General features: G+C 40.0%; 5 protein-coding genes across 11 annotated transcripts; 4 read left to right on the plus strand and 1 right to left on the minus strand.

The window, feature by feature from the left end:
* Positions 1-6,872: 6,872 nt before the first annotated feature.
* mtpap (mitochondrial poly(A) polymerase) lies at positions 6,873-13,767 on the minus strand. The gene is made up of 9 exons (XM_086161884.1): positions 13,632-13,767; positions 12,760-12,926; positions 12,447-12,680; positions 12,144-12,368; positions 11,224-11,435; positions 9,361-9,587; positions 8,033-8,125; positions 7,861-7,934; positions 6,873-7,491 (listed from the first exon to the last, which is right to left on the minus strand). The coding sequence occupies exons 1-9, from the start codon at positions 13,750-13,752 to the stop codon at positions 7,186-7,188; spliced, it is 1,659 nt and encodes a 552-aa protein (XP_086018010.1). The 5' UTR covers positions 13,753-13,767; the 3' UTR covers positions 6,873-7,185.
* A 5,423-nt stretch (positions 13,768-19,190) lies between these two features.
* Positions 19,191-32,744, plus strand: LOC147225531 (tetratricopeptide repeat protein 39C-like). Its single transcript, XM_086162129.1, has 14 exons — positions 19,191-19,705; positions 20,826-20,874; positions 21,135-21,263; positions 21,924-22,038; positions 23,346-23,706; positions 24,179-24,347; positions 25,783-25,876; positions 25,957-26,064; positions 26,160-26,269; positions 26,361-26,484; positions 26,592-26,689; positions 26,778-26,882; positions 31,239-31,277; positions 31,378-32,744. The coding sequence occupies exons 1-14, from the start codon at positions 19,569-19,571 to the stop codon at positions 31,465-31,467; spliced, it is 1,728 nt and encodes a 575-aa protein (XP_086018255.1). The 5' UTR covers positions 19,191-19,568; the 3' UTR covers positions 31,468-32,744.
* Positions 32,745-36,856: 4,112 nt separating this feature from the next.
* On the plus strand, positions 36,857-89,846 carry kif1aa (kinesin family member 1Aa). Of its 5 annotated transcripts, none has more exons than XM_086161655.1 (49): positions 36,857-37,198; positions 39,565-39,699; positions 54,684-54,757; positions 54,872-55,054; positions 55,133-55,198; positions 55,296-55,474; positions 55,600-55,711; positions 55,882-55,959; positions 56,094-56,159; positions 56,248-56,265; positions 56,345-56,423; positions 56,540-56,618; positions 56,876-57,018; positions 58,190-58,323; positions 59,021-59,100; positions 60,784-60,859; positions 61,450-61,529; positions 61,614-61,720; positions 61,821-61,904; positions 63,486-63,666; positions 63,778-63,850; positions 64,136-64,223; positions 64,501-64,649; positions 64,756-64,934; positions 65,194-65,331; positions 67,766-68,089; positions 70,525-70,643; positions 70,768-70,853; positions 70,936-71,071; positions 73,325-73,487; positions 73,583-73,673; positions 73,767-73,885; positions 73,986-74,038; positions 75,912-76,020; positions 77,672-77,738; positions 78,166-78,250; positions 78,348-78,453; positions 81,453-81,479; positions 83,343-83,457; positions 83,787-83,920; positions 84,010-84,071; positions 84,151-84,296; positions 84,853-85,041; positions 85,937-86,008; positions 86,086-86,207; positions 86,351-86,494; positions 87,176-87,368; positions 88,066-88,184; positions 88,258-89,846. In XM_086161655.1, the coding sequence occupies exons 2-49, from the start codon at positions 39,594-39,596 to the stop codon at positions 88,298-88,300; spliced, it is 5,376 nt and encodes a 1,791-aa protein (XP_086017781.1). In that variant the 5' UTR covers positions 36,857-37,198; positions 39,565-39,593; the 3' UTR covers positions 88,301-89,846. The 5 variants fall into 5 exon arrangements, with proteins under 5 accessions (XP_086017781.1, XP_086017783.1, XP_086017784.1 ...); XM_086161657.1 differs by having other exon boundaries at positions 61,824-61,904; XM_086161658.1 differs by lacking the exon at positions 81,453-81,479.
* A 2,704-nt stretch (positions 89,847-92,550) lies between these two features.
* Positions 92,551-100,056, plus strand: scly (selenocysteine lyase). 2 transcript variants are annotated; one of them, XM_086162196.1, is made up of 13 exons: positions 92,551-92,690; positions 93,807-93,883; positions 94,068-94,177; positions 94,287-94,387; positions 94,482-94,659; positions 94,885-95,012; positions 96,726-96,881; positions 96,951-97,057; positions 97,178-97,214; positions 97,886-97,969; positions 99,248-99,347; positions 99,509-99,584; positions 99,685-100,056. In XM_086162196.1, exons 2-13 carry the CDS (start codon positions 93,870-93,872, stop codon positions 99,869-99,871), a joined length of 1,278 nt encoding a protein of 425 aa, XP_086018322.1. In that variant the 5' UTR covers positions 92,551-92,690; positions 93,807-93,869; the 3' UTR covers positions 99,872-100,056. The 2 variants fall into 2 exon arrangements, with proteins under 2 accessions (XP_086018322.1, XP_086018323.1); XM_086162197.1 differs by having other exon boundaries at positions 92,613-92,690; positions 93,792-93,883.
* A 3,892-nt stretch (positions 100,057-103,948) lies between these two features.
* klhl30 (kelch-like family member 30) lies at positions 103,949-109,348 on the plus strand. 2 transcript variants are annotated; one of them, XM_086162255.1, is made up of 8 exons: positions 103,949-104,107; positions 104,503-105,342; positions 105,428-105,626; positions 105,954-106,040; positions 106,434-106,589; positions 106,923-107,111; positions 108,361-108,506; positions 108,622-109,348. In XM_086162255.1, the coding sequence occupies exons 2-8, from the start codon at positions 104,569-104,571 to the stop codon at positions 108,865-108,867; spliced, it is 1,797 nt and encodes a 598-aa protein (XP_086018381.1). In that variant the 5' UTR covers positions 103,949-104,107; positions 104,503-104,568; the 3' UTR covers positions 108,868-109,348. The 2 variants fall into 2 exon arrangements, with proteins under 2 accessions (XP_086018381.1, XP_086018382.1); XM_086162256.1 differs by having other exon boundaries at positions 108,361-108,397; positions 108,622-108,809.
* The last annotated feature ends 12,548 nt before the right edge of the window (positions 109,349-121,896 follow it).

Genomic DNA, 121,896 nt, shown 5'->3' on the forward strand with positions numbered 1-121,896 from the left:
AGAGGGGATGAAGAAGTGATGGGCAGATTTGGTATCCAGGATAGGAATGCAGAGGGACAGATGGTGGTAGATTTTGCAAAAAGGATGGAAATGGCTGTAGTGAACACCTTTTTCCAGAAAAAACAGGAACATAGGGTAACTTATAAGAGCGGAGGTAGGAGCACGCAGGTAGACTACATCTTGTATAGACGAGGTAACCTGAAAGAGATCAGTGACTGCAAAGTAGTTGTGGGTGAGAGTGTAGCCAGACAGCATAGGATGGTGGTTTGTAGGATGACTCTGGTGACAAGGAAGATGAAGAGGACAAAGGCAGAGCAGAGGACAAAATGGTGGAAGCTGAAAAGGGAGGAGTGTTGCATGGTTTTCAGGGAGGAGTTGAGAAAGGGTCTGGGTGGTCAGGGAGAGCTTCCAGATGATTGGACAACTACAGCTAGTGTTATCAGGGAGACAGGTAGAAGAGTACTTGGTGTGTCATCTGGAAGGAAAGTAGATAAGGAGACTTGGTGGTGGAATGAGGAAGTGCAGGAGTGTATACAGAGAAAGCGGTTAGCGAAGAAGAAGTGGGATACTGAGAGGACTGAAGAGAGCAGACAGGAGTTCAGGGAGGTGCGGCGAAAGGTAAAGATAGAGGTAGCAAAGGCAAAAAAAAGGGCTTATGATGACTTGTATGATCGGTTGGATAGTAAGGAGGGTGAGAATGAGCTATACAGGTTGGCGGAACAGAGAGATAAAGATGGAAAGGATGTACAGGATGTGATAAAGGACAGAGAGGGAAATGTATTGACAGATGCTAGAAGAGTGATGGGAAGATGGAAAGAGTACTTTGAAGAGCTGATGAATGTGGAAAATGAAAGAGAGGCAAGGGTAGAAGAGGTGATTATCGTAGACCACAAAGTAGCAAAAATTAGTAAAAGTGAAGTGAGGAAGGCATTGAAGAGGATGAAGAGTGGAAAAGCAGTTGGTCCTGATGATATACCTGTGGAGGTGTGGAAGTGTCTAGGAGAGGCAGCGGTAGATTTTCTGACTAGATTATTCAACAGGATCTTAGAGAGTGAGAAGATGCCTGAAGAATGGAGACAAAGTGTGATGGTGCCTATTTTTAAGAATAAAGGGGATGTGCAGAATTGTGGCAACTACAGAGGGATAAAGTTGATGAGCCATACAATGAAGTTATGGGAAAGAGTAGTGGAAACGAGACTGAGAGCAGAAGTCAGCATTTGTGAACAGCAGTATGGCTTCATGCCTAGGAAGAGTACTACAGATGCAGTATTTACGTTGAGAATGCTAATAGAAAAGTACAGAGAAGGCCAGAGGGAGTTGCATTGCGTTTTTGTAGACCTAGAAAAAGCATATGACAGGGTGCCAAGAGAGGAGCTCTGGTATTGTATGAGGAAGTCTGGAGTGGCCGAGAAGTATGTTAGACTGGTGCAGGACATGTATGCTAGCTGTGAGACACTGGTACGGTGTGCTGTAGGAGTAACCGAGAAGTTTAAGGTGGAGGTGGGACTCCATCAGGGATCAGCTCTGAGCCCCTTCTTGTTCGCAATGGTGATGGATAGGCTGACAGATGAGGTTAGACAGGAATCCCCATGGACCATGATGTTTGCGGATGACATTGTGATCTGTAGTGAGAGCAGAAAACAGGTAGAGGAAAATCTAGAGAGGTGGAGGTATGCTCTGGAAAGGAGAGGAATGAAAGTTAGTCGCAGCAAGACAGAATATATGTGTGTGAACGAGAGGAACTCGGGTGGAGCGGCGAGACTACAGGGAGTGGAGATCAAGAAGCTGGAGGATTTCAGGTACTTAGGGTCAACAGTCCAGAGCAACGGAGAGTGCATAAAAGAGGTGAAGAGACGGGTCCAAGCAGGTTGGAATGGGTGGAGAAAAGTGTCAGGGGTACTATGTGATAGAAGACTGTCAGCCAGAATAAAAGGAAAGGTGTACAAGTCAGTGGTGAGACCAGCGATGATGTATGGACTAGAAACTGTTACAATGACCAAAAGACAGCAGGCAGAACTAGAGGTTGCAGAGATGAAGATGTTGAGGTTCTCTTTGGGAGTGACCAGGATGGATAGGATCAGGAATGAGTCTATCAGAGGGACGGCACATGTTCGATGTTTTGGAGAGAAGGTCAGAGAAGCCAGACTGAGATGGTTCGGTCATGTACAGAGAAGAGATAGTGAATATATTGGTAGACGGATGCTGGAATTGGAGCTGCCAGGCAAGAGGTCTCGAGGAAGACCAAAGAGAAGATTTATGGACGTCGTGAGAGAGGATATGAAGGTAGCTGGTGTGAGAGAGGAAGATACAGAGAATAGGGTTAGATGGAGAAAGTTGACTCGCTGTGGCGACCCCTGACGGGAAAAGCCGAAAGAAGAAGAAGAAGAAGAAGAAGAAGAAGAAGAAGAAGAAGAAGAAGAAGAAGAAGAAGAAGAAGAAGAAGAAGAAGAAGAAGAAGAAGAAGAAGAAGAAGAAGAAGAAGAAGAAGAAGAAGAAGAAGAAGAAGAAGAAGAAGAAGAAGAAGAAGAAGAAGAAGAAGAAGAAGAAGAATACATGCACGTGGATGAGAGGGATCCAAGTAGAACAGTGAGGCTACATGGAATGGTGACATAGAAGGTGAAGGATTTGAAGTACTAAGGGTCAACAATTGAGAGAAAGGGAGAGTGTGAGATATATGAGAAGAAACAGAGATGTAAGCAGGTTGGAACAGTTGCAGAAAAGTGTCGGTGGTAATGTGTGATAAAAAAAGTATCACCCACAATGAAAGGATAGGTGTACGAAACAGCGATGAGACCGGTGATGCACGATGGTTTAGAGACACAGGCGTTGAAGACGAGACAGGAATCAGAGTTGGAGGTCGCAGAGAAGAACATGTGGAGGTTCTCTTTGGGAGTGGCAAGGATGAATAGGATCAGGAATGAGTTAATCAGAGGGACAGCACATGTTAGATGTTTTGGGGAGAAGGTCAGAGAGACCAGAGATTATGTTCACATTTACAGAGGAGAGATAGGGAATATATTGGTAGAAGGAGGCTGAGGTTGGAACTGCCAGGCAGGAGGCCTAGGGTAAGACCAACCAGAAGATTTATGGATGGAGTGACAAGTGTCAGCTTTACATTTCTTTGCACTGATTAAAACATAAAGGCTTCTCTGCCAGGAAACACCTTCCATCTGTAAGGATTCTTCCTAAAACCTTGACACATCTTAAAGGAATAATAGAGCTTTCAATGTCTATTTGGATCCATGACTGACTTTAATGGGGATCATTACCAACTAAAATAGGTTTGGTTTCCCATTGGTTGAATAAGGATCAATCACATTTAAATTTAACTGAGGAAGGCATTGAAGAGGATGAAGAGTGGAAAAGCAGTTGGTCCTGATGATATACCTGTGGAGGTGTGGAGGTTTCATCTTCCACCATCTCATCCTCTGCTTTGCTTCTATTAATATTCGAGCAGAAAATGATCGATTTAAAGATGCAATCGAGAAGCATGGACAATTCAGAATTGATGCATTCAGTTACATGATAAGTTTTTAAATTCAAAATTAAACAAGTTTGATGGTTGCGGTTACTTGCACAGTGGCGCAGTGGTTGGCACTTTGGCCTCACAGCACGAAGGACCCTGGTTTGATTGCCTAAGGAAGCCTTTCTGTGTGGAGTTTGCAAGTGGTCCTCGAATCTCCAATTTCCTCCCACAGTCCAAAAAGGAGTTTAATTGCAATACATTGGAAACATTGGCCAGATGTGTGAATGAGAGGGAATGGTTATTTGTCTGTATGTGGCCCTGCGATCCAAGGGTAACAGGTCCACGGTTTACCCCAGGGGTATCAAACTCTCTTTAGCTGGAGCCACTGGAGGCCTATTCCACAAAAGGTATTCTGGTTTCAAGTGTTCCTAAAAAACAGCACAGCTATCCATTTTTTCCGGTCTTTATTAATAACAATTCTTCAGAACATAGGATTACCTACTTTTACTACTTGTCTTATCAACTCCTTGGTGGTAGAGACCTGGGAGAGCTTGGCTGCTCACCTTCTTCAGCTGTTCTTTTTGCATCTTGAAGATGCTTTAAAGTGAGTTTGGACCTGTGTTTTGACTTATTAAAGTTCGTGGTGATGGAGCTTTTCACACAGATGTGTGCCCCCAAATTGGGACATGGTCCACCTGAACCTCCTGGAAAGCTCAGGGAAGGTGAAACGCCAACAGGAACTGTGGACCTCTGTCCAAAGTGATGTCTGAAGGGGTGTCTAAGCGGGCGACCCAGGAAGACAGAAACGCCAGTGACACGTCCGAGGACATCGTGGAAGACAGCTGGACAGCCACCGGCCACCTGGTGGTTTCGATCAACCATGGTGAGCAGGTGTATAAAGCCCTGCCAATGGGGGAAAGGGCCCACCAGGTCGACATGGACCTGGTCAAAGCGCCTGGCCGGATTGGAAACAAAGCTGCCCACTTTGTGACGTCCTTCTAGTATCCTTATGGATACCAGGCCAGATGAACTTTAAACACACCGGCCTCACCGAGACAAACAGGGAGTGAACCGAGACAAACACATGCCGACGCCAGGACACTGGAACCACTGGGCTGGGACAGCTGGTGGAGACGTCTGTCATAAACTCTGAAATGGCTGCGAGGTGGCGCTGCTGGCAAGCGGACCAATCACTTGCGACATTGCAAAAGTTGTGGTCCACATGAGCATCCACATAAGCAATGACGTGTCGCTGGAGGCAGGGTCAACAACTCTGTGTCAAAAGTACTGTACTTCCGCTCACTATCCCACTGTTTGCGGCTAAAAAACACAAGAGGCTGCTACGCATTAGCCACATGCTGCTCAACCACATTCACAATGGCAATGTCAGATGCATCAGTTGTTAACGGTATGCACAACATGGGTGCAGGATGGGCAAGAAGGGCTGCATTAGCCAGTGCGCTTAGCCCTGACAAAAGCCTGGACCCGTTCAGGAGTCCTGTCATCTGCGTCATTCGACTTCTTGAGCCACAACGCCCTGTAGAGAGGCTGAAGGAGGTGGGGAGCATGAAGGAGGAAATGGTTGTAGAACTTCACCATACCCTGCAGTGAACTCCTGCAATGCCTTGTTTGTCCAAACGACGAAAAACCTACCAGGTGCTCCAGGTGTTCATCAGCCGACAAGCCGGCCACCAGTATGTCGCCATGGTAGACAAACACAAAAGCCAGGTTTGAGGGGCTCCCTTCAAGCCAAAAGGGATGAGCAGGAACTCAAAAAGCCCAAATGGGGTGATCAACGTGTGCATGGGCACCTGGTGATAACCGGGCACCAGGTCCACCTTGGAGAAGACAGTGGAACCTGACAGCCATACGGACAAGTCCTGAACATGGAGAATGGGGAGCTGTGACATTGTTCAACCAGTGAAAGTCGCTGTAAAGATGCCACAGCCTTGGGTACCATGTTGAGAGGGAGGCCCACAGGCTGTTGGACCACCTCACGAACCCTAGACTCTCCATGGTGGCAAACTCGTCCTTAGCTGTAGCAAGCTTGCCCGCGTCAAGACACTGCATCTGCGCAAAAACATGAGGCCCCACCGTTTGGGATGAAATGCTCCACATCGTGTTTAGAAGGCACAGTGGAAAATATGGGCATTGTCAGTGATGGAATATTCACTAGCAAGCATTGGTCCACGTCCCCCTGAAAAATCAGCATGCGTCCGCGGCTAAACTCCCAATCTCTCATGGATAGGTGGCGAAAGACAGCGTCTTTGCGACATCCACCAACAGGTCGTTGGTGCACGGAACATCTGCGCCAGTGATGGAGGTGATCACAAAATCCCTCTCGAAATGGCAGCTGCTAAAACAAGCAGGCACCAACCTTGAGCTGAAGGTTATGATAGCAGACCGATTAGCAGAGCTCAGTAGCGGCTGCTGCCTCTGACCTGAGTGTCTGCTTGTGTCAGGGGAAGCAGGCGCTTCTGTGAGCCCGGATCCTTTAGGAATCGTAGCCCATGCCTTGAGTCATCAATGAAAAGCAGTTGGGTGTGTCTGCAGGTACCCATGGCTGCTATTGAACACAGGCTCCGTTGTTTCCTGATGCCCCGAACAGGCATGGGGGAACGCAACCCAAATCTCTGATAGAAAAAAAAAGAGGCCAGTTTTTCGCCGTCTCGGGGCAGCCGTCCTGGCTGAGTCCGCATCTCCTGGTGTTATCCAATTGCCTATTTGCCAGCAGGACGCGGTCAGCCTCCTTTGCCAGACCTCAGCCAGGCACTGGGAGTTAGTCGAGGCCGTGTGCACTCGAGGCACTGCAGACATCTGCATGTTGTCCGTTAGGTCCACAACCGACCCGTTGCTCAAACCGGACAGGGAAAGCAGCCTCTCTGCAGACAGGCTGTACCTCTGGAGTAGAAAATCTTTGGAGAGCGGTGTGTCTACTGTGCAGCGGGGGCTCATGCAACAGCTCCATGGTCCAGCGCCTCGACAAGCAAAACATACCTGGCTTCGTCTAAAAACATTCCACGCAGGTGGAATAGCGCTGAAACCAGGAGGCTGGGTCACTCTGCCAGAACTCTGGTAGCTGGACGGCTGCGGTGAGCAAATCTGGCTGAGCAGGTCAAGGCAACCTGGCCAAAGTGGAGTTGCATACTTCCTCGGAGTCGGACATAATCACGTCAGGGTCACCAATGTGGTGCTGTGAGCAAGATGGCGGGGTTGTGGACAAGTTTAACTTTTATTGAACAAACACCAACTGACTTTGAACTTACATGGACCACAATCCCCCTCAACCTAAACCAATGCCCCCAAGCCCCTAGTCAGTGAAAGGCCACGGATCTTAGTTTCTGCCACACAACCGCACCATAACCCCCCCCCCCTTATTTGACTGACAGAATCAGGATATATCATAAACATTTACACATTTATTTTATTTGGGGGAGAGCATGATTATTTTATTAGAATCACAATATACATGCACCATGAAAAATTGTAAAGAACTTCTGGAAAGGTTGTCGTCCGCCAGATAGTCCTTAGTTTCAAAAGGAACAAGCCGGTCTTCGTAACCGTTCTCCCTTGATCCAGACATATGTATGCACAGGCCAAAACCTCCAGTGTCCATAGGAGTAGAGCCCAGTTCCTAATTTCCCAAGATCAGTTCCGATGTGTTATCTTTCTGTTGTGACTTTCGTGTTTGAGATGTTAAAGAAACCTAATATTCATTGCTAATTTTTATTCTTCAGGGATTCTAGCAAGGTCTTCAGCCTCTCAGTTGCCATCCCCTTTTTGAGTTTATTGCGGGTTTTGACCCCAGCTATTTGGGATGGCAGGAGAAGGGTAGCCAGTCCCCAAGGTGTGCCATTTCCATAAGTGTTGGTCTCAGTCTTCTGCAATAACCAGGAACTTTCTTGACATAAAGCTACAAAACGACTGAGCTGGGTATTGTTTACATTTTTACTGATATTCAGAGATGTTTCAAAAGGATTCTGGATGTGCAGTGGACAGATCTCTGGCTTGTTCTGCTCCTTGCCCTGGAGACAACAAAAGGAACAATGACAGTACAGTAAAATGGTTTTGTGAGTAAAGTCAAATCCTGACCACAAGACAGCCTGATAAATGATCCAATTATCAAGCTGGTCACGCAATTGGCACATTGGTGTGGTATCAGTGGTACTACTACCAAACCAAATGGGGGGAGTAATTCTTACAACCAACAATCATGACCATGAGTTATATAATCCAGAAAGAAATGTTCATGATGCAAAAAACACTAGCATCTTGTTTTGGCTGCACACACACACACACACACACACACAGAGGCTACCAGGCAGGACGTCTTCAGATCAATGGGCAAATTCATGGGTTAAATAAAATATTGTTGTTAAGAAAATATCACATACCTTTCTGATGTTTATGGACTTCTTATTGAATGCAAAGGTGGAGTAGAACTCAAAAAATTCACAAAGTAGATTATCTTGAGCAAAGAAAGAAAAATCAAATTGTAATAAAAAAAAAACTTGAGCACTTATCTATACTGCACACCTCAAGCAATGACTCTTTGGAAGTTCTCACCTAATGTTTCTGTGTTTCTCTGGAGCTGGATCTCACGGAGGTCACTGAGAAAGGTACAGTCATTACCGTCGATCACACTCACGTCCATGGGACCTTTATGGATAAAAGCAGCCGTACAAGATAGATGACTTCTTTACATTGAATGCATACGTTGTGTGTAATCCCCTAATGAAGGGCGTGAAAGCAACATATTCCAAGGAGACTCTGGATCTCCCTCAGATGACTCAGAATGTGAGTAACACCAAGAGACGTAGCCAAGTATGGAGACCGTCCAGCACGGTAGCGCAGGAGGCACTGCGCGCCAGCGGTCTCCATTTATTGACATTGGCAAACGTGGTGCCCGATCTATATCCTTGCACTGCCCCCTTTACTTCCTATCGCAGTGTTACTGATTATTTATGAGTTGCTCAATCACTAACAGTAACAGAAAAAATATGTTGCCGTAGCAACATACCTTGTTTCATCTGTACGTGCAAGCTGAAATGTGTGAAAATTACAATTGCGTTCTTACACTGAAAAGTTTTACCTGTTGAGAATTCTGGTGTTAAGTACCTGGGATCATAAGTCCAGAGCAACAGAGAGTGTGGAAAAGAGGTTGAAAAGCATGGAAAAAAGTGTCAAGTGTGGTGTGTGATAAAAAGTGTATCAAGACAAGATGTGTAAGATGTTGGTGAGACCAGCAATGTTGTATGGTTAGGAGACAATGGCACAGAAGACAGGAAGCAGAGGTAGCGGAAGAAGAGTTCAACTTGTTGAGGTTTCCTTTGGGAATGACCAGGAGGGTTGGATCGGAAATGAGCGCTTGAGAGGGACAGCATGTGTTAAATGTTTTGGAGATAAAAGTAAGAGGCCGGAAGAGATGGTTTGGACATGTAGGGATTGTGAATATATGGGTCGAAGGATGTCAGGGTTGGATCTACCTGGCAAGAGACGTAACAGACGACCATAAAAGAGAATTATGAATGTAATGAAAGACGACAGGAAGTTTGAGTAGGAGGATGGAGAGGGTGGGGTTAAATGGAGACAGATGATTTGTATTAGTAACCTGTGATGGGTAAAGCCAAGAGGAAGAAGGATCACATTAGTTATACACATGCTATCAACCTTTAGGAAAGAAATAATGGTTTACTTTGAAATGTTAAAGAAACATCAAGTACGACAAAATGGTAACTGAAAAAAACCTTTTTGGGATCACAGACATTGTTTTTTTAACTTCGAGAGCTCTAGAAAAAAAAGTAGTTCGAACATGTGTTCTTAAATGTTACGAAGCATTTAATCATCGATTTCAGGCAGGTGTTAATCGATTCATATTTTGGGCGGAGAGGTACCAGCAATGTCTCGTAGGTGGTTCAAGGTTGGGATGATAGGAGGGTTTCTCCTCTGCAGGAAGAACAGCACCATGATAGTGAGTGAGAAGTTGGTGATCCAGGCCCCCGGGATGCTGCTGGTGACACCATGGGTTCGTGCCCAGCAGCGCAGACAAAACACTAGGTGACGCACGCGTGGGTCCAGTTCCCCATACAGGTAGAGCAGCTCCGTGCTCTTCATTGCCACCCTGTAAAGAATATATACTATAGTAACTCCTTTTACTGCTCATGGATATGATAAATCAATGCATTCTATAATAATGTATAGAAATTTCTGTGTATATATATATATATACACTGCTCAAAAAAATAAAAGGGAACACTTAAAAAACACATCCTAGATCTAAATGAATGAAATATTCTTATGAAATACTTTGCTCTTTACACAGTTGAATGTGCTGACAACAAAATCACACAAAAGTGATCGATGGAAATCAATTGTATCAACCCATGGAGGTCTGGATTAGGAATCACACTCAAAATTAAAGTGTAAAAACAAACTCCAGGCTGATCCAACTTTGATGTAATGTCCTTAAAACAAGTCAAAATGAATCTGTGTTGCTTCCTGAGTGGACACTATGATTTCACAGAAGTGTGATTGACTTGGAGTTACATTGTGTTGTTCAAGTGTTCCCTTTATTTCTTTGAGCAGTATATATATATATATTAGTATCATCAGTTTGTTATCAGTTATTATTAGTTAGCTCCTCCTGCACCAGCAATGGTTGTGATCCTTTCCAACAACTGATGCTATGTGGGTTTCTAACCCAGTCATAGCAATCTGTGAAAGCTGAGGAGATTTACGACAGCTCCTCCTCAAGAGCTTTCAAATGTTTACCTAGTATCTCACACAGTGCAGTGGTGCACTGGTCCCCCTTTTTAATGAGGGGAACAACCACCCCTGTCTGCCAATCCAAAGGCACTGTCCCCCCCCCCCCCACCATGCAGTGTTGCAGAGATGTGTTAGCACCAAATTTTAGCCCCAGAAATAGAGTCCCCAAAACAGCAGTGCACCTGCAGCTGGTTCCTTTTGGGCGTAACTGCTTTCATGGAGTTTGCAGATGTGTTTCGGTGTGTTTTTGCAGTACCAGTGGAAGTCGTGGGGATAGTGTTGTGCAGTAAGCTCAAGTGTGACCAAGAAAAGGAACAGAGATAAGGAAGACAACATCAAATTGGTATAGCCAGGGAGAAGAATTTTGTCCACATGAATCAGAAGCAGAACGCTGAACTCGTAACTTGGACGTGAACTCTGAACTCTGCACTGCCCTCTAGTGGATGTATAACTTAACAACCATGGCAACATAAATGAAACATGGGAAGTATGTGGAAAGATTTTACATTTGGAACCGACATGATTTGGGCATAAATGAGCCTTACGTGGTACAGACAACGAAGGAATATTGATAATGTTAAAACCTTTTTCGCCTTGTTTTGAAAAGCAAATTAGATACAGGAAATCCAATATGTTAGTACACGGATTAGTGCACATAAAAAGGCATAAACCGTCATTAAAGTCAACCTGAAAGCACTAGCCACTTTGAAAACAGTCTGGCAGAAAGGAGAACTAAAACTCCTTTAAACCAAAGTAGAAGTACATATGAAGTTCCTTTGGCTCATTCAATTTTGCAACATACAACCAAGACTAACCTGAAAAATCTACAACTACTTCACAATATGCTTTGAACTAAGTCAGGGCTTCCAGGTGACAGACATCCTCCAGTTATTCAAATAATGTCTTTGAAAAGAGGAATACAATTCTTAGCTCACTATATCTCCATACACATAAGAGGTGCGGTAAACCGATTCTGCTCGTAAAACACGTACCTGTTGTTGGCTGTGAGGTCACACTGAAACCCTGATGGCTGATGGAAGAAACGGACTAACGGGCACCGTGCATTCAAGATCCTCTGAACCCCGACACATCCAGGTCCCAGTTGATCCAGTGACTCCCCAATGACGGACAGTATTCTCTGGGTGACGGCCCGCTCAGACTTGGCCTGGCTCATCAAGTACTCCAAAGACAAATCTGATTTTGGCTTAAAAAACAAAAAAGAAATGACAGCGAGTGACAAAATATAAGAATTTGAAATACTGCACAGTGAATTTATACTTTGGCATACAAAAAAAAAAATCATGGTTTTTGCATATAAATTTGGGTCTATGGTGCTGCTACCAATACAGAGTGAAAAAAAAGATATCCCAGTCACTAAGGTTTTCATATGTCAATCTTCACAGAATTTTTTTTGAAAAGCATTGGTTTTTTGGACAGTATGAGGGAACAAAGTCTATTCCAGCTGTGATTCCTGGGGTTATGACTAAGTTTTTGCAGCCAATCGACATCAGCATGAATTATGTACTGAGCTGCAAAAAATCTTTCAAAAAGTGAAACAGTTTGGTCTGTCACCATGAGTAACTTTAAATGAGCTATTAGCAGGTTAATCTTTATGTATCAACAGTCAGATGTGATTTGTTTTGGCACTTTATGATTGATTGCAGACCTTTAATATTAAATTCAGATAAATCAAGCTGTAAACGATTAAGGTAAGCAAGCCTATGTACGTCTACGAAAATTCAAGGTGGTTTTTACAGCCCATAATATCACGTATATATTTTTACTTTTTGCTCTATGAACTAATGAGCATAAATTATCAGTTATCTTTTTTTGCCAGTGACTTTTTAACAGAGTCTGTTTGCGGTCATGTGCAATTTCACGCGAGTAAAGCATGCGCAACAAACATCATTACCATCTTAATATTTCTTCCACTGATGCCATCTAGATCCAGGAACATATCCAAATCACAGCCCAGCTTCCCAAAGCCGTTCACCGATGATCCGAAGGGTCTGATACTACATTCAGGGAAATAAGCAGTAGCAATGTCTTTGAGCAGTGAACAGGCAAGGAAACGGAGTCGGATGTTCTCCTCTGTTAGCTGGTAAGCTTTGGTCAGGGAGGTGATCTGTTGGTTTATCTATGGAGGAATGAGGAACCTTTAGATGTACATTACAGTTTTGTACTATTTTTTTTAAAAAGATGGACATCCACTTACACTCTCTTCTCTGGATAGTGTCTGTGCAAGCTCACTTATGGGAATTGGGGTTTGTGACTGGCTGTGATTGATCAACTGCTCCTGTGGCAGATCAGCTGTGGTATTGTTTTTGAGAGAGAGAAGTCTGGATTTATAAGGGACCATCGACTCTTGAAGACTTTTCGGGATGACGGCATCTTCGAGTAATGAAGTAACGCTTTCTTGTCTAGCAAATTCCACAACCGCGTACATGGCCTGGAAAATAAAAATATTCCAATTAACAGGAGCTTATGCAATGAGACAATGTTCATCTTGAGTGTTGTCTATTACTCACATGGCTCTCATAAGAGAAGTAAGTCTTGATATCTCCATGCTTTGATAAAAAATTGAGAATCTTATTCTCTTTGGTTTTAGGTGGACACCTGATAAGAACAGATTTTTCTGCCTGTTCTTGTCTTTCTGCCTGGACAGCATACAAAGTCTTGAAACCAGCCTTAGCATCTGGAGTAAAAAAAACAACCAAAATGTCCCTCAAATGTGATTTTGATTCAAGAGCAACATTCACTTTGGGGGACTGGGGGTAGGAGGTAGGGCTGCTTTTGCAGTTTTAGCGTTAACGAGAAATTGTCTCATTATATTTTTATATTCATTTATTAAAAAAAACTTGTATTGTTACAGGTAACATGTGCATACCCCCCTAAAGAAGTGACTGTAAATGCATAAATAAAATCAAATAAAAAAGCGGCACGGTGGTGCAGTGGTTAACTGCTCTGTTTCACAACAGGGTGCTTCCAGTTTCGATTCATAGAGGGAGCTTTCTGTGTAAGGTTGGCAAATTCCCTGTCTTAGGGAGTTTCAGGATCGCTACAAGGTTTAGCAATAATGACAGCTGGGATATGATCCTTAGTGAAAGACAAATTATGCACTTAATGGAAAAATCTATTACAATGAGACCAATGACTCATTCGAACAGATCGATTATTTAAAGCTTTTTATAATCAAACTGCAAATAATATTTTTATCATCATACTATCGACTTGGGAGAGGGGAAAAAGTAGAGGTAGAGCATCATCGTCATCATCTAATTTGTAACACAATTTATACGAGAAAACTTGTTAGGGTTGTTATTACACAGACCTCCGATTAAGTTAACCTTTTATCGAGTGATTCATATCTATTTCAACAAATTGAAATACCATTACTTACCATCTTTCTGTAGTTCTTCTGTATGCGCAGCAACGTTGGTTTGGGAATGTTTCCCTCGATGTTTAAAAAAGCCGCTCCATCTACGAATTTGTAATTTAGAAGTTCGAAAGGGGGCCGCCATTGCAGATGTCGCTGTGGGAACTCTGCGCATGCGCACTTCTGGTCCTACGGCAACCGAGAAGTAGACCTCCTTCAAAGAGCCACATTGTTTCCCACTGAATCCAAGAGAGCAAAAGCCTAATAACTTTAGACTTTTGTACATCCCTTTTCTTTTGTAGTTGTTTAGGTGTCCTAAAAAGTTGGGATTTAGAAAAGCAACAATCAGAGTCAAGGATAAATTGTTCTAGCAGTGATCCCCAACCCTCGGGTCGCGGACCGGTATCGTTCCATGGATTAACTGGTACCGGGACGCCCAAGAAATAATCGGTTATATCCGTTGGATTTATTATTTTATGAGTCTGAACAATCTTTGTTTTGCTAAAAGCAGCAGTAAACCTTTCACTGATGGAGAATTTGTCAAGAAATGTTCAGGGGGAATTACATTACATTACATTACATTGCATTTGGCAGACGCTTTTATCCAAAGCGACTTAGAATAGAATTAGATGTGAGAGAGCTGCCAACAGTTGTGTCTACAAGAAAGTTAATTTTCCTTGGTCTATTTTATGTGAAAAATAGTGTTATTTATTTCATTAATAATGTTATTATTTATTTTCGGATTTTTTTTCCTGTTAAAACCCCAGAAAGGGTTAATTTTTGGTTACTTATGGCTTTTTAGAAAACAATAAATGTTTACGTTTAAACACCTCTGCAATGACCGGAATCTCTTGGTTACATCTTGAGCGCCAAAAATGTAACCCATAAGCTAGCAAAATGAGTAAAAAAACAAAAGGAAAGTTTCTTTTCGAAGGGGAAAAGTTAGTGAAGAGAGGAGAAGAAGAGCCTCCAACTTCGCCAAGAAAAAGACAGATTTTAACAGACAATAGCAGAAGTTCTACTTGAAATATGGATTTATCATAACAGATGATTCCCGGAGACCAAGCCGCTCTGCATCATAATATGCCTCAAAGAGGCAATGAAGCCTTCATTATATGCATGTTACGTTGTTGGCACAATCTTACGAAGAAGCTGATTAAAATCAGTCTGTGATTCAGATATTTTTTAGGCCAGCAGAGAAGGCCAAGCAGGTCCTGACGGCCCACCACTGATATAGATATATATATATGCAGACACACATACACACGTGATCAAACCCATAGTGTCAATTCGACATTCGACTCCCTTCACCACAGTTCTAACCAGGTGATCTTTCTCCTCTCAACTGCATCCCATCTTCTCCAGGACACTTGTTTGCCTTGGGATACAACTTTGGCACATCTATCGGCTTCCGCTTGTTGCAGTATTTCCTCTGCCTCCAAGCATTATGAGGGATTTGCTTTTCATGAAAGAACCTTGGCCAAAATCCCCCCTTTTAATGGATGTGCCACACTATCTCTTGGTGCTGGAGGGGAGCTCTAGCGGTGAATGGGGTCCATTTTCTCCCTGTAGCCAGGGTTGGGGCTCCCTCTTGCAGGGAGGGCAGTGCACTCTATCTCCTTGAGATCTTTGATTGTGTTCTACCTCAGCACCTGCACTTGCTGGGTCGCTTAAAGCTTGGCAGTATACCACCTTCCAATGTTTTTTTCTCTTGCACAATTGGGTTTCACTTCCATTCTGGCTGATGCAATGTTTTCCTGAAGCTTGTTCAGGAGGAGTTTGTTAATGAGCTGCCATTCGGTGCTGTTGTCCTGCAACCTCACACAGAGCCTTGAAGAAACCCATATCACCTCATGGGCGCCTGATCCAAATGCTTTTCCAAGGTCCAGAAATGCGACATTGAAGTTTTTCTTGTCCCTCCTGGCAGTTTCAGTCTGGTGCCAGATGACACTGGCATGCATCAAGCAGCCTTAGAAGCCTTGTACCCCTGTCATGAGATTGTTGCTCTGTAAATATACAGATAACCTTTGGGCCATAATGACAAAGGATATTTCCCCCTCAATTTTTAGCAGGCTGATTTGACAAAACTGACCTCTGGTAAAGTTTTCTTCTTTCAGGATTTAAATCCCTCCTGCTCTTTGTCATTCCTCAGGTACTGTTCCCTTTTCCTGCGCCACTATTATCAGTTACCAGTGGGACCTTAATACTCATGGAGTGTTGCTTTTTCTGTTTGTACGGAATGCTATTTGGCCCAAGTGCTGATGCTGATCTTGGCTATTTAACTGTCACCTGGTACTGAGGCAGTTGGATTGGCAGCATGTCATGAGGGATTGTGGTTGGTTTATACCGCTGTCTGTCAGAATAGGTATTTTTCAGGTGCTCACCTACCTATACCTTGAGGTTTCTATTTTTTCGCTTTTCAAACGTTTTTTTTATGAACCAGTATGGATCCCGGTAAAAAGCTGCCTTCGCTCTCTCCTTCCTATTGTGCTGCTTTCTCAACCTCTCTACTCTTCAGTTTTCGCATTTGTTGCTTTGTAGCGCGAGGCGGCACTTGTGTGGGTGCTCTTGCACGTGTGAGACAGTTTATTTCGCTAGGTAGACTGGGTGGAGGTGCTTAGCTTTCTGTAATGTTCCTTGCCGTTGATAGGTCTCGTCGGTGGCAAAAGGTTGCCGTCAAGGTAAAACTTGTGTTCTGGCCTTAACTGGGACAGTCCAACATGTTGCGCATCATGGGGTGGCCTTGACCAAGCCACCCTGTTCAATCCCTTTATACATAGTTGAAATGTGTAATATTTTAATATCCTTGGCGGCAGGGCGCTGTTTAATTATTACTGAAATGTCCATTTAATACTTCATAGCCTTTTGTGTCATTGTTTGTGTTTGTCGATTCTTATGTGTTCCCCGTTTCATGTGGTAATGGTGCTGACCGCCTCCAATATGTATATCCGTCTTGTATGTTTGGAAGACGGTTTGTCTGATCTGATCAAGTATGTGTTGTCGCCATTGCCAGTTGTGATCCGCTAGAAAATTAGCAAGTGTTCTTGGGATATGGAGACAGTTTTGATTAGTTGGATTTGTACTTTTTTTTTGTAGATAACAAAGGAAAACAACATTTATGTATGTTCGGCCATTTTGTTGCTCGAGTTTGTGTCCAAGCTAACAATAACGTGTTTTGTATGGATTTATCTGTTGGTCTGATTTTTAATTCTTGGTCTGATCCACCAATTCTTAGGGGCTCTGTGCTGTTCACCATCATCTAAGGGGCAGGATTGCGGTTAAGAATTTGAGATCTTAAGATGTCTTAATAGCAAAGCTGAGGTCAATTATTTTATTTTCCGGACAATAAGCTGCAACTTTTCCCCCCAAGCTTTGAACCCTGCGACTTATACAACAATGTGGCTAATCTATTTCTACAGTAACTGCCATCAGGGAGCACTAGCAGTATGTGCAAAAATGAGACAGATGTAAGGAGATGCTAGTTTTTGGCGCACTCAGTGCAACATTTAAATTTTAATTATTTGAAAGCTGCACTTGGAGGTGAATCCGAGGCTTGGATGACCAGCGGTGAGAAATCATTCACAAAAACTGGCAGCAAGAGCATCCTTTTCTGAGGTCTGTCAGTGGAGCCAAGCAGTGTGAAGGAGTCCACGATCACCAATTGATTTTGAAAGGCTGGACAACTGCTGAGTGACCAAGTGAGGTCATCACTGATGACACCTAGGCATTAAAAAAATACTCACACTCTACCTCAAGATTTTGCATGAATAGTACCTGATGAGTCTGTTTTCTAGGTGGGAGAGGGAGTAATGGAATGGGTGGCTACGGCATCTGAGGTAGACCCGTTGTGCTGGTATGCAAACTGCAGGGTATCCAGGGGGTCTAGAATATTACTCTGAAAGAAGCAGTGGGACACTGAGGGGACTGAAGGGAACAGAATAATAGTGGGAGATGCAGCACAAGGTCAAGGTAGAGGTAGCAAAGGCCAAACAAAGGTGCTCAGTTGGGCAGCACTGAGGGAGAGCGATTAATATAGGCTGGCAAAACAGAAATAAAGATGGAAATAATGTAAAACGGGTTCAGGTGATTTAGTGCAGGGAGGGAAATGTATTGACAGATGCTAGGAGTGATGGGAAGATGGAAAGCTGATGAATGAGGATAATGAGGGGGAGGAATTTTTTTTAATATATTGGTAGAAGGATGCTCAGGCTGGTACTGTGAGGCATGAGGTCTAGAGAAAGACCAAGGTAAGATTTCTGGATTTAGTGAAATAGGACATCAAGTGAGATTGTGTCAGAGAGGAGGATACAGAAAATAGGGTTGGATGGAGGTTGGTTTACTGTGGTGACCCCTGGAGGGAGTAGCTGAAGGGAAAAGGAGAACAGTGAATAAATCATAAATTCAACAAGGGCTTTACGTCATCCCCCCGTCCCCCCAGTAATAACTAGTTTCAATGTAATTATGTTGAAGTTATTGATGTTTTCCCAGAGCGCCCCCTAAAGGCCACTGTGCCTTCTTCTTCTTCTCTGCATTTATCCAGGCTTGGAACCGGTTTAGGGGACAAACGCTGCCCTGTGCCCCCCGAGGCTGGCTCGGGGAGACACCGACCAGTGCCGCCCTGAGGCTGCATTTGGAGGCCACTGTGCCTGCAGTGCCAAATAGGCCAAATGGCTCTGTGCCATAGTAAATACACTAAATAGTTAACAAATATAGCGAGTAGTAGTAGTAGCAGTGGGATCAGGAATGAGTCTATCAGAGGAACAGCACATGTTAGATGTTTTGGAGAGAAATTTAAAGAAGCCAGACTGAGATGGTTGGGAGCAGGGATAGAAGAGTAGTAGTAGGTGAAAAAAAAAAATCAAAATAACAGAAGATGTTGAGGTTCTCTGTGGGAGTGATCCAGATGAATAGGATCAGGAATGAGTCTATCAGAGGAACAGCACATGTTAGATGTTTTGGAAAGAAAGTCAGAGGAGCCAGACTGAGATGGTTGGGTCATGTACAGATGATGAATCTATTGGTAGACGGATGCTGGAATTGGAGCTGCCAGGCAAGAGGTCTCGAGGAAGACCAAAGAGAAGATATATGGAGGTAGTGAGAGAGGATATGAAGTTAGTTGGTGTGAGAGAGGAGGATACGGAGAATAGGGTTCGATGGAGAAGGTTGATTCGCTGTGGCGACCCCTGCAGGGAAAAGCCGAAGAGAAGAAGAGTAGTAGGAGGTGATAAAAAAAAAAAAAAAATTTAAATAACAGAAATCTAAAGTAAAAACAGAAAGCGGAATCAAAATTTCAACAACCTCAAGCATACTATAAGACCACATATTTGACTGAAATGCTTGGAAAATGAAACATCAAAACATGGATCCTATCAAAGCAGCAGTACAAGGGAACGATAACTATGAATACCTGTTATTACCAACACCTGCAGCCGCTCACACCGAGATCTATTGGCTGCCTGCTATCCTGGATAACCCGGTTGCAGTTAAATTTTGGGGGAAATGCAGTTTTTGGTCAATCTGTCTCTTCTTTCCAGCCGCCTGGTGTCGCACGGAGCTTCATGACTCCAAGCCGTCTGACGGGCGTCACACGCAGGACGGCAACACAACCAGCCTCCCGTTTAGCGATCTGCAGCACATCTGAGTGTAGCCTAGAGGATATACTGATAAATCCTGACCCAATGACCAAACAGGGGTTTGTAGCCGTGCGTGTCTCGTCCACTTTCATCAAATTCGAAGATAAATTGCAATTTTTCCCTTCGGCTTCATCATGCTTGTCTTCGCTTCAACGGCCTACCGAGGTGCACAGACGTCCGGTGCCTTCCGCTCTGATTTATTCTAACTTGGTTTAAATTCTCCTATTCTACAATTAGAAATATCCCTATGTGGTTTGGTTTTTATACGATTAACATTTATTTCATCGCGGCATTTTTGTCGGAAGTGTAAAGTAGTGAGGTATAAACAATGGCGGGTCCGGAGCATCAGCAGCGGGTAGAGGAGAAGGAAGAGCTCATAGATGATGCTGAAATGGCTCTGCAAGGAATTAATATGCTTCTTAACAACGGGTTCAAGGAAAGTGATGAGCTTTTCAGAAGATACAGGTAAAATATTGAATTTTTTCGTCCTCGATGGCTCGACTGAACGTTTGGAATTGTTTAGGTGAATGTGAGGAGCAACAGAAGCAGATCTGTCTATGGAGGTTCTCTGTTATCCAGGTTAAAAATCTTACCCTGGCAACTGATTTAGTTTTGTTAAAGACGTTTCACCTTTCATATGAGAGGATTCTGGAATTTAAAACCCGAACTTCAAATTAAAATTAGTATGTTAATGATGCAACAGTTCGCCATCATACTAAAATCATTCATACAGTTAAGTAGATCTCAAAATGTGGTTGGTTTTTCCAACGTAAATAAGCTCTGACTTTAACAACTGTGGATAAACTACATAAAATGCTCACCTTGTTTAATTGTTTTCAAAAATGACCTCCATGTCAAACTGGTTTTGTATTATTTGTGAGTAATTTGGTTAACCAGAATGAATCAAGACATTATTTCCATGTTAGAACTCAAATAGATGGATACAATGTTATTTCGCAAGAAAAAAAAATCATGAAAAGATGTCAAATGTTATTGTGGCAACTGTTTTCTTTCCTCATGTTTCACTTCTTAGTTGTACTGAAGAACCCAAGTCCAGTTGCTTCAATAAAGTTTGACAGTGGACCATGACTTGAATGATGGAGAACATTCACAGACATTTCACACATGAAAATACAGACAACATCAATATTTTGGGGAAAAGGTGACAAAATGATCCTTAAGGTTTTTTTAAGCCTTATGACAACTTTCAAGAAAATGCATTTTGGGAAACCGCAATATCCTAATTCACGACCACTCAAATCGTGATTGGAATAATCCCCAAAATATAAATACACTATTTCAGATAGGTTTTGATTTTAAATTGCTATATTTATTTCTTTACCTTTTTGGTATATATATATAGTTTTTTTTATTGTATTTGTTTGGTTCCATTATGGAGTTTTGTTCAGAAAGTTTGTACTCCGATAAAATTACTATGGGGTTCATAGATTTTTAGATTATGTGATGAATTGTCATGCCACAATATCAGGCACAAAAAACAAGCTTCTTTTATAGTAATTCATTTTCCTTGTTCAACTTTTCTGTTCAATGTGCTTTTTTCTGTTTCTGTGTTATTTGTCCACAGAACTGAGAGTCCCTTAATGAGCTTCGGAGCCAGTTTTGTCAGCTTCCTGGTGAGTTTATATTCAATAATGGGGTATGTATGACCATGTTAGACTATGATAAACATAAAATACATCAAATCCATCCTTGTTCGATCCCGCAAACTGCAAATCTGGCAAGCCAGTCATCAGCCTGGCCACCACATTGTCACTGCAGGCATCCTTTCGCTCGCTTATTTCTTAATCCAGCTAGTTAGCATTATCCTATTATTTGTATAACTGTACTATAGTGACCGACGTTGAAAAAAACATTTTGCCGTGATTCATTACAGAATGCCATGATGACATTTGAGGAAGAAAAGATGCAAATGGCGTGTGATGACCTAAGAACCACTGAGAAACTGTGTGAGAACGCCACAGCGGGAGTCCTGGAGACAATCAGAAACAAGATCAAGAAGAGTGTGAGTGCAATAAGAATGGAGCAAATTAATATAGACTTAAGTGTCAGTATGACTTAAGATTATATAGAAGAAAGGGGTTGGTTAATATGTATGTAGATTTTTTTTTTTCTAGATAACAATCAATGTCATCCATTCCTTTGGCAGTTGTCATTTGGCCCATGTGAACCTTCCAAACAGATGAAGCTTCTTTTTTTTTTCTGATTTCTCACTACATATCTAGTTTCCATATCTAATCTTCATGCTGCATTCATTATGTAAAAGTCATAATTATGGCTGAATATGCACAAAATTTCATTTAATGAACTCTGGTGTTTATAGTCAGTGCTACTCTTCCCTTGATGAGTGCTGTTAATAAGACATTTAATGAGTTATATTGTTACTTAGCAATCACCTCAAAATTTGCAAGTTATTTTTCTTTCATCCTGGATGTAGTTATAGCTTCGCATTTATTTACAATGTTATGTCTCCCTGGGTTAAGGATGAAGTTTTTACATGTTTGAATGGTTATCTGATGAAAAGAAAATTATTTTAATTCTCTCCCTGCAAGCTAGCAGGGTTTTAGTGTGTTGTGTTACTGTGTGCGCGCGCTTTTGTGTGTGTGTGTCTGTGTGTGTGTGTGTGTGTGTGGTGCTTATAGAATGAGTATGTATGTGTGTATAGATAGACTCCCAGAGGTCAGGCGTTGTAATTGTGGACCGCCTTCAGAGGCAGATAATAGTGGCTGACTGTCAGGTGTACCTCGCTGTGCTGTCCTTTGTCAAGCAGGAACTCTCAGGTAACCAAGCCTATCCTACACACAAGTCTTTCTTGGCAACTAGTAATTGGAAAACTCTTTTGTAAGTGACTTATACAACAGCGTATGGTGTAGAAGTCACACTTGTTAATATACAGTGTGGATAAGGTTAAATAAATCAAGAGCATTTTTACGTGAGTGAATGACTAAATTGTTTTTTCAAGTCTATACCGTCATTTTTAGATCGAACTGGGTGCAGGTACAGTGATCCCTCGCTATAACGCGGTTTACTTTTCACGGTTTCGCTACTTCACGGATTTGCATAGTGTATTGTGTTCCGCATTCTGATTGGCTAAAAAGTCACTCCGCTTCTTCTCTACCTGTGCGTCAATAACGTTGCAGTTTAATATGTACACGTACGTAAAACAGCTTGCCAAATTTACATGACGTACGTGCAAATTCTCTTGCAATTTCGAGTTTCTCTAAAACCCATAATGTTGACAAAACGCTCTGGACTGACAAAAGCGCCTGCGGCAGGGCCCAAAAGGCAGCGGAAGATGCTTTCTATTGCAGATAAAGTTAAACTTCTGGACATGCTAAGGGAAGGTAAAAGCTATGCGGCTGTAGGTCGGCATGACGGAATTAATGAATCTTCCGTTTGTTCCATAAAGAAGGAAGAAAATAACATAAGGACGACAACAGCAATGTATAATAGAGTATACAATAGAAACCTTCTATTGTAAGTCGCTTTGGATAAAAGCGTCTGCCAAATGCAATGTAATGTAATGTATTTAATTGTATAATCATTGAAAAAAAAAAGGTTTCTACTTCGCGGATTTTGCCTATCAAGGGTTCTTTTTGGAACGTAACCCCCGCGAAAAACAAGGGTATACCATATACCAAAAGGACCAAAGCTTTATATCAGTATTCGGTTAAAAAAGTTGGTTTATCCAAAAAAGCAATTAAAAAGAGTGGATGAATTGAAATCAGCAGATGCCACCATCTCAGCTTCAGCCCTTATGTTTGCAAACCTAAAATAAATAGGCTAGATGTATTTAATGCAACACTTAAAATGTCCACTAGGTAACTCTTTGTAGCTTTATTGCTCACCTGTAAGACAAATTCAGTTTTTCAAACACGATGCTTCAAAAATGGACCAAAGTTAATTTTGTAACTTATAAGCAATGAAACCTTTTTAATAAGTAGTATGATTTAAAAAAAAAAAAAAAGAAGTAAGAAGATCCCCATGAACTGCAGCCCTGCATCGATTAGATTGAATAACAGAGTATTAAGTTCCTTTCAAAAAAAAAAAAAAACGAAGTTAATTCTGTTCATTTTTTCACTAACAGCCTACATCAAAGGTGGCTGGATTCTTCGCAAAGCATGGAAGATGTATAACAAGTGTCACAGTGATATTAGCCAGCTGCAGGAGACAAGTCAACAAAGCTCCTCCATTCACCAGCAGACTCTCTCAGCTGACAACACCAGTCACAATGCTTTAGTGGAAAGGGGTGTCACAGCCGAGACCTTGGACCGTCTTAAGGGCTCTGTCAGTTTTGGGTATGGCCTCTTCCACCTCTGTATATCCATGGTACCACCACATCTGCTGAGGATCATCAATCTACTGGGTTTCCCTGGTGACCGCCATCAGGGCCTGACATCGCTAATGTATGCCAGTGAGAGCAAAGACATGAAGGCACCGCTCGCCACGTGAGTTGTACATTACAATTTAACTTCATTTTATTTTAGAATCAATATCATTAATATCAGACTGTTAACTTGCCAAAAGTTCAGACAGCAAAGTCAACAATGTTAGTGTGGTTTTCCTGAAATGATTATCAACACTATGCAATTGTGCATAAGGAAATGATAATATATTAACACTCATTGTCACCATATGTGGACATTTTCCCAACTGAGCAAAGGTCTCCATAAGATGAATATACTTACAGTGAGTGTAATTGAGTGTCTATATATATATATATATATATATATATATATATATGAGCATATTTACAGTATCTCCTTATTAGGTGGACGGGCACTCATATAATCAAACATGAAGTGACATTTACTGCACTGTTACCCTTCATATGTATTAGGATAAATGAAATAATCAGGCAGGGCTGTAGTTTCAGAAGAGCTGAACTAGAATCTAAGATGGTTGTCTTGTTTTGTACAGATTGGCTCTTCTATGGTACCACACTGTAGTCCTGCCTTTCTTTGCTCTGGAAGGTTCTGATACACATGCAGGGTTACTGGAAGCCAAAGATATTCTGCAGAGAAAATCAGTGATTTACCCCAACTCTTCTCTCTTCATGTTTTTTAAAGGACGGATCCACAGGCTAGAGGTATGTGCCCCACTGAAGCTAGGGAAGTATATTTACTCATGTAATGTACAACAGAACAGCTTTTAAGTACCTCATACTATTTGTTTCAGATGAAAATGTCACATGAAACAATTGTAAATTAATCCTCAGTTTCTTAAATATAAGTATGCACTTTTTGTGAAAGGTGAAAATCAAGATTGTTAAAATAAACAAGATGCACTTGTAATTTCGGCAAGAATATAGTTTAAATGACAGCAGCAACATGAACAGCTCTGGGGGAAAAAAGTAAGACCACTGCAAATTTCTCAGATATTAGCTCCTCCAAATTCTATGCAAGTGTCTCTTAAATTCCACCGCATGTACATTTGTTTATACTTAAGGTACCGATGAGGTGATTTACCTTATCCAAATCTTATTAAACAAGGACGAGTATAAAACCCATGTTATGGTCATAGTGGTCCTCTTGCAACAGGTCAAACTGGATGGCAAAAACCCCAGTTTTGTGTGTGGAAACGACTGGTTCAATTCCAGGATTACTAGCAGAAGGATACAGTGAGCGTCCGGTTGCTTCCATCCTTCAAATTTCGAATACAGTTATGCGTAAGCACGAGATCGAGCAGTAGAAATTCATCACAACAAAGCTGCAGTCTGGCAGAGGCCGAAAAGAACCCTCCACTGACCATGACGACCGTCGCCTCGTTTGAACCGCACTCAGGAATCATAGGATAATAACATCTAGGGACCTACAAAAAGAATGGCGTTTGAACCAGGCTTCAAGACATGTACAGGTAGAAAAAAGGCCTTCATCAGCGAGAAGCAAGAATAGCCTCAGTGTCTCTGTGCAATTTTGGTGGAGGATCGGTCATGATCTGCAGGTTTGGTTTTTCCTGCAGGACAATGCTCCATTCCTCACAACTAGGTCGATCGAGGTTTGGATGGAGAACTACCAGATCAAGACCATATCATGGCCAGCCCAATTTCCAGATCTGAACCCATTAAAATCCTCAGGAACACAATCAATAGGAACACGGATGGTCACAAGCCATCAAACAAAGCTAGTAGAGAGTACGGAATAGTCATCCCTCCAAAATATTTTCTGAATCCCTAACTTAAGATGTTAGTCATGTGTTGTTTAAATGAATCTAAGCTTTATTTTCTATCATTTGAAGTCTGAAAACACTGAATTCCAATTTTTGGATTTGGAATCTGGGACTTATCTTGTCAGTAGTTTATAGAATAAAATAAATGTTCATTTTACTTAACCATACCTACAAACGGCAAAATCAGAGAAAGTGAAAATTTTGCAGTGGTCACAATTTTTCCCAGGGCTGTATTTTTTAGCAGTCAAACAAAAGCATTTAATACATTTAAATATTTGCCTATGATATTATCCCTCAGTGACATCTAGTCAATATAAAACTCTTATAATAATGTGTGTGTTTCCTGCTGTCCTCAGTGCCAAATCAACAGTGCTGTAGCCTCTTTCCATGATGCATTAGAACTGGCATCTGACCAAAGAGAAATCCAGCATGTGTGTCTCTATGAGATTGGTAGGTTTCGTCATAACATTACCAAACGAAACTCGTTGTACTGTCAGTTTTTGGTTTGTATTCTCTCTACTCCCAACCAGGTTGGTGCAGCATGATAGAAATGAATTTTGAAGATGCTTACCGGTGTCTTGAAAGGCTAAAGAATGAGTCCCGTTGGTCACAGTGCTATTATGCCTATTTGACTGGTGGTAAGTTTGTTGACAAAAAGTTAAGCTTTGTACTTTTAAGTTCTGTAGAAGTACCCTAATTTTCTCTACTTTGTCCGTATGATTTTTCTATCAAGTTAATCTGGGGGCTTCAGGTGACGTGGAAGGTGCTTACAGAGTTTTCAAAGATGTGCAGAAGCTGTTCAAGAGAAAAAACAACCAGATTGAGCAATTTGCTGTCAAAAGGGTGGGTTTTGCTGAAATTAATAATTATGCTAATTTCAGAGCTATTGAGAGTGCAGCTAGAGTATTTTACACCTTCTGATTCCTGTATTCAGGCTGAAAGATTGAGAAAGGTTTCTCCCAGCAGAGAGCTATGCATCCTGGGTGTAATTGAGGTGCTGTATCTGTGGAAAGCACTTCCAAACTGCTCATCATCCAAACTGCAGGTGATGAATCACGGTAAATAGACCACAATGGGTCAGGGGAAATAACCATTTGCCAGTTTTGAAAGGTTAGTTTTTCTTTTCTTAAATCTTGATTGATAATAAGGTGTTTTGTGTGTTCAGTATTACAGAGCTTAGATGACGCTTCATGCAGGGGCTTGAAGCATCTCCTACTGGGTGCTATTCACAAATGTCATGGAAATGTCATCGATGCTGTCCAGGTACCGTCTGCTACAAGGTTTTTATTTAATTAAAAATTGTAATGTTACTTGCAGATTTCTCTCTTCACCCTCGCTGTCTCTGTTTTAGTCATTCCAGCTGGCTGCTAGATGCGAGTATGGGCAGCAGATGAATTCATATGTACAACCATATGCCATCTATGAGCTGGGATGTATACTCCTGGCCAAACAAGAGGTTAGTTTGCAGCACATCGCATTGATATTTCGGGTATAACTTACTAAATAAAGATGCATCGTCAAAGTTACACACTTGTCTAGAGTCCCTTATATTCGAAATGATAGTATGGGGACAGATATTATCCTCTTTCTTTTATTGCTCAGAATACTAATTATTTTTTCATCTATTTATACATACGTAATTGACATTTTGACTATTTGGACAGCAGCTCACATTGTCTTGTTTAATCACAGTTTAATAATAGACTCTTTTTTTATTTGTATATAGGTCAGATCTGGTAATTTTAAACTGTTTTTTTTTGACCAGTTAAAATTAACTTTTTAATTTTTGCAAAGACACTACCTCAATGAACTTGAATGTATTTGAATCAAATATATATCATGATTTTCTTGGTTAATAATGCATTCTTCATATGCTTGTCATCATACGTAATATGCATAGGTAATTCGCCTTTTGTTACATCAGAATCAGATTTCTTAACGAAGTTTGTTCACCTACACAAGGAATTTGGTTCCAGTTGACATTTTCACCTTGTAAAACATGAAGTTAAACAATGATTGGACAAGAACATTGTAAACAATACAAAGTGCAGGTTGCATAGTGTGTAATATGGTGATAATCCACAAAGTGGTAAGTGAGGTTGTGCAGAGATGAGCTAATTAAATGAATGAATACAGTGATGATTAGCTACTGATAATATTATTCATGCAGAACAGTGTAGTTAAGATGGCATGCAGTTATTTGTACTGCATTGTACTGTATCTGTACCAGAGAAGAGAAGGGAGAACAGGTCGTGCCCTGGGTGTGACGGCTCAGCAGTGACGTTTACTGCCAATGGAGGAGTGTAGGTCCTGAATAGCACCTGTGTTTTTTTTTTTTTTTTCTGTTGTGCTGTTCGTCCATTCCAATTTGTTCCTGTCTACCGCCTGTCTGTATGCGGATCCATCACCATCTCTTGAGGTCGACGACTGTGGTGGGGTTTGAAAGATGGGTAGATTGAACTTCTGTTATCGGTGTCGAGGATAAAGGGCGTTGGGGATAGCGCAGAACTCTGGGATGTGCCGCTGCTGATTGTCTAGCTGTTGGATGTGAACTTTCCCAGCGTCACTTGCTGCCTTCTGTGTGTCAGGAAGTTAGTGATCCACTGATGGGTGGAAGCTTGGTGTGTGAGCTGTTTGATGCAGCCGACTTCTGGGACAACGGTGTGAAATGCTGGGCTGAAGTCCACGAAACAGGATCCTCGCATAAGTCCCTGAGGGGTCGATGTGTTGGAGGGTTGCAGCCAGATGTAGACTCCACTGGCCTCTTTGCTTGATAAACCAGCTGCAGGGGCTTCAGCAGGGTGATGTCCTTAAGGTGGGACAACACCAGCCTCGCAAATGTTTTCCCAACTGCAGACAGAACTGTCGTCAGTATCTTTAGTACCAACATTGATGTGGGCTGTTGGACGCAGGAAAGAATTTCTCACAGTGTTAAAAAGCTGTGTGAAGATGGGGGACAGCTGGTCTGTGTGGAACTTCAGATGGGAGGGTGACACTGTATGGAGCCGTCCTGGTCTTCTGTATCCTTAAGAGCTGTCACACATCCTCCCCACAGATCCCGAGGTGATGGTTGGGTGTTGTTTGTTGGGGAATGAGCATTAGGCGTCTGAGATTGAATGGAGTTAGAGTTGGAGTGGGTATGAATGTGTTCTCGAACCTCCACTGGAAGTCCTTCAGCTTGTCGTCCAGAGGTGTGGTGGTCCCCCGAAAATGGTGATGTCTTATAAGGCTCTCCACACTGACTCGTTCATGCGGGTTGTTGACTGAAAACCTGCTTTTCAGTGTATGAGCTCTTTGCTACTTAGATCTTCTTTGTCAGAGTGTTTGGAGCCTGGTTGCACAAAACTAAGTCCCTGCTATTATTTACTTTCTCCTTGACCGACCTCCCAGCGCTGTCTTGAGTTTTGAGGTGAACCAAGGTAGTTGTATGTTGCAGAAGGTCATAGTGTGCACAAATACAGTGAGGAGTATTTGATACACTGCTGATTTTTCTGCTTTTCCCACTTACAAAGCATGTAGTAAGTTTTATTATAGGTGCTCTACAACTGTGAATGATGGAATCTAAAACAAAAATCCAGAAAATACATTGTATGATTTTTTAATAATTAATTTTCTTTTTATTTCACAACATAATTATTTGATCATCTACCAACCAGTAAGAGTTGCAGCCTCACAGACCTATTAGTTCTTCTTTAAGAAGCCCTCCTGTTCTCCACTCATTACCAGTTTGAACTCCTTATCTGTATAAAAGACACGTGTCCACACACTCAATCAAATAAACTCCACAATAGCCAAGACCAGAGAGCGTTGTAAGAACATGAGGGATACAATTGTAGACCTGCACAAGGCTGAGATGTGCTACAGGACAATAGGCAAGCAGCGTATTGGTGAGAAGGCAACAATTGTTATTAGAAAATGGAAGAAGTTCAAGATGATGGTCAATCTATCTCGGTCTGGTGCTCCATGCAAGATCTCACCTCATGGGGCATCGATGATCATGAGGAAGGTGAGGGATCAACCCAAAACTACACAGCTGGACCTGGTCAATAACCTGATGAGAGCTGGGACCACAGTGTAAAAAAAAAAATCCTGCAGCTCACGCAAGGTCCTCCTGCTCAAGCCAGCACATTTCCAGGCCCGTCTGAAGTTTGTCAATGACAATCTGGATGATTCAGAGGAGGAATGGAAGAATGTCATGTGGTCTGATGAGACAAAAAATGGAGCTTTTTGGTCTAAACTCCACTCGCCGTGTTTGGAGGAAGAAGGATGAGTACAACCCCAAAAACACCATCCCTACTATAAAGCATGGAGGTTGAAACATCATTCTTTGGGGATGCTTTTCTGCAAAGGGGACAGGACGACTTCAACATATTGAAGAGAGGATGGATGGGGCCATGTATTGCAAGATCTTGGCTAACAACCTCCTTCCCTCAGTAAGAGCCTTGAAGATGGGTCGTGGCTGGGTCCTCCAGCACGACAACGACCTGAAATACAGAGCCAGGGCAACTAAGGAGTGGCTGCGTGAGAAGCATTTCAAGGTCCTGGAGTGGCCTAGCCAGTCTCCAGACCTGAACCCAACAGAAAATCTTCGGAGGGAGCTCAAAGTCAATATTGCCCAGCGACTGCCCCAAATCTGAAAGATCTGGAGAACTCCTGTATCTCCATAAACTCTTGTATGGAGGAGTGGGCCCAAATCCTGGCTTCAGTGTGTGCAAACTTTGTCAAGAGCATCTGATCTCTGTAATATCCAACAGAGGTTTCTGTGCCAAATATTCTGTTAATATTCTCTATAAGTTCTGTTTTTCCGATGTATCAAATACATATGTCATGCAATAAAAAGAAAATTAATCACTTAAAAATCATACAATGTGTTTTCTGGATTTTTGTTTTCAATTCCCTCACTCACAGTTGAAGAGTAGGTGTGATAAAAATTACAGACTACTGCATGCTTTGCAAGTGGGAAAAGTTGAAAAATCAGCAGTGTACCAAATACTTGTTCTCCTCACTGTATGTTCTTACAAAGATAATGTAAGATGTCACGGAGTTCATCCAGTAATGTAGCTGCTGTCTCAAAAACACTCCAGTCAGTGCAGTCAAAGCAGGTCCATACTTCCTACTTGTTACCTGGTCAGCCTCACCAATGCTTGACTGAGATGGAATGTAGGCAGGATAAACAAGAACTCCTGTGGTGGATAAAACATCTTATTCACCACTGCTCTTCCCTGTCAACTGTGTTGCATTGTACTGGATGTGATTGCCTCAACAAGACTTGATGAAGCACATGGTTGCAAATCTTCCTGAAGTCAGAATTTGTTCTGCAAAGCATCAGTTTTTTTCATCTTCCCATGACGGGAGTGTGTGTTTGCCAGATTTATTGGCGGGAGCACAGTGTGGAATCCCCACTCAAGCTTAACAAGCACGCCAGCAAGTTTCCTCAGTTATCGCTCCTCACCATCTTACACAACACTACCGCTCTTGAAATTAAAAGTTCTGGGTCGAAGAAAAAGTCAGTAGTACTGGATAAGGGCGGTTCAGGCAGAAATGCAAAAAAAAACTGACAAAAATAAAATGCTTATGAGAGTAACACACTGAGGCAACCATCTGCAGTGCCATCTTGAATATCCCGGAAATTGGTCAGGTCAGATAATTTTCCTGGGAAACACCTTTTTCAGGAAATTTTCTTTTGTCTTTTGATTTTAGAAATGTGCTTTTTTTTACAGGTACTTCAGTTGCACAAGGGGTTGTGATAGGATGTGATTTTTGTATTCCTTACTTATCATAAACAGATTTTCTTTTTTTTTTTCCAATTAAGACAATGGGAAAAGGGAGATCACTTCTTCTTCAAGCTAAGGTAACAATAAAAAGCTATAGTATTTATTCACATTTTGTAAGAAATGTGTTGCATGTGGTCTGACATTTCGTAAAATTCATTCATTTATTGTTATTTTAAGGAGGACTTTACAGGCTACGACTTTGAGAACAGGCTTCATGTCCGCATCCACTCAGCGCTTGCATCATTGAAGGATGTAGTGCCTCAGTGACTCTGGAATTAAACTACACTCATGGTCCAAGCGGTTTTCAGCCATGTGTTCTAGCTTTAAGGTGACCCACAGAATAGTTTTCATTGTTTATTATTGATCAAGGACTTGAAAAAATAAACTTTCTTATTTTCGCCGTAGTCGGAATACATTTCTGTTCAATGAGTACAGATATCTGCACATCTGTGCTTTCAACTCAAAGGAGACTATAAGGCCTTGCATGCAAAAAGGTTGTTTTAAAGAATATTTGGGCGACACGATAGTTAACACTCCCACCTTACTGCAAGGAGATTCTGGCTTCAGCCTTTTCTGTGATGAGTTTGCATGTTCTCATTTCCTGTGTTGGGTTGTCTGTGCAAGGTAAAATGAGAGAATGGCTGGTTGTCCCTCTTCTGTGCATACTTCAAACATGCCTAACTATTCTTTTTATGTGTTTTACATCAAGTATGTTTCCAGTCAATATACCATTTAAGTCCTTCTGTATTTGAAGAATTTCAGTTACACATATCCTTTCACTCACGGAGTACTTGAACATATTAAAGTGATATTGTATGTCCCGATAACATCTAAATATAAATGGAAAGTACAAATAGCTGATGGAGATGATGGATTATTAATTATTCTAATGGTATTTGAATGAAAAAATCTTTTAATTCACTTATTAATAATAAATTGATTTATTATGTCACACAAATTTCTCTTACAGTTGCCATGTAAACAGTTTAGTTTTAATCCAGTGATGCCAGCAACACCTATTAAAACTATATGACTAGAATAATTAAATGTTGTCTTGTGATGACAGGAACTTTTCTATTCAAGCTGTTTAAAAATAATTCTTTCTTTGATAGAAATACAAAAAATGTAACAAATTGTTCGACAGTTTCACGTTGTAAATACATCAGATACATCAATAGAGTTAATCTACCTTTCATCGGTGATCATTCAGTCAGTATAACCAAGAAAAGATAATTATTTGTTATTTCAACAATGATTTTCTGTGTTTTTCATTTCAAGCTAAAAGTGTTTATTTTCTTTATTTCTGTTATGTTTTAACCTAAGCTGCTCTTGTGTCAGATGTAAACATCAACTGATGAGATAAAAACTGTAAAAGTGATCAATGTGCTACAAATAAAGGAATGGTGAAGAATAACCCCACCCACTGTAACAAACACCTTTATTACTGAAAGATTTCTGACTGAAAGTTTGAAATCTTTAGATTTTCTCTCAGGATGATGGCAAAATGTCACTAAATTCTACAATAAACAGTTCTCCTTAATCCAGAGCAAAGGGAAGTGTCATTTGTCTCTTCCTCTGCCTGCATCTTCCTGAATGGGAACCCATCCACTGAACATCCAGGATCAAATTCCTGTGGCAATCAGGAACTGGTGAGGGGAGCAGGACAGTGAAGTCTAGGAGTCCCTAGCCTTAACCTGGCATGCAGGCGGTGGGTGTCAGCTAGTCGCTAAGTTCTTGGACTGAGGAAGAAAGAGCTTCTTGGTAACTGCACCCAGAACTGAGTAGCCCCATTTAGGATCCACTCTGCTCACATGATGAAGGGGTTAGAAAAGTTACTCTACCACTTGCATAAGGATCATCACCATGTGGTCTGAAACATCAAAAATACCCACATGTTAGATTAGACTTAGGATTCCCAGACGGCCTGGGTTCAAATCCCAGCACAGGAACCTCCTTTTTCCTGTCTAGTGGTTTAGATTCGGCATGCTCACCGCTACAGCCTGATTCTTGGGCAGGGAACCACCTTTGGGGTTTTTGTCTTTGGAACCGAACATTCCTGGTTCGATTCCCAGCTCCTCCTGGTGTGTCAAAGTGTTGTTGAGCAAGACAATGAACCCTTGGCGCTGATGGATGGCAGCCAACTGCTCATGGCTCATCCATGATGGGTTAAAGGCAGAGAATGAATTTCCCCACAAGGGATTAATAAGGTATTTATTATTATTACAATGGAGCCAGGAATTTGTAGACTTTCATGGATAACAATGCCAGTGAATGACCCGAGAGACGAACTGCCATCATCTTCAGATAGCCAAGGAGATTCCATATTGACATTGCTGCACTCGCCAAAACACAAGTGGCCGAGGAGAGTAGCTTAAGGAGGAGAAAGGAGGGCATACTTTCTTCTGGAAAATTAAACCTACTTACAAGACATGAATTCGTGTTGTGTGCTTCGCGACTAAGAATAACCTCATTACCCAACTCCATGAACTCCCTGTGGCCAGCAATAAACACCAATATGACCATACGCTTGATGCTTGCCAGCAATAAGGTAGGTACAGTCATTTGCGTATACACACCAAATCTTGGTGTACAGGAAGAAGTGAAGGAGGCCTTCTATGACCTGGAAAACATTCTATCAAACTGCCCCAAGGAAGACAAGCTAATCCTTCATAGAGACTTCTGTGCGAGAGTTGGACAAAACCATCCCTTATGGAGAGGCATGCTGGGAAAAGAAGGGCTCGGGAATTAAAACTCCAATGGGACACTGCTGTTGACATAGTGCAATAGAACACACTTTTCCGTCGAAAGAATAAGTCCAAAACCTTGCTCCAAGGATGCACCCTCACTCAAAAATCTGGCACCTTATTGACTATGCAATCATCCTTTCTAATGACAGCCTTGATGTGCTGAACACAAGAGCAGTGTTCATGTCAGCTGGACTGAGCACCGCCTCATACGCTCCATCGTGTCTCTCTAGTGCGAAAAAGGAGGTCAAAACTCAACGCAGACCAACTGAAGAACCCCATCTACTTGCAACAGCTTTCGGTTGCCTGAGTAATACCCAAATGCGATTGGGAAGCACAGGCATACATTCTTCTTGATTGTCACGGGCTCCTGCAAAAGCATCCTTGGTCTGAAAATGTGGAAACATCAAGACTGGTATGATGAGAATGACACACAAATTCAGCAGTTTATCAACATCAAGTTGCACACTTTTGGCGAAATGACATCAATTGCATGCCAAAGTATGGGCGGCTGTCCAAACACAGGTCAGGAGACTCAAAAAAGAATGGTGGACCAAGAAGACCCTGGAGAGTTAGCTACTTGCCGACTATTGGGATACCAGGAGCTTCTTTGAAGCCACAACAGTGGTATACGGCCCCAGCCATTGCTGCTTAACCCCCATTTGATGCAGAGATGGACCCAGGCTTATAAAAGAACAGGAGGCAATAACAAACAGATAGAGCATTAAGAAGCTCTCTTGAATAGGGATACCGCCTCAAGCTTTAAGGCCACTGGGTTGGACATATAAGACAGAAAAAAATAGAAGACCACAATATAAAAATGAGGTGAAGTTCAAGTGTTGAGAGTTGTGCCGATTTTAGTGCGATGACCACTTTGGGGTAAAAACTGTTTTTCAATCTGTTTGTTTTTGCCTCGATTGTCCTAAACTGCCTTCTTGATGGCAACAGGTCGAGTAGGTGGTGGCCCGGATGTGATGGCTTGCCGAATTGGATTGAGCAAGCCATTGTAAGCCAGTTTTAGAGGGAGCACTGATCTAAAAGTGACAAGAGACGTGCCAAGTCACCAACATACGCCAATGAGATCCCTGGGGGTGTAACCACTGCTATATTATGAGGAACGCCACACTATTGGACGTGGGACTTGAAACTCTTTTTGGCAGGAGACTCCATCAGATGTTCCCAACAGACCCTTGCAATATGTTCAGGCCTGCCTTGCTGACAGTGCCACCCTTCTCTTCACCAGTATCAGGACACGCAGCTGCAAGTCCAATAATACCACCTCAAAGTAGATTATCGAACTGTGGCCTAGGGTTTGCTGCTGCCAAATGCACATATGCACACCCTTATGCTTGAACATGGTGTTCATGATGGACAGTCTTGCCAGGGACTCCAAAAAAAACAAGTAGTCTGAATTGCTATTTAGTGCATAGGCACAAACAACAGTCAGAACCCATCCCCCCAACCTGAAGGCGGAGGGAGGCTGCCCTTTCATCCACCAGATTGAACCCCAGAATGCAAGTGCACCTGTTTCTAAACTGGGGCAACTCCAGAGTAGAAAAGAGTACAAGTCCTCTCAAGGAGACTGGTCTGGACTGGAGCCCAAGCTATGAATCATGACAAGTTCAGCTATATCGAGCCAGAACCTATATCAACCCAGTGAACAGCATTTGTCTGCACAAATAGCAGTGCCTGCGTGAAGCGTTCATCTCATGTCCCTCATTCGAGGATCTAAACCGACCGGGAATGCAGCAGCGCCATCTAAGGGTATCAAGAATCATTAATGACAGATCACAACACCTGGGAGCACCCTCAGTCACATCAAATAAGGTGGAACCTAGAGCACCTACTTGCACACACTGAAATTTTGGTGAAAGGTAGGATCATACAAGTCTGTGTTTTAGTAGTATATAATCAAAATATATGTTGTTTCTGAAATCCTGATTGAAAATCTGACAGGATATTCTTATTATGTAGAAATTTCCTTAATTGATTACTCTCCAGAACCTTGGAAATGGGGCAGTATTTGTTGATTACTTTTAGTCACCACCTTCCAGCAGAGCATTTCTTTTTGGTCGGTATTAAACTCGTAGTGAGGTTCTATTGTATCATGAACGGCAGACTTATTGTATCCACAGCTTCAGGGGTTTAGGCACCTTGGAAACAGTTAAAACGAAAAGGTTGAATTGATGAGATGATCATTAGGCCATGCATTAGCAGGACATATTTAACAGCCAGAGGTAATAAGTAATTCATTTAAACAAGTCATTGATAGATAGATAGATAGATAGATAGATAGATAGATAGATAGATAGATAGATAGATAGATAGATAAGTTAAAACAATTTCTACCTTGTCTGAGACCTTGCAATATCAAGTGTGCATAAGTGTATATATGGTATTAATTATTGCAAAATATAGCCTTTAGCTTGGCTATATAGTTAAAAGAGTTTTGGAGATGTAGCTGCCAAGGAAGAGTAAAGGCGGTGCATATTTTGTGGATATAGTCAAGGAGGACATATAATAAATTGGTGAAACAAAGAAACTTGCAGAGGACAGGGAATGAGGTGAAAACACATGGTGGTGACACCTTGATCGGGGAAAAAAGAAGCAGGATAAGTGTATATAACTTGAGAATACTGGAATAGTTAAGATCCTTACGTTTTCTCTTTTGTGTAACAGTAAGGGAATCACAACACAATACTCAAAAATAAAAAAAAACAGATGTACTTAATATTTAATATTTGTCTCATCTTGGGTTAATGACACTTTTGATAAAATTACACCATTTTTTTTTTTTTTTAATTTATTTCCTCGCCCCTTGAGTTGAATGTGAAAAGTAAAACCAGGCATAACCTTTTTTTTTTTTTTTTAATTTTTGGAAAAAAGTAGTGCCTCAGCAGGAGGTACTACTTATCAAAATCCATCTTTGGTCGATGCCGGTTCTCCTCCCACTGCGATGGTACCGTTACCTCCCTCTCCGGTGATGTCACTGGATGTCAAGCATCCTCACAATACACAGGGAGACATCAGTGCAAGTTGGGCCGTTCCGGCTTGTAATAGGAAGAATAACAATCATTCTCCCTTAAGAATCACCGTAAAATAAAAGGAAAACACCAAGTATTGAACTATTTTTCTTCCCGTTTCCGTTTGGAGGCGACTCTGCTAGTGGGGGACTGACTTGGCATTAACCCGAGGACGTAAGGCAGGATAAAGACAGCGCCTTCACCGAGTGAAAAACGACACTGCAAAGGAAGGTTGGTTTTTTTTTTGTTATTCCGTTATTGGGCTTTTTTGTTTTTTTACCCTTCAAATTCGGACTGTTTTTATTTTTTTGAGCGTTAAATATGCCTGGAGAAGACGGGCACCGGGTGCGGCCATTGAAGAGGCTGCCGCTGATGTTTGAACGACAGTAGTTGCATGGCAGCATATTTTTTTTAAATCTGTTCCCCCTCACCTTTTTATTTTCTTATGCAAAAAAACACATTTTTTCCAATTTTCTATTTTATCATAATAATAATAGCATTACTGGAATAAAGTCCTGTGGGTCGGTGATAAATAAAAGATGTAACATTTAAAATAAGCACGTCTGTGCCACAGACTGACTGTTGTTTAAGCAATATTGATACCTTTTTTGGCCAAAGATTGACATTTCCATTTGATTTTCTTTTTTATAAATAAAAAGGTAGCATTGCGTAGCTCTGTCGTCATCCTATGGGGCACAGAAGCTTCTTAAGGTGAAATTACGTTAGCCTTTGTAACAAGGAAAATGGTATCCGCCCAGTTGAGCTGCAATCAGGAGTGATTGGATTGTTTGTACAGATTATAATAAATGACTGAAGTTGGGAAGAAAAAGAAAAAAAAATGTCCAAAATTAGATTCAAAGTGATTTTACACTGATTAAATATGTGTAGTGATTAATGAAGCTATCCTAAAAAGCGTGGCAGTAAACCTATGGGTTGTTGGTGTTGTATTAACAAAACAAAAAAAAAACTTTAACTCAAGTATTAACTGTATTTCATAATTCAAAAGGTATGAGTGCGTATTTGTGTCATCCTCGTAAATGTCACAGCAAGGAAAGGTGGAAAACAATAGGTTGTAATAAAGAAAAATGATGTCCGTCTATCTGAGCTGCATAATCAGATAATTGGATTGCATGATCAGACTGTGGATATAATGTTATTTAAGGGAGAAAAAAATGATATGTCCTTACGAAATACTGTATGTTTTAAATTAGGGACATAATGGTATTTCAAAATATGTTTGTTTTTGTTTTGTTCTATTAATTTTATATTAGAACCATATAAGGATTTCATTGGTTTTGTTTTCTATTTATCCATAACTGAGATTAGAAAAGGTTTTATCATCGTTACAGTCAAATAAATTAGGTTATGTATCTGGTTATGAATTAACATATTAAAAATTAATAAATGAATCACAAGTGAATGGGTATAGGTTTTAGCTGTCCATGATAGATTGAAAAATAGGATGACACAGCATATTTATAACTATTTTGACAGACACTCAGATTACTCTTAGCAGAGATGATGTTATCACAAATTTGGGTATTAACATGAAAACAAACAATTTAATCTTAATTAAAAACAGTTCTGAAACATGATAATGGGAAGCGGTGTTAAAATAATATTCAATCTCACTTTGACCTGTGCTCGTGAAATATGGCACATATTATCGATTATGTTCTCAGAAGTATATCTAGATTGAAACAATACATTCCTCTAACTTGACCAACGAGAAAGATAAATATGTATGTATGTGTTTGCGTGTATGTGAGAAAGTGTGTGTGTGTGTTTATTAATATATGTATTTTCTCGATTTTTTTTTATTTTTTTTTTTCAAGTTTTCAAGTTTGTTTGTAGCTGTAGGTTTGAAGGGGCTTTTCATGAAACTGTGTTGCTGAATAGGGCCAAGCCCTGGATTTGTGACAGGTTTCAGTGCCATTGTAATCCTGGGAAATGGCCAGACATTTAGCTGCTGCTGCATTTCTTTTGTTGCTGCCGGCTTTATTTTCCATCTTTTTTGGCTGTAGCTGACCATGCATCGTCTTTTCATGTTACAGCCACACAATTCGGCCCTTGGATTTATGGGGATAAATTCATCCGTAAGATTTAATATTTTTCCCATTACATTTTTTGAAAGACAGGCATATTGAAATAAAAATCACTTCAGATCTGGGAAGAAGGGAAATATAGTTTGTAATTCAATGCTGTCATATCATCAATTTAGTCTGTTTTGAACATGTTATATTGAATACTATAAGAATAAAGACATCAATTTCCTGATTGGTCATTTCATGATGATTATCTTGTACTTGCTCTCTCCAAGCTGACTCATTTTATGATTTAGTGATGCTTTTTAAGGCATTTCTCTCAGCCCTTTCCCTGTTTTTGTGATTTTTGGGCAAACATTTAGTTTTTCTTGTGATTTTCGCAAAAATTAACAGGACATCCTGAGGAATTAATGTGAAAAAAATCAATCAAACCATGCCGTTTCAGTGGTATCAGTGAATCAAACCACAGTTTTACAATGCCTTTTCTTAAGAATTGCAACTTTCATACTTTATTTGAAATATTCATTAATTTATTTTTCAATTACTTTACAGACCCGCACATCCTATACCTGGACAGCATCATGTCAGGTGCCTCTGTGAAGGTGGCAGTACGTGTCCGCCCCTTCAATTCAAGGGAACTTGGAAAGGAAAGCAAATGTATAATTCAGATGTCCGGAAACACGACCAGTAAGTATTATGATCCCAGCGGTTTTGCTGGGAAAATGCAGCCCTCGTTGCCAAGAGTAAAAAAGGACAGTACACATTTACTGTATGTGTATGAAGCCAAGCCAAAATTTTTATCTTTTTGAATTCAGGCTTAGATGAATTCAAAAACACTTACACATCCAAAAAAAAGAATCTATCAGCAGTCATACATATCTTAAACCAATGTAGTTTTTCTTCTGAACTCAGATCTTCCTATATGACTATGCCGATCTAATACACATATTCCAAAATTTGAAAGTTACTGATAATTTATTAAATCGTAGTCAGCTTTAGCTGTCTTATTTGTCTTGTTTTATCTGTTTGAAGGAAAATGCAAATGTCTTTAAAATTGTCCCTTGAGCCGAGTTATCAAGCAGAGACATTTATCAAGCTTAAATAACCTTCTAACTTTTTCATTTGACCTGTGTTAAATGATCTTTTGCAAACTTGACCCGGTATTTTCATATATGTGACAACCTAGATGTACAAACCCACGGTCTTGTATTAGCAAAAGCCTTTGGAAGAAACATAAGTTTGATTACAATTTAATTTGTTGACCACTTTTAGTTGCTTATACGTATTGTGTAGCATATCATGCATTGCTTTAGAATACGTAATGCAAGTTAGGTCTTTAGTTGAGAGCAGACTGGAAAGATACCTGATACCTTGACAAGTCTGTCAAGTAAGCTAAAACCATTAGTTAATTATATATGTGGCTTTGTGAAATATTTACTGTTTGACCTAATTAAGCTGCCCCTTTCTTCCCTATGTTAAGGGAAATAAACCAACAACCTGATTGGCATTTGCAAATGTGCCCTCTGATTTTGTTGTGACATTTTTAACATGACTATTAAACTTCAACTTAAAAAAATCCCTTTCTCTCTGAATGTTTAGATTGTCAGCACTGTCATTTATGGCACTTTCCAATTGAAATACACCGTCATGGTTATACATGGAGAGTTACTGAAGTCACCCTCACTGGACATACATAATTGCTTTATTACATGTAAAAGACCTTTCTAAATTGAATTGATACAAAACAGATACATTCAATTTAAAATGGCTCACAGGAAAATAAGTATGGGGATAAGATATGTAGCAAATGTTTATCTTAAATGTGAAAACTCAAGGAAGAGAATTATTTAAATAAAAGCAGTCAACACTGATATTGTTCCTCATGATATATTTGTATTGTAACTCATTTAAATGCAAAACAACAGGGCTCTTACATACTTTGTAAGTATGTAGGAGACCTTTTAGTCGGCTTCAAATGTTGACCACTTTAAGACTGAACTGCAGGCTTCTCTCCAACAGCTTGCAAAGCGCCTATATTTGCATATTATTAAGCAACTGCCAAGACTTGGCTGCCAGTTACCACAAGATTGTTGGGCTTTCCTAACATGTTGGATCTCACCTTCAGCAGTTGACAGAATGTATTTGGCTCAAAGGTGGAGAGTTTTGATTATCCCTAGTTTGTGGTCAAGGGGGTGGTATGAGTCAAATAAGTACTTAACAATGCCCATTGGTCTGTGCATCTTTAGAGGAGGAAATGCATTTATTGCCACTTACAGTTATACATAGAGCATACATACATATATTCAACATCAGTGAAATTTGACCTCTGCATTTAACCCATTATGGATGGGCCATGAGCAGAAAGCAGTTAATGAACAGCACCAGGGAAGCAGTTAGGGGTTCATTGTCTTGCTCAACATCAGGAGGAACCGGGAATCAAACCAGGAATGGTCGGTTCCAAGGCTCTAATCGCCTGTGCAGGTCTAGTCTTCTGTCTTGTTGAATGTGCAGCAGTCCAACAAAGCAAGTTTGTCATCTGCCAACTGTCATCTGATGTGGGTGTCGATCATATTGCAGTGTGCCATGAAATCTTCCGCCGCTTTCTTCTTGATCTCGACCCATGTGTTGTACATAGATTTGAAACCAGTGGCGAGGTGGTGCGCCCTTGAATTCTTGTGTCTATGCATATTTGGTCACATAGTTTCAATTCAAATTGAAATCCTTAGCAGTGATTTGTGAACCAGAAACTTCAGCAAGCTGCTTTACCTTTAATTTCTGCAAATATATTTTAAGCTTATGTCTTGTTAAAAATGTTTTTCTGTTAGTTGACATTGTAAAAGATACTCCTATAGTAAAAATCACTGTAGTGATATATTTCAAATATACGTATGCCTATGTATACATGTTTTAATGAACATATTGTGCACAAGATATAGATAGGTAAACATATTTCTGAGTGCGTAGTTGAGCTTGATGGAGTGGAAGTAGAATGGTTATTCCCTTTTGAAAGCTGGGCTGTGCTTGACAGTTCAGACCTGTGCTTTACTATAAACGCTATTTCGAAATAGAACATCCCTCAACATCCAGTGCCATCATTATTCAGTAATCAAGGAATTCAATTTTCTTTATCAACTATTTTTCAGGACATAAAGACTTTCAAGACCTCACAAGTTCATCTGCATGGCAAAACTAATGTTAGATCTGAGCTTCTGTTTCATGCTATCAGAATCAGCATCAGAGAAACTTTATTTTTTTCCTGAGGGGCTATTGGCAGGCAAATGGGGTAGCATAGCATCCTAGCATAGCTGCCCCAACATCTATAAATATAGAAAATAAAGGTAAATGAAAATAAAATAGGATAAAGTTGAGGTCAAAAGTAAGTCAAAGTGAAAAATAAGTGGAGTAAACTCCAACATTTACAAATGTTGGAGTTTGTTGGCTGCACATCTGTACAAATGGCCGTATTTCTATAAAAAACTACATTTGTGCAAAGGGCAGAAGAAAGACTGTACATCTGTGTGATGCGATTTGAATTTATACGATAAATATAGCATGGACAGATCTATACTTAGGAGGGGTGGCGAGGGGGGTTTCCATAGCTGCTAGGAGTTGAGGAGCTTGGAAACCTTTGGGGATAAATATTGCTCTCAAGGTTTTGCAGCTGGGCCAGTAGAGTTTGTGACTTGAGGTGAGCCACTCAAAAATGAAGGCAGGTAGGGCGGATCCTAAAGCATTCTTTTGGCTGTCCTTATGGTTTGTTGGTCGTGGAGGTTGATTTTAGAGTAGACCTTGGTGATGCACTCTAGGGAGTTCCTGTCCTGCAGGGTATTTGAGCAAAACCAGCTGGTGAAGGAGGTCATTATACTCTAGATAAAAGAGTAATAAAACTTGGTAAGGATGGTACTGCTCACATTAAATGACCTCAGTTTCCTGAGCAAGTACTGCCACCTGTGACGTTTCCTGAGGATCTTCTTAGTGTTCGAGGAGAACCTCAGATGGTTGTCAAAGACGGTGCCCTTCAATGTTTCTACTGGTTCTCCTGGATGGTGGTAGTGACTGCCACAGCCAGCAGCCTCTGTCTGCTGGAGAAGGTAACTACCATATCCTTGGTTTTTCTCACAATCAGCTTGAGGTAGGAGAACTCGTACCAGTGCGCAAAGTTCGGGAGGGCTCAACCATGGTGGAGTGAGGGAGCAGACAGTAAGAAGAGTCATGAAACATGGGGCGTGATGGTAAACTATCCATTGTGCCAATAAATGATAACCATATGAGGATTGCCTTGATGTTGAGAGTTGTGTAAGAGTTGTAGCTGAATTAGTGAGCGGGTCATGTTGAGGCTCTTTCAGTCCAGCAAGGGTCCTTCCACATGATCCATATCCACACTGCTTCTTTTGGCTGATTCAGAGACTGATTTAAATGTTGGTCGCAGAGCCTGTCCATGGATGCCAAGGTCTTTCATTAGCAGCCTGATAGCGGCAGAAGCCACGAAACCTCTGCATCCCACTTCTACCTGACAGATTTTTGCAATTTCTCCTTGTTGTTGTGTATCTGCTGCCAGTTTCCTGTGCTCGTAAGCCTCTTCTGTTGAGCTTTCCCATGGGACTGTGACTTCTGTGATGTAAACAGACTTCAGTGATGGAGGCCAGAGTACCTAGTCTGATCTAAGGCAGGTGGCTGCGAAGGCAGAAAGATGGCTTACTGGTCAATATCAACTAGTATCTTCTAGTCCTGGGCCATGGCTAGCTCTCCAGCTTTTGGTTTGGTAAGGAGATGGTTGCGCTTTTTCTGTCCCTCTCGGATGAAGGTTGAGCTTGTGATAGAATTGGTTGCTGGAGTGAGGAGTTGGTGGTACTCCACTTGCTCTCAATAACTGCTCCCATACTCTTGAGGACCTGTTTGTGCCTCCAGGTGTAACAGTCTTGTGTAAGGCTGGTCTTATACAAATGGTCAAGATATGTTCGAGTGTTGCTGGAGTTGGGCAAAGGGCACAGGTTGTGTCTTTGCCATACCACCGGTGAAGGTTTTTTTGGAGATGAGCACATCATAGGTGGCTCTGACGATAAAGCGGATGTTGCTTGCCTCCTGGCTGGTCTGACAACCAAGAACAGGATGACAGTGTCACCAGTGATCTTCACCAGCTGGCAGTCTTGTTGGGCGGACAAGCACCCTCTGGGATCTGTTGTTGAGGAAGCTGATGATCCATCGGATGTGTTTGTGGTTGAGGTAGAAACAAGTGATCAGCTTCTGAGCCAGTACGTAGGGTTGCAGGGTGTTGAAAGCTGAGGAGTCTGCAAAAAGGGGCCTGATGTGTTATGGGGGTTTCAAGTGTCCAAGGATTGAGTTGCTAATCAAGATTTTAGCATCATCCACTCCTCTGCATGCCGAATGAGCGAATTGGAGAGGATCAAGGGGTTCAGTTACTCTGATGTGAGTTTTTACAATTCTCTCCCAAGGCTTTCATCACCAGAGAGGTGAGAACTACAGGCGTGAGGTTTTTTGGGGCTTTTGTGATACCCTTTTTTGGGACAGGAGTCACTGTCGCAGGGCTTCCACATCTGGGGCACTGTGCTGCAGGATAGGGAGTTTTGGAAAACAAGATCAACTACTCCGCAGATCCTGTCTTGTCCAGACGCTGCGTATAACTTAGTTCTTCGAAGGGCTTTCACTTCCTCCTCTGAGTTGAAAGCCAGGGCAGTGCTGTCTGGTTTGAGTGTGGAGGCTAATGTTGGTAGTTGTTCTCATTTTCAAACTGTGTGACGAAAGAGTTGAAGTCATTGGGGAGTGATGTTGAGGTGCTTCCTGAAATCTGAATGGGTAAACAGTGTTCACTGAAGCCATGGTCTCAATCCCCTGCCAAGCTGAGCTGGCTTCTTAGGTCCCCTTGTGTAAAGGTTCACTCCACCTTGTTCTTGTATTTCAGCTTGGCAGCTTTTTTTAGCATGTTTGACCCCCTTATTAACCTCCTACTTCTCAGCCTAAGAGCCAGTAAAGAAGAATATTTTTTTCTTATGTAGAATCTCCTTTAGCTCTTTAGTCACCCAAGATTGTTTCCAAAATGATGACTTTTTTAACAGGGATAACACAATCTACACAGAAGGAGATACAAGGATATAAGACTATGACAGTCTGTGGATTCAAAGAACCTGGAGCCTATCATTGCTATCAGCCGTCCACTGCTTGATGTTTTTTTTGTTTGTTGTTGTTTTGCATGCTTTTCTTATCAATGGTGAGAAGGCAGGAGCATTTAGAATAGAATGGTGATTGGCAGAGCCAATGGGTGGAGGGCAGCTTTGTAAGCATTGGGGACAGATCCGTAACATTTGTCCAGTGTTTTCCTCAGACGGGTGTTACACTTGACATACTCTTGGAATCCTTTTAGAGCTTTGTCCAGTGAGCAGTGAAATCACCCATGATGAATTTGGGGTGGCCTAGCGAGATCTGCTCAAGTCTGTATAGTGTGTGTGTGATGTGTTCAAAGACTTGGGATGCATTTGCTTTGGAATGGAAGAATACTAGAATAAGGGAGAATCATAGGAATCTGGGAAGATAGATGGGTCACAGGGAGACACCTAGGAGCTCAATGTCTGATTTGCATAGCGTCTCCTTGACGACTGCCTTACGCCACTGGGGGGTTTACATAGAGGCAGATCCCCTAGCTATGATGTTTCCTCGTCCGTTCAGTGACCCGTTGTAGCCTTATAGGAAAACCGAAACCATCTGTATGAAATAAATTGTCATTATCGTCCTCATTGTATTACCATGATTCTGTGAAGGCAAGGATTATGGCAGTCTGGAATTCAGGCATATGATTTATATCAGTAGGTGCAAGGTGTGACACAGTTTGTAGAGGGGTGCTTAATATCTCCTTCTGGAGTGGGTCTTGGACTGCAGTACTGTGGGACTGGAGAGGAAGGTGGAGCAGATGCTCTCTGGAGTATTTGATCCTCTGCCGTCTGGCAGGCCGAATCCCTCAGTGAAGCAGTGCTGGTGTTCCAGGCTGGACAGCAGGATAAAAGTAGCCAAATGGGTGCTGTGTATTTCCCATGTTATGGTGAGGTTGGCAGGGACCCCTGAGCTGTGGACTGTTATCGCTTGGGCACCTAATGAAGTCTTTGTTAGCATTAGCCCACTGTCAGCCAGTTGTTAGCCCATTGAAAAAATATGGCTACTGCAGCAAGGGATGAGGAGCATGGTGATGCACCAGAGGAGGAGTGGTATAAAAAGATGATAGACCCTCTGAAACGTGTTGAAATGACTCCGTGTCAGAATACAGAGTATTCCCTCTTGGTATTTATTGAAGTCCTTTCCAAAACAGTCCCTTGAGCCTTAAACAGCAACTTGAGATACAAAACAGAGATTCAAGGAAGCTATTTGGCAACCAGACAATTTATACCTGGTCAAAGGGGTTCTTTTAAAGGGAGCAGGACAGGTGAAATGAATCACCAAATCACATGACAGATGTGGGCAGTTGAACAGCGAGTACTAATCAGCTGGAGACCGGGAGCTTTGCTGTGTCTGGCAAGTGGGCATGGTCAGTCTATTGGAGCCTGATGAGGCTGTGAAACCCTGAGAAACTGTGTTCCTGCCACTTCTCTTGAGACGGATTTAGCTGACCTAAGCTGCTGAAAGAAATCATGGGTGCTGTGACTTTTAAATGGAAACTAAAGCCAAATGGAGTGCCTACGGGATTCTTTTACAAACATACAACGGTCCTCAGGAAAGGAGTGAAGCTTGCTTGAAGAAACACCACAGGCAGGATAGTTTCAAGGATGTAAACAACCTGCTGCTGCAGAAGTAGCATCTTATGACGTAAGACCAGACACAAGCATGATCACAGAGGGAGCTGACAACTCACCCAGTCTGTTAAAACAGCAGCTCATAAGTCAACAACTAGTAGTGAAAAATGGAGGCAACATTGAACAACTTTTTAAACCAGTTTGACCAACCAGTGACCAACCACCCTCTCTGCAGCACCCTCTCCACCCAGGGCCACCTCTCCCCCCCCCAAGCCCCTATAGCCCCTACTGCTGTTCCCTTCCTCCACACTCTACAGCAGTCCCAGCACCACCCCCACCCCAGCTTTGGCCCAGTACAACATCTGATCAGGTCAGGGAAGAAGTGCGCAACCTTCAACCCTGGAAAGCAGCAGGCCCAGACAAGGTGTTCTCTCGGCTTCTGAAGACTTGTGCCACTGAACTGAGTGAAGCCTCCAGCATGTCTTTAACCTTAACTGTCAGCCAGGGAAAGCGTCCACTCTGGAAAACATTGAGTATCGCAGGAAACCAGCAGGGAGCCGCTGGGAGGACTTGTCGCGGGAGCAGACTGTGAAGTTGTACACAAACTCTCAGACGTCCGCCCTCATTGTCAGCCACTAGAACTGTTGGTGAAGGAACGAAAGAAAGAAACGAGCCCCCGGATGGCGAACCACTCAGCTGGCATGACCCCACCGGAGCAACAGCATCGGGAATGTTGAATCATTTGTGAGGTCCAGTCCCAGGGTCCAGCTGGGTAAGCTGCACCTTTCTGATTTACGTCCTTTGATTCATGTTTTTTATCCAATCACCTGAGAAGCTGGAGGGATGGTGTTGTTGTGTGTCGTATGCCCCTCAGTTGTAGAGCGCATTGAATGGGCTTGAGCCCGGACGGTATGTCAGGGTGAAATGACATTGGCCATGGTACAGGGTCTGTTGGGTCTATTTAGGTTATTGTGATCCATCTATTTAGGTCATTGTGGGATATTTGGCACCAACAAGACGATATTCCTCACATCACAGGTGGTAAGTGCTCTGAAAGTCCAACTTTGTGAGGATCGTGGCCCCCTGGAGGGGCTGGAAGTTGGAACTGATGGGAAGTTGGTATTTGTTCTTGAGTGTGATGTTGTTGAGATCCCAGTAAGTGATACAGGGCTGAATCACCTTTGTTCACAAAGAAAAACCCTTCCAACATTGGGGACTGAGATTGGGGGATGAGGACGTCTGCCAGGCATTCAGTTATATATTGGTCCATGGCTATAAAGCAGTGTCAAACTCAAAGACGCAGTGGGACAAAACTTACAAATCAGTACAAGTCAAGCACTGGAGTGGTTCAATGTTTATTGAAAAACTTATTGAAGTGAACTTATTGCACATATTCACCTAAACTAAGGAAGCTTTTAAATAATTACCCATTAAAAACCATTACACATTAAATAAATGAAAATTCAATTGCAACAATTTTTCTTATGACACTATCTGCAGCATTTCCAGGGTAATTTCTAATGAAAACATTTTCCACAGCCAAAAAAGAATTTCCTTTAAAGGAAAAATGCAATATACATTTTGGTAGCAAGAAAAAAAGTACAAAAAGGAAACATATTACAGCTCAGTTTCCTGCTGTCTGATGCTTTCCAGTCTAAGCCAGAACCTTGAACTGACAATGCTTACAAGTTCTTGCATATAAACAACAATAAATACAAGAGAAATTGAAGCTTCTCTTGGCGTCACATACTGACGCATTAGGCGCCCCCTCTTCGTCAGCGAACCTGGAGATTGTCTAATTTTTGATGACAAATTCCCATGCATCACATACCGACACAATAGGCACCCCTTTCTTGTCGGGCTTCGCGTCAGTGGAGGAATGCGATTTCTACTATAGAACTCAAACGTGTGCCAAATGCTAACTCCGTTTTTATTTTAGTTTAGAGAGAAATAAAAGTGTTGATGTAGACATGAAGCTGCGGGTCTGTCGAAATATGATGAGAAAGGTGTTCCTAGTGCATCGGTTTGTGATGTGAAAGGAAGCCTTAAATATTCGTCACACTGGGATGAGACTGGGTTGCTATTAGCAGCTTTTCCTGAAATTGAGTAATTCAACCTTGTCTCCCGGGTCCTGCCCACCAATCCACTCTTTTAGGTGCACATCACGGGCGCTCCATCTGTTGTCAGTGCCACATGTTTATCCCAAGGCAGGCCCATTCATTTACATGTCTGCATACTTCTTCAAAGATATCCTTTCCCGTAGTTGCGCCATGCATTGATCTTATCCCCAAAAGTTTCTCTGTTATGCACAGTTCTAAGTCCACTCCACAGACAAAAATGTACAGCTGCGCAGTATCAGAAGTGTCGTTGCTCTCTCTGCAAACATATACTCCGCCTCCCACCTGTCTTGAAACCCCCTGTTTCCAAAGTCCACCTTTCATCAAGCCATTTTTTGGGGAGAGGGGTCGCTGAAAGTTGACAACAGGTGACTCAGCAAGGCCAGCTGATTAGCGGATGAGGCTCGTGCTTGCCAGCACTCGATTGCACTCGTGCGCCACAGCACTCGTAGTGCATTGTGGGACTTGCACTATTAGTAATAGTAGAGAGATACTTTATTGATCCCAATGGAAATTAAGGTGTCTATCAGCATACACATAATACACAATGCACATATTAAACATACATCTACACAAATCTGGATTCATACAACCAGTAACTTAGCAGAAGAAGAACAAAAACAAATCCTAACGAGGTAGAAAAAGTGTCGCAGCACTTTTTCTCTCCACAGGAGTGGCTGGATGATGTTGAAAGCAGTGGAGAAATAAAAAAAAAAACATGATTCTCACAGCAGTGCCTCCTTTGTCCAAGTGAGAGTGCACGGTGTGTTGAAGAAACAGGATAGCATCCTCAACTCCCATATTCTCTTGGCCAGCAAACTGCAGGGGGTACAGTGCATGGCGAACCAAGGGTTTGAGTAGATTAAGCAACAGCACACGTTCAAGGGTCTTCAATAAGTGAGAAGTGAGGACAACCGGTCTGTAATCGTTGAGTTCTTTTGGGTGTGCCTTCTTGGGGACTTGTATCAGGCATGTTTTCTCAATGTCAGGACCTTGCCTTTCTGCAGACTCCCGTTGAAGAGGCTCAGCTCATTCCATTGCAGAGGTCTTTAGCAGTCTAGCACAGATGCCATCAGGGCCTTCCACCTTGGAGTTCAGTCTTTTGAGCCCTTCCCTCACCTGGGCAGTAGTGACTGTGGGTGGTGGGTGTGGGGGGGTCTGTGGGCAGAGGTGGGGGTTGGGGAGCTGTGATGACACAGGTTGTGCGGTCAATGTCAGGAAGGGCTTGTGGCAGGATGTAAACATACAGAACAATGTGCGAGAACTCTCTCGGCACGGTAAGGTCACAGACTCATCGCAAGTAACTCCACGTCTTTACTGCTGATGGTCTCCTTCACAGTTACATGTCCAGGATGGCACCAGTTGTTTTGAATGTATATCACCAGTCCTCCTCTCTTCTTTTTCCCGGAAAATTTATTGTCTCTGAGTGTAACTGTGCTGAAACCTGGTAGGTCAACATTAGCAGCGGGGACAATACTTGTGAGCCATGTCTCCTTCCGGCAGAACAAAGGGGTTGTATCTCGCCTAGCTGTCACAGCAACTCCAGATCTACATCCCAAGAAGTGAAACACCTCCTTTGGGATATTTGTGTGAACCACTCTGGCAAACTTGCGCAGAGCAATCTGCGGATTCCTATTGTACAGTAGAGTAAAAAAAGTATTTAGTCAGCCACCTATTGTGCAAGTTCTCCCACTTAAAAAGATAAGAGACCTGTCATTTTTATCATAGCTACACTTCAACTATGAGACAGAATGCAAAAAAAAAAAAAATCCAGATGATCACTCCCTGCTGTCTGATTTTTAATGAATTTATTTGCAAATTATGGTGGAAACTATGTATTTGGTCAAGAACAAAGGTTCATCTCAATACTTTCTTATATACTCTTTGTATGCAATGACAGAGGTCAAACGTTTTCTGTTTTCACACACTGTTGCTGGTATTTTGGCCAATTCCTCCATGCAGATGACCTCTAGAGCAGTGATGTTTTCGGGCTGTTGCTTCGCAACACAGACTTTCAACTCCCTCCAAAGATTTTCCATGGGGTTGAGATCTGGAGACTGGCTAGGCCACTCCAGGACCTTCAAATGCTCCTTACAAAGCCACTCTTTTGTCGGTCAGGTGATGTGTTTGGGATCATTGTCACCCTGGAAGACCCAGCCACTTTTCATCTTCACTGCCCTTGCTGACGGAAGGAGGTTTTCACTCAAAATCTCACGATACATGGCCCCATTCATTCTTTCCTTTACACGGAATAGTCTTCCTGGTCCCTTTGCAGAAAAACAGCCCCAAAACATGATGTTTCCACTGCCATGCTTCACAGTAGGTATGGTGTTATTCAAATGCAACTCAGAATTCTTTCCCCTCCACGATACACAAACACAATAAGTTGAGTTTTTACCAAATAGTTCTATTTTGGTTTTATCTGACCATTGGACACTCTCCCAATCCTCTTCTGGATCAACCAAATGCTCACTTGCAAACTTCAGAAGGGCCTGGACATGTACTGGCTTAAGCGGGGGGACACGTCTGGCACTGCAGGATTTGAGTCCCTGGCGGCGTAGTGTGTTACTGATGGTAGCCTTTGTTACTTTGGTCCCAGCTCTCTGCAGGCCATTCACTAGGTCCCCCGTGTGCTTCTGGGATTTTTGCTCACCGTTCTTGTGATCGTTTTGATCCCACGGAGTGGGGTCTTGCGTGGAGCCCCAGGTGGAGGGAGATTATCAGTGGTCTAGCATGTGTTCCATTTTCTAATAATTGCTCCCACAGTTGATTCCTTCACACCAAGTTGCTTACCTATTGCCGATTCAGTCTTCCCAGCTGGTGTAGGCTAACAATTTTGTTTCTGGTTTCCTTTGACAGCTCTTTGGTCTTGGCCATAGTGGACTTTGGAGAGTGACTGTTTGCGGTTGTAGAGAGGTGTCTTTTATTCTGATAACCAGTTCAAACAGGTGCTATTAATACAGGTAACATATGGAGGACTAAGGCGCCTCTTACAAAAGAAGTTACAGGTCTGTGAGAGCCAGAAATCTTGCTTGGTTGTAGGTGACCAAATACTTATTTTCCACCACCATTTGCAAATAAATTCATTAAAAATCAGATAATGTGATTTTCTGGATTTTTTTTTTCGCATTTTGTCTTTCATAGTTGAAGTGTGCCTATGATAAAAATTACAGGCCTCTATCATCTTTTTAAGTGGGCAATCTTGCACAATTGGACTTGCACTTTTTTACCCCACTATATTAAAGGTTGCTACTACCAGAATGATGCACTGACTTCTCCATATCCATAGGATAGAGTAAAATGTCTCCTCGTACAAGTTTAGAAGTTTAAAAAGCTAAGAAAACAACACAGATACGAACATAACAGAAAGAGACAAGGAGGTACTCAGACTTGCTGCCACTCTTGTTGGCGCCTCGTCAAGTGTTAATAGTGCTTGCAATATATCCCTGGTCCAGCTCTACTAATAATCAAATATTATCCTACGGGACGTGCCCTCGTCTGTGCCGCCCATTTCTTTCACGAGAGGCGGATGTTGTTGGGAAGGCTTAGACACAGACCTATAACAAGAGTATCTTATTTCCCATTAAATTGGCAGCATGCATATTAACTACTGGTCATGTTCCATATCTCATCAGCTTTCCTCTAACTCACACACTAACCCCAGTGCATATAAAGGAACATATTTGGCCCAGAATGTTTCTTTTATAGTTGCTAGGAACAACTCCCACTTGGGAAAACTTGCATTGCTCCCTGCGTGTGTTCTGAACAATTCCTATTCAATCTAAACAAATAAAAGTATAGAGTGGTGCACAGCTTAATTTCAAGTTTGACCGTCAGTTACACTTCAGTTTGTTTTAAGACTTAATTTTGGTGCTTTGACTCTGCTGCTCAATTTTAATATAGGTAGAGGATAACAAGAAAACAAAGAGAATAATTCACTTCAGGTCTTTTTTTTTTTTTTCTCTCTCGTCAGATTTTTCTATAAAACGAAAAAAGCATTTGTGGTCTTACCTTTATAGGTTGTCCATGTGCCTGTCCACAGTGAAAAGCTCTGTTACTTTGTTTTAAAAGTTGTATTGAATTTTTTGTATTTATTTTATCCTGTATTTTTTATAGAAGGGAGGCTGCAACAAGCACTTACCAGCTCACATACGCCTTCCTCAGGTGTAGCAGAGTACTGTTTCCTTCACCTTGGAGGCTTTTCTCGGTAGTTTATTGACCGATCGGCAAGAACATGTCACACTCTTTCATTAAAAAGATTACACAGGCTGTAGAGAGACATGGTGTATGGTAAATCTTTCTACAAACATACTGGGATCATGCTGAGAAACAGACACAAATTTGGTAATTTTTACTTCAGAAAATGTTAAATATGATTAGACTCATACAAAGAGTACATTTGTAAAACCGATTAGTGGACGAATCAAGAGGTGGTAGCAGCAGGATGATAATGTAATGTAATCTACACACATCTTTTGACTCAGATTCTCAGATTTCTCAGATCTTTCAACATTATTTTTAATAGGATACACCCATTTAGGCCCATTTGCTTTTTCTTACCCTTTCTTTATGTTGTTCTTTCTAAGTGAATGCATTTCCTCTTCCCGCTTTGACCCACTCCTTTGACAAATCTGAGGTCACAGCTTCTGTAAATGACACAGGTATGTAACACATCGCTTGATAGCAGTAATCCACGTTATTCTGGAGTTGATCAATCACCTCCGAAACATATATTTAGATACACAGCGATCTGTGTGTCTGTCTGGCTACTTCCTCTCTCTCTCCAGGGTTATTGTTTAGACTCAAACTCAGGCTTGACTTTTACGGTTTGTGATTGTTTTGGCTCAGTTATAGTTCATGTTCTGCTGTAACATGGGAGTTTTGGTTTCTTGACCTCTACTTTATGGCGCCATCATCATCATCATCAGGTGATAAGGAAGTCTGTGTCTGCTGTTCTACACGTGTTCTAGCCACAAACTTTACAAATCTGTGCTTCTGCACCTTGTTACTGCCAGGAAAGTTGACAATGTATGCCGGTCTGTTTTTTGTGGTACCTGTTAAAAGCACATTTTCACATCAAGGATCCAGTTTTCTCTAGTCCTGTTTAAAAGCAATACACTGATCCAAATTGTTGCATTCTAGACAAGTTTCACCAGCTCCCTGTCAACATTTTGAGTGGTATCTGTCCTGTGTGTTTATTAAAACACCTGTTCCTCGCCATACCACCAGCAATTCTTTTGACAAACCACTTTCAATTAGCATCCACCTTGCTCACTCAGGAGTGGTAGCCCAAGAATCTCCCACAGTGCGTAGTTTTTTTTCATCTCTGTCAAACAGGAGCCGTGACCAGTGGGTTCCATAGCAGCTTCTTGCAGCTCCAGTTCGTCCACTCATGTTGCTTATTGCATATTAGTCATCAGCAGAACACCGTTGGCAACCTTGGGCCTACTCTGGGCCAAAAACCTGTCGGCAGAGCGAGATCGTACTGTGGCAACACAATGTGAACCCAAATTAGCACCGAACTTAAATAGAGGGAATGAAAAAGAAGAGGCTCTGCTGCATTACTGCATCTTCAAACAGCAAGTGCAAGAGGGCTTTTGTTAAACATACCCTCTGCACCTTTGGCTCATCCGTGTCAAATTGCAAATTCAATTTGCCCATTATCAATGAAAATAAATACAAATAATTGAGGGCATAATTCAACACAGGGAGAAGTGGCTGCTACCCCTTTGACCCCATCCCAGATAAGCAGCAGAAGATGGATGGATGCATTTTTATCACCTTCCATCTGACTTGTGTTCCTTGTCCTGTCTTTCAGCCATCATCAACCCAAAGCAGGCCAGAGACAACAAGAGCTTCAACTTTGATTACTCGTATTGGTCACACACCTCGGTAACTCTTGGTGAATTACAATGAGCGAATACTTTACAGACATGCAAATAAAACATTTGACATATCTTTATTATTGTGAATTGTATTACCACAAATAATGATTTCTATCTTCAGCCGGAGGATGTCAATTATGCCTCTCAGATGCAAGTGTACAAAGACATAGGAGAAGAAATGTTGCTGCATGCCTTCGAAGGTTACAATGTCTGCATCTTTGCGTATGGTCAAACGGGTGCTGGCAAGTCCTACACAATGATGGGGAAGCAGGATGTCAAAGATCAACAAGGAATCATTCCCTTGGTACGGACTAAATCATTCCCCAGTGATGAGAAAATAAAGTTAAAATTTAAATGAAATAATGTCTATTTCCTCCCTCAGCTATGTGAAGACCTATTTACTAAAATCAGTGACAATATAGACAACAATGTGTCATATTCTGTGGAGGTAAGCATGAGTCACCTCTGTCAGCTGTTTGTTACATCTTGAGAATTTTGAAGCTGTTACCTTTTTCTAAATTAGGCTATCTTTATGAGCGTAACAGGTAAGCTATATGGAAATCTACTGTGAACGCGTGCGGGACTTGCTGAACCCCAAAAATAAAGGGCACCTACGTGTGCGAGAACATCCTCTAATGGGACCCTATGTGGAGGACCTGTCAAAGCTGGCGGTAACCTCCTACAGTGATATCCAGGACCTGATGGACTCTGGTAACAAAGCCAGGTAATTGTATTGGATCACTTCTATTAAAAGTGTTTAGACTTTAAATTGGTGTATTTGTAAGTTTGATTATTTATTTGGACAGTATAATGCAATCAAAATGACTGAAATTCATCCCCTCTCGACAGGACCGTGGCAGCTACGAACATGAATGAGACAAGCAGTCGGTCACATGCCGTTTTTAATATCATATTTACTCAGAAACGCCATGATGCCGAGACTAATAACACCTCTGAGAAGGTACAGGATCTCAACCTGGAGGATAATTCATTGTCCTAATCAATGATTATTGAAATCCGCGTCACAAAAAGTTGTTTATGTATTTTTATTTCATTCTTATGATGGAACATTTCCATGGAATGGTGCATAAGACCAGGATTTTTCTTAATGCAACTGAAACTCTTTTGTAGGTCAGCAAAGTCAGTTTGGTGGATTTGGCTGGTAGTGAGAGGGCAGATTCCACTGGAGCAAAAGGGACAAGGCTTAAGGTGGGAATATTTTCTCCCATTTTATTTTCTATATTTAATACCAACTCTGATAAAACATGACAGTCAGAAATTAACCAGTACAGAAAACGTTTCATGTTGTTTTAATTTTGCTCCTGGCTCATTTTTTGGCATAGGAAGGAGCAAACATAAACAAATCTCTTACGACGCTGGGAAAAGTCATCTCTGCTTTGGCAGAAATGGTAACTGTATCTGTATACTGCTTGTTTAAAAAAATGTAAATTCCTTGTATCGATTTAACTTTAATTTTACAAATATCTTTCATTTTAGGACTCGGGACCGATCAAGGTGAATATGTATATTCTACTATTTAAACCTAAACCCAAATTGACACACTGGTGGTGTTTTTAATTCCTGTTTTATACAGAATAAGAAGAAGAAAAAAGCAGAAAGTTTTATTCCCTACAGAGATTCAGTTTTGACATGGCTACTCAGAGAAAATTTGGGTATGAGCACCATAAACCACATTGTAAATGTTTAAAACGGTCATCTTGCATACTAAAGCAAAAATGTATTTATTTTTTCTCTTTTTTTTTTTTTTTTTTTTTTTACATTCCAACAGGGGGCAATTCTCGTACTGCAATGGTTGCTGCTCTGAGTCCAGCAGATATCAACTATGATGAGACCCTCAGTACACTCAGGTATATAACACATCTGACCCTCGAGAGCATATATATTTCAACCTTCATACATTATTTCCCACGCATCTGATGGATAAGGCTTTGAAACTAGTGCGATCAAAACATTGCATAGCCTACACTTTGCACGGCAGCTTCACACGTCAACCACCTTCCATGAATTGCACCTGCAGTGCCATGCTGAGGTATTCTGTGAATATGTGGTATTGGGATAGCCATGAACATGTTTGTACTTTTTGCCCCTGCATTTTTACTAATAGGTATGCAGACCGTGCCAAACAGATTCGTTGTAATGCTATTATCAATGAAGATCCCAACAACCGACTGGTACGTGAGCTGAAGGAGGAGGTGACTCGCCTGAAAGAGCTCCTCTATGCCCAGGGTCTTGGCGATGTCATTGAGAGTAAGGACTCATTTATTTAATTAAAACAACTGTTATAATTTCCTCCAGGGCTAAATTACAACATTGTGTGATGCTTTCAAAGTATTTTTTAAGTGAGGACATTGTTCTCAGGATACACAATTATATTCAACACAGGCCACACAAATCACTGTTATTTCATCTATTCTCAAAAATCACATCCAAGTTAAGCCCCAGATATAGCAAAAGTACTTCTTTTCTTGGTAACTATTCACAGGGGCGCTCAAGCCATCATGAAAATGATTCCTATTTTTTAATTTTGCTAAATTAGCAAAAAACATCATACAGTCATAGCCGAAAAAAACAGACAAAAAGGTTCAAGAGTGTCATTTCATTGAAGTTGTTCTGTTGGTTCATCGTGGCCGACAGCTTAAGACATCTCATTGTTTTTTCCATTAATTTTTCACCCATCTGTGGTTATTCAGGTATTCAATCATTAGAAACTGCACAAATCCATGATCCATGTTTATGTAAAGGTTCTTTCTCTAGAATCTTTACCTTCTCTCTCTCACACTCTCTGTCTTTCTCTTTTTTCCTGTCTTTCTCTCTTTCACTCTCTTGCACTCTTTTTTTCTCAGTTGCCATATTTCTGTTTTGTGTAGTTTATCTTACGCATTTACGAGTAACCGGTCGCTAAGTTCGAGGATTTGAAAGCTGTGCGTTTTGTCTTCTGCTTTCACTCTTATAACAATTAACTATTATGTGTACTTTTTTACAGTAAAGAGAAGATATTGTGTTTCCTGCTGCACCACAAGCTCATGAGCAACAGACAGCATTGTTTTAACATAGTCTGGGATTGATTTGAATGCCTTGCCACTTTTCTTGTAATCTTTGGTGGATAGACAACTGACCACTTCTTTGGGAAAGGAAAAAAAACACAAGAAATCCAAAACTGCATGGATTTTTGTGCAGATGTTTATGCAGCTGTCAAGTGCAAGTTAACATTGATTTGTGTTGTTTAAAACCACACATTTTATCATCCTTTTCCTCTTCCTTCTATATGTGCATACATTTCTCCATTTCTTTTCTTCCTTTCATTCCTTACCCAAAACTCACTCCTTGTGTACCCATCCATCCCAGAAAGATCTGTCTTATTATAAGGCTAATAAAAATGAAGGGACAGTTGTGAATCAAAAGGATGATCTCTCAACAGTGACCAATGCTATGACTTGGATGAGTCCCTCTCCATCTCTTTCTGCATTGTCCAGCCGAGCTGGATCGATTGCCAGCCTACATGATCGCATCATATTCAGCCCGGGCAGTGAGAAGGCAATTGAGAGGCTCAAGGTAAATAAGAGCATAATAAGTAGTATAGTATATAGTATAATAGTATAGCATAGTATAATAAATAGACTATGAAGTGATTAAAATGCATTGCATGTAAATATAATGCATTCTTAATGCTTATAATGTTCATTTTTAGTCACTGATAATTTATGATAATTATTTTGCAGTACTGCCCCTTGCAGTTACTGTTTTTATATTGTGGAATTATATCTTAAAAGCAAGTTATCTCAAATTTGTGTAAAGTATTGTAGCGTTTTAGCCAGGGAAACACCCCGGTGACGGTAAAACATCTGTTTAATGAGTAATAGCTGTTGTTGGCCACAGACAGGCCACACGAGCCTGCAATACAACTTACTGTTCCCGCTAAATTCCAGATTAAAAAAAAAAAAAAAAACAGAATTCATAACATCAGTATGTTGATGAGATTTATAGGATCGCAGTAAGTTCTCTGAATGTCCAGAGCATGGGGAATGAATGGCTTGCTTGGTTATTAAATATGATAACTCAATTGTTAAACAACTTTTTCTTTTCTAAAATGAAAATTGTCAATTATATTGAACTTTGGATAAACCAAGATATGTTTTGTTGATTGTTTGAGTTCTTTCATTGGATACTTTGAAACAACAACTCATATTCTTGAGTGTCACCATATATTGTTTTTCAATTGTAAGATTTACACTGTGATTTTGAATAACAGGAAACCGAGAAAATCATTGCAGAACTCAATGAGACTTGGGAAGAGAAACTTCGCAGAACAGAAGCCATCAGAATGGAAAGGTATGACATGCAAACTCTCAACAGTTTTTTTTTTTCTTTTGTTTAATTCAAGTTTTTTGCTCTAAAGACATAGCATAAACCTGCTATTAGATTAGACTAGATTAGATTCAACTTTATTGTAATTACACATGTACAAGTGCAGGGCCACAAAATGCAATGCAGCATCTAACAAGAAGTGCAAAAAAGCAGAAGGTGCTCGTATAATAAACATATTAACAGTATGTAGTCTTTTTGTCGAAATCTTCTTGTCTTGGCGACTGGTCTTGAAGTTCTTCACTTGTAGACGTTTCACTCCTCATCTGAGAGGCTTCTTTAGTTTTAATAACCCATGGGGAGTTTCTGAATAAAACTGCCACGTTTAACAGTATGTAAATGATATATTACGTCGATATTACAATAATTTACAAGGGATTTACAAATAGGATACTATGAACATATTATTCAGATTGATATGTTCATTGTAGTAGACTATATACAGGAACTACAGACATAATATACAGATGATAAGTTACGCTAAACATAAATACAGTTGAAATGGGCATTAAATAGTACATAAACAAATAGCAGCTGCATAGAGTTACTAAACTAATGTAGTATTGTGTTTGGTGTGTGTATGCAGGACAGTCCAGTAGTGTAGTGGTAGCTGAATTTAGTTTTTTGATCAGAGGAAAAAAGAGTAGGTACAGGGTGTAAAGTGATATATAAGAATCAGCAAGAGTTTAATAAGAACTGGGGGAGAAGATGTTTCTTAGTCTGCTGGTTCTTGTCCAGAAGCACAACGGTTAATGGGCAGGCTGGGAGGAATCCTCAAAAATGCTACAAGTTAGATGGAGATGCCGTTTCTTCTGTACATCCTCGATTGCTAAAACTGGAGTTCCTGGGACGCGTTTGGCACTTTTCACTACCTGTTGGGCTCATGAAACACATTTTGAAGAGTTTATTATCATGTGTACAGCCTGGAAACATGCTTCCCTGCACAATGAAATTCTTACTTTGTCGTCCGCAGCAAATTCAGATGAGTATTGGTAAATCTTATAATAAAAAACGTACGGTACTGTTGTTACCCAATGTAGCAGGGAAGGGAAATTCAAACAGTGCAGGGAATGTAAACATACACAGAAATGGGATTTGGCAAAATGATAGTTGTAAATTATAGTTCTTTGTAAATATATTGTACACGTTGTTTTTCTTTTAATGTTTTGGGACACTTATACATTGCTTTTGTGTTGAACTAACCAAAAGAGTGACTCTTAATGGAAATTTCAACTCATACATCAATATTTCCCATACCAATAAATCATGTTTAGTAGCATGAAAGTATCAGGACTATCTAATAGTAGTCTTATCTTTTCAAAAAACGTGAAGATAAAAAAATGGGTCCAACATTAAGCCAAGAAAAAAGGCCGCAACCCAAGCTTCCTGTTCCCAAAAGAAGAATCCCTTGTTTAATCGCCCTCACACATTATGCTTTTGTGAAAGTGATTTAATCATTTATCATAATTTATTCTGTAATTAAAATGATGTTGAATACAAATTACAGCAGATAATTTTGAAGATGACATTAAGATTAATTGTCAGGGTGTTATTTAATAGTATCCGTAATAGGATATTAAGAATGTAAAAAAAGAAGAGAATAATAATAAACAAATATCATGGTTTACTGAGTCTGATATTTATCCATAGAGAAGCATTGCTGGCAGAAATGGGCGTAGCGATGCGAGAAGATGGCGGGACAGTGGGTGTATTCTCCCCTAAGAAGGTAAGAATTGTTGGAAAACTTACAAACTATTCAGTGATATCCTCACAATTTTGATAAATATACTGAAGTGCCTGTTTTTCTTTAGCCCCAGCCTGTCTTTATTGATACAGTTGGCCTCTTTTCCCCCAATGAGGTTTGTAGCTCTGGAGTGTTTCAGCTTGTCTCTTTCAATCACTTCTCAACACAGCTCTTAGTCATGTTCATTATTTTCTTGTGTTTTAGTGTTTTCTAAAATGTACTTCATTAAACACTCCAGAGTCCTCCAGTACACTAATGTCAGTGATGAGTCTAATAATTTTGAGAAGGCAATGATTGTGCCCCAATTTCAGTTGGGTAGATGGATGATGATGTTTGGCTTTTTGCCTGCAGCCTCAAACATCCAACTGAGATATTTAAGACTCATAGTGATATTCTGCGGGGAGTGAAATTAACTGCATGGTTTTAAATTCTGCTGATTGTTTGACCTTCCTTCCTGAGTAAGGTGAACTCTCTGTCATATGCAGTTTGTGCATCTCAAGAAAATATAATGTATGCTTTAAATGAATTACCAATAACATTTCTAAAGTAAGTTATCTGTTGCTCTCATTTAGACACCTCATCTAGTGAACCTCAATGAGGATCCATTGATGTCTGAGTGCCTTCTTTACTACATAAAAGATGGAATCACTCGGTAAGACACTCTGGGATTTCCAGTCTTATATGTAAGAAAATAAAAATATCAAATCTATTATTTGAATCTTTCATTTGATTTTAGGGTTGGTCGTGTGGATGCCAGCAGTCGCCAGGACATTGTCCTCAGTGGCCACTTCATAAAGGATGAACACTGCACCTTCACCAGTTCCATCGATCCAGTGGGAGAAAGTGAGCTATTTCTCTCCTGCTATATTAGTTTCCTGTTGTTTACACGAGACGTTGAAAGAAATTCTCGTGGATGTCTTATATTGTCCCGTCTGTTCTAAAGCAGCTGTAGTCCTGGAGCCCTGTGAAGGAGCTGAGACGTATGTAAATGGAAAAAGAGTAACAGAGCTCACTGTGCTCAAATCAGGTTAGTAGCTAATGAATCTCTTAACAATTTTCTTACCATGCAACTTATTCTTTTATACTACCAAGATGCAACATTTTATACAGTAAATGTGTTTCTCAATCAATCAATCAATCAATACTCTTATTTGTCATTGTCCAAATACAAAGAAGACAGGTATATAACAGCAAGGGTGGGCAAACTTTTTGGCTCAGGGGCCACATCGATTTTTAAATTTTACAGACGGGCCGGATCAGCACAAGATACGATACATAACAAAAAAAAAAAAAAAAAAAAAAAAAAAAAAACGCATTAGCTAACAGTACATATCAGACTCGTCTGACATTTCCTTTGAAAATAAAACCAGCTTGGTTTTGAAGGCTCTGACGTTTGCTTGCATTTCATGCACAAACCGATTTTTCCCTTGTAGCTTTACATCCAAATCATTCATGTGTGTCAGTGTGTCCGCAGTAAAGGCTAAATCACAAAGCCAATCTGTGTCATTCAGGAAAATTCTCAAGTAGCTCCCAAAATGAAATAATCTCCTGTTTGAGCTCCCACATTCATTCATCCAGTCATTCATAGCAAGTATGAATCCTGCGCCAATCTTGGCGGGCCGGATGAAAAAGACCAACGGGCCGGATGTGGCCCGCGGGCCGTAGTTTTCCCACCCCTGGATAACAGCAACATACCGTTTTGAGCTTCCTCCACTAGCTAGACCTGTATCACATTCCAGGGGGTGGCAAGTGGAAGGTGCAGGGTGGCACTGGTCCCACAGGATGTTGTGGACTCACTTCAGACAGTGGTGTGGATGGTGCTGATCTCTGGGAGACTGATGCCAATGATTCTCTGCTTTTTTTCACCACCCTCTGCAGGGCCAGCTGCTTGGCCTCAGTGCAGCAGGACCACACAGAAACTGTGGGTTGTAACTGCTGATTGCATCCTGTTGGAATTTTACCATAAGTTTGAGTTTCCTCAGGTAGAAAAGGTGTTGTTGGACCCCACAGCTGAGTTGATGCTGGCGCCCAGGGTCAGGTCTTCTGTCACTGTCCCCTCCTGGAGCCTGAATTTTGTAGTCCTCCCCTCTACCTCACTCTTGATGAAGAGTGGAGTAGGGATGGATCGGCCAGACCTACAAAAGTCCACAATAATGTCCTTGGTGTTCCAAATGTTAAGGACCACGTTGTGATCATCAGATGTTGGGCCTCACTTCTGGAGGCTGGCTTATCGTTGTTACAGAGAAGCCACAGTGTCATCTGCAAATTTGACAATGTGGTTGTTTGGGTGGGTGGTTTAGCAGTCATGTGTGAACAGTGTATAAAAAAATGGGCTGAACACACATCCTTGTTGTGATGACGATAAGGGTGGACGAAGTGTCTAACTTGCTGTGAGCACTTTGATAAGAAGTCCATTACCCAGCCGCATAGTGTGTTGTGCAGTCCAAGGTGTTGTAATTCAGATTGGTCGGATTGTATTCACAGCTGAACTGACGTCAACAAAAAGCAACCTAACATAGGTGTTTTTGTAGCTCTAAGTGTTCAAGTGGAGTTTGATCGCTATAACGTTTCAGCTATTTCTGATATAAGTGCTGATTTTTGCTTACAGGAAATCGCATCATTTTGGGAAAGAGTCACGTGTTCCGATTTAACCATCCGATGCAAGCTAGAGCAGAGAGGGAGAGGACACCTTGTGTCGAAAATCCTGCTGAGCCTGTTGACTGGGCATTTGCTCAGAGGGAGCTGCTGGAGAAACAAGGGATTGACATGAAACAGGAAATGGAACAGAGGTACTTTTGAGGAATAATGACCAGATGGGTTAAATTTAAGACACCAGGGGATAATAACAAAATTATTACAGCAAATGTTAGGGTCCTTTTTCACTGTGTTTGTATCTTCAGGCTGCAGGAGCTGGAGGACCAGTATCGCAAAGAGAGGGAGGAGGCCAATAACCTTCTAGAACAGCAAAGATTGGTAATTTATTAAAACTTTTATCAGCATCTGATGTCTTTTTTTGTCTGTCCATATATTTATTTTTTGCTTTATAATTTAATATTCTGTGCCTGCTTTTCCGTTTGGTATTTACTGATCTGATAACACCTCAAAATAAGACAAATCATAAATATATTAATAAGAGCTTCCTGAAATGAGCAAAAGGCCAAAATTTCACTCATTCATTTGGTATCTGTTTCTAAATTGTGTGACACTATACTGGGCAGTAAAGAGATTTTTGACATTTGTCATAAAACTTTTGCCTAGGATTATGAGAGCAAGCTGGAGGCTCTTCAGAAGCAAGTAAATCGTTATTATCCAGAAGCCCCTGAAGAAGAGGAGCCAGAAGAGGAAGGTAGTGGCAAATGCTGAACCCGGAAATACTTGTGTTTATCAATATTGTATTTATTTATCGTGTATTTATCGCGTTCTAATATTTTACTTGGCCATTCTGTTTTTGTGTACTGTTGTGTCTTGTTAATCTGTTGCTGCTACAACAAAAAAAAAAATCTCTGATATGAATTTAGTCTCGATTATCCTAATTTTGTTCTATGTTATGTAGACTCAATATTTACAGTCTGACTTTGGAAAGGAAACATAAAACTAATTGATTACATCCTTGTGGGTCACAGTACCATGGACAGAAAGGGAACGAGAGCTGGCTGTGTGGAGTTTCCGTAAATGGAGATGTTACCAGTTCACTTCTCTCCGTGATCGATTGTGGGGAAACGCAATCTTCCTCAAAGAGGCCAATGCCATCAGTGTTGAACTGAAGAAAAAGGTCCAAAATAATCAGTGTTATTTAAACTCCAATTACTCCCATTATATCCATCTCCTATTATAAAATGCCTCACTGACTAAACTGATTTCGTTCTCTCCACTTGCAGGTCCAGTTCCAGTTTATACTGCTGACTGACACGCTTTATTCACCACTGCCTCCTGATCTTTTACCTCCAGAGGCAATAAAAAACAGAGAGAAGCATCACTTTCCTCGTACTATTGTTGCCGTAGAGGTGCAGGATCAGAAGAATGGCGCTACTCACTACTGGACTTTAGATAAACTAAGGTACAAGTCTGGTCCACAACCAGTTTCTACACATTCCTATTTCACTGCCAACAATGTACATTTCACTCTTTCTTAAACATTGGGAAAGAGACAATATTATTGCTATTCAGGTCTTCTTCTTTTGGCTTTTCCCGTCAGGGGTCGCCACAGCGAATCAACTTTCTCCATCTAACCCTTCTCCTAAAAACCTATAAACTAGACTATAAACCGACTTAGTCTAAATACATGAAGTTTGTTGCCGTTTTTTTGTTCGTTGCAGGCAAAGACTTGATGTCATGAGAGAGATGTATGATCGTACTGCTGAAGTGGCCTGTAACACCACAAAGGATTCTGAAAATGTGATGACAGGAGGTGACCCCTTCTATGACCGCTTTCCCTGGTTCCGTCTGGTTGGAAGGTAAAAATTCTGAACTTTACTATTGTGCCATATATTAATTGGAGCAATGTATAGGGCATTAAAGGTGAAGTGATATCCATATCTGAACATTTTAAGGCCAACAGCAATGACATATTGTAGCAGGTTTTACTGTTCATGATAATTATTGGTTTTCTGTCATTAAATCACTAAATGACTAATTTGACATAAAGGAATGATTTTCCAACATAGTGATAAATATCTGACAGTTGAACATGTTTTATTCATTGTAAATCCAGCCCTACATTTTCATTCTGTATAATTTTTGCACAGTTCAGTATACTGTTATTTTTCAAACTTTGCACCTTTTTGATATGTGAAGTTCCAAATTAATATGGAGATCTGTTGGGACAGTATAGCTCCTAAACATGGGCTTGCAGTGTAACCACAAAGGTTGGATTTGACATTAATGGAAATATTCAGGGTGTGCTTGTCTCAAGAATGAGAAAAATTGGGAGTTTCATTTTTCAATCTTACTTGAGGCCGTCCGTTTCTGCTTTTCCCTCCAATTTTGAGTCTCCCACACACTCTGAAGCTGTTGTCCTGTGCAATCGTATGAGCCTGCTACATACATATTCACTATGTTATGGTTTTGTAAAATTTTATGACTGAAAGACCACTCCAAAGGATCAGGCGGTTATCGAAAAATACGTCCGGATTTTGATGTGTTGAATAGCTCATATCAAAATTGGTCTTCATGCTGTAAATAGTTTATTCAATCAAATTTGTTTTAATGATCTTGGTCAAGTAGTATTTGGATGTAAAATCACAAATTTTGGATTGGTTCAATGTGGTTTGTGTGAAATACAAATTTAAAGATAATTAATCCTGCAATCACCACCGTAATGTCCAGACTATAAGCTTCTTCTTTTTTCAAACGCTTTGAACACTGCGGCTAAACAATGATGCGGCTAATTTATGATTTTTTTTTGGGGGGGGGCTAACAAGCTTCTTGCTGCCAAAACATTTAGCCTCGTCACATTGGACCCATGAGATTACTGTGAAATTCTGAAGCTGTTCAATTCCAACACTGACGACAATAACAACAATGGTTTTAGTGCACAGGAGGAAGATGAAGATAGCGATGAGCTGGAGTAGGACAGAGGGGGGACAGAAAATGGATGCACTTTTCCTTGTATTATTTGTTATTTATTATTAATGTGTGTTACAGGCACTGTTCGAAAAAAAGCATGTCCATTACATATTTGTGGATGCTACCAGTATGTATTTAATCAAAAGTTAAAAATGTTTCTGTGTAACATCTTTCTGTGCAAATATCTCATGTTACAACATGACGCCAGCGACCTATAGACAAGTACAGCCTATATATATTTACACATGCATATTATTTATTCATTTTTAGCTGGTGCGACTTATAGTCAGGTGCGCTCAATAGTCAGGAAATTACGGTAATAAAGACTATATGCATGAAGTTATATCAAAGTGTTATATTGGGTATACGCACAACCCCCCAGCATCTTATTAATAAGAGAAGTGCACAAGAAGGATTCTGCAAATACATACCATATTTTTGGGGATTTTTTTTAATTTGTTGAAATATGTATTACATTTAAGAAACACATATACAGGGAAACCAACGTGGTTAAGTTGTAGTAAATCCTGCTTTAGACCAACAGAAAAATTATCAGCAACAATGAAACTAACTAAGTTATTTTCAAAAGTTTCCAAAAAATTATTATATATATATATATATATATATATATATATTATTATATCTGACTAATGTGGTCAATTATATTTTGACTAACATGTAATCCTGAATTTTTTTTCACATCCCTGTTGTCTGTGTCTCTTGGAGTGCTCTCTCCACCAAGAAAGATGGGAATTCATTCAAAGTAAATGTAAAGTCAAAAATCAATTTAACACAGTATTGATATACATCTATGATATTCTATTATGTCTCTATGTATTTTTCAATAATAGGCCATATATTGAATAGACAATATTTTGCACTTCAACAAAATCATGTGAAATTGTATTAAAATGACTTAGACACATAATGATAGTAAAGTTTTGTCAAGTTATTTCATTTCAAATCAAAACATAACAATTTGGTACCTTTCAAAGGCTTTCATTAATAACCATATCCTCTAAGTAACAAGTTCAGATTGCTTTCATTGTCCCTTCTGTTTGGTGCACTCTATCGCTAGGGCTAAAATTTACATCAGTCTATGATTGGAGTTAAAAATTGATGTCCATTTCCGTCTCTGTTTTTTCCCCACTCTCCCACCTGTTCTGTCTTAATCATTCTCTCCACCAACGCAGGCAATAATTTGTGTCTCAAAAGGAGAAATGTTCCATTATGAGAGTATTCCATCTGTGTTCCTGTAGCCTAATTTCACAAGCTCATCGTCTGACTGTACTAACTTAGTTCCTATATCTGTGGTTGCACTAGAAACCCCATATTCACCACATGCATGAGCAAGCATATGAGTGATTCTACTCCATCCCCAACCCTCTCCAACTCTGAAATTCCACTGCTGGCTGACTCACAGCGTGTGGGTCGAGGGGAGGAGGAAGATTTGGAGGACATGGACGATGATTTCTTTTTGGAAGACTCATGCTCGCATCTCGGGAGAGACGATGCTGATGGCGATGATGACAATAATGATAATGATAATGATGATGATGATGATGACGAGGGTGAATTCTGCCGAGGCTCCAGCGAAGGCCAGGATCCCTTTTACGACCGCTCGCCATTATTCAGTGTAGTGGGAAGGTTGGTGAGGTTTCAGGGGCATGCTGGTATAGGAAACTAGCTCTTTCACGCTGAGAATTAGGGTTCCCTTTGGAGATATGAGTCGACTATAAATTACTTTTCATTTTTTTTTGTTGGAATTGACAATCTCTTTTCACATGAACTAGCAAACCTGTGTCATATGTCCAGCATATGCGAATACACTATGTTTAGTTGAAGTGTAAGATTTGGAATCTGTCTGTTCGAGTTTGATTTATAGATCATCATTTTAATTCCAACTATTCCTTTTTTTGAACTACTCAAACTCACACATTAGCTGTTTTTTCCTGTGTCTGTTGTAATGGCCTTCAAATTTCAAGAGACTGTTTTTTATAACATGTCAAACCTATACACATACAAAACACTGAGGAAATGGAGGTTCATGTCTAGCATTTTTATGTTCAAGTAAACACAACTACTGTGTTTTCCTGCTTGCTATCAGCCCTGTAGTTAGATGAAATGGAAAGTTTTCCATTTCTTTTCAGTCTTGCATAAAGACTTTTATGCAACCTGTTCCCACTAGTAAACTTCATTATGCCTAAGGAGTCAATAAGCTAACACCATCATGTGTACAGATACACACTCCGACAACCACAGAATGCTTTCAAATTTAAAATCGTGATTTTAAAATTTGCAATTTAGGCAAGTTATTTATAAATGGAGGTTCTCCCTCAGGCCGAAATTTTTTGGTGCTGTGTTTGCACAAATCGCCTTAGTGAATATAGTTTCCCATGCAGTAAAATGTGTATTTTGTTGTGGCTTTGTAGGAATGATCCAACTCAAGAAGCTACCATTTATTGTGCTAAGTTAGCCAAATAGCCAGCCTAGAAAAATGTTTTAAAATAGACACGTGTCTATAAGGGAATAAGGAAAACAGTTTCATTTTGCAAAAACTTGGGATTTTGTTTTAATGCCATCAAATAGAATGATTTATTATTCGTTTCTTTGGCGATAACTTTTTACACACTGACTGAGAGTAATTATTTTTACCCCCTTTGACGATTCACCTCTTAACATTTTTCATCAGCCTTGTCGATTTGTCGGCTCATACTACTTGTTCCCATGGTGTGCAGTGTTGATGCTCAACTGGTGTCTAACTTATATGCAACAAAAGCTAAATCAGTGATTTAAAAGAAAGATACACAAATTCTACATATTTTTTCAAGACAGATACTTATGAACTGGCATAACTCATGGATTACCAGTCAGATATGCAAATAAACACAGAACATACAAACTCCACACAGAAAGTCCCCCGAAAGAGAACGAGGGTCCTTAGTATAAACGCTAGCTACTGTGGCACCATGCTGACTCATTCAACAAAATAGGAAACCTAAATAAATATGATAGTGTGTGGAATTATTCATGATGTACTTTAACTGCTGTTCAAGCAAGAAAGACTCAAAATCTCAAGTTGAAGGAGCTGGTTTCTATTGCAGCTGTCTCTTTTAGGCATGCCAGAGCACTTTTCACTTTGACCTTTTTTTTATTTTATCCATTTATTCATTTTTCAATTTTTACTTGTGTATGTCTGATTATGAACCACTGTCCCTTCTTTGCACTAATTAGTACCTAGAAGATGGACTTTGATTTATGATGTAATCCCTTGGTTTACCAGACGATAAAGCAAGCTGCCATTTTATTCAGACAGAGTAATGTACATTTACTTTTGATCCAATTTTTCGAAACATTTGAAGATTTTTTGTTGACCAAGTTTGTCCTGAGCATGCCATTCTTGCACCTCACCAATCTTATCATAACTCTTTCCCTTCTGACCCTTAAATGTCAACCCCTTTTCACGTTTTAAAAACTGGTTCTTGAATTTAAAATTGAAATAAGTTAAAACTATCGAGAATTCTGTCTAACGCATTCTTTTCATTTGTTAATAGTATGAAGAAATTGTATTCGTAAACATTTTTTGATTTGATAAATGTTTTAAGTAATAGTCATACAATGTTTTAATATGAAATACCACAATATTTGGTTCAGTGGATTTGATTTCCTGATGTATACAGATTGAGAGGAGTTGGAGAAAAGCAAAAAAAAATCCCAATAATTCAGTGAAATACCATTTTATCAGTTAAGTATCAAGCTGGATTCTAAAAAAAGAAATGAAGCAGTTCAAATTAGCCTACAAACTTATCCTCAGCCTATAACAAAACATTATATATATTGCATGTAACGTCTTACTTCCCTGATAAGAATTTTTAGGTAGTAAGGAAACCCCCACGAAGCAATAGTAAAGGGCAGCCATGGCCATCGCAAGAGCAGACCCAGCTTCTTTTTTGTTTTGTTTTTTTCCACTCTATTGTTTTCTCATCAAGTGAAATTTGATCAATTGGATGCCCATTCTACATAGCCTGAGTTATTTCGGTGTTTTGTTTATTCTCTCTCTCCCCCCATGACTTCCTACACAGGGCTTTTGTGTATTTGAGTAACCTGCTGTACCCAGTTCCCCTGGTCCACTGTGTGGCCATTGGTAACGACAAAGGAGAAGTAAAGGGCTTCTTACGAGTAGCAGTGCAAGCCATATCAGGTAAGACTGGATCTTCAATTTTACACCAAACGTAGACATAACAGCAGAAAATGTTGTTCAAAAGGAAAGGTGGTGTAGGATTTTCTTGAGGATGTGAAGTGAAGGGTGTCATGTTTCCCTCCAGCTGATGAGGAAGCTCCTGACTATGGGTCAGGAGTGAGGCAGTCTGGAACTGCCAAAATTTCTTTTGAGGATCAGCAATACGAAAAGGTGGGAACATATCCCTCGGTTACGGTGAAAATGAGGGACACCTGCACGGTTACAAATTTATAGTATGTTCTGTGTATTGCAGTTTCAGACTGAGACCTGTTCCATAGGCCTGTCCCACACAGGAGTTTCCCAGGAAGAGCTTCGTATTGTCGAGGGCGAGGGCCAGAATACAGAAATGGGGTCTTCAGCGGATCAGGTCAACAACAACACATGCACAGGTAACCTTAATATACGAGTCAATGGAGATATGTTTTATGTTTGCCTGCGAGTGTTTTGGGGCTATATCCTGCTAAGCATTTTTTTTAAGGTAAAAAACTTTTTGATTACGAGATTTGGTGGTTTTCATGCGGGATACAGTGGACCAGCTTGACCCACTCAGCAGGCTCCTGGAGGGTGCATGAGGATGCTTTGTGGACCTAGAAAAGGCATTTAACTGTGTTCCCCCAAGAACTCTTCAACACTGGTCTTACTACAGTCTCTGTAAGACCAGTATCTGAGCTTGGCCTACATTGCTGGTAGTGGGAGTCATTTCCAGCAAGTGTTGGACATGAACAAGGCTGCCTTTTGTCCCTGACATTGTTCATAACCTCGACGAAGAGAATTTTCAGGGCACAGCTGGGGTGTTGAGGGAATCTGGTTAAGTTGCTTCAGGATTGGGTCTCCTTGGAGCGGTTGGCGGACGAATGTTAACTGTCTGGGATGACAATCACCACCTCCAAATTGGAGACCATGGGAAGAATAAAGCGGGAGATTGACACACTGACTTGCCTTGATGAGGATACAAGTGGAATCTTCGATTTCTCTATTGAAGAACTACAAGACTACATCCACATTCAGTACACCAGTGACCCAGCAAGGGTGACCCCGAGACTGACCAGCGGTGCAGCGAGCAAGTTTGCTTCAGCAAAAATGCAGCACCACTGAATAAGAACCGTCCAGAAGTGCTGAAGCTACGATGGACCCTGAAGAGGATTGCCTGGCCTGAGCTCAGCATAGCATCTGAGTGGTAGAGGGCAATGGCAGTCATCCCCTGCATTGTGGATCAGGCCATCCAAAGTCTGGGAAGACTTTATACGTCGGCTCTCTTAGACAAAGACATCGGGAAAATCATTCTCATCAGAAAATCAGTCAGAGGGCCTGTCCAAGATCGAGGCAAGCCTGTTACCTGGAAAGTACAAGGTGTGTTGTTACGAGAGTGATGCGGCCTCTGAAGATGTGTGAAGTTGCTTCATTAGCTGTTAGTCCGATGGTGGCAAAATCCTTTGCTGAAATAGTGAAGCAAGGCTTGGGGAGCACCACCCAGCTTGGTTTTGCTGCCGTGGGCGTCCCTGTTCACTGCCCCACCGACAGGAGATGTTCTGGGTTAACGGTCAAAACGTCAAGGAGCGATGGTCCTCAGCTGAGGACCCTGCAGCAAAACCTTGTGGTCTGTGGACGGATACAGGCCTGCCTCAAGGGAGAGGACACCCCTGCCCTGCAGAGTCCACCACATGCACCGTCACAGGTGTGACAGGCCTAAAGGCCAGCAGGAAAGGCCACTGTCTTGTAATGAATGAAGATTTGACTGGCCAGCATTATTCATGCAACAGTGACGATAACTAATATATGTATACAGTGATCCCTCGCTATAACGCGGTTTACTTTTCACGGTTTCGCTACTTCACGGATTTGCATAGTGTATTGTGTTCCGCATTCTGATTGGCTAAAAAGTCACTCCGCTTCTTCTCTACCTGTGCGTCAATAACGTTGCAGTTTAATATGTACACGTACGTAAAACAGCTTGCCAAATTTACATGACGTACATACAAATTCTCTCGCAATTTCGAGTTTCTCTAAAAACCCATAATGTTGACAAAACGCTCTGGACAGACTAAAGCACCTGCGGCAGGGCCCAAAAGGCAGCGGAAGATGCTATCTATCGCAGATAAAGTTAAACTTCTGGACATGCTAAGGGAAGGTAAAAGCTATGCGGCTGTCGGTCGGCATTACGGAATTTATGAATCTTCCGCTCCTTTCATAAAGAAGGAAGAAAAAAACATAAGGACGACAGCAGCAATAAGTTTCGCAGCAGCAATAAGGTCGCGGTGGGCGGTGCTAATCTCCGCAATTTGAAGCCTTCTGTTCACATTGATGATTAAAATTATTATTTGACAGTACAGTACAGAAGTTATTTGTTGAAAAAAACATTTCTAAAGCACAGTACTTTTATTTGTGAACAAATGATTGAGCCTGTAAAATGGTTTGTTCTTTCTTTTCAATGTATAATAGAGAATCTAATTGTATAATAATTGTTAAAAAAAAAAAAAAAGGTTTCTACTTCACGAATTTTGCCTATCACGGGTTCTTTTTGGAACGTAACCCCTGCAAAAAACAAGGGTATACTGTACAGCTTTATCCATCAAAGTGCTCTAAAGGCAAAAATAATTTACTCTTTTTCTTGGATCTTGTTTTCATTTTTGCACTCCACACAGCTGGTGCAGATGACCTACAGAAACCAATGAAAGGCAGTCTGGATGGACAGCTTGACACAATTCTGAAGCACCTCAGGATTGGTAATGTGTTTACTTTTAGGGTGACTGTCCTTCAAGCTTCAAGCATCTCTGCAGAATATGCCGACATCTTCTGCCAGTTCAAGTAATAGCTTTAATCGTATTATTGTCCCTCGATTTATTTATTTTTTTCATAGTTTCCCGTATAAACTGCTGTTTTGTCAATTTTGCTGATTTAAGTTTCATCCACCGCCACGATGAGGCCTTTTCCACTGAACCTTTGAAGAACACTGGCCATGGAACCCCACTCGGCTTCTACCATGTACAGAATGTAAGAATTAACTGCATATATTCCAAATGATGATGCTTGTAACATGTTTTAGCAGGTCTAGTTCTGAAACATCCATGTTTTTTTTTTTTATAGATTGCCGTTGAAGTTACGAAATCCTTTGTTGACTACATCAAGACTCAGCCAATTGTGTTTGAGGTGTTTGGACACTACCAGAAACAGCCTCTACACCCACCTCTTAAAGATGTCATTAGGTAGAAATGCCAACGTCTAGATACACAAAGTACATTTTTATAAGTAATGTAGTGTTTTCATGGAATAGTGCAAGATTATGTATTTTTAAATCTCTACCAGTCTGCATTCCAGCAGAAGGCAGTTCCCATGTGTGATGCCACTGTCCAAACCCGGTAAATACATTCCCTGGCTTACATTCCACAATTTATTAATTTTGCATTGTCTTCATGTAAGTGATGTTATTCTTGCTTAACGTTGTTGGGTGTGAGCAGTGGACTCCGATCCCATGCCTGACCAGGAGAAAGTGCTGGAGATGATTCAATACCTGGTGAACTCACTGTCAGGCCACACTCTCTCCCACGGCTTGGCTGCAACATTCTTACAGGAAGCAAATAAACAAACTCAGTTGCCTGCTCTACCCCACCCTACCTGTACAGTCATTAAAGCTCAAAAGCCGGGTTGGTTATTGATAAGGATCCCAAAGACTCTGTGACTAAATAATCTTTTTATATCAAGCTCTTACCTCTACAACCAGCTTACTTAGTCACTGTAATATTACTTGGCAATGTTGTGTATTTGATCTCCTTATAAAACTGGAGATAGAACGTCACTGAAATACCTGGTGTCCAAGTCGAAACCATTATCATTTGATTTACAATGACTAATCAAGGTGTAATTTAGCATCTTTCAATGGCATCCTTGTTGTTTAAGATTGTCTTAGCAACTGGACTCTTCCAATTTTTGAACCCTTAGAACACACAGGGGTCTCTTCAGGTCACACTGACTTCCTGTAGTTTGTTATATAAATACTAGTTACAAATTTGGGCCCTGATTTCCTATGGGTTTAGTACTTCAGAAGTCAAAGACACTGAGTTGTCACCTGAGTTGGGGTTTAAATTGGGTTCCTTGTGATCTGATATGAGTCACTGACACCTCCCACTGGTGATAAACCATTGGGGTCACATGGATTATCGGTTAACTTCTGGGACTGACCCATCACAGGGTCGAGGTGGCTGAAAAGTCGAGTCCATGAATGTTTCCTTTGGTGAATAATGGTTTCTCAGTGTTGACATAAACGTCTTATTTTCCCCTCATTTAAACAGTCTGTTCTCTCTGGCTAAAACGCAGACATTACTCTCTTAAAATGATGAATAATTAATCAATACCTTTAAAAAGCTTAACAGGTCCAGTTTCCAGTTGCCATGACAGGCTCAAGTGACAAGTACCATGACCTAGTTGACTTACGTTTCACGGCTGATATTTTGACTTGTGAAAGAATTTCAGGTTTAGATGCAAAACAGTAACAAATAGCTACATGCAATAACTAGTATGCCAGTAGCTAGTGAGTACTCTATATAAAGCTGATGAAATAGGTACAACCATTATTGTTCGTAATGCCTCTTGAACTTAACTCTTTTACTATCTGCCGTGAATATATCTATTGGTTTAAAAAAAAAAGTTGAGTGAAGGGTGCTTTTTAATGTAAGAATTCTAAGAGTGCAGTGACTGAGTGAGTCTCTTAATCTCTGTGGTTTTTCTCTGTCCAGTTCTCTTTCTTAGTCCTGGATTAATCCCCTTTGCTTTGGTAGTTGGGAATTTTAATCTCACATTGGATTGCATGTTGTTTTGTTTTCTTGACTCTTAACTCCTTTTGTACCTTAAACAGATAAATATCTGTTTATATAAATATCTTGATAAATATTAAGATGATTGTGTGGCTTTTTATAGTACAAAAATGAAATTGGGACAGAAAAAAAAGGATTCCACATTGCTGCTCACAGGTGAAATGCTTCAGGTTGTTTCTTAGCTACACAAAGAGGCAACACAGTCAAACATATTTACATCTTCCCTATAAATCTGGAGTCAAAAAGGAGCCCCTATAATTAACACAAGTGGTTCCTCTCTCCCCGTATTACAGATTTATTTCCCCCTCCCCTTTTACCCTAAGATTAAGGTTAAGAGTTGACTGTTTGTTTCCTTTGGATATTATTTTCCTCTTTTTCTGCCAGTCTGCTTGCCTAATCTCCACTCCCTGTTTTAACACAGTACCAGCTACCAAGCTGACACCTATGACCCACCCGCAGGCAGGACCTTGCCACTGCAAATATGACCTGATGGTTTTCTTTGAGATCTGTGAGCTCGAGGCAAATGGAGAGTGAGTATCCCCTGTTGGTTCAAAACTTTTGAAAAAAAAAACAAAGAAAATGTAACACATTCATTAATAAATTAAAAAGTTATAGTCAGAGATTGACTTGTACACAAATAGCTATGAAATGACAGTGCTTCACTGTTTCTACATTTTTTTGTTACAACCTTATGTCAAAATGGATTAAATGTATTGATAATGAAAAAAAAAAACACTAACCCAAGCTTACTGTTCTGTATATTTTCTGTGCATCTTGTATTTGCAAGCGTTATTTGCAGTCCTTATGTCCTCCACTGTAAGTCGCTTTGGATAAAAGCGTCTGCCAAATGTAATGCCATGTAAAAAACTAAGAAATCACATGTATATAAGTATTTTCTGCCTTTGTTATGAAGCTCAAAACTGAGCTCAGGTGCTGCTTGTTTCTGCTATGTATGTTGAATTGGGTCAATAGCTTAAGTGGGCTGCACTTAATTCCGTTGATTGGACAGGATTTATAAAGACAAATATCTGACTATTTTAAGGCTCCACAGTTGACTAGTTTTCAGAGCAAAAACCAAGCATGAAGTCAAAGGAATTGTCCGTAGACTGCTGAAACAGGGTTTTCTTCAGGCACAAGTCTTGGGAAGGGGAGAGGAAAAACTCCCAATAAGCACGGTAGACTCCTTCAATCTATAAATGCAAGAATTTTGAAACCACCAGGACTCTTCCTAGAGTTTTTTGGCTGTCTAAACTCTAGTTGAGACTCTAGACTGAGAAATCAAGGGCGAATGATCTTAGTTCAGGAGGTGGCCAAGAACCTGATGGCCACAGTCAGAACTCCAGTGTTTCTCCGTGGAGAGAGCCTTCCAGAAGAACGTCCATCTCTAATGCAATCCACCAGTCAGGCCTGGATGGTAGAATTACCAGACAGAACCCACGTCTTTGTAAAAGGCACTTTGAAGCCCATCTGGACTTTTAATCCAAAGGCCCCTAAAGGACTCTCAGACCATGAGAAACAAAATTCTCTGCTCTGATGAGACAATCTCAAACTCTTTAGCATGAATGATCAGTGTCATGTTTTGGGGGAACCATGCACTACTCACCCGGCCAATACACCCTTACAGAGAAGCAACAGGAACCGTCTGGCTAGTGAGCATAGAGGTAAAGATGAATTTCCTGCAATTTTCAGAGACCTCCTGGATGAAACCTACTCCGGAGCACTCTTGACCACAGACTGGGTCGGCAGTTCAAACTTCCGCAGACAAATGACCCTGCCGACAGCACAAGAAATCCAAAGTGTCTTCAGGCCAACTCTGAATGTCCTTTTCTGGCACAGCTAGAAATCGGACCTGAGTCCAATTGAATATAATAAAACTAACCAAAGATAGGTGCGCCAAGGTTGTGGCATCTTTCAAGAATACTTAAGTTGAAATTTCTGCCAAAGGTGCATCAGCAAAGTATTGAGCAAAGGTTGTGAATACTTAGCTACTTGTGATATATTAGGTTTCTTTTAATAATGATTTATTGAAAGTCTCAAATGTTTCCCATGTTGTCATTATGGGGGGAGGGGGTTAATTTTTTTTAATAAGGTTGTAACATAACAAAATGTGGAAAGAGTAAAGCGTTGTGAATACTTTATGGATACATAGTGAATTAAGTCAATTTTCACCTGTTTGCTTAGATACATCCCTGCGGTGGTGGATCACAAAGGAGGGATGCCTTGCCATGGAATTTTTCTGCTACATCAAGTATATTAATCAAATTGTATCATCATTATGTTGAGTGTCATTCTTTTCATGGTTGAAAAATAAGTCAAAAAGATTTCGTATTAATTTGATGCCAAAATTATGAATTTGAATAAACCTTTTTTTTAACCTGGTGACACCAAGTTACATATGTCTTTGGACACTCCATTTTTTTCACAAGAAAAGGAAAGTAGGAACCCATGCACAATTTTGTATCTCCTGCTTTTAAATTGATCACAGAATTTAAAGAATAAGAAATATTTGCTTTTTTTGTCTGATATTTACAAATGAAAAATATTAACTATAGATTTCATTTTTTTTTTTTTTTCGGTTTGTCACGTAAATGTGAAAAAAAAAAAAAAAATTCAAACATCACTTGAAATCTCTTATGTGCTCTTGATAAACACGCAGCTTTCTCTTGACTCTTCAGGGCCTTCAGAGGCGGATCACTGTCACTATCGTGCACGAGTCAGGGGGTGACATGGAGTGGAAGGATGTCCGTGAACTGGTTGTTGGTCAGTTGAGTTCACAATTTTGTAAACTATAGTGCTCATTGTGATGTGGATGTTTCTTGTTTTTTTTTCTCTCAGTGTAGCTTTATTTTTTTCGCAGGGCGCCTCCGCAGCACTCCTGAATCCCATGAAACTATCACTGACCCCAATATTCTTTCTCTTAACATTTTGTCTGCTGGTTACGTCAGGCCTATGCAGGATGACCGGTATGTACAAATGGCATTACTGGTGCTTTGCATTTGCAGGTCAATAAAACATCAGGGCAATTTTTATGTTTGATTGTGACAGTAAAATCAAAGGTTTCTAGCAGGTTGTATGACCTTGCTGGACTTGGAAAACACTTTTAAATCTGTGACATTTAAGGCAACAGTTTCAGATGAAGGCATCTCTTCACTGCTCATGCCCTGAATCTTAGTACACAAACAAAGCAATTTCACTGCATGTAAAAACGTGCATGGTGGAAGAAACGCAACTCAAATGATACTTTCAACTCTCTTTTTCATTCATTTTAGCATTCCTTTTTATTTCAATATTGTTTTCATGAATCTAATTTCTGAGTTGGATTATAAGCGATCACATGTAAACTGTCTATAATGGTAATAAGCAACACAATATAAAGCCAATTTATTAAAAAACAAATCCTACCAGTTTAGGAATTAATTAATTCAGTTCATGCTGGCTGTGTGACAGTCAACTGTGCATACAGATAGGTGCTAATTATGTTAGAATTATTGTCCTCCTATGTGTGTTATCTTTTCCTGTTTTTCACCTCAATTGTAACCAGTTTCACAGCTAAACCCTAACTCTAAAAAAAAATAAAAAAAATTGCATTCCTTCAGACATGCACCAGTTTACTGCATTATGTTCATTTTAAATTGACAATTACTCATCTCATGAGGAGTTTGATTTTAAATGTAATACATATCTTTGTCGGGTGGATAACTCAAATGAAATGGTTTTCATAATTTCTAAAAGGAAATTGGAAAACATTATTTTTAAAAAAATATGTAAATCTAATAAAAAATGTTTGCTTTTATGTTCGTTTTTTATAGTAAAGAACAGTGATAGGATCAAAGGTTATTTCAATGCTATGCCAACATCATTGAATTTTCAAAAGAATGTTGAATGATCAAATAATTTGATCCATCCAAATTCACCATGATACAGATTGTCTTTTATAACAATATTTTTTGTTCATTTAATCTATTAAATGCAGAGGTATAAAATGTTCAGTGTAGAAGGATTACATTTTATTCTGCAGCCTGGACAAAGAAAGCAACATTTAAGTTTTTAAAACTTGTTTCAAATGAGATTCTATATCAGATTTATTTAATAATGAATGTTACACGATTATGGTTTCAGCAGTTACTAAAAAAAGAACTGCTATATTGGTTTGTCTTCTAAAATAATTTATGATGGTTTATGGGGGCATGGTAGTATTTAAAGGGGGAATGTTTTCTCACCTTGTTATGGCAAATGAAGGCTTTTCTCCTAATCTGAGGGGCTTCCTCAGTTCCTTAGGATCAGGTGTAAATCATTGGCATGTCCTATCATATGAGACATTGTCAGTCACATGGGTCTGTGGGAAAATGAATGAACGGATCACCAATTTGTAACTAAAATATTGTGTCCAAGGTCACTGGGTTTGACAAAGACGACATATTTGCACCATCTCTCTAATTCTGTCCTCTCTGACAAAAATATAGATATTACCGTCTTTGAATGTTGACTTAGTTCTTCAGATGTAAATGAGGCCAACATGAGGAGCTGGGTCTCCCTTCCGTTTTTGCAAACAAATGTTTAATTTTGCCAACTTTTAAGTCCTCACTGAATTTGTGGAGTGTCTGCCCTCCTCATGTGTTCGCAGTCATTGTTCATGTTTGTATATTTGCTTTGAGTCACTGCATAACTGTTTTTTGGACAAGCTAATGCTGTTTAATTTACATTTTTTGCAGGCACATTATTCCTGCATCCTCAGGGCAGTGTTTTATTAAGTCCCCATCAGAGAAAGGTTCGCCAGTGGAAGCCATGAGTTGAACTTCCTCCTTCCGCAGCATTTTCTTGTTCTTTAAGCTCTACCCAGTGTTAGAACTAAGAAATGCAGCACCATCGGACAAACTAAAGTATTTTTTTTTATGCCCTTGCAAGAACACAGGGCTTCTCTTCCTACCTTTTTTATATTTTTGTTTGCCACTTTGACAGATATTGGCAAGCCCATTACACAGCCATGCTTATGGCTGTACTAAAAACCCATTCGACAGGAGCAAGGTGGTTTTCAGACGGATCCAAACAGGGCACATGTGGTCTACATGTTGTGAGTTCTGTTGGTGAGGGCAAAACAGTCCTTATTGTTGTGAAGAATAGATTTATGTTCCATTGTGGGAAACTATAGTTTTACTCTTTTTGCAACGTTCTCGGAGTTCTCGCTATTGTGTGTGTGTGTGCGTTGTTACCGACCAGAGGGTACAATGTGTTCGCTGCACTGTTTGGCTAAGTCAGGTTACTAAATATGCTTAAGATGGGCCTCATTAGGGCTCCCTTCTGATGCATCTTGGTATGTATGGTGTTGCTGTACTGGGAATATAAGGTACTCAATGTACTTATTTATTATATTCCTTTTACACCGGTGATAAAAAGCTGACTACTTTGTTCTTATAGCATTCCAGAGTTTCTTAAGAGCTTGTGTTGCCGAGTAGATTGACCATTCTTTGGTTATCATTTATGTCAAGGACAACTATGTAGTTACCTTTGTCAGCGGATAGGATTGTGACATATTTCACTCTTTTTAGGGTGATATTATAATCCAAGTGCTTTTTTTTTTTTTTTTTTAAGGAAAAGAGGCACGCCGGCCCTAAATACAATCGTTCAGTCCCCTATGGTTCAGTGCTTGAGACCCATGTGACCCCAGCAACTTTCCCGCTGACATCATCTCTTCAGCCATAAGATTAAATAAAGAAGCTAGTCTTTCCATGTAGCGCTACCCAGTGCAAAATCAGTTTCTTTGACAATTGTCTTAAAAAACCTGGGATTTTAATTTTTGGGGCATTTGAACAGTTGTGGGCAGAACAGCCAAGAAATAGGTTCGACAATGCAGCAGTGGCTTGCAGAAATTTGCTTCAAAGTCTGTATGAATGCTCATTTATTTTCTTTTGATTCAACTAACAGATTGTTTTTGTTTTGCTTTTATTTTTTTTTGTTTTTGCAGACAGTTTCTTGATTCGGACATGCCTAGGTATATTTTGTCTCTCCTTTTATGCTTAAGCTATACACCTCATCTTTTATACAATCATCCTGTCACAAAAGCCCTCCAATAATTCTAATTCCCTGTGTCTGTCTCTGCCATTTCTGTCTGCTATCCATGTGCCTTTTGTTCCTCTCCCTCATGAGAAATGAAGGATGAAGCTCTACATGTCCCTACTTGTTGTACTCGATGTTTGAGCAGCTCTCAGGCTGCAGTTTGCATGTCTCGGGGTCTGCATGTATCGCTTTACTGGAGGTGTCAATGTGTAGATGTAACCGCCTCTCAGAACCACTTCACAGGATGATGAGAGTACTTTTAGAAACTTTTTTTCAATTTTGCATTGTAATTTGATTAAAACAGGGTGATATTGTTTATATGTCTCATTCTGGCAACTTTCACCAATGTAAATGAAAGACTGCAGTATTAAGTTACTTCAGACATGCAGGAAGTGGTAACCAATTGAACCACATTGAAATGATTCTTAAATGTTCTTTACCCGCTTTTTTCACCATTGATCCTTAAAGTTAAGTGATACAAAATCATGGTAATAGTCAGTTTCAGAGCATGAACAAGACCAGTGCTGATCCCCTTTGAATTAAATGCTATATTTAGTATCCTATAGTTTACCAAGCCTGATCAGAAAAGTATTCCAATGCGCCTATTGCAATGTAATTTATTTTGTCTAAAGCCCCTTGCCCTGAATGGCAGTGAATTTCTCTGAACATTTTTAAATTTTGCGCAACAGTCAAACTCTGCGAAACAAAACAGCTGACATGTTTCACAAGAAACATGGCTTGATTCCAGGTTTAACAGTTAATAAATAGTGCGCATGAATTTGTGGATTCAAAATGTAATTGCATTCCCATAAGCAAATGAGAGAACTTTGTGCATGTGTCATTGCGTCTGCGAATGGCTTAAAAAATTGGGGCATCTCTGCATTTTCATAGCAGCATCAAGTCCTCTGCACACCTTAACCACACTGCAATGTGTTTTGCATATTTTCTGTGTTCAGTTTCTTAAGATTTCAGTCTGAAGCCAGTGGGTCCAGCATTAATAATGGATGCAATGTTTTGTTTGTGGCTTACAATCTTTAGTTTCCTCTCCAAAAATCTCTTTTTAAGGCTAAATTAGCCAATAGAACAAAATATTTAATATCTTAATTGTGTGACTATTTTCCCCTCTCTAATAATCATGGACAATCATGGAAATCATGGGCATTAGCATTTCGAGTAACTTCGAGACGCAACTGTTTCTTACAGTCTTCAATACTAGAGCAGAATGAATGGTTTTATAAAAGTACTCTTCAACTGTCTATTTCTGGGCAGGTTTTTGGATCGAATCTGTGCTTACACCAACCACTTAATGAGTGTGAAAAAAAGATGCTTATTTCCTTTTGCTCACATCATTTTCTTTCCACTTGGCTGTTGCTCTGTTATTCATTTGACCTGGCCATATCCCCTCCTTCCATTTTCTAACGGTCATGTCAGCTCTTGTCCTGCTGTTGTTGTTTGATACTTTTTCTAGGCTTAGCATGAAATCACTGAGTTTGATGCATGCAACATGATTTCAGTCAGCATTTTTTAGAGTAACACATTTGGAAATGCAATCAATGTATATCGTATCTACATTTCATATTGTTATGTTCTTAGTCTGTCAAAACAAATGTTAGTGTTCATCCATCTCTATGGAAAATATTCCTGATTTGTGGAAATATTTTCCGGTGTGGTGTATGTTTACATCGATGCTGTTCGATAGATTTTATAATCAGTCTAGATCTAACTCCTTCCTAGCCATTCAGATTAAAGGAATTCAACCTTGACCACTAACTAATTTTCATTTGATCGAAAAACCCAGGACCTTTTATCGTTTTGAGACGGCTTGGGACAGCTCTATGCACAATTCCTTCCTGCTAAACCGAGTCACTCCATATGGAGAGAAGATCTACATGACCCTCTCGGCCTACATGGAGGTACATTATTTTTTCACTATATGGACCTTTCTCTGCTTATTTTTGAATGGTTCTTGTAGAAAAAAATCTCAAAACATTCAAAAGATATTTAAGATAATCTTAAAATATTTTCAAGTGGAAGAAATTACTTTGAAATTGTAATTTATTTAAATTCGTAATTGATCAAATTAGAACAAAAGCCTTACATATTTCCAAGTAGTATCATGGAGTATTATTTGCACATATATATATGTATGTATTTATATATATATATTTTATTGTTATTATTATTTTCAAAAGACTGGGAACTCTGGCATTGCCACAAACCCATCCTCTTTTATCACCTGCAGATGGAAAATTGTGCCCAACCTGCTGTCATAACCAAAGATATCTGCATGGTGTTTTACTCTCGTGACACAAAGCTCTCCACCTCACGGTCAATCCGCAATCTTTTTGGCACAGGAAGCCTGAGAGCAGCTGATGGGTGAGTTTTAACATGATTTAGAACAACAAAATGTAGCTCCTATATCCTCTCAGCTAATAACAAGTGTTGCTCTTTCTTTCTTTTACAAGAAATCGTGTCACTGGTGTTTATGAAGTTAGCCTATGTCACCTGGCTGATGCAGGAAGCCCAGGTAAGCTTCCAGACCGTTTTAGTCTTCTCCACTGAGCTTGCCAATGGAGCAATCAAATCCTTCATTTCGGTCATCTCAGGAATGCAGCGGAGACGTAGGCGGGTGTTGGATACCTCCTTGGCCTATGTCCGTGGGGAAGAGAACCTGGCTGGGTGGAGGCCCCGAAGTGACAGCCTTATTTTGGACCATCAGTGGGAGCTGGAGAAACTCTGTCTCCTTCAGGATGTGAGGAATTATACCTATGACAGTTAATTTACATTTTTGAGCTGAAAATGGCAAAAAATGAAACATCCTCAAAAACAGATATCGGATCCATCCTACTCAATGTTTTTGCCCTTGTTGCAATTGATAAGTTTTTCCATCTAGGTGAAAATGACTGGTTTACCTACCCCATTACTGTAAACATGGTAGTGGCCCCCTGATGCCTCAGCCTCTTCTACGTTTAGGTACACTATCAACCTTGCTGGCAAAATCCTAAATTCTTGATATGATCTCTGCTATTGGCATCTAAAGGCGCAAGAATCCTTGCAATATGTTGGGCAATGTTGTAAGTAACGGAGTTCATATTGCCGACAATGGGTTTCAGGAGAGAGGGCGCCCTTCTTGTGAGTTTTCGCAACTCTGTAGATATAAGACATGGATTCTCCTGGGTACTGTTGATAGTGAAGTGGTTTGTATATGACTGATTCCTTTTTAAGATGTATAGGCATATGTATTTAATTTTTTTTTTTATACAAGAATTTAGAACACTTTAATCAGTTATTATAACTTTTTCCTTCAGGTGGAAAAGACCAAGCATTACCTACTGCTAAGGGAGAAGCTGGAGTCCACCTTGCTCTTAGGGCTGGAATCCCCGCCATCCTGTATTACAGAGAAAATTCATGAATCACCCGTGCATCTTGAAGATGAGCAGGATGTCAACAGCACCTCTGACATCACTACAGAGCGGCAGAGAGAGCTCGCTGCAAAGGTTATCACTGAATACAGACTCTCAAACTATATTCAGTTACCAGAAAGGAAGTTGTTTTTTGCCGTGCCAAGTGGGTGCCTAAAACGTTATATTATTCTGGTTTTGTTCTGTTTGTTGTTTTTTTCTCCCAAGAAAACACTTATTGAGATGCATAAGCATTTAGCAAAAATGTCCATGAAACAACTTTTTTTAAGTGGATCAATTTTTTTTCTTCCTTGAGACAGACAGTAGCATTTGATAACATTAGGTAACGATCCTTACAGACAAATCTGTTTTAGGTTTCTGCATAGTGTGCATGCTACTCGCTTTTTTATTTTTCACTTATTTTGTCCATATGCACAATTGCCAGGTCAAAGCAGCCATTTAGTTTAATGACTCCACTCTTGTAACTGCACTGTTGGGGGGAGGGGAGGGGGGGTGCTGCTTGTAAAATTTATTTGGCAGGACACAACCAAATTACTGGCACATATGTATACTGTGTGTATAGTACAGTTAGGACACTTTTCTAAACTGTCCCTTTCTCTAAGTTTTTTTTGAGGCGCCTTCGAAACAACTACTTCTTTTTTCTAAGTAATTCTATATCTCAAATCTTTTTTAAATCCCTTCCATCGTGTTTCTTGGTGCAACAACTCTCATATCGTGATATTTAAAAGCAGTCTAATCATAACAATGTCGGCTTCAGTTTGGAAAACTTTCTGTATCCAATTCAAATGTACTTTTTTATTTAGTTACTGCACAATTAATTATATGAAATCATGGGGAAATCTGTTGCAGGTTCAGAAATAAAGATTATCATTCAAGTACATGCATGGAAAGTTATTTTATAACCAAAGCACTTTTGGTAAGATGGTACTATTATACTCGTTAAGTTAAACTCTACCCTTTTCACACACAGTGTTTGCAGTTGCTCACACACTCCTTCAACAGAGAATACAGTCATGTGTGTGTCAGCGCCAGTGAAAGCAAGGTAGCCCTTTGAAAACCCCAAATTAAAAACTTTTATGTAGACAGTTGGTTTCTCTTGACATGCTTTGTGTGTTCCAGATCTCAGAGATGTCTGTTACAACACTAAATGACTGGAGTTTGATATCTGCTTTCAATAAAATCATACCCTCCTCAACATGTCCTTCTCTGACGGAAGATTGCCATAGCGACACTGAACTTAGGTAAATGCTAAGATACAACATACCTTAGTCAATGTTGAATATAGCAGATGTAATTAAAATTAATAAAAGTGCAACAACGGGTTATTTGAGTATACGATTTAAAGAGCATGTCAGGGCTTACAGTACCCTTCTCTCTATTTCAGATCCCGTATGGCGAGCTCTCGTACTGTCGCTCCCAGTTCTGACACACAATCCGATTCAAATGCCAAGAAGTCTGCCGGTGGATCCTCTGAAGGCAAACCTCACAACCTCAGATTTGTCCCAGACATCCAGGAGATTCGAGTCAGGTAGGTTTACCTCAAAGTAATTTTCAAATACAGAGAAATTGTACATGCAGAGCAGTTTAAAATTATTAATCCCCATAGGGGAAATTCGGGTGTTGTAGCACCGCAGGACAGAGGACAAGACGATAAATATAAAAAGAAAAACAGTAGAAGGATAAAAATAAAGGATAAAAATAGATCAACTATTAGGCGATGACTGGAGTAAAGGAATGTGAGGTAGTGACCAGTGGTATAGATGCAATTCCAGCTGGTCTGAGTCGTCTGCTGTCCAGACTGCTGTTGCACTGGCTGATAGCTGTGGCCGCAAAGCACCGTCTTAGCATTCGGTTGTGCTCCCGGGTGGGATGATCCCTTGGCTACCAATCAACCACAGCTTGTCATGCAGGGGATGAGCAGGATTGTTTGATAGCTCCAAGTTTGCCCTTCACCTTCCCCTCAGCCACCGTTTCAAGACCGTCCAAGTTAAGTCCCACCACCGAGCAGGCTTTTCTCACCATCTTGTCAAGCCTGTTGACCTCACCAGTCTTGGCACGGTGTTGCCAGCCAGCACACTATAGCGAAGAAATGTGCACTGGCTACCATAGACTGGTAGAAGGTCTTGAGGAACCCGCTATAGACATCGAACAACTTCATCCTCCTCAGAAAGAACATGGTGTTCTGACCATTTCACTCCTGTTATTATAGCCCAATTGTGTCAAAGAAGGGGTACCTGCTCTTCTTGGAGCCACACACCAATGGATGGATAAAGCGATATGTGGTTGTGCGACGACCATATGTATACATCTACAACACAGACAGAGATGTTGTGGAGCGAGCTATCATCAACCTCTCCTCTGCCCAGGTTGAGTACAGTGAAGACCAACAGGCCATGCTAAAGGTAGGACGTATACCAAAGCCCTAACTGTACTTTTTTCAAATTTGTTTAACAAAGGCTTCATGGAAAACCTGAAGTACTTAAACAGCTGGCCAATTTTTTGCAATTATCGAAAACATTAGAGAGAACAAAAAAATCCAGTTATTTATACTGGAATTGACTTTGATGGGAAAATTAGATCTTGATAGTGAATTTCTCGAATTTCTCCAAAAATGTAAATAGAAATTATAAGAACTGACAAATAATGACCTGAAAATACCCCTCAAATCCCAGGAAATAAGTGAAGAATTACTTTTATTCTGTAAATATTAAATAAATTGTCTCTATTCACATGTCGGTATTGCTGTGGGGCATCGATTGGCCCTTCCTTTCCCTGGTTTAAATCCAGTAAGTTACTGACCCTAAATTGGTCAAATTTGTAAATAAGGGCATGAATAGTTGTACATCTAGAATATGGGGTTTAGATAATGGATGGATTAATATTGATTCACAACAAATAAAAAGAGGGCTTCCAAAAAAAAATAGAAAGAAAACTGGGAAAACTAAAAATCAACATGAAATTAGGTCAAAATAACAAAAACAAACATTAAATTCAGAACCTTTATGGATAGAAGAGCTTAGAGTCCATAGACACATCAAGTCAAAGATTTTGAAGTATTTTCAGGTTCATTAAAAGAAGCCTTTTTTTCTTTTTCAACAGACCCCAAATACTTTTGCTGTGTGTACAGAACATCGTGGAATATTACTTCAAGCCACTAATGACAAAGAATTGCATGACTGGCTGTACGCATTTAATCCTCTCCTTGCTGGAACTATCAGGTAACATAACTCCCTTGACTGCGGGAAAACACAACAGCGTATCGTCTTTGACAAAGATTCTTCTACCACTCAGGTCAAAGCTGTCAAGAATACGAGCTGGACGAATGAGGATGTGAAGCGACACACTGATGTACATTCCTCCCCCGACACCACCACCACATTCACCAATAAACGATCATCTTTATTCTGTATGTTCTTACTTCACAAGTGTCATTAGCACACTTACCACTCCTTTTGTGTCAGGCTTGTTTCTACAATGTGTCTCAGTCTGATTTGCCTTTTTCAAAGCTGTCTCTCCGTCATTGTTGGCAGATTAGAGAGTTGATGGTGGACAAAGCAACAGATTCTCTTCTCACGTAACAAAAGTATGGTAATGTACTGTAATTGTTTTAGTGACATATCAAGCCTTATACTTATACAGCACACAAGCCTGTCAAATGACTGGCATATTATCCAAAAAAAAAAATTTTGACAGTAGGTAACTGCATTTACATGATTTAAATAAAATCAGATGTCATGGCATTAATTTGTCACAAATTCTTCTAATTCCCTTTGATATTATTTGTCTAGCATGTGTGATACTGTATATTTAGATTTTATACATCTTTGTTTCTGTGTGCATTTATTTACAAATTCATTTATATTTATAAAGCGGTAGTTCATTAAACTTTTAAGATGTTCCTTCGGCATTTCAATATTTTTATGTAAAACCATTGTCCACAACTATGCCTGCAACGAAACTGAATGCTGTTCATGCTGGACTGATTGTGTATCTCAGGTGAGCGAACCTAAAGCACACAGTCAATGATAGTGTTTATTTATTTACATTAGTTACTTGGACAGTTTACACAAGTAATATTGCAAATATTCAAACATTACAATGATTCAAAAGTAGAAGTAGTTCATAGATACTGATAAAGCCACTGCTGTAGTAATTTCTCTATTTATAGCTTGATGACTCAAGAATGCCTTGTTAAAATGTGCATTACCTGGTATCCAACAGATCATAAAAAAATCACTTCTATTTGCCATTATACTATTTATATTGAGTATTTCTTCCTTGTGTTCATTTTACTGAACTTTCTTGTGTGTCATTTCATATCTGAGCCAACCCTAATGATGTGGATAGAGTTGCAAAATTGTCAGAAAATAAATTGTTTCACATTTGTATTTTGTTGGAGTGCTTGCGTTCTCCTGTCTCCTGTTCCCCCTACTGGTATGTAGGGAGTTACCAGGTAACCATATGAAGGTTGAGCTGTCTTGTCTGTCCACGAATGTGTGTAGTAGTTTTCGGTGTCCTGGCATTTTATATGTAGAAATCGTACCTTAATATCATACTTTCACTTCCTTGCCTCACTATATAGACACCTATGACCTCTGGTGAAATTCTTCAAAAACTCATGGGATTTCTGAATCCTACTATTTAAATTGTGATCACTTACAGTTCTGTGCTTCAACATCCTTTTTTTTTCAACCCACATCTCTTTCCCCTTCTGAATGTTTTTGCACTGTATGTAAACATAGCTGCTGTGAATACTGTATTATGAGGTTACACCCATGTATAAAATCTTGAATAGGCCTCAGAGTGTTTGACGTCAAATGTTTGTCTACACAAAAGACAGTGTCATTGATTCAATAAACATGGAAATAATGATGAACAAATTGAACTTTTGCTTTATTGTTTAATATTCAATGAGGCCTTTACAGTGGCAACTTGTGTGGAAATTTACTATCTTCTGGTGACATGTGAAATGAGACAATCCTTCAGAAATGTTTCTCTTATATGTTTTTTTTTACTCTGCAGAAGGATCCCTGTTTTATATGATACAGATTAAAATTAATAAGCCAGGCTTTATACCTCTTCATTTACAAAAAAAGAAAATGGAAATTGAGGTGTGAGACAGAAGAAGGTTTTGACATGCAACTGTTGATTGTCATGCAAAATATAAACGGTATGCCTTGGCTTCTAAGGGAAAATATTCTGCAACTGCTTTTGGAAATGTTATGCAATGATAAGGACACAAGCTACCGGATGTAACTGTATGATACATAGTTCTGAGCAAGACAAATGTATTCAGCAATAAAAGACACATAAACTAGACTATGTAATATTTAGTCTCAAAGTGAAGATACATTTATAAACTTTCATGTGGTACCATTTTCATTGTTCTATCTTACTTTGTAAGATACTCCTCTTACAAAGGAGTAACAAGAATCTTGATCATAAGACGTCTCCCTCACTAGGAGGCAAATATGTTTGCTTGTACATTGACATTAATAAATGTCAATAAATGTCTCATTAGTCCAATGCCTTTTTGTGAAATTTACGTTTGCGTTGCTTGTTTTGAACTTCACATTTCAATAAATTATTGTTTACCCCCTCCAATAGGTGGTAATGTTAATATCATCTTAATCTTATGTTGAATTGCCCCTCGCAAAACCAGAAATAACATCTGCATGGTAAGAGAGAGGACAGGCGATAACATATTTTTCCTTTGAATTGATACCATTTCTTTACAGGGGTTTTTCATCAACACCATTAATTTTTACCCTTTAAAGGAAACTTACTCATCTAGAAATACTTGAAGAGGTTGGTGGTGTAATCTGGTACCACTTTTTTGCAGTGGGAGCACATGGGTCCTCTCACCTTAGGTCACTGGTGAAAAATGGCAACCACACATTGCTTTTTCTGGGGATTTTTTTCAGGGGACTGGACGACAGCCTTAGAGGCTCTGCTCTATCCTTGTCATTTTGTTCATCCCTTTGCAGGCTCCAGCTGATCGCTATCTTGGTCTTCCTCCTGCGCACTATGACCATTGAAGTCGTCTTCTTCAGTGTCGGAATTGGGCAACCTCCGAATTTCACGGTAATTTTATTGCTTATTTTATTGGTCCGATGTTATGAGGCTACCTCCCCCTGAAAATTAGCTGCATCATTGTTTAAACTGCAGTGTTTAAACCGTGTGGAAAAAAAATGTGTTTTTTTTTTCTCATTCTGTAAATTGGTAAACTCCTGCAACCAAAATGACTAAATCTTTTCTCTTAAGATTTTAATTTAATTCCAAGGGTGTATCTCTCTGACAAGCCCCTGACATCCCGAGCAGTACCTGAGACCCCCTGGCTGACTTCCTACTGTAGATTTGCTCTTATGGATTTCTGAAAACTACATAATTCCACGCAATTATCTCAGCAGATACTTTGAAATGGACTGCCTTCATTACATCAAAACAGCTGCTGTTTCCGAGACTGTGGCATCCTAAAAAAGGTAATATGTGAAAACAGGCCTTACTACAGCTCATATGGATTCTAGAAATTTATGGAATCAGGGGGATTTTCAACACATCACTTCATTATCTCTCTCTTTGTTTCTTGATCATTCTGTTTAGATATAAATATATTCATCCATCTATTGTCAATCACATATACAACATATACAGACAGACAACCATTGCACATCTAGGCAATTTCCAAATTTTTGAATGTTTTGGACAACTGTGAGGCAGAAGTGCTTGCCACTTCTCACAACCACTGCTTCCGTCGTGCCTTCCTATCAAGATAATATTGCCCATATAAACAGCTACAAAGTGTGTGTGTGTGTGTGTGTGTGTGAAAAATAAATGAAAAAAAAATAAAAATATTGTAACTTAAAATACAAATTAATATTCATCCACCGATCTTTGTCACAAATTTATTTTATTTTCCAATATTTTTTATTGCTGTATTTGTGCATTTCTAGGGCAGAATTCTTACATGGGCTAAATGGCGCACACTTGTTTCTGTGTATCAGCATGTCACTAATATAATGTGTGTAGAAAGCTTTCTTACATACTCATACTATGACTTTCTAACGCCTGTGAAATTTCGTTTACGTTAATGTGTGACAGATTTATTTTTACAGATTGGACAATAAATTGGAGAAAAAAGTCACAAGGTGAGCCAGACAATATTGTGCTGCATCTGACGGGAGAATAGGCTGAAAATCATACCTGTTTGTGTTTGTGTTCCTGTTTGTGTAAGCAATATAAAATACTTAAAATGAGTAAAAAGAGCTTTTTATGGAGAAAATTTGTGTATAACAAATGTAAGAACATGGTTTTCAGTTTTACAGAAAAAAATAAACGAAATGAAACGTGTACTTGTGAGAGAGAGAGAGGGGTATTGATGGGCTATTAAAAATTACCAGTAGTCACTATACATGGTGCCAATTGATTAGGAATAAGATGCTCTTTTGAGTTTTTGCAATTGTAAATCTCACACCAAGGGCTGTGTGAACAAGTTAGGTCTTTTCTGTTGAGGTACTTCTGCAAAGTATGTAGTTTCACTGCTTTTATTTTGATAAGTACGGACGGAAGCAGTGGCTGTGGAAAGCGGTGGAAGTAACTGGGTGGCTAGGTGACGTTTGATAGATTTGATTTATCCAAATGATACTTACGTTACTGGTGTAAGTGTGACTCAGCAAACGGAAATAGCCTATTTATTCGTTCCTGCCGCAAGTTTGTCACACAAGGTGAGACGTAATATTTCACACTAATATGTCAAGTAAACCTTAGCATCATTGCCTCAATTCGAGCTAATTTTATGTCTAAATATTATCTATATTACGTGCATTTCTTACCCTGGAGGATCGCAGTATTGCACCGGATGTCCGAGCTAGAAGACTATGTTAGGGCTATACATTTAGACTTAGAACATTTCACATGTCTCGGGAATTTAATATAGAATTAGCATAGCGCATGTTGTTTGATTTTGTAGGAGAATAATATTAAAATTACCCACAGGAAGGCCCCGGTTTGAGTCGAAAGCAAAACCGTATGATGTAAGGCGGAAGTGCTATTCTGTGCGCAACCGTGCTGCCGTAATATTTAAATCGGCTTTGTGAAATCGTTTCAAAGTTCATTTCGCCCCAATATCAGGTCAGATAATATACCATTTCAGTCTTAAATTGTATATTTTCTGTTTTTAAGATGAATGAAATCCCCTTTTCTAATACCAAGTTATTTACTTAAACATTTTTTGTCGGGAAGAATTAGCTACGGACACGTTAGCTTGAGTTAATGAGAGTTAATATAGAGGATATAATTTCCTTTTTCCTTGTGTTGATAATCTACGCTAATACGTTAAAAGTTTTCGCGTGGATAGTTCGAGTTTAAGGCACGTGAAAGGTACCTATGGTACGTGAAATTAAAAAGTATAATTATGGCTGCTTTTAGTTTAATTGAGCTAAGATTAAGTCTCAGATATTAAACACGAATGTGTTCTATGCTGATAGATAAATAGTGAATGGAATTGATACCTTTTTTACATTTACAATTGAAAGTATTCACACCTGTGTTATCTCTTTTCTAGAAGTTCCTGCAGCGCAAACGGTCCATTTAGATTAGATTACATTACATTACATTAGATTAAACTTTTCAACTTTTTTCGTTACAAGTAAAGCGCAAAGGACTGCAGTTTAGCATCCAACCAGAAGTGCAGTAATGCAGCTGTTTGTGATATTAACTGATGCCTTTGTCTTTTAAATTGAAGTGAATCAGGCATAGATTCAGATTCACCAGTTCTAGTCTTCTTTCCAAAATAGATCATTTTTAACATTGCCTTTTTATCTAAGTTGGTTTTTTTTTAGATCGTGACATCACTCTGTTTCAACTGCCTCACATCAACTGGACGTACGTTTCATCATCCAGAAATGTCCCTTGACAGGTAGGACATTTCAAACATTATTTTAATCTGCTGGTATATGCAAAAATCCACAGTGAATGATGGAAATGTGAGGTTATGCAGATGATTTTCACCCTCTGGATGTTTTGTCAACATGTTATAACCGTGCGACACATGACTTAAAAACAGCGTGCTCAGGGCTCTGGAATGTACTTAATTTATACAGAATCTACATGGACTACAATGCTACTACACCTCTGGAACCAGAGGTGATTCAAGTCATCACTGACGCCTTACGGGATGCCTGGGGAAACCCAAGTAGCACATATGCAGCAGGTGAAAAAAATCCTGAACATTCCATCAGAATGTTATTACAGATGTTTTGTAATTGTAACCTGAAATCTAGAGCAAGTTATGCTTTAGTAAAGTTCATGTACATTTTCAGGTGCTAAAGCAAAGGCTTTAATTGAGCAGTCCAGAGAAAATGTGGCAAAGATGGTTGGAGGTAAAGCAGATGACATAATTTTCACCTCTGGTGGAACAGAGGTAATGCTCACCATTTCTCAGCAGACACGTTTTTGCAAGTTGTTCTGGCCTAATCGCCAAACCAGTAGTTCAAAGCACATCACTATTCTTGTAGGCCAATAATCTGGTGCTGTGCACAGCTGTCGAGTACTTCAGGAGGCATTGCAGGACCGAAGAGCAAGGCGCGGAGCACCAGAATCTAAATTGTGGCCTCCCTCACATTATCACCTCTAATGTGGAGCATGACTCAGTTCAGCTGGCAGCTGAGAACCTCAAAAGGAGTGGCAAAGCAGGTAGTAGACTTATCCGTCCAGATGATAACACAACAATACCAAAGCTTCTTTCTGATGCTAGATTGACACCTATCTGACTGTAAATTGATATAATTGCGTTGAAATTTCTGGAGCTGATTATATATCACATTTGAGTTTTGTACTGCCAAATATTGATATAAGCACTCCAAAATCAGTATCGATTGGGCTCTATACCACTAATTACACCAGCTGTTTGTCCTCCAGATGTGACATTTGTGCCAGTGTCAAAGGCGACAGCCTGTGTAGATGTGAACGACATCATTGCTGCAGTGCAGTCCAACACTTGTCTCATCTCCATTATGTTGGCCAACAACGAGACAGGAGTCCTCATGGTAAGAAATAAAAGGTCGAAAAGTCTTTCAGGTTTCTATGTACGTACATACTGTGGATGCAATTGTCATCAATATTCATTCATATTTTAAGGCAATATCTTGTTGGTTTAAGTCATTTCTTCTTAAATCTTGTCTTAATTCTTACACATGATCAAATAACAAGTTACACATTTCTATGTGGCTTCTTTATTATTTTTTTCAGGATTTTATACTGATAATTAGGCAATTTATTATCTGTTACTTAGTGTTAGTTGTCACTGAGTTATGGTTAATGCCATTGCACAAAAAATTGTGTGTTAGCAGCGAATAGCCCCAAAAACAGCATTAAATTTAATGTCCAGAGGCATTAAAAATTTAAATACACTTGATGGGGAAAAAAACATTAGTATTTGCAATTTATTCTGATGAGACCAGATAAACATTTAATAATTTTGAACAGAATAGTGTGATGATTGGTGATGATCAACAGGCGGAACCCTTTAATCGGCTATTGTTTTATGGCCAGTGTTCTGACGGAGTTACAACACCGAGTATTGAGCATGGCGAAAGAGCAGAGAATGGTGTTGTGTCAGGATAATGGGAAAGTGTGATTTTCAACTTAAGCGGTTGAATGTTCTGAGGCTGGTTAACGTCCTTCGGTGCAAATCAACTGCTTGTTGCCAACACAACAGCAGCTGCTCTAACCACCACAGCCACTGCAGTGACCGCGTCCATCAGTGCAGGGACAGGCAGGAAGACAAGTGACCTGCGAGCAGTATTTCATGCGTTTTTTGGGTCTGTTCTAACTTTGACCGCAGAGGTGCTTTGATGTCTGAACACTGAAGTTCAACACCACTTGTATGTGTCAAACGATGGTGTCGTTGAACCATTTTAGGCAGTTTTGTAGCTCTAATAAAGCTAAATCTTTTACATTTGGACTTGCCCCACACATTAGAAAAGAACTGATTTCCACAGTAGCGTTCCACAGGGCAGGGGAGACCCGCAACATAATTAAACACAGTGTTGAGGCTCGGAGACTAATCTGGGACAAGGTCAAAACTTGTGGAGGTATTCTTAGTGTGTCCCTCACAAAAGAACTACTGGCTTCTATCGCCTCAGTCAGGACAAAGGACGTACCTCAATGAAGAGAGGTGGAAGCGAGAGCTAAAAAAACTAAAACTAAAAAAAAGCAGGGTGAGCTGGGAGTGCTGAGAAAGGCAAAGATTGTGTTGACAGAGTTGTGCACCAGCCTTCAGAAGGGAATTGATGAACTTGCTGAGAAAGCTGAAAATAATAGACTGTACACTCATGGCTCAAATTATCAACAGGTTACAGGACAAATGCCTTGAACTGTTAAACTTTGAGAGGAAGTTGGAGAAAAATGCAAACAAACTAAGAAAAATGCACTAATAATTACACACGAAGTTATATCAATATGATTCTCAAGTTCCATTGTTACTCAGAAGGTCATATGTACATAAAGTTAGGATCTTCTACTGTGTGAAAATTATTCCAGATGTAAATGAGTCACCTTACTATAAGTAAAATGTATCTACAGTCTGACATGGGCATTAAATTTGTCCACAGTGGCATTAAAAAGGGCATTAAATTAGATTAGCTGATACCTGCAGATATCTTGTAAATAGTATGGTGAAATTGTAATTGCTGGATTTGCAATTTTTTTTGCAATCTTTTTTGTATTTACTATCGTTCTTTGCTTCTTCATCCTATCAGCCAGTCCAAGAGATCTGCCGGAGGATAAGTCTTCTAAACAAGCAACATCAGCACCGTCGGATTCTGCTCCACACTGATGCTGCTCAGGCCCTGGGCAAAATTCAAGTCGACGTCCATGAACTGGGAGTTGATTACCTCACCATAGTTGGACACAAGGTCTGGAGCCTGTTGGATGGAATATTAAATTGTGGCATCCTAGATTTTAAACTGTTTTGTAATTTTTAGTTTTATGGCCCAAGGATTGGTGCATTGTATGTGAAGTCTCCTGGAGTGGTAACACCTTTGTATCCTATGATGTATGGGGGTGGACAGGAGAGAAAATTCAGACCAGGGTAATTCTTTAATTTACAGTCTCTCATAGCGGGTGCCTTGTATACATGAAACAGTTGAATTAATTCGAGCTTGTATTTAAAATTTTTAAGATATGATTCCACTTTTTTTGATTTTTGCAGTACTGAAAACACACCAGTAATTGCTGGCCTAGGCAAGGTATGTTTCCTCATCTTCTTTTAATATGATAGAAGAATACTTTTGAATTTGATAATTTTTTCAAATCCTGCAAAGTTTTCTCAGCTTGATCTGTTTTTTTTAATGATGTATGATTTTTAATGATAGAAGTGCAGTTAACTTGGCAGGGATTTTTGCTGAAGAACAATTGCAGAAATTAAAAACTTTAAGGCATGTATAAGACAATTAAGAACACTGTAATGAAATATGCTTATTATGAAAATAATTTTGTCCTTTATTAATCCCTGTGGGGCAATTAATTCTCTGCAATTAACCCATCTCTTTACTATCCAAGTTAAAGCAACGCTGCCATGATACAGCCTGAGTTTCTTTTTTCCATTTTGCCTATCATTAGTTGTTTTAATTTTAATTATTTTGTTGATCAACATTGTATTGTAATTATTAGTTTTGTTATTGTTGGTACAGCAGCCTGTCAAGCTTAGATGATTTCTTATATCCTTTATATCTCATATCTGAGAGGGATTGGAATTCAGCAATTAAAACAAACCCTCAGGACAATCTGTAATTTTCCCATTTCATTTAAACAGTATTGTAGTTTTATCTAGTTTCATTTGAATCAATTCAAGGCTATAATTGATAATCTATTAATTTTCAAATGCTGCTTTTACAGTTATTTGTCATGTATCACATAGGCTTCAGAACTGGTAACTTCTCACCTGTCAGAGTATGAGATGCACATGCAGAACACAAAACGTTATTTGGAAGAACAACTCAAGGTAAGTGTGATTCTGTCTAATAGTCTTTGGTCGAAAGTGCAACTTCATGCAATGTTTGTCATGAAAGATGATTTATTAATGGCGAATATTCAGATGAAGAATACTCACCAATTTTGTATAAAATTAAGTACCCACAAACTTAGCTCTTCACATCATGCACAGGTACAAATGAAGGGAAAGTCTTTAGTTTAGAAATTAAACTGAAACTTTTACATTTGCAGTATGTTTGTTTGCCTCCTGGAAAAGAGTGCTTTCCCTGCTCAATCAGCCATTTTTTTGCCACTGCCACCATCTGAGTTCCAAAGCACCAGTCTTCTGCCAACATCCCATTGCCCCATCAGTGGCTTAATCAGTCATTACTTTAATTTGTCATTGTCAAAAACACACAGTACGATAACAACATTTTGAGCATCCGTCAGTGACCTGATACCCCTCTAAAGTGCAACAATGCATGCGTGAATATACCATAAATGTACTGAGAGTTGGGACGCCTGTTCATTTAGTAGCCTCACTGCCTATGAGTTGAGCCTGTGGGCTAATCTGGCAGTTCTGGCATGGATTAACCTATACCTCCTCCCAGAGAGGAGCAAGTTGAAGAGATTATGTGCAAGATGGTGCTGGTCCCACAGGATGTTGTGGACCTGCTTCAGATAGCGGGAGTTGTGGTGGTTGCTGATCACTGGTAGACTGGTCTCAATGATTCTTCCTACCGCTTGGCTTTAGTGCAGCTACAAAACCACGCTAACAAACTGTGGGCCGATGTACTTCTGATTGCGCCATGGTAGAAATTTACCATAAGCATCTGAGGGATATTAGCGCTCTTGAGTTTCCTCAGGTAGAAATAAGAATTGTTGGGCCTTTCCCACAGCTGAGGTGATGTTGGCGTTCCACTTCAGGTCTTCTGTCACCATCAGACCCAGGAACCTGAATATTGTTGCCGTCCCCATCACCTCACTCCCGATGGAGAGTGAAGTAATAATGGATTGGCCAGACCTGTCCACAATCATCTGCTTGGTCTTCTTGATTTTAAGGACTAAATTGTAGTTCTCGTACCACTTTCTGTTACAGTGAGCTTTGTTAACTGGCTGATTCATAATACCATCTCTCTCAAATAAAACATGAAAACACATTTTGAAAGAAAATTACAGAAAAATCTTGCAATAAGTTAATAAATAGTTGTTACTATTGTAAATTATAAAATATTTGTGATTGGCATTTTGGCTTTCTTGATCACCCTGCATTTTTTTTCCTACATAACTAGTGAGTTTTCTTTTTCAGACGGTCTTTAAGGACAAGATCCATTTCAACAGTCATTTCCCTGGCATTGATCACCTCCCCAACACATGTAATGTCTCCATCTTGGGCCCAGCGCTTCAAGGTTAGACTTCTCTGGTCTTTTCTGGCCTGGTCCTATGTTCCCTGCTTCTCCCGAACAGTGACTTTCGCACCCATTTTTGTCAGAGGCATTTCAGGACATTTATTAAGGGTGTAAATTATAAAGGCTCTAAATGGTTGAACCTCTCACTTCCCATTTTTTAGGCTGGCGGGTATTGTCCCACTGCAAGAGGTTGCAAGCCAGTGTTGGGGCCGCATGCCATTCTGATAATGGAAACAGGTAAAAATAATCCCTCTGTCACCAGTTATCCCCTTTTTGTTTAATTACACAACTAACCCACAGTACAATGTTTTGGATTGTGTTTTTTTTTTTTTATTAGGCCTTCACATATCCTCTTGAACAGTGGCATCCCCTCAGATATTGCTGCTAATGCCTTGAGGTTGAGCATGGGCAGAAGGACCACCAAAGCAGATGTTGATGTAGTTGTGGAGGATCTGAGAAATACAGTGCAACTGCTGGAAAATGGGCTTTGTGCTAAAAACTGTATCTTCTGTTTTAATGCCTAAATTGGCAGTTCGTGTAAAGTGATGAAATATTTTAAATAATCAAAAAAACTATTAATTATGAGTTGCACTCTTATTGAGGGTATGTACTCCATTATCAATCATATTATGTGAGCTCATCCGTTAGTTCTCTCTTTTATTGTTAGAAAAACATATGTACTATCAAAATAAAAGGCTTCTCACTTTTGCTTTACTCGTCTAATTCATAATATTAGAAACGTGTCTTTTCTCCTACCCCAGCTTAGATTAATATTTTAGATTATGTAGTTGCAAAAAAACAGATTAAGAGCAGCATGGTGACACAGAAAGAAAATAAATTGGAAAATTACCCAGGTTTGTGAATGAGAGGGAATGGGTGTTTGTCTCGATATGTGGCCTTGCAAATGACCGGTGACTGATCCAGGGTGTACCCGGCCTCTCGCCCAGTAACACTTGGGACAGGCTCCAGCATCCCTGTGAGCCAAATTGCAGAATAAGAGGTAGATAATTATGTATAGATGGAAATCTACCATGCCTTGGCATTCACCTAAGTTTCTACTCCGCTCAGTTGATGCTTGGAAACATGGAGAGTGGTGAGACTGATGAGCACAGCTGTGCATGGAAGTGTAGCCATGACAAATAAACATCTTAATCTAGATTTTCCATTCTCAGTGGCACATTATTATGCATGGCTAGCTATTTAAACCCTAATACATCATTTTAATTTCATTTGAAAAAGAAAGAAATTGCACAAATAGCCACCCATAACACAAGGCTTTGGTGGTTGCTTTGCAAAGACATCAGGACAAGACGGTAAAATTTTTGACTTGTTCAAATTTACATAAAATATCCTTATTTCCATTAATCCGTTGTGTGTTGTTTTGAAAAGTTGAACATGCAGATTATATTTTGGAATATTGTGTACCGGTAATAAGTCTAATGCACCCTACCATATTTGAAATGAACCAGTCAAGGAATTACATATAACCCCTCTCCTAGATTTGAGACACTAGCTAGTGGATTTTTTTTTTTTATTGTCAACTTTTACTGTAATTTCTTGTGTCCATTTTAGCTTGTGTTAGTCGAGCTTTGTGCAGAGTATATGTTAACTTAAAGGTACAAAACCAAAGATTGGTCATGGACTGTTTTCACTTTGGATGATGAAGACAATTTTGAAAATCTTTTTTGTCCATACATGAGGGGGAAATGGCTTATTTGTGATCTAAAACTTTCATTAAATATTTTTGATTATTTAAAAGACGACATCTTCTTCATATGCAGCTTCAAAAAGTAAAGGGAAAAAAAAAACTTACCCCTTATTCTACCTTGAATTATTGTCATAAAACACTACTTTGTGTGCAGGGAGAACATATTTTTATTATTTTTTGCCAAATTACTCACAATTACATGTAGTAATGATATCAAGCTTACTGTTAAGATTGGCTAATACACTCGGGGTGGCAAACTATGGAGCCTCTCCCGGCTGTTATCAGGCAAGACGCGTGATACATACAAAGACAGACAACATTCACTCATTCATTCAGGGTCATTTTAGCCTTTTTTTCCCAATTTAGTTTTTTTTCGAAATCATTAGAATCACAGCAGGGTCATTTTTGTGCCGGTAATGGCAAACCATTCTGCCTTATATGTCAGGCATCATTAGTGCATTTTAAGGCTTCGAATCTTCAGCGGCACTTCAGTTCACTTCAAGCAAACATCGACCAGGAATTTCCAAAGGAGTCTGAACTTCTTAAACACAAGTTGGTCACTCTGTAAAAGGAAAGGTACTTTGTCACTATGAGCGTTTGGATACCATGGAACTGATTATGGAAGAGAAAAACAAGCACTATCCCGAGCTCTCAGACCTCAAGCGGATTATGGATCTAGCTTTTCATCGACATGCTTTACCACTTGGACAGAGTGAACCTGACTGTGCAGGGTAAGTCAAAAATACTGCTTGACCTGGTGCAAAGGGTGTTATTGTTTGCAAAGCCGTTTAGAAGAGAGATTTAATACATTTTACCACTCTGCTAAAATCCAGCAAGCAAGTCCCTAGCACCATCCTGAATTAAAAAAACAATCAGATCGGCAGCAATGGTTAAAAACCTGCACGAAAGCTTTGTGACCCGGTTCCATTATCTTCAACCAAAAAGGCCACAGATTATGTTACTTGTCGGCCTGTTTAATGCAGACGGGCTGTTTGCCGGTCACAGACGAGGCTGATGAGTTAGAGATTATCAATCTTTGTTCAGAGAACCTACTGAGGACAAGGAATGCTACAAGTCCCGCTAACCAACATGCATGGTAAGAGGACAAAATGCTATTGTAAATTATTATACTGTAACGAGTCACCAATGTTGGGATTTATGTTGACGCTTGTTTTCTGTGTGATTTAGGGGTTGCTGGGAATTATGTGGGTGTGGTTTGGGGCGCAATGAATTCTGTTTTTTTCTTTAACTTGGAATCGAGCGGGAACAGTTAGTTGTACTGCAGGCTCATGTGGCGCGGCTGTGGCCAACAACAGCTATTGCTCATTAAACAGATGTTTTACCGTCATTCGGGTGTTTCTCGGACTAAAACGCTACAATATTTTTGTTTGTAGACATGAACTGAACATTGAATTGAGAGTTTGTTTATGAGACAGCGCACAAAGTGTTCATTGTTGAAAATGACTGGCCTCTGGTCTTAGTTCCTAGGGAGTCAGTTTTTGTCATTATCATGTTGATGCGTACCATTTACAGTAAATAAAACAGAGCAGAAGTAAGAGAGAGTGAGGGGAAGGGAATTCTGCAATTCATGTGTGTCCAGTTGTATGATATGGCTCTTTGTAGTAACACAGTAATAACTGTGGCTCTTAGCCTCTGCCTGGTTGGCCACCCCTGGTTTACAGTTTATTCACCGAACCTGGAAATGCTGACCATGTCATTTTATCACTATCTCCCTCAGGAGTTTCCAATGCTTGTGTTAAGCTGTTTTATATTACCCCAAACGATAACATCAAGACATCAGCCCGAGTCTTCAGGCCCAAAGACTGGGAAAGCCTCAAACGGGCAAATAGAAAAATAAAAGAATGAGATCTTTGAGGCAGAATTTAAATTCAAGGGTAAACTGACATTTTCCCCAAGATAAACACCGGAAAACAGGCATTTCAGAAGTTCAATACCTGTACAATAACTGACCCAGACCCAGACTCCAGAGCAAAAAATAAACTAATTCATCTCCCCCCATCAAACCTAACTGATTTAAACAAAAAGGCCAACGCAATGCATTGCTGACTCAATAGTACAGAACATTACACATTCACTAAACATCCACCCCACTCTCCTCAGGACTTAGATGCAGGTGGGCTTGCTTTGAAAAAAATGTAATCCCTGTGATCCTGAACAGACTTAAATAGTATTGTGTTTTTTAATTAAATACTTTTTTTATGTTCTGTGGCAGAAATTGTTTGTTGAATGGAGATGTTGCTACGGAAAATGCATGCATGTCAATTGGTTATTGAAGGCATGCAGCTGCAAAGTATATAGATCCACAAAGATTTGTTAAATTCATAATACATAAAATCACCATTACCTCAAGTTATGGTTGTATGGTCATGTTAAACAATCATACTGTGTCGGCTTCTGAATTCACAGGATTAAAACCCTCTATTCTCAATTGTGATGCACTCAATTGTGCATCACCTCCACAGCTTGACTGTAAAATATGACAACCAGACATAAGATGCTATCCTACTTCTACATTCTGGAGTTGGATCAGTTTGAATTTCAATTTAGAAGAAATATGTGGACTCTGGGAAGGTTTTCATTTGTCATAAAGAATCATATGAATTTATTTATTATATGAATCAAAAAGAATGAATATAAAAGAATTGGAGGATATTCCAAATATGGTCCAGTTTCTTTTGTGTGAGGAAAAAAAGACAACAGGTTTACCAATATCGCAATTAATAATTTCTTATTTATCAGTGCTTAAAAGAAAGAAGTTGCTACCTCATGTTTTTGGCTCGTATGCTAACTTCAAGGCCAGTTGGTCAATTGCAAAAACACATGTAACCGAGGCTGTGGGTGCAGTATATTATGTGTGAAATTTGACTTCAGTGTTGTCACTGTCAGTCCCTAAAAATAACCGCTCACCCCAGTGACTTGGCTGAATGTTTCGTCCATGTGGCCGTCTCCGTGTTGTTCTAACCAACTTGCCAGATACAAACAACTTCTTTACTGGAAGGGTGAACAATTGTTTTCAGTCTCTTTTGCTGTGGTAAGATTGTTATTGATTCTTTTGTTTGTTTTCACTGAATGTAATATCAGGCAACTAAACATGTCTTTGGCTTGAGAAGAGATTCTCACTGAACATTTGCAAATCGTAAACTGCCATCCTTGCATAATCAAAGTAACGTAACAGAATATGAGGCACTTTTCGATGGAAAACTTTGTACAGTTTTTCGCACTAATTAGGTAATATCTTTTTTCAGGAATAGGTTGGAAACTGGTTTATCTCTTTACGCTGCAATTTCAATCTTGGTTATCCATTTTTTGTAAATGCAATGTGTTCAACTCTCCAGTACAAAGTACTTTATGCATTGTGTAGAACAACTAAAGCATGCTTGCAATAGCAATTATACATCCTTATATCTTTATGTTATATACTTCCAGTTGTATCACATGTTGGCTGTGCCCCCGAAAAGAAGATCTGACAGAGTTATCAGTACGTAGTTGATCATGGTGCGCAATCTGGATGACCTGAACTTCTGCCTGCCCTCACATCCGCAGAGCATTCTAGAAGGCTTGCGTTCCTTTTGCTCTCACCCAAAACTGGTGGATGTAACGCTGATCGCAGGGGGCAGGGACTTCCCATGCCACCGAGGTGTGCTGGCCATCTGCAGCGTCTACTTTCAACGAATGTTCTCAGGGGACTTCCTGGAGAGCACGGCAGCGCGTGTGGAGCTTCACAACGTAAACCCTGATATTCTTAGTTGCTTGTTGGATTTTGCCTACACAGGCAAATTGACCATCAATCAAAGCAACGTGGAGGGGTTGATCTGCACCTCCAGCCAGCTGCAGTTCCAGACGGTGAGAACCGTATGCAGTCGATACCTCCAGCATCAGATTGATGCGACTAACTGTCTGGGAATTCTGGAGTTTGGGGAGATCCATGGCTGTCCTGAGGTGATGGCCAAAGCATGGGCATTTCTTGTGGAGAACTTAGAGGCTGTACAACAAGGAGAGGAGTTTCTCCTGCTTGGAAAAGAAAGACTCATTTCCTTACTGTGTTATGAAGGACTGCAGGTTCAGTCTGAGTGTACCCGTGTGGAAGCTGTCCTGAAATGGGTCAGACACCACCAAGAATCCCGGCTCTGCTACCTCCCTGAACTTCTGGACTTGTGCCATCTGTCCTTCCTCAGTCTGGACTACATTGCTGACACCTTGCTTAAGGATAGTTTGATTCATGCATCTTCCAGCTGCAAGAATACTGTGGAGAGAATCCATAAAGAGGTTAGTCAGTTTCTCTCTTACCAAGGTAACTTTTTAAGATAATCATAAAAGCAAATTCCCAATATCAGACTTTTTGTTATTTCAGAAAATGGATTTAGCACCACATCATATGGACTATGTTAACTCCCAGAGTCCAAAACCAAACCTGCAAGAGGTGCTTTTTGTAATGGGAGGTCAATCACAAGACGACTCAGAGGACGGAGAGTCAGGTGAAGATGAGGACAGAGATCCGGAAACGCAAGGATTACTTCTCGGGAACTGTTGCTTTTACAATACAAAGACAAGTAAGAAAAAGACGCACCCATTTCATTAGAAATCCATGCATTTACGATTATCTATTTACCATCTCGTGCCGCAGACGATTGGCAGATTTCCTATGGATTCCTTAATGTCTTGACAGCACTGCAGGAATTCAAGTCGGATGTTGCAAGATAAATATATACTGTACATGAGAATTCCATACCACCAAAAGTCACATTTTATTTGAAGTGAGCCAGGAATAAATAACATATTTTCACTGTCATTTACATCTGTTTTAACTGATTTAAATTTGTCATCTCCACATGGTGAGAACACTTCAACTCCAGAAAGCTCTTTTCTTCCCTTTGCAGAACACTGGCATCAACTTCCTAATTTCCCCAACCCAAACAAATGGGGTTACTCCATGGTCTCTCTGAACAACAATGTATACATTACAGGTGAGCAAGATGATATGGAAAAGCCTTATACAGCCCTATTCAAAAAATCCTGGTTAAAAAATGCAATTAGATAGCTGCTAATTAAGAGAGGATTTTAAGATACACAGCATGAAATGTGTTCATAGTATAACAAGAGAATGAACAAAGCACAAAAGTATTTGACTTTGTGAAAAAATGCTCATAACATCTAAAACCCAGTGCTTAAAAGCTTTCTTTCATTCCTTCAGATAACATGACCTCCTGAATTTACAATTTCAATGTACAGAAGTGTTCTGTAATCCTTGTTTCTTAATACTTTGTTCACCATTTGCTTGGAACTGTTCATGATATTTTTGTCAAATGAGAAAAATATTTTGAGTCCATTCAACAAGCTGCTTCTGCTTTGTCTGGCAGGAGGATCACGGGGCGCAAATACCAACACCTGGTCAACCACAGAGACCTGGAAGTACATCTCAAAGGAGGGCAAGTGGGTTACGGTAGCGCCTATGCTCCGACCTCGGACGAACCACATGTCTGCAGCGCTCAATGGGGAAATTTACGTCATTGGTGGTAAGAAAATGAGTGCAGTCCACTCAGTAGTATCACCTGTAGTGCGATTGGAAAATGACAAAGTTGTATCGTTCATTTGCCCCATGTAGCTTTCCCCTGCTCTATGTTGCTTGCTTTTAAGACTTGTTTTTTTTTTTTTTATTCTTTTCATCACAAATATCAATATTAGAGTTAATGGGTGGGGCATTTAACCCTCATTTTATGTTAAGGGTCAATTTGACCCATTTCACCCATTGACCCAATGGGTGAAATTGACCCTTAACATAATATGAGGGTTAAAGAAAATATATGTATTGTGTGATATTGTCACTTATTCATATCTATTCAATTTAGGTACAACTTCAGACCACGTGGAGGTTGAACATTATGACCCTTACCACAATGCATGGGCCCTGACCTGCCCAGCTTTGAAATTTGTGACTAACTTCACTGCAACAGCATGCCAGGGGAAGCTCTACGTGATTGGATCATGTGCATCGAAGTATAATGCTTTGACCATGCAATGTTACAATCCTGTCACAGGTAAGGACGCTGGGGACATTACCGTTAAAATCGCTTTCAGATATTTGACTCACAGAGGCTTTATTAGCAAGATATTTCACTGGATTTAAAATAGATTTCTTATTTTCGCTGTTCATTCAGTCCTTTTGGTGTTAGGAAGTTGACGGCTCTTTCCCTTGAATTTTTGGAAAAGAAATGTTGTTTTAAGCAATATGAGGCTGTTTACACTAAAGTCTTAATCCCGCTGTTTACTGAAATACTGATTATATTTATAATTTATCATCTATTATTCATCTCTAATCTCACACTTTCAACAAATCTGGGATCAAAAAGTTTTTTCTTTCTCAATATGTGATGTTGTTTTTGGTTGATTTTTTTTTTTTTTTCAAAACACATTTGACAAAAAAAACAGTTTTCAGTTGTTAAGCCGTTTTTCCAGCTTTTTCTTAAAGTCTCTGTCCAGTTGTAAAAGGGTTTTTCTTTTAACTTCTACCACTCCAATTTTCAGAACATGGAGTGTCAGAAGCTGTTTTTACATTTCGTAATCAAGGGGTACAATTTCCCTGTTTAGCAATCACCATATTTAAATGCGTGAGCTTACAAATATGATATGTGACATATAACTAAACCACAAGGCGACGCTCTCTCCGAGGCAGTTTATTTTTGGTCCAAAATAATGACTGCTGTATCCAGGGTTCGAATTATTGAATCAAAATGAATTTCTATGGTCTTACATCCTTAAATTTTGAATGAGTGATCCATATTGCTTAAAATTCATATAACCACACTATATGCCAAAAATTTATTTGACAATCTTTGTCATCAGACAGTTGTATTTTAATTGAAATGATGCCAAATTAAGATCTCACAAAAGTAAGTATCCCTTCTTTTTTCAAATCTCTTTACAAGGTGACAAGCAAACAAAATTTAATTTTTTTTTCTAAATGTGGCACAGGCGCAAAAAGCTGATTTCCACATTGTGAAAAAGAATGAGTCACTCACTTAAGTAATTATTATTTTATGTGTGAAGTTCATTGCTTTACTCAACAAAGTCACATAATACATTGTTTGTACCGGTAATCATCATAATATTACCAGGTCTTTCTTCTTTGCCCTTCTTTTAATCTTTTCCTTTTTCTTTTTTTTTTTGTTTTACAGATTAACTAGCTTTGATTTAAGTACATTGTATATGAAACTCTGTGTGGAGAGAATTATCTTGATTTATCTTATTTAGCCATACCACATCTGTATTTGATTTTTATTGTTACAGACACCTGGACCATTATATGTTCTCCGTTCATCCCAAGGTATCTGTCCTCGCCTCGCTCAGTATGTTTGGAAGGAATTGTCTATCTAGTTGCAGACAACACCAAGAAAGTATACGCCTATGATCCCGTGGCCAACATGTGGCAAAAGGTTCGCTTAGCTGTGACTGATTCCCAAAATAATAATTGATTAATCTGGCTTTATGAAGAAGCGAAAATCAGTTATCGTCCGTCACATTGTGTTATGACTCAATCCTGTCTTTCAGGTCCAACAGCTCCACATGCTGCATGAGAATGGTGGCCTAGTGACAATGAATGGGAAACTCTATGTCACAGGAGGCCACTGGAAAGGCATGGATGGGGATTACGGGGTGGAGGTGGAGGTTTATAACAGGGTGTCCGACACCTGGGAAGTAGAATGCGTCTTGCCAAGACTTTGGATATATAGTGGGGTCTGCACTATCTTCCTAGACCCCTCGCAGTGGCCCAGTCTTTTCCATATTGATTCTTAGTAAAGGCCAGCAACTACAATGAGTCTTGTGTAAGGCTCAGACAACACACAGAAACTAGCCCTCTCTTGTAGCACCAGGGAATGCTAATGGTACCTATGATTAATTTTGCGTCTCTGACATGATACATGATCCTCTCGCATTATTGCTCAAGATTTGGAGATGATAATTTTATACTCTATGCAATGTGTTTGAAATCTGAATCTTTTTTCTTTGATGGAGTTAAATAGTTTTTGTGACTGTTTTGAATGTAATTCGTATCATACTCGTTTCATATCAAGGATTTAAATGGTTTTGTTAAAGATCTTATAAACTGAGTGTTATGAATGTATCAATAGTATTGGCATGTGATTATGTGAGTAGTTTGAATGTTTCTCTATGGAAATAAAATAAAATATAGATGAAATATTAAATATATGCTTAACATGCTTAAAACGCCAAAGTGATTATTAACCCCTTTAAAATAAACAAGGATTTTTTTTCACTCTGTTGTTACATATTTTTTTGCATGTTATAAGAATAAGAACAAGAATAAGAACAACTTTATGTATCCCGAAGGAAATTGTTGTGCCAGAGTTTCAAGTAAAACATAACAATAATAAATAATTGTAGGAAATTGTATAAACAGTAAAAACAGAGGGGACAGAGGGATTTTGACAAATCCTGGCCCACTTATCAGCCCTTTAAGAAAATCAACACATTTTTGGTGGTAAAGAAATATTTACAGTATTCAGAACAATAATTAATCCATTTCTATAATTGCTACTGATTTCTGGTATGGTAGATTCATTCATCCAGTACTATCCTCATAGCCAGTTCTTTTATAGATGGTTTGTCAGTTGATTGTTTTCAGTGATTTGATAAGACATTTATTCAAATTTGAATGTAACTCATTAGTGAAAGCTTTGACTACTAGTTTTGGACAGATGTCCCATGTTATACCAAGCCAATGTCCATGCACATCAGTTATCAGCCACATCATCACCCCTTGGTTGAGCAACCTAGCGTGGCACTGTAACTAAAAACAAAGTAATTCATGTACAAATTAGATCTGATTAGCTTGATACGTGATATATACTGCAAAAAAAAAAAAAAAAAAATGAAGGGAACACTTAAACAACACATGTAATTCCAATTTAACTCAGTCACTCTTCTCTGAAATCAAACTGTCCACTTAGGAAGCAACACTGATTAATTTTGACTTTTTTAAGGACATTACATCAAAGTTGGATCAGCTTGTAGAGTGTTTTTCCATTAAATGGAAATTTTATTTCCATTGATATTTTTGTGTGATTTTGTTGTCAGCACATTCAACTATGTAAAGAATAAGATATCTAATAAGAATATTTCATATCACTCAGATCTAGAATGTGTTATTTTAGTGTTCCCTTTATTTTTTTTTAACAGTGTATATTATATAATGGGCCGGCATGGTGCAGGAGTTGGAGGAATCATCTTTGGATCCGAACATTCTTGGTTTGATTCCCAGCTCCTCTTAATATTCCGACGTGTTGCTGAGCAAGACACTGAACCCCCATCCTCCCATGGTGCTGATGGACGACAGTCAACTTATTGCCCATCCACGATGGAGAGAACGAATTTCCCCATGAGGGATTAATGAAGTATAAATAATTATTACTCCCATTGATAAGAAGAAGAAGTGTAAACATTATCTCTTTTAGCAGCCCAGCTGAGAGATCTGAGGTCAGCAGGCAAGTAGTGCAGGACTGTTGAACGCGGTGATCTCCAAGCCAAAAAGGTCAGTGACTGTGACACACAAACACATCACTCACACTGACATTGTAAGCAATACAGGCAGCAAGAATAGATTTAGGTCAATATTTTGTACTATGACTGACTGTGTGCTTGAAACAGGCATAAAAACATCAATAAACACAATAAAACACCAATAGAAAATGCATTTGACTACGTTATGCTTTAAATACACTTTCTTAGTTGAAGCTTTTACAAATGCAAATCAAAATATCAATGACTTTAAAATGTATTTTTTCAACATACTGTTATCAAAAGGAACAAAACAGAAATACAGACAGACAGAAAATCCAGTTAGGCTCTGTCAAATTCACATTCCAGAACTTTTATTGTCACACAAAGTGCAGTGAAATTTGGAGATAGCAGCTCTCAGATTGCCTCAAAATCAAGATAAAAAAAGGCAGAACACAACAACAGCAATTATAAGTTAAAAATATAGCAGCTAAAAGAATAAATAGATAAATAAAAACCCAGTGGTGTGTGTTGTGGCGTCACTTAGGACTATTGACATTATTTAATGTTCAAGTGTTCAGGGTTGTGCAGAATTCAATGCAATGACAGCTCTGGAGTAATAACTGTTTTTCAATCTGTTTGTTTTTGTTTTAATAAACGGATAAAATGCCTTCCCGGCAGTTGACGTAGGTGGTGATCAGGGTGGGATGGGTGTCTGAGGAAGCTGAGGGTCTCCTGAGGCAGTGTGTGTTATAGATGTCCACAAGAAGTGGGACAGGACAACCATCAACGTTTTAGAAAGTGTTAATAATCGTCTGCAGTTCCTTCCTTTATGATACGCTGCTGGAAAACCACAGCTCAGGACAGACTCCACAGTGCAGCAATAAAAGGTCATTAACAGCTTCTGCGTGAGGTTGTTCTTCCTCAATATCCTCAGGAAGTGCAATTTCTGATGTGCCTTTTTCAGCAGTGGCCTGATGTTAATTGTACAGGCTTGTTCCTCCTTAATATAAGTGACCAGGTAACTGAAATTCCAGGATCCTTTCTCCATTGACGAAACTCTGTCTCCATTGCTCAATGTCCGACTTCCTGCTTTTTCCTTCTTCTTGGAGATATTGAGGATGAAGTTATTTCCGAAGCACCATGCTGAGAGTTTTTCTACCTCATCATCTCCTGATATGAGTCCTGCTACGCTGGTGTCTTCTGCAAACTTGATGGTGTTGTTCGGATGATGGGGTCTGCAGTCGCGGATATAGAGTGTGTAGCGGAGGGGGCTCAGCATGCAGCCCTGTGGGAAGATGATGTTGATGCTGAGAGCTGAGAAGAGATATAGAATATAGAAATATAGAAATCACTTTATTTGTCACATTCAGTTATACATACAGCGAAATTTGACCGCTGCATTTAACCCATCATGGATGAACCATAAGAAGAGGGCTGCCGCTGAGCAGCGCTAAGGGAACAGTTAGGGGTTCAGTGTCTTGGTCAACAACTCTTTGACAGGCTAGGAGGAGCTGGGAAATGGACCAGGAATGTTCAGACGACCGCTCCAATCCCCCGCGCCATGCCACGCCACGCTGCCCCTGACTCTGAGCGGTCCGCTGAATTTCAATTTGAACAGCAAATACTGACTCCTAAATATACTTACAAAGATCCCAAGCATACTATTATGAACATGTTAATGGTGATGAATTGCACCTTAAAATGTTTGCTGCTTCTTACTCTAGCTGTGTTTTCCAGCTGTGGCTACATCGGCAAACATTTGCTTTCATTTTCAAATGTTGGTAAAGCGTTGCTAAAGAGTGTGCTGACTAAGTCTGTATAGTTTTGTTTGGAGGTGGAACGAACATGTGGGCAACACCGGAGCATGACTCCAAACTAAAACGTGTTTTGGAATGGGGCGTAATTACTGTAAACACAAGCACAGCCTGATTCTTTCCAGTAGGGAGACCTTCTGGGACTGAGCAAACAAACACTCTGGGTAGCTTGAAACAGATTTGTATGTCCTTTACAGTTAGTGGAGAGAAGTTGTGTACTGTGTACTATGTACTATGCATCGCTTTTAAAGTCAAGTAGCATTTATATAGACATTGATTTTTGACGTATTCACTGAATTGCTACTGTTTATAGTTGAGCCTGAGTGCTCTATGAACACGTTGTAGTTTGGATTCAGGTACATGTGTGTTTGTAAGTGTAAATTAGTGTGAGGGGAGGGGATGAATATAAATATGACCTCATCAGGCTACCTCTCCTAGGTGCAAAGTTGTTATCCATGCAGGTAAAGGTCTCCCTTGCGTCACAGATTGTGGAATATCTCTCTGGCAGACCACAGTATGTATGCCTACAATATTGTGTGTATCAGCAAAGTGATCTGCGGTGACACAGCACTGAGTCCTGCCGTCTCCAGAAATTCCCTGACGACTCAGTTGTGGTTGGACTCCTTCGTCTCTGGTGCAAGCAGAATCATCTGCGGCTTATAAATATAAATATAGAGGGAACGAGAGACATACACAATTAATATGGATATTTGCAGGGAATGCAGCACGGGATAGTGTCTCCCTGAGCCGGTCCCAGATAAATGCAGAGGGGGTTGCGTCAGGAAGTGCATCTGGTGTGAAAAACTTTCTTCATCACACTGTTTAGCCACCTGTCGTCCACACAGAACCTCATTTTATTACTCTTCTTTTCGTTCACCACCACAATGCCTGAGGCCCAAGGGCTGTCAGATACATCCATGATGCCTGCCTTCTGCATCTCCTCAATAGCATTATCAGCAGCTGCATGGTGCACCAGGGGAAGGCGGCGGAGGCACGTCTTGATGGGCCAGGCATCTGCACCGTCAATGTTGTGCTGCACTAGGTGAGTCAGGCCCACTTCCTCGTCTGTTAGGACAAAATTTCCATAAATTCCAGCAGCACCTGCATGAGCCGCTCCTGCCGCCTGGGGTCTAAATTTACGCTGCCATAACTCTCTTATCACTGCCAGCCTGTCCACCACTACCACAAAGCTTCAGGGCGGCGTGGCACAGGAGGTAGAGCAATAGTCTTTGGAACCGACTGTCTCCGGGTCGATTTCCGGCTCATCCTAGTGTGTCGAAGTGTTGTTGAGCAAAACACCGAACCCCTAACTCCTCCACTTGTGCTGGTTGACAGCATGCCTTCTGCTCATGGTTCATCCACGTTGGGTTAATTGCAGAGAAAAAATTTCCTAATGGTTAATGAAGGATTAGTTATTATTATTATTATTATTACAGCTGGTCCAGGGCATCAACTGGCATATGTGGTGTGGTTGGTAGGGGGGACGCCTAGAGTGAGGGGACTGACCCATGATGTGCACCCGCCACTTGCAAGGTTGGCCTGAGTGGTCTCAGGGCCTGAGAGGGGTGTGTTCCTCCCCAGGTCTAACACAAAGATTGTAATTATTAATGTAAATATGAGACAGTATAGGTGTGAACAGGATAAATATGAAATAGAAATTTCTTAGCAAATCCATGCACAATGTAATTGGGAAAGGACATCTTGATATCAAATCTGGTATATCAAACACACCCTAAAGAACATCACCATGTATTTTCTATCTAGAGCATTGTGGTATTGAAAAAAATCACATGAAACGCAGTCTTCCACTGGTCCATCCATTATACCAAATAAAATCCAATTGGGTTTAAACTGAAAAAAATCACAAATTGACTTTAAATAAAATGTATTATTCATAGCCCTCAGTTAAACTTACTAAACAATAACAAAATCAATAATAATCTAAATCAAATCAAGTGTCAATAAATCCAGAATATCACTGGTTACAAATTAGAAAGTTACAACAAATTAACAGAGACCTGCTTTAAGCAAGAATGAACATGATTTTAATGAGAGATGTGTGAAATTGGTCTTGGTCTTAACACAGCTCCTTAATTTCTTACTTTTGGTCAAGTCTTGGTCTCAGTTACTGTGGTCTTAACTACAACACCACCTAAAACTTCCCACACTCCCTTGGAAATCTCGCAGATGAGGGGTGAAACTTTTTTCAAGACACTTAAAAAGTACAACATGCTTAAATGACAAGTCAGTAGGTGTGTGTCACCAGCTTTTAGAATAAATTGGTGCTCTTGCACGGAGCCTGAACACTAAATAAATCCAATTTACGGCTGGAATTGCAGCTCAAGCTCTGACAGGGGTCATACAGGGCCTATACCATGTAAAAGTACCCTGTACACCCGGAGCAACCCCCACTCTACTTTCCATTACTTTCCTTTAAACAAAGCCCCTTGGCCTTTGGCTAAGCAAAGAAAAAAAAGACTATTCCAGTTCCAACCTTCACATGCAGGCTGGGCTGTGCTTTCGCACCTCGATGTCACCAAGAGATAGAAAGGGTGACGATAAATGATTTTGCTTCATTATCTGTGCAGAATAACAGATTCATATAAACAGCGCAAGAGAGAAAAAAAGTGCAAATGTCACAACATTTCACAAAATCTCAGTTTAAGATCCACATAAATAGTGATCAATATTGCACCACTGGATCAGTGAGAAAAACTTGCACTCAATATGTGGTAATAATATGTATTGGATTATGAGCCACCACTTGAGCAACACAGTAAGCATTGCCCCCAAACACCTAAGCATTCAATCTATATACACATAGGCTTTGAATAAAAGTGAGATTATCACTTGTTGATTATCACTATGTTATTTGAAATGTTTATCAAGAGACACAATGCAAAGAGTGACAACGATACGGAGATATCATGATTTTTTTGTAAAAAAATTGCAATTACTTTGTGTTTGTTATAAGCATGTTTTAGGGGTCCAAGAAGGCTGAAGCAAATCAAAACAGATATTGCTTTCAGTGAGCGCACATGTCTCAGCAAGAGGTCTCAGCAAGCTCTGTAAGCCCCGGTGTTTGAACAGGGGTTTACTCACTTTTCTATTTTGGCTTTTCAAAGTTTCTATAAAAGACTGTGTTGTGAGGACCAGTGTGCTCCCTTGACAAAGAGGATGATGGTATTCAATGATGCAAACAGAGCAGGGGAATGGATAATGATGTAGAGGACTTTTATGAACATGGGGTTCCCCACAAAAAAATGTTATGACAACCTCTTGGGAGCTTAATGAATGGAGCATGACTAACCCAAAGCAGCCTTAGGCTTTACAGCTAACTGGGGAGAAACTGTAAATAAAGCAAACTCTTTGTAATGTGTGCAGTAGGGGTGTGTCAAGCTGGCAAGAAGCCTGCACACTGCAGTCATGTGTGCCCCCCCTCAGCAACACTTTTGAGATCAACAAAGGGTGGGGAGTTTGCAGGAGTTGCCAGGGACACCTGGAAAGGGAGTGCAATATAATCATGAGCATAAATAGATCTTCATTACTGTTGTAATGTAGTAATGTGCTTTCGAAAGTTATCACTCATTCTTAAGCATGATGTTTTTATATAACTTACTGTCATCATACAGCTTTTGAAAGATTGCATTTAACATACCTGGTTCCGGGACAAATATAGAGAATACTGTGAGATTGTTTCATGGATTTAACATTTGAGGTATAAAAATAATAAAGGACTTACAAAAATCACTAATATATCATCAAAAAACTGGTTATTCAGTTGAAGTCGCAAATTAGACATTTGAATATGTTTTTTTAAGGTCACAAGATGCAGGAAGTGTTATTGATGCATGGAAGCCAGAAATACTTGGTGTTTCCACCCCACAGCGCGAAGGACCCTGGTCCATTCCAACAAGGGACCTTTCTGTGTGGAGTTTGCACGTTTTCCCCGCGTCTGCGTTGGTTTCTTCCGGGTTCTCCAGTTTCCTGCCGCAGTCCAAATACATACAGCAGGTTAATGGGAAGAATTGGGAAAATTTGCCAGACGTGCAAATGAGAGAGCGAATGTTTGACTGGCGAGCAGTCGAGGGTGTACCCCACCTCTCACCTGATGGTAGCTGGGATAGGCTCCAACATCCCACGCGCTTTCGAGTAAGATAAGCGTAAGACGATGGATGAATGGATGGATGTCAATATAGTTTAATGTTTAACATGTATAAGTGTAAATTAACAAGGTTGCAATCATGTATTTTTCAAAAGCGAGGCATACCCATGTTTTATTGTAGGATGGCCCCAGTTTTACAGGTGTTTGCTCTCCTTTGCCAAACTATATCGTACAGCTTATGTATTGATTATCCATTTTAGATGCTTGTGCATGCAAGTAAGTAATAAGGGGTTGTTGCTACAGTTCTGCCAAAACAATTGAAATGATGCATAATAACCAGTGCTCCATCCACAGCTGTTTCCTGGAGTACTTTTAAACACAGCTGCTGCAGCTCAGCAAGTTTCAAATATTCCATCTGTGTTTCACCCCCTCTCTCAGTTCCCTGTGGTGTCACTTTAACAATGGACAGTAAAAAGAGAGTTTTGTGCTGCATGCCCCTGGAGAAAAACACCAAGACCACAAAGAAAAGAACACGATGGCTGTTTGCATGATGTGTAGCTTATAGAGTAAGATTCTGAAAAGCACATTCGAAAATGTGTTAATAATGATGACAAAGTATCTGAGCCCGGTGTTGAACACTGGGACTATTGTCTTGACTCTTACAGAGCCTGCTGGATAGATTAGGCACCCCAGAAAAGAAATGTGGTACTGAAAAGAGAAATGGTGGTCATTGGGTTGATGTGAATGGTGATTTACAGGAGAGTGGGCCCGTTGGTTCTCACTTTTCCTCTTTTTACATGACAATTCAGGCAAGGGCAGCTGGATGCATACAGTGTGTTGTGCTCTTGGGCCATGTGGTTTGTATTATGGGAAAATGATAGAGAGTGGGTGGTACATAGGGAGTTTAGGATATGTGAGATAGAGAGGTTAGTATCTACAATTAAAAAATGGTTTTAGGTTTTTTTTGATAGAGCACATAGCCGCCAACATACAAATCAACTATATATTTGCAAGCAAGGTTAATTCACTATTTTAGTTAATGAAGGTAAAAAGCAATTTGCAATGTTTATACAGTTTACTAGTTGCAAATTCATGTTGTTTATCATTATTTTTATATTTTCATGTTAACATATTTACATCATGGTCAGAAAACAGTTGAAATTATGAAGTTTATCTACCTGTGTGATTTCCAAACTTAGTTCCCTCAATGTGAGTTTTTCTATTTCTGATTTGTCAGGTGGGTTTTGTGAAGAGGTCGAGATAAGATGGTGAGATGAGATGATGAGATGTGCATGAACATTCAAGTGCTGGTGGGGAACTCTGTCTCTTCAACTTAAGTATAGCCCAACCACCACACATCAAACATGCACATTATCTACTTGTTTTATTGCAAGCTCTTTCAATCTAGTCCTGTGCATGAATCTGATAGCACAATATGGTTTTGGTGGTTCTCATTCATTGAGACCATGGTTAATTCTGCTCAAAAGTCTTCTCATTGCAACTGGACTTGATTTTCTTCCCTCCCCATTTCTTACCTTCCATCAGAGAGGCATCTTCAGTTCACATTATGATGGAATAATGTAAAGCATCACAGGGTTCATATTTAGACAGGAAACATTCTCTGGATGTATTATATTTTCATGCATGTAGACAAGACACCCCTATAAAATGAACAAGACACTATATTACAATAAAATAGAATAGAACTTTCTTAATACCAAAGGAAATTCTTTAGCCAGCAGGCTCCAAAATGACAGCACAGTCACTAATGAATATGATATCAAAATTATTGTTGTCTCAGGTTTAAGTCCTGCAAAAGAGGAAAGGAATTATATATTTTGATGGTTGCAGGAAAGATTCCGCTATAGTGTGCAAGCGGTGAGAGGTGTTGTCCCTGATACTGAGCAGCTTCCTCAGCATCCTCCTCTCAGACACCTACGCACCTAAGATGCAAAATTGCACATTATGTGTTTAATTCATTTACATTTCAGCTTTGCTGTGTGCAGAGAACGCTGGAGCGGTGCGTGATTGCGCAAGCGCGCAGCTTAGAGGGGACATTGACCTCCACTAACAACTTCAGTTCTACTTCCAGGATGGAACCAGCCTTCCTCATGAGCTTATTGAGTGTGTCAGCATCAGCTCTGTTTGGCTTACTGCCCCCGCACACCATAGCGTAGAAGATTACGCAAGGCACCACCATGTGATAGGACATCTGCAGCATGGTTCTGCAGACATTGAAAGACCCGAGTCTCCCCTGCCTTAGAAAAAAATCTACCTTGGCCATCCTACTTGTTTTTAATCCTACTTACCACAGAGAAAATCTTCAGCTCTTCCACGCGCCTCAAAACCCATCGGGACACATTTGCCCTCTCTCTCTAAACTCAATGCAACTGCTGTAAAAACAAAAAAATCATATTTGTTTTACTTTTGACAAGGTGAGCTTGTGTTTTGAAAGACCCACAAATTAAATGTATTATTTTTAGAATTATTATTATTAGCAGTAGTAGTAGTAGTAGTATGGTCTGAGCCTCATGTCTCACAGCCTGAAAAGCTGGTTTCACTTCTATCATGTAAACCTTTCCCTTCACTTTTGCTGTGCTTTTCTATACCAAATTTACGTCGATGGGAGTGCCTGTGTGTGTGCATGCGTGCACTTAAATACCCGCTATATCTCTGTAACTTGTGTCTGCATACTATTGTTCCATCTCACAGCCCTAGACAGGGCCCTAACGACATTGTGTTCTTGTTCCAATCTTCTTTTCCTGATTTTTAGTCATCTTTTGTAGTGCCGTCTACCCTTCCTCTCAGATTCGATGCGTTTGTTTGGAGTGTGATCGTGGCCTCTGATCTCTGATGACTTAATATTGTGTTTTTTGTTTTGTTTTTTTTATTTGGGAAGTGGGCTTACTGAAGCAAACCTACAGGGAGGTGTCTTGTACACCTTCAATTGGAGCACTTCAAAGATATTGACGTTTATCTTAGTTTTGGGGTAGGTAAATAGGGATCAGAGTTTGCACGGTTGTGGTGTTCGTTTCTGTGTTCGGGAAGTTGGCACTTTTTGCCTTTGCTTTTTGTCTTCGAATGAAAGTATGCTACAGACTTCAGTGCTTGAATGTTTCAGCCCATCTGTTTCAACTATTGGAAGACTGTTTCTCGTGGTTGTGAAGATTTTCTGTGAAGCTTGTCTTTTTTTGTTCTTCCAAAAAAATGGCTGTTTGGTGCAGTGTTTTGGGGGTGGAGGGCAAAAGACTGATTACAACTTTTGGTTGAGTTAGTTGACCCTGACTGCAACATCTAGTTTGTTTTGAATGATTCGCAGTCATGACTGATGGAAAAATTCAAAAAGAAATTTTGCAAAGTTGCTTTGTCTTGCTGCTCGAAGGCTCAATTAATTGAGATAACGGAGCATTATTCTATTAGTCGCTCATCTAATAAGAAACTTAGATTAATCATTTTAAATCTGGTCTATCATAACTGGTCAATGAGATTCTTTTTGTTGATAACGCTCCAGTTGTATTTCCAACTTTGGTTTCATCAGGTGAGAGTAATGTTCCAGATCGGGAGGTTGACATCAGGCATTGCTTGTAGGTGGCAACAGCGCGTTTACACGCTGGGCTAAAAGGGAGATTGATAAAGATCTTGAACTGAAAGCCACAGTTACAGCATGACTTGGAGTTACGAAAATTGGAATACGAAGCTCGTGAGAAGGACCGTGACAGGGAATTCCAACGCGAATGAGAAGAGCGAGAGTTAATAAAGTTATGGTGGGTTTCTTGACAGAAAACTCTAGCTCATCTCAATCTGTGCTTCCTACTCCTGTCTCACAACCTACTTCTCTTCGGTCCACTGCTGTTTTTTGTTCTGGCCAAGTAGGTAATGCTGATTCAGCTCCTCGGATGGGTGATCATGACCCTGTGCCTTTACATACCATTAGGAAGTGCTGACTCCGCAGACTCGTTTGCTCCATTCCCAACTCCTTTTCCCCGCACCCAATTTTAGTAATACACCTAAATATGCTTCTGATTGGGCCGCTGTCGCTGGGAGACCACCTAATGGATGTCAGCCGGTATGTTCACATGGTACCCCCTCCAATGAACGTGAAAAATGCAATACCAACTGACTACGAGTTGGTCCCAGAGGCATATAGACAAATTCTTTGTAAAAGTGATAAAATTTGTAGAGACAGTAGGAGAATGTTTTTGACTGGTGCTGCTCATCCAATAATGCCCACACAAGAGCCCAACTAAAGGAACTGATGTTGGAAGAATTTGAAAACTGCGTACTGGACAAGGTGGCGTTGTATTTGAACAATCTGAAAATTACCACACTTGCCCAAGCAGCTGCCCATGCTGACCAGTATGTGTTAATACACGAGACTTCTTTTCACTATTTATCTTGCATGACTCTGCACAGCCTTCACACTCGCAGTCAAACTGGTGAAATCAAAAGTTTAACGATTCTTCGTCAAATGACTCACGTGAGTCAGGACATGCTGGTCGTACTGGTCAAATGAAAGTTCCCAAAAAGCTCTGGTTTTGTTCGATCTGGTAATTCACATGCAAATTACTTAAGAGTGAGCAAAAGAAAAGCTCAATCACTGGCTAAATATCATGCTATCGCTGATGGGAAGGGGGAAACCCGCAAGTAAAACTGTGGCATATTATTGGGAGGGTGACATATTGATGAGGAGGTGGACACCTTTCCAAAATCAGGAGTTGCAACGCACCACTATCAGGTGGTTGATCCTGCTAAATTTTGGCTGCATGTTATGACTTTGGGGCATGAACATGATTTTGCTGGTCATTTGGGCATGAAGAAAAGTTATCATTGCATCCTTTTTTTTTTTCGGCCTGGGCTAAAGTCCAATAGAGAGATACTGTCGCTCATGCCACCGTTGTCAGCAAGCAGGAAAAAAAAACAAATCACGTTGTTCCACCCACTCTTCGTCATATTCCTGTCATGGGAGAACAATTTGAGCGTATCATTTTAGATCGTGTCGGACCCTTGCCCAAGACCAAATCTGGCCACAAGTTTCTCCTGACAATCGTATGTAGCCACTTGGTATCACCAGGCTACCCAACTGCACCAGCTTAATGCAAAACCAGTGGTTAAAGCGCTCATTTGTTTTTTTTCTTGTTTTTTTTGTTTTTTTTTACTCGACCTATGGGCTGCCATAAGTGGTCCAGACAGATCAGGGATGAAAAAAAAAAAAAATCGTCACACCCAGGTGTTACAGCAGTTGTCCATCCAGCATGTTAGATCTAGCACGTACCATCCAGAGTCACAAAGAGTTTTGGAGCAGTTCCACCACTAAAATCGATGGTTTGCATCTATTGCTACGATTCTGAAAAAGGAGTAGGATGAAGGCCTCCCACTGCTTTTGTT

The sequence above is a fragment of the Fistularia commersonii genome, chromosome 16 (genome assembly GCF_037954325.1).
Source record: "Fistularia commersonii isolate RoL2024-O1a breed Wild chromosome 16, RoL_Fcom_v1.0, whole genome shotgun sequence".
In the NCBI taxonomy this organism is placed as follows: Eukaryota; Metazoa; Chordata; class Actinopteri; order Syngnathiformes; family Fistulariidae; genus Fistularia; species Fistularia commersonii.

Bases quoted from the DNA above. Each gene is read 5' to 3' on its own strand.
- mtpap (XM_086161884.1), bottom strand. From the start codon at position 13,752: ATGGCGGCCCCCTTTCGAACTTCTAAATTACAAATTCGTAGATGGAGC. The intron at 11,436-12,143 runs GTAATGATGTTT...TTGTTTTTTAAG, and splicing joins GTGGAAGAAATATTAAGATG to CCAAAATCAGATTTGTCTTT. The intron at 8,126-9,360 runs GTACCTCTCCGC...TTATCCATAAAG, and splicing joins CCACCTACGAGACATTGCTG to GTCCCATGGACGTGAGTGTG.
- LOC147225531 (XM_086162129.1), top strand. From the start codon at position 19,569: ATGGCGGGTCCGGAGCATCAGCAGCGGGTAGAGGAGAAGGAAGAGCTC. The intron at 21,264-21,923 runs GTGAGTGCAATA...ATGTGTGTATAG, and splicing joins GAAACAAGATCAAGAAGAGT to ATAGACTCCCAGAGGTCAGG. The intron at 26,690-26,777 runs GTACCGTCTGCT...TCTCTGTTTTAG, and splicing joins ATGTCATCGATGCTGTCCAG to TCATTCCAGCTGGCTGCTAG.
- kif1aa (XM_086161655.1), top strand. From the start codon at position 39,594: ATGTCAGGTGCCTCTGTGAAGGTGGCAGTACGTGTCCGCCCCTTCAAT. The intron at 54,758-54,871 runs GTAACTCTTGGT...TTCTATCTTCAG, and splicing joins CGTATTGGTCACACACCTCG to CCGGAGGATGTCAATTATGC. The intron at 76,021-77,671 runs GTGAGTATCCCC...CTGTTTGCTTAG, and splicing joins GAGCTCGAGGCAAATGGAGA to ATACATCCCTGCGGTGGTGG.
- scly (XM_086162196.1), top strand. The intron at 94,388-94,481 runs GTAATGCTCACC...CTATTCTTGTAG, and splicing joins TCACCTCTGGTGGAACAGAG to GCCAATAATCTGGTGCTGTG. The intron at 97,215-97,885 runs GTATGTTTCCTC...TGTATCACATAG, and splicing joins TAATTGCTGGCCTAGGCAAG to GCTTCAGAACTGGTAACTTC.
- klhl30 (XM_086162255.1), top strand. From the start codon at position 104,569: ATGGTGCGCAATCTGGATGACCTGAACTTCTGCCTGCCCTCACATCCG. The intron at 105,343-105,427 runs GTTAGTCAGTTT...TTGTTATTTCAG, and splicing joins TGGAGAGAATCCATAAAGAG to AAAATGGATTTAGCACCACA. The intron at 108,507-108,621 runs GTTCGCTTAGCT...CCTGTCTTTCAG, and splicing joins TGGCCAACATGTGGCAAAAG to GTCCAACAGCTCCACATGCT.